General features: G+C 38.0%; 1 protein-coding gene and 1 pseudogene across 3 annotated transcripts; one reads left to right on the top strand and one right to left on the bottom strand.

Moving 5' to 3' along the window:
- Positions 1–1,820: 1,820 nt before the first annotated feature.
- LOC101447537 (tyrosine-protein kinase Yes pseudogene) lies at positions 1,821–3,489 on the bottom strand (annotated as a pseudogene).
- Positions 3,490–18,698: 15,209 nt separating this feature from the next.
- TRIP11 (thyroid hormone receptor interactor 11) lies at positions 18,699–94,321 on the top strand. Of its 3 annotated transcripts, XM_058292408.2 has the most exons (22): positions 18,751–19,305; positions 20,491–20,571; positions 23,104–23,165; positions 27,048–27,158; positions 29,950–30,228; positions 32,718–32,786; positions 37,166–37,331; positions 37,798–38,154; positions 41,373–41,413; positions 41,971–42,057; positions 44,361–44,573; positions 45,424–48,453; positions 51,719–51,859; positions 52,346–52,539; positions 55,503–55,666; positions 56,781–56,884; positions 65,347–65,446; positions 84,960–85,041; positions 85,823–85,937; positions 86,544–86,660; positions 87,907–88,051; positions 90,919–94,321. In XM_058292408.2, exons 5-22 carry the CDS (start codon positions 30,088–30,090, stop codon positions 91,137–91,139), a joined length of 5,487 nt encoding a protein of 1,828 aa, XP_058148391.1. In that variant the 5' UTR covers positions 18,751–19,305; positions 20,491–20,571; positions 23,104–23,165; positions 27,048–27,158; positions 29,950–30,087; the 3' UTR covers positions 91,140–94,321. The 3 variants fall into 3 exon arrangements, with proteins under 3 accessions (XP_058148389.1, XP_058148391.1, XP_058148390.1); XM_058292406.2 differs by lacking the exon at positions 20,491–20,571 and having other exon boundaries at positions 18,699–19,305; XM_058292407.2 differs by lacking the exon at positions 20,491–20,571 and having other exon boundaries at positions 18,772–19,305; positions 23,107–23,165.
- Positions 94,322–114,017: the final 19,696 nt, after the last annotated feature.

The raw sequence follows: 114,017 nt of genomic DNA on the forward strand, positions 1-114,017 counted from the left end.
GCGCTGGGCGGCTCTCCTTACGGGGCACACTCCTTGCGCGTGGGGCTCCCCTACATGGGGGACACCCCTGTGTGGCAGGGCACTCCTTGCGCGCATCAGCACTGCGCATGGCCAGCTCCACACGGGTCAAGGAGGCCCAGGGTTTGAACCGCGGACCTCCCATCTGGTAGACGGACGCCCTAACCACTGGGCCAAAGTCCGTTTCCCTCTAAAAATGTTTTGAGTAAAAACTGTATCATTGGAATAAGTGTGAAGCCTTTGCTATTCTGAGGATATAACAGCCATGTAGTGCATATACGAAGAAAAATTAGAGTCATACCTTATAATTCTTAAAAAGTCTCAGAAAATAGATAAGTGAGGAGCTTTGAGTGCCAGCAAAGCCATTTTGTCACTCCATGACATCAACATTAAATATTCCATTCCATTCATCTACCCATATAGCTTTCACATTTTCTTTTCTCATATTTCTTTTAAATACATTTTCCTCTCTCAGTATATATTCATTAACAGCAAAAGTGCTTTCGAGTCCCTGATCCAGTGATACTTTGTATTTGTGGCACTCTTCACCCATATGAGCAACATCTATAATATCAAGTCTATTTTTTGGAAAAAGCATTGTTTAAATGCTGGGTCTTATTTTTCAATGTATCTAAAGATTAAAGGGAAACGGACTTTGGCCCAGTGGTTAGGGCGTCCGTCTACCACATGGGAGGTCCGCGGTTCAAACCCCGGGCCTCCTTGACCCGTGTGGAGCTGGCCATGCGCAGCGCTGATGCGCGCAAGGAGTGCCGTGCCACGCAAGGGTGTTCCCCGCGTGGGGGAGCCCCACGCGCAAGGAGTGCGCCCGTGAGGAAAGCCGCCCAGCGTGAAAAGAAAGTGCAGCCTGCCCAGGAATGGCGCCGCCCACACTTCCCGTGCTGCTGACGACAACAGAAGCGGACAAAGAAACAAGACGCAGCAAATAGACACCAAGAACAGACAACCAGGGGAGGGGGGGAAATTAAATAAATAAATAAATCTTTAAAAAATAAATAAATAAATAAAGATTAAAAGATTTTCCCTTGGATTGGGCCATACAATATCAATCATATACTTCCTTCTTTTTATATCAATGCAAACTTATAAAAGATTAAGTACTTTCTAGTTATCTTCATTACTCTAAACTATTCAGAAAATGATTAAAATGAAAAATTACTTTTTCTACTTTCCAGTTCTGTGAATACCAGTATTATTGTTAACACAGTACATTATACTTTCAAATTCCACTGCTGAGGTTTAACATTTAATCAAGTTTTAGATGCTTATATTCCTTTTTGCTTCCGAGAAACCTGGCCCATTTCCATGCAAAAGGAGGCATATATTAAGATTGCATATTAACTGTTCAATGTAATGAATGCAAGACATTTTTAAAAACTGGAATGGAATAATTTGGTCCCATGAAGCTCCTTGATTTTAGATTTTATTATGGTATAACTTTTTATGTTCCAAGCTTTGTCTATAATGATAAATAATTTTCTGACTTTGGGGAGAAAAAGAAAGGTGAGGATTTACAAACAGTAGCCTTGTTGCTCTTCATTGTCCTGCTATCACTCATACTGCCAACAACATCCTATCTATACTTTCTCTGGATCCCGAAATAAGTTGGAAAATTCATCATTGGTACTTTAGAGTTTAATACTTGGAAGAAAAAAAAAGTGGTATTGTGCAGCCATGCCTGGAATTCCAGTTTACCATTAAAAAAAAAAAATGCAGAGTGAAGATTTTCTTCTTTTGATTCCTGTACATAAGTGAGGAACTACACAAGTTCTCTGTATTTGGCAGATTTGTGCATATAAAATAGGCTACTTGACTTATAAATTTTCTCCTGGCTGGTACTGTGGCTCTGTAGCAGTGAAATAGTCTTCCAAGAAGGACTGAATATACTCAAATGTTGGTCGTTCATCAGGATCCTTCTTCCAACAAAGTTTCATCAATTCATGTAGATTCTGGACAGCCCTGAGGGCAAGGTATCCTGCTCCAGCACTGTTCCACCTGCTCGTTCCACCTGCTCCAGCACTTCACAGTTTACCATTTCTGGATATGATACTCTGCCCTTTGTTACCAGTTCTGTCTGTAGAATTCCAAAAGACCACACATCAGACTTTATAGTAAATCGACCATAGAGTGCAGCCTCAGGAGCTGTCCATTTGATTGGAAATTTTGCACCTTGTCTTGCTGTATATTCATTGTCTTCAATTAACCGTGCTAAACCAACATCTGCTATTTTGCACACAAGGTTTTCTCCTACAAGAATATTAGCAGCCCGAAGGTCTCAGTGAATATAGTTCATTCTTTCAATATAAGCCATGCCATCAGCCATCTGAGCAGCCATATCAACTAGTTGTGGGAGCTTCAAATACTTTCCACCTCCCTCCTTAAGGAAATCTTGTAAACTCCCTTTTGACATAAATTCAGTGACAATGTAAATTGGCTCTTCAGAAACAACAGCATATAGTGGAACAAGCTTATCATGTCTTAATTTCTTCATGATCTGTACCTCTTGAAGAAAAGCTTCTGGCATCATTGTATCTGGTTTTAGTGTTTTGATTGCTACTTTTGTGGTTCCATTCCAGGTTCCCATCCATACTTCACTAAAACATCCTTGTCCTAGTTTAACCTCTAGTCACAAAGATTCTCTAGGGATTTCCCAAGCATCTTTTGCTAGACCTTGAGTCTAGGGTTTCACAGTTGGACATACAGCTGTTAACTTATGGCATAAACCGTCAGCATGATCTGTGTAGCATTTCACCAATTTCTGCAGAGTTTCAAATTGTGCTCTGGTTGTGATATAGTATCCACCATTGTCAAGTTTCCAAATTTTGTAGTGTTTCACATTGTCACCTCCTACCTCATTCAAATCATGAATAGAGAGGGAATAAGCACCTTTAGTAGTTTCACTCTCTCTTACCAAGAAAACACCTCGTTGATTCCCAGGATTCAGAAGTAATCTTTCAGCATCTTTTCTCCCCATTTTTTCAAAATACCACTCTTCTGCTTGAATTGAATCTGCCGGTGTTACATAATTGCTAGGGATATAACCATTCTTTCCTGTAGCAATTGATCTTGCTTCCCACCAGTCTCCTTCCGTATTGTTAATTATTTGAAATCTTTCACCCTTCTTAAATGAAAGGTCTTCTGTAGTTCTGGCTTCATAATCATATAAGGCCACAAATATAGTAACACCACCTGTTAAACCAGTAGGATATGAAGTTGGCACCACTGAGAATGAGGAAGATGCTCCTTCAAAAGGCATCACCCCTGAGGATCCTCCAAATGGTGTTATGGAAAGATTGCTAAAATTAGCGGATGTTCCCTTTGCTGACGATGAGGATGCCGGTGCAGTATGCTCAGCTCCATAGTGGCTGACACTGGCGCTGACCGGCTCTGGAGTGTTTTCAGTTCTATATTTCATGGCTGGGCTATGTTCTCTTTACTTTTAATGCAGCGCATTATCAAATCTGTGCCCCTGGGCGATTGCATGAGGCAGGGCCCTGGCAGCTCAGGTGGAGGGGAGGGGGCGGCGGCGGCACCGAGGCCCGCGGCGCCCTCTGCCTCCTCCTCCATCTCCGCCTCCGGGGGCACCCTGCCGCAGCCCATATTATCTTTCAACTCATTCATTTCATTTTGGAAATTTGTGTGCATCTCATTGATTAGTTGCCTCAAATCCTCTGTCTCTTCTGGATCTTAGATATATTCCTTTTCTTGGGCCATGTCTTCCATTTTCTTAGTATGGCTTGAAATTTTTTTCTGATATCTAAGCATCTGATTAGGTTGATGAGTTTACTCAGATACTCAATTTCTCTCTTTTGTAGGGATTTAGTGGTGGAAGGCTGTGTGTTACTGCTGTTCTTTGATTATTGGTTCTAGATTTTCCCTGTTGCTCAAAACTGGGCTCTGGACCCAGTAATGGGTTGCAGACCACTTCCTATGACCTTGGGGAGGGAAACTCACTTACTTTTAATTTCCTCATGTGTGCTTCCATGGCCTGCCAGCAGATGGTGCTCTTTGGCAGCCTTCTCAGTTCAGTGCCTGGTCAGAGTGTATTTGCTGCAACAGGGAGTAGATCTATGTGACAGATTTCTGACTGGAGGCTAAGATCCTCATATTCCAAACTTTCTCAGAGGCAGTTCTCCAACCTTTAATGACTGTGCCCTCCCTTTTTCCAGGTAGGAAATAATTCCACTCCTCTCTGTGTCCTTAACACCAGTCCTGATCAGTAGAGGGGGAGATTGAGGTTTCAATCTATTCCTGGGTCTGTTTAGTCCCAAGCTGGCTCCCAAGGCAGATAAAGGCAGGGCCCAACCAGTCTGGAAGGGCCGGTGGGACAAGGCAGACCAAATTTGTGAGTCAAAAGCTGACCCAGCTTTTGGCTGTGTCCCTCTCTCTCCCCTTTCCCAAGAAGGTGGATCCCTGGAGCCCTTTGTCTGAAGCCACCAGCCCCAAAGCCTGAGAATACAAAAGTGTCCGTAGGGTGGGGAAGGGTGCCCACAGTAGCAACTGCTGCTTTTAACTCAGGATTTTGCCGTTGCGATTCTTTCCTTTGTCCCTCCGTCTTCTGGGTAGTGTCCAGCCTTCCCCTGGTATCCTAAACCTCAGAACACATTTTTCCAGGCCATTTCTGCCTGTCCTCTAGCTATTTTTCTGGGAAAGAAGAGAGTCCATGTCTTTTAGTCTGCTATCTTTCTGGAAATCTTGAGTTTGTGACAGTTTGAGATTATTTTTATGAATCCCAAAAAGAGAAAGATTATGTTTGTAAATGAATCAGTTGTTCTGGGTGTGATAGCCTTTGATTATGTTGGATTCAGCTGAGGGGCCCTTGATTAAATTGCCTGTTAAGATTAGGGCTTTGATTCAACCATGTCAATAAATGACTCAGGTTGAGTGCCCACCCCCCTTGGAGGGCCCGTATAAATGGATACTCACTCACTCAAAAATACATGCTGGATGAGAGAGTGCTGTCATTTTTTATTCTGGGGTACCCAGGAGAGATGAGTCATTCACCTGATAGTTTGCAGCTGACCTTGGGAAGAGAACAGAAGGGCTGAGACTGATAGAGAAAGCCTGGAAAGAAATGAGTCCTATGCCAGGAGAGAGAGGAAGCCCTGAAAGACAAGCTTCATGCCAGCCTGCAGCTGAGAGAGAGGAAGCCCAAAGGGGAAGGCTGAACCCTGGCAGAGATCAGGGACCATCTTGCTTCAATGCCTGTCAATTGACTTTGGTGAGAAAGAAACCTTGAACTGGACTCTTTGTGGGCCTTGTAACTATAAGCTTTTACCCCAAATAAATACCCTTTATAAAAGCCAACAGCTTTTATCAGCACCCTTTGGTGGACTAATACAAGAGTTTAAACCATAAGGTAGTGTTTCACATTTCTGGGCACACAGGTGGTGTGGGCTCCTGTAGCCTGAAAGCAGTCCTCTGACAAAAAACACAGGCCCTGGCTGTTGGAAGTGAAAGACCCCAAGAATGGCATACAGAAAAATGGCAAAAGGCAGAGGGGATACTGGCATCTTCTGCTGTACTGAAAATCCAGGTAAAAAGTGGGGAAGAACAGATTTGGGGGAACAACTAGCAATCCTGTCCTGATGAGACAACAGCAAAAGAGATGGTAACATTTTTCTAGAGGATGGAAAGTTGATGTAAGAATTAGCAGAGCTGAGATGCTGAATATTAAGTGGTAAAGAGAAGTATCCCGCCAGAATACAGGAAATGAAGGCAGCCAAGTATTTGTTAGGTGGGGCTAAAATGTGGACCGAATTTATGGGGATTGGTTAAAAGTTTCTGAAAGAAACAGTTGATTTTCTAGAACGAAGGCATTATTCAGTAGAAAATATTTTTTTAAAAATTCCTCAGCTAAAGGACATGGCTTTTTGTGTTTTTTGTTTGTTTGTTTGTTTAATTTATTTTTTAATTGTCTTTTTAAAAAAAAGATACATAGACCACAAAAAAATGTTACATTAAAAAATATAAGAGGTTCCCACATACCCCACACCCTTCCCCCCACACTCCTCCCACATCAACAACCTCTTCCATCATTGTGGCACATTCCTTGCATTTGGTGAATACATTTTGGAGCACTGCTGCACTGCACAGGTTATAGTTTACATTCTAGTTTACACTCTCCCTGAGTCCATTTAGTGGGTTATGGCAGGATATGTAATGTTGAGCATCTGACCCTGCAATATCATTTAGGACAAATCCAAGTGCAGAAAATGCCCCACATGATATCTCTTCTTCCTTCTCCCTGCCCTCAGCAACTACCATGGCCACTGTCTCCAAATCAATGATACAATTTCTTCCATTGCTAGAGTCACAATAGTTCTATAGTAGAATACCAGTAAGCCCACTCTAATCCATATTTTATTCCTCCATCCTGTGGACCCTGGAATGGCGATGTCCACTCCACCTCTAAATCAAGAGGGGTCTTAGAACCCACATGACTGATGGATGGGATTCTTCTGCTTGCAGTTGCAGGTGCTCTCGTTCCCTGGTGTGGTAGTTAACTATCTTCACCTCCCTGTTTACCGATCTGTATAATTCCAACAAACCATAGAGTAGGAGTTGCAACTTTGCTGAGGCTCAGGGCCCAGTTGGCACATGGTCAGTCCAGAGATTCAAGTCTCCTGAGTATACACCAACCCCAGTGCCAACCACAGGTTCAGTAAAAATGACAGCAGAGGCATGTATAGAAAGGTCATGTCTGAGTCCAACTCCATCATACTCAGGAGCACAGATTCCAAAGTAGGGCCCACTGGCAAGGCACTGAACTCGAGAGCCATCTTCCAAGACTGTAGAACTTGTGTGTCTCTGTAACCCTCAGGAACACCAGTACCTGGAGTTGTATCTACTTTGGCTGTCAGGACCCCTCCAATGACCTCCTGACTAATTTTGAAGTCTCAGCCATATAAACTCATTTGTCTTTACCATTTTCCCTTTTATTCAGTGTCCTTTTCTAGTTGCATCAACAGCTGGTGATTGTTAGTAATCCCTTGGCACCAGGGAGGCTCATTCCTGGGAATCATGCCCCATGCTGGGGGGAAGATAATGCATTTACATGATGAGTTTGTAAATGGTTTTTGAAAGACCCACCAGCTGCCCAGCGTAGTAAATGTGTGTGTGTGTGGGGGGGGGGGCCCACACCAAGGCACATCATTATTAATATTAGAGCTTCTGAGATAAAGATCCTACAAGTTTCCATGAAGAAAAGAAAGGCCCAGAGAAAAATCAGAGAAAACTAGAGCAGGAAAGCACAGCTCTAGGAAGAGAGGACTGAGTTGAACCAAATAGAATTCTTAATGTCTTTTCTTGACCACAGAATTAGGAGAATATATTCTAATTATGTTGATAAATTTTAGAAGGATTAGTGATTCTGTAGTATCAGAAAATTATGCAGGGAAACGGACTTTGGCCCAGTGGTTAGGGCGTCCGTCTACCATATGGGAGGCCCGCGGTTCAAGCCCCGGGCCTCCTTGACCCGTGTGGAGCTGGCCCATGCGCAGTGCTGATGCGCGCAAGGAGTGCCGTGCCACGCAGGGGTGTCCCCCGCATAGGGGAGCCCCACGCGCAAGGAGTGCACCCATAAGGAGAGCCGCCCAGCGCGAAGGAGGGAGCAGCCTGCCCAGGAATGGCGCCGCCCACACTTCCCGTGCCGCTGACGACAACAGAAGCGGACAAAGAAACAAGACGCAGCAAAAAGACACAGAAAACAGACAACCGGGGGAGGGGAGGGGAATTAAATAAATAAAAAATAAATCTTTAAAAAAAAAATTATTCAAATGAAAAAAATAGCATCTGTCAATGCCAGGCAGAACAAAAAGTTGAACAAGAAAGGAAATACAATCTTATTATATCTCTTGGTTCAGAAATGAACATAATACATAAATATTTATGTATTTATAACTATCATAAATGTTTTTATGTAGTCATAAAAGATAAATATTGATTACTGAATTTACTAAAAACTGTGATGTCACTACATTGATACCCCAGAAGGAAAGAATGTGGAGGCATCGAGGTGATGCTAAATCATGTTTTCCTTAATAGAAAATCAGTAGAGAATGTCTAAAATTAATGAGAAAATGGCAATTAAAAGCATAATATTTAGAAATTTGGATAGAGATAGCAGACTAATATTTTAAAATCTGCTTTGAAAATGTGTTTTTGATTTACATTTGCATAAATAAACCCATTTGGGTGTTTGTTTCTTCCTTAAAAGAGACAGAGGTAATGATTCTTCCTCTTGAGAAAAAACCTGCAGCTTTAAAATTATAGTAAATACTACCTGACCTCACTGATGTGAATTAAGCAAAGAGAGCAGACTCACAGAGCCAGAGTCTGGAAGATAGGTTTACAGGACACAAAAAGGGAGTAGAGGGTTGTGAGCCAATGCCATATGAGCAAAATCTACGATAAGTTGGAAAGCTGTAGTTGTGCATTGGATGGGCATGACAAATGGTGCAGTGATGCTATTGGGTTGGGCAGTGCTGGTCTGTGATGGGGGTAGGAAGGGGGTTGGGTTGTACAGTCCATGGACCTGGGGGGAGGGAGCAGGTGAACTCTGGGGATTTGCAGGTATATGGCTGAAACTACAATGTTGGGAATGTTCTTTTGGCAAATACAGCAGGGGAGGGTTAATGGTTTAGGGTGTTGGGTGTGGAGGACTTGTGGGACAGGGTGCAACTGGGGCAGGCTTCTAGGGAGGGTGTGAGTGTTCATCCTGTCGTAGTGCATTGTATCAGTGGGTGGAAGTAACAATGAAACTTGTTCTTCAAGGAGTGAAGCTTGGTGGTTGCTGTGGGTCCTGAGGGGAGGGGAAGGGAGGAACAGAATAGAAGGAACATGGGGCATTTTGGGGGCATGGGAATTGTTCTACACGATCTTGCAATGATGGATACAGGCCATGTTAACTTTCATCAAAACTTATAAAAGCATATGGTTCAAAATGTAAATGATAATGTAAATCATTGACCATGGTTAGTAGCAATGCTTCAATATTTATACATCAATTGTAACAAATGTACCATCCACATGTAGAATGTTATTAATAGGGGAAAGGGGGAAAGGGGGAAAGAGGGAGGATGTTGAGTATATGGGGATCCCCTATATTCTGTATGTGACCTTTCTGTAACCTACAGCTCCTTTGAAGATAAAATAAGACACCGGGGGGTAAATGGAAGTAAATGTCACTGTACAGGGAAACGGACTTTGGCCCAGTGGTTAGGGCGTCCGTCTACCATATGGGAGGTCCGAGGTTCAAACCCCGGGCCTCCTTGACCCGTGTGGAGCTGGCCATGAGCAGTGCTGATGCGCTCAAGGAGTGCCCTGCCACGCAAGGGTGTCCCCCGCGTGGGGGAGTCCCACGCGCAAGGAGTGCGCCCGTGAGGAAAGCCGCCCAGCGTGAAAAGAAAGAGCAGCCTGCCCAGGAATGGCGCTGCCCACACTTCCCATGCCGCTGACGACAACAGAAGCGGAACAAGACGCAGCAAATAGACACCAAGAACAGACAACCAGGGGAGGGGGGGGAATTAAAATAAAATAAATAAATCTTTAAAAAAAAAAGTCACTGTACATATAAGACAACAGGTCTTACAGTGATGAAAGACATATTGCCAAAATTTTTAAAAATTATATATACTTTAATATTTAAATTTTTTATTTTCTGTATAATATTTATTATTTTTTAAACTATCATTTTATTTTCTTATTAATTTTATCTGATTATTTTGGGGACTTCATTTTTGAAGAAGTTTTGGATCACAGAAAGGTTATGACTGTGGCAGGGGAAAATCATTGGTGCAGAGTATCAGTGATGGGGAAGCATGGGAGGAGGTTCACCTGGGGCATACCTATAAGGCATATGAATGAGTTCAAATGTTTATGGAGCATTGTCACGGTGACTGACAGCTCAGAAATTTGGTGCTCTGTCAGTGTGCCCTACTTTCAAGTTTATGCTCCCCAGTGTGACAGAGTTGGACTCAGTTGTGATTTCCTTACACATTGCTCTTCTGCCCCTTCTATTTGAACCTATAGTTAGTACTAGAATTGATAGGTGTATGCTCAAGAGACTTAAATGTTTGGGCTGTCTATGTGCCAGTTGTGCCCTGAATCTCAACACAGTTGGAATACCCACTTTTCAGTTCATTGGACTCACCCAGGACAACTAACAAGAAGAAAATGATGGACAACTATCCCAAGGAACAAAGAGTGTCTACATCTGCAAGTGAGATAGTCCCATTCATCTACCCCCACAGGATCTAACCCCCTCTCAATTAGAGGTGGAGTGGGCATCACCATCCCAGAAGCCTTACAATTGGGGAATGAATGACGGACTAGAGTACACTTACTGTATTCTACTATAGACTTATTGTTATTCTAGCAATGGAAGAACGTTTATCATTGATGTGGAGGCAGTGGTCACTGGAGGTTCTGAGAGGAGGGAGAGGGAAAAATGTGTGTAATAGGGGGGCATTTCTGGGACACTGGAATTGTCCTGAATGACATTGCAATGACAGATACAGGCCATACTATATCTTGTCATGACTTACAAAATTGTGTGGGAGAGAGTTTAAACTATAATGTAAACTATAATCCATGCTTAGTGGCAATGCTACAATATGAGTCCATCAATTGTAACAAATGTACCCCACTAATGAAGGATGTTGTTAATGTGGGAAAGTGTGGGAAGGGTTGGGAGTGGGGCTTATGGGAATATCCTATATTTTTATGTAACATGTATGTAATCTAAGTATCAAGTATCTTTTTTTAATTAAAAAAGTATATTTAAAAAAATAAAATGAATTCAACATTGCCACCTAATCATGTTAGAAATATGAATAGTTAGGTAATTACCCCAAGTCTGAGACATTTAAATTTGTGCTTATTTCATTACATTACAAATGTAATATTTGAAGCTTGTTACTATAATTGCCAACTAAATTATTTCTGAAAACAAGTGACAGTAATTTTTTTGTTCATCTTAGGTTCACAATTTCTGCTGGGCAGTTTAGCCCCCGCCACCTGGGGCCTCTCACGTGCATGGACTATGTTCTACATGATGTGTTTGATTATGCTGGGTTGGTTTGCTACTTGTTGAGTGAGGAAGAACACCCAAATTAGCTATATGCATATTAGACAGGGAAAGGAGATATTGTCTTCAGACCAGATTTTATAAGATTTGTATGTCTTTTAGCTTTTTATTATTAAAATTTTAAAAAATTATAAAAATTTTCAAAAACGCAAAAGTAAAAACTAGGATAATGGTCCTCTATGTATCCATCACCCAGCTTTCATAATGATCAACTCTTGACAATCTGATCTATGCCACCCCCCGTTATTTTGAAGGACACCCAACACATCACATCACATTATTTATTAGTCTCACACTTTTAAGATTCTTGGGACCCAATCTATCCTAAAGGGGCAAAAAAAAATCCACCCCACCCCCTGAAAGAGCTTTTTAGACATAGCTTTTTTGCTAATTACTTAATAAACAATGAAAAGGCATATATTTGTGTTCATTTATTTTTGTCATTAATTGCAGTATTTTTATGACATGAAATGAATCTGTGGAAATGGAACTCTAGTGAATTTGAACATATAAGAAATTTGAGCTTGATTAACAACCACTAAACATTTCCCTGTCATCCAGGGACCCACTTAGGTCCTAGATTCACATCACTCTTCTGCTCGAGCTCTCCAATAGGTCTCCATCCCACGCTTTATGTGATTTGTCCTCTCTCACCCTTATGTCTTTTTCCTCATGCCTCACCACTCTTTCTTAGTCCATTCTGCTTCAGTCATCCTTGAGTTCTTGCTAATCCTCTAAATTGTCAAGGATTCTACTGCCTCAGGACTGTTGCACCAGCTGTTTCTTTAGGCTTGGACCTCTCTTTCCTAAATAGTCACATCTCATTCTCTTACTTCCTTCAAGTTTCTATTCAAATATTGCCTTGTCAGTAAGGTCTACCCTAACCAGCTTTTGCGACATTAAAAGTGCCCTCTTTCTTCTCTCTCCCCTATTCTCCTTACAGTACTTTAGTTTTTTGTGTGTTTTTTTCCCCATAATAGTCATCACCATCTGTTTTACATTTATTGTATTTCTTTTTAATTTTTTTTTTTGTATTTTTATGCTATATTACCCCTTCTCAGTATAAAACAAGCTCTATGAGTCCAGGGACTCTGTATTTTTTTTTTCTCCAGCTATATTCCTAGTGCCCAGAATAAAGGAAGACACCTTATTAAGTTACAGAATACTTGTATACTATACTTTTTAACCTCAGTAAACATTGAAATAAATAGAACTTACTATGTACAAGGCACTGTTATAAGCACTTAAAAAATGACCTGATTTAATCTTAACAACCCCACCCAGTAGGCGCTACTATTATCATTCTCCATTTCACAAGTGAGAAACTAGTGCACAGAAAGGTTAAATAACTTAGCCAAAGTCATACAGCTAATAGGTGAAAGACCCAGGCAGTCAGGCCTGAGTGTGTATAACTAATCACTGGTCTACAATGTATTTCATATATAGAAAGCATTTAATAAACACTTTCAGCATGAGATGCAAATTTTTAAAAAAGCATTTCAGATTGGGGCCCAACAAACTTTTATTGATTACTTTCAATAGTAGAAATTTTCTCTGGTAGCTTTCCAGCTCACAATTGAAGTCCTACTTTCATTAACATAAGATGAGCTTTATTCATGGAACAGATTTCACCCATGAAGTAAAAAACAGCTATTTTTTTTTTCAAAATGATTCATTAGAAGACAGCATGGCAACTAAATACAGGTATACTTCATAGATATTGCAGGTTCTATTCCAGAGTACAGCAATAAAGCAAGTATTTCAATAAAGTGAATCACATCATTTTTTTGGTTTCTCAGTGCATATAAAAGTTATGTTCACACTGTACTATAGTCTAGTAAGTGTGAAATAGCATTATGTCTGAAACAATTAAAAATAGTTTATTGCCAAAAAATGCAAACCAATATTACCTTAAGCACAGCTATTTCCAATAGAAGGGCCTGCCCAATTCAGTGCCACAAAGGAGAAACATGTCTCTCAGAGAGAAGGTGATTTATTGCAAGTACACAAGCAAGGAATTGGGGGAATCTTCCCATAACCAGTTCAAAGTGAAAATGGGAGCTAGGGCTTTTATAAGCAGGAAAAAAAAAGCGGGGGGGGGGGGGGGTGTAGGTGAGATGAAAAACAAATTTAAAAAAAACCCAAGTGATGCCAGGGGCCTTGTGAGGAGGGCACGTACAATTTGCCAGTCCTGCGTTGTCTCAAGCACATTCACCGTGTCCTTGGGTTCAGCAGCAAATAAAGCAGTTAGGGAAGCAGATGTTGCCCAACTGATAGAGCGTCCAGAGTTTGAACCCAGGGCCTCCTGGCCCGTGTGGAGAGCTGGCCCACGTGCAGTGCTGCGGTGCACAAGGAGTGCCATGCGGAGGCGTCCCCTGCCTAGGGGAGCCCCCCACATAAGGAATGTGCCCTGCAAGGAGAGCTGCCCCACATGGAAAATGCACAGCCCACCTAGGAGTGGCGCTGCAAACATGGAGAGTTGACAAAGCAAGATGACACAACAAAAAGGGACACAGATCCCAGTGCTGGTGAGAATGCAAACGGACACAGAAGAACACACAGTGGACACAAGAGAGCAGACAATGGCACGGGGGTAAGGGAGAGCAATAAAAAATAATTAAACAAAACAAAACAAAACACAGTTCAGGTACTGTTGTGCAGGTGCAAGTTCTTCATGGCTCCTTTCTTAGCCAGTCACTTAGGATATTAAGCTTTTTGTTTCTAAGAAAATACAGATTTACTGGGTTATAGGTGCCTCTGATACCATTCTGTCTGGTTTTGCTTTGAGAAGCAAAACCCAGAAGGTCTGGTCAATATCCTTCAGGGAACTAAGTGCAAAAAGTGAACTTTTAAAATTAGATTAATAGAAAACCAGCTCAATTACTGTGTTAGAATTTTCAGAGCTCCTTAAGTGAAGAAAGTTTATTACGCACATTTTTCAGCTATCACCATCACCTGTGCCTTCAGTGAGTTATAATCTTTTTGCTGGTGGAGGGTCTTGCCCCAATGTTGATGGCTGCTGAATGACCAGGGTGGTGGGGGCTGAAGGCTGGGTGGCTGTCGCAGTTTCTTAAATAAGACAACAAAGAAGCTTGCCCTATTGATTAACTCTTTTTCTCACAAAAGATTTCTTGGTAGCTTGCAATGCTGTTTATTTAAAATGTTGTTTGATAGCATTTTACCCAAACTAGAACTTTCTCTCAAACACTGCCACTACTTTAGCAACTAAGTTGATGTAATATTCTAAATCCTTAGTTGTCATTTCAATAATGTTGACAGCATCTTCACAAAAAGTAGATTCATCTCAAGAAACCACTTTCTTTGCTTATCCATAAGAAGAAATTCTTCATCAGTTCAAGTTTTATCATGGGATTGCAGTGATTCAGTCACATCTTCAGGTTCCACTTCTAATTCTAGTTCTCTTGCTATTTCCACCACATCTGCAGTTACTTGCTCCACTCAAGTTTTGAACCCCTCAAAGTCATCTACGAAGGTTGGGATCAACTTCCAAACACCTGTTAATGTTGATATTTTGACCTCCTCCCATGCACCATGAATGTTCTTAATGGCATCTGGAATGGTGACTCCTTTCCAGAAAGTTTTCAATTTACTTTGCCCAGATCCATCAGAGGAATCATCTGTGGCAGATATAGCCTTATGAAGACTATTCCTTTCATTTGAACATTTAGAGTTATTAATTGGCCTAATTTTAATATTGTTGTGTCAGGGAATAGGGAGGCCCGAGGAGAAGGAGAAAGATGGGGGGAACTCCGATCAGTGGAGGAGTCAGAGCATAAACAGCATTTCCTGATTAAGTTTGCTGTTTTAAATGGGTGTGGTTTGTGGTACCCCAAAATAATTACAATAGCAACATCAAAGATCACTGATCACAGATCACTATAACAGATAGAATAATAATGAAAAATTTGAAATATTGTAAGAATTACCACAATGTGACACAGAAACGTGAAGTGAGCACTTGCTGTTGGAAGAATGGTGCTGACAGTCTTGCTTGTTGCAGGGTTGCCACAAACCTTCAGTTTTCAAAAAACACAATATTGGTGAAGTGCAATAAAGTAAAATGCAATAAAACAAGTTATGCCTGTATGGAAAGAATGTTATACTGTAAACCCTCCTACGGTATTGCGGGTACTAGCTGTGCAAGTGGCCTCCCCTTCCCACTGTCCTCAGTTTCAAAAGTTTGCCTTGTTTGCTTTCTTATTAAAGGAAGAAAAATTTTCAGCCATGTAAGTTATACATAATTGATGCAGTGGTACATGGGCCCATAATCACTAGCCAGAGAAAACACTTAAATACAGCATAAATATACTTACTAGCATCTTTTGCTTTGATTTTATTCACAGGAGATGCCACCATGGATTACACTAACCATTTGTGAATGGAACATTGTGAATGTCTCCAATATTTGGAATCTGATAGCAGATTTGGTAGCTTTCCTTTGTTTACACAGGTAGGTCTCTGGCAATCAGGTTTGCATTCTCATGACCACACACACTTGGCCCTTGGTTGATTAAACCAAGGGTAGACACTTGAAATAAGGTGGGCTAATCAGGTTGACTCATCTGAATGTGGAGCTGCGCCTGAGGTTTCTAGTGGAGACTGACTGGTCTTTTGGATGGAGAATGTGTAGAAACTTCAGGGCCATGGTGAAGCCATCCTCTGCCATGCATGTTCAGTAGCAGAGAAAGCCATTCTTCAGAGAGAAAGAGGAACAGAGCACAGGGGAGGAGTGGTAAGATACGCTCAATAATCCCTGGTTCTGGTTCTTTTCTGAGGATGGCATGAGACCATGCATTTGGCTTTATAATACATTTCTCTCTTTCTTTGTATTTATTATGTACACATGCTCTTTCTTTCTTAAGCTTCTTGAGTTGTGTTATTTGCAGACAAATAATTCTAGATAATACTTGCACCAGATGCAGACATTATAGAAGGCTCTGGATATATGAAGATGAAGAAGACATGCTTCTGCCTAGTTGAGTTTACAATCTGGTGGATTAGTCAGATAAATTAATAGGTAAATTTAATATAATTCGATTGCATAATGACAATATGCACACAGTGCTTTGGGAGAACCCAGAAGTAGAATCTAGCCCATCCGAGGAGGTGATATTCAAGCTGTCTTCTAAAATGAGTAGGAATTGAGCAGGTAAAAAGGGAGGGAAGGGGATTCCTAGCTGATAGCACTTCATGAGCAAAGATGTAAAAACAGAATGATAGATTCAGGGAAAAACAAGTAGTTTGGTTCACTTTTTCTGGAATAAGAGGGAAAAGACAGGAATTGGTAGGCACTGAAGAAGTGAGCAAGGCCAGAATTATGGGGTCTTTGAATGCCAGGGAGTGATCATAGGAATGAAGAAATGTAAACAAGGTGTGTGGGTGTGTATGTGTATATTTGCAAATTTTTTATTGAGATAGAAGTCCCATAACATAAAATTTGCCATTTTAAAGTATATAATTCAGTTCCTGTAGTATATTCACAATGTTGGGCAAACATTACCACTATCTAATTCCAGAATATTTCCAACACCCCAAAAAGAAAACTTATACTCATTAGCAAACACTCCCAATTTCCCCTTCCCCATTCCCTTGCAACCACAAATCTACTTTCTGTCTCTAGTGATTTGCCTAATCTGGATATTTCATATAAATCGAATTATATAATACATGGCCTTGTGTGTCTGATTTCTTTCACTTAGCATAATGCTTTCAAGGTTCATCAATGTTGGCGCATGAATAGGTACTTTAGTCCTTTTTTAAAATTTTTATTATTTTTGTTCTTAAAAAAAATTTTTTTTTCATTCCTTTTTAATTGCTGAATATTACAATGTATAGGTATACCTTATTTTGTTGACCCATTCATCAGTTGATGGACATTTGGGTTGTTACCAATTTTTACATTATGAAAAAATGCTTCAAGTGCAAGTTTTTGCGTGAACATGTTTTCCATTCTCTTGGATATGTAACTGAGGAGTGGAATTGCTGGGTCATATGGTTAACACTATGTTTAATTTTCTTATGAACTGCCAAACTTTCCTACAGTGACTGTACAATTTTGCATTCCTACCAATAATATATGAAGGTGCCAATATTTTCACATAGGATTTAACATTTTAAATAGTTCACACTAGTAGCTATCAGGAGGACTTTATATTTTGGCAAGGAGGAGAATAAGACTGTTGAAGTAGTCTGCTGAAAGGTGATGGGGGCTTACATAAGGACAGAAGTTGTAGGGATAAAACACAAGGGTAGTATCTGGATGTGGGACCTGAGGAAGAGGGAGGAGTCAGGGTCTAGCCTGGGCAGCTGATGGTCCCATCAGTGGGGGTACACAAACAAAAAAGGGCAGAAAAAGAGCATGAGCTCAGCTGGGACATGGCAAGTTTGAGGTATTATGGGGTTCCCAGGCTGACTGTTGGGATGCCTGAACCTTCCAGGGGAGATGCTGCAGCTTGGGAAACAGAAGTAGTGGTAGTTAAAACACCACTGAAATGGCTAAATTTCAACAGGAAGAGTGCATCAGCAGGAAACCCAGGCCTCCTTTGGTGCAGAGAGACTGTGCCCGCCAGACGACTAGAGCACCTGGTCTTCTTGGCGGTTACTTTTAGAACAAATTAACAGGCACTTATTATTAATGGTACTAAGAACATCAGGATTTATAGGCTTTGTTAGCAGGAAAATGCCCCTCCCAAGGTAATCAACTCTGGGAACTAGACAACGTGGAATTTTGGAGCCTACAAAGTCCAGAGCTGGTCAGATCTTGATCTGAGGTGAATAATATTAAGATGCTACCACTTCCCAAGGCCTCTGCAACAGCTGATTTCCCCAGTTTATTCTCCTCCCCCTTGGTCCTGTCTGTCCCAACCCCTATCTACAAAGATTTTTCACGAAGCCTTCCACAAGCCCACTGTAACTGTCTTCTTTTTTGTCTCCCCACCAGACTTGAACCCAGAGGTCATAGAAGGGTGCCCTATGGACGTAAGTTGCACCACAGATGGGTTTTCTTTCATTCATAAGACATTCTCAAAAATTTTGTACTCAACAGTAAAAAATGAGATCTCATAAAAACAGTGGGGGGGGGGGGGCGTGCAGTCACTTTAGGCCCACATTTCTTCAGGACAGTAGTTCACTGGGGCCGATGAAGCAACCCAGGGCATGCTTCATTCACTGTTTACGGCTAGAACACTTGAACTGCTATCCCTTCCTTTATATCCTTGTATCCTTAACTCCTACCAGAGCGTCTGGTACAGAACGGCCCTTCAGAAGTCGCTGAATAAAATGCTCGATACAATAAGGTGTGCGCAGTGCCGATCCCGCCGTCTTGCTTGCACAGCTGCCACCACGGGGGTAGTGCAAATTAATACCTCAGGTTTCAACACAACAGTGAGAGTCCGCGGAGTTCCTGGGTTACCAAGGGCCCAGCTCAGTCAGGAAAAGCAGTTCCAGTCGGCTGCCGGTTCTTCCCGGTGCCAAAGCCGGAGGGAAGGTGGAGGTTTTCCTAGCGGCTGGGAGACAGCCGACCTGCCGCACGCATGCGCTCCTCCGCTATCCCACACTCCTTTGCGCCGAGGACACGTCGAGCGGGCGGCGCGGGGCCCTTCTACGCCACCGTGGCTCCTTTCTATGATCTGTTGCAGCTTTCTTGGCGGGTGTCATGGCTGCCGGCATAGAGGTGGTAGGAGTTGCCCACCAAACAGGGGGAAGTCATTAAAGGAGAGGAAGAAGTGGCCCATTCGGACAGTGGGAAGTCGTGAGGATGAGCAGAGGCTTCGCGGGGCCGACTGTGTCCCTGGTGGCCGGCCTGTGGTAAAGTCCCAGGCCAGGCCTTTGCGGGGCAGAGCCGGGCAGTTGGTGGGAGCCCCCGAGGCCGGTGTTGTTTAGGAACCCCTCATTGTTATGGAATCCTGAGTGTTTTGATTCCCACTGTCAAGGCAGCAGTTTGAGGACACTTGGCGGGATCGTCAGCCGACGTTGGATGCTTTTCTTGGAGCGGACCACGTAGTTTTTTTGACCCGCAGCGATGTCGTCCTGGCTTGGTGGCCTCGGCTCCGGCTTGGGCCAGTCTTTGGGTCAAGTGGGGGGCAGCCTGGCTTCCCTCACTGGCCAGATTTCAAACTTTACAAAGGATATGCTGATGGAGGGGACGGAGGAAGTGGAAGGTAACAGCTGGGTCGAAAGGAGGGAGGGTTTTTCTGGGACCCTGGGAGCATCCCTTTGGTCCCCACTTCCATCTGTCAGGTGTCGAGGACGGGCTGGAAAGGAGTGCTACTCTGCCCTTTTAAATTTACATATCATATTTTGCCTTTTCCCGAATTTCTCTGATGAAGACTAGTGAGACCCGGGGAAGAGTACTGGCTCTCCTCCCTTTGAGTACTCTGGCTATCTCAGAGAAGAGCGCCACTGCTCCGACGTTAAGTAGTTTATTTTTTTTGGTTTATTCCACGCCCTCCAGTTGCTTTGCCCCCAACAAGGGGCGGATCTGATTTTGATCATATTTTATATTGACGCTAAAAAAGTATTTCTGTATGACAAATAGTCAAAAATTTTTGATTTTTGGATTTTTGTATCAATTGAAGTAATATTTAGTGGCTCTTTTGACTTAAGTATGTTAGTGAAACATGGCTATGTTTTTCCTATTCATTTATACATTTTTGCTTATTCTACTGACACATCGAGTGTTCCAACTGAAAATGTATTTTTGTGTATAATTGCCCATTTGTCCTATATTTGTACAATAGAACAAGGTAGGAGGCTCTCTTCTCTGGGCATCCTTAGCAATCTTCATTATTTTTGAAGTTCCCATCCTGTTTTACTAATGAATAGTGACTCAGAGTTACATGGTAATCTGAGTTACATGGGAATCTAAACTGCATGGTAACAAAATTTGAATTTGTTACATTCATACATACAGCAAGTAGTGCTTAGATCAAAAGAGTTTTTAAATTTCAATCTACGGATCCTCTTTTTGGGTGGAGCAGTTCCTTTGACAGTACTATTTCTTATAAATTAATAAATTAGCGTTCTGGTTTAGTTTTTTTTTTTTAATCCCGATTTAACTGAGCCTTCTTGTTTATTTGATTGAAATAGAAGGAGATGGTTTGTTAGAAATATAGTATTTACATTTAGAATTTCTGTGGGATCCCTTTAGAAAGGAAAGAAGACAGGAGACCTGCCAAATCCCTTTAACTGCTTGGTGTGAGAGGTGCATGAATGAGACAGATTAGGGGTGGTATTGAAAGGACTTCCTGTGTAACAGAAAGAATCATTTAACCTTGAGGACAGTTAGAAGCAGAGAAGGGCTGGAGTGATGGGAAATGACTAGTCTCTGCTTGGATCACAAATAGGGGGAAACAGTTCGTTTGACTCTAAGTCAAGTAATGTGCATCACGTCCCGGCCCCCAACCTGGATGTCCTCCAGGCTTAAGGTAGAATTCATTTTGTTCTTCCCATCAAATGTACTTCTGTATGCTCAGTCTTAGTTAATGGTTTCACCATCTACCCATTCTTGCAAATTATAAATCTTTTTGTTATCTTTGTTTTATTTTTCATCCCCTACTTTCAATTGGTCACCAAATCTTATTCACCCAATGCCAGAATTGTTTCTCATATTTGTCTTTTTCTTTATTACTCCTACTTAGTTAGTTTAGATCCTCATTATCTCTCCCTTGGGCTGTTGAAGTATTCACATCCTGTCACCCATTTTTCCCTGTTCCGGTCCCTTTTCTCTATTACGGCTGTATTCACCTCTTAAAAAATAAATTTGCTTAAAGCGTTCTTGACTGTTACTTATAGACTAAAATCCAAACCTTTTAGTTTGGGGAGGCCAAAGACTTTACTGTCTAACTTCAACTTACTTTACCGACTTATCTCACTCCCTTCCCACCTCTCACAAATCCATACCTAAGCACATTCCCAATATACACTTGCATCTAGAGCTTTTACCATACTGAACTTTGTCATCTACTAGCACAACCCAAGTCTCTGCATGGAAAGCCCTTCCTTCTCTATCTCCTTCTCCACCCTCCTTTGCCTGGAAAATTATTTTTTCTGTATAACCCTGCTCACATGTCAGGTACTTGGTGAAACCATTCTCACTCCCACACAGGTTGAGATGATTGCCAGTGATCCAAATGAACTTTATGGATCTCTTCATGACAGCATAGTGTTAAGATCAACTTGTCTCTTTCCTTGATGTCCAGAACATGGACTGTATTTAATTGTCCTTATATTACCAGTATGTGACATCTTCCTTGGTTCATAGTAGAAGCTCAGTAAGAATATTGCTGAGTGACTAAAACTCCTGTTATTTAATGCTTTCATTCTTTTCCCTTTGTGTTAAAATAAGACTTAACTCCTAACCATTGGTTTTGTAAATTATTTAAAAGTTGGGTCAGAGTATAGTTCATTTATTCATTCAACAAGAATTTATTGAGTGTTTACCCTATGCCAACAATAAACAAGAAAATAGTTCTCAAATAGCAATGTTGGTCCAGCTTGAAAATCACCAATGTTTATAATATCAGAAAATTGCTGTTCTACCAAATACTGTACTGATTTATTTAAGATTAAGAGCTTGGGCTTTCACTTTTGTTTATTAAAGTAAGGGACCTGAGAGTGAATGTAGCTCAAGTGGTTAAGTGCCTGCTTCCCATGTACCAGGTCCCAGGTTGCTCCCTCATACCTCCTAAAAACAAACAAAAAACCAACCCTCGTTGGGGAGCAGATGTAGCTCAGTGGTTAAGTGCCTGCTTCTCATGTACAAGGTCCTGCGTTCATTCCCTAGGACCTTCCAAAAAAAAAAAAAGAAAAGTGAGAAGCCTTTGACAAATTATAAAAGCACAGCTTCTTATCTGTATAATAGGGATAATCAAACCTATCATGAGGTTGTGACGATTAAATGAACTCCTGAATATATAATGCCTAGAACTGTGCCTCACAAATAGTAAGAGATAATAATAAGTAACTGTTATTTTTTGTTTCCCTTATTAAGGAAGTAAGAATATTTTGGTTTATATAACATCTTCCATTTATTTTTAAAAAGGCCAGGACTTTTTTGGGGGATGGGGAGGAGAAGGCTGGGATCCACATATACCTTTTTTCAGCCCTTCTTTGAAACAATTGTTGCCTCCCACAACCTTCCTAAACACATGAGATTGTACCTTGTCCTCTTCAGAGTAGCAGTTATAGTCATTCCAGATTTTTAAGCAAGATGTATAAACTACCATAGAAGTAACCCCACATGGTGATTTTCAGAACAACAAGAGTGGGTTTGTTGCTATTGTTGATTAGATGCCACTTCTGTTTACTTTTGATTTAAACTGTAATTCAGAGATGTTATTTTTAATAGTATTTAAGTACTGTGTGTAATGAAAAATGCTAGTACCTAGGAAGGATCTCTGTGGAATGATGATTTTCAGACAGCATCAACAGGGCCATTTCGGCACTTCACTGGACACTGACCCTACTGTTAAGTGAAAATATACAAAACCTGACTGAGCACATTCCATTTTTAATAAATTGTGTCTAAGTTCCTTTAAATAAGTGTTTCTTTTGTGCATTTTCATTCTTTGTTTGTAGGTCATTAACTCTTTTACAGTCTTGGGAGCAGAAGTTAAAATAAGGCCTTTAACCCAAATGAATAAGTTTCATCTAAAATTATAATGTAAGCTAACAGAGAAAGAGTTTCACTTAACACAACTATTTTATACAAAAATTTTTAAAGGTAGAAGTCCTAAGGTATAGGAGGGGGCAAAAAGAATCGCTTATGTGACAATGAAGAACATTAGGGCAATAGACAGTTATGATGAAAATCAAGTGATATTTGTCTTTTGAATTTGCTTTCAAATCAGCATGTAATTTTGTTTAAAGCTCAGTGAAATATATTTTTCTTAAAAGCCTGTTTATTGCTTCGTATGGTGTTGACCAAATATTTCCCGTATTTGCTATTTCTTTTGTAGCAGAATTACCTAATGCTAGGAGAGAGGAAATTGAAGCCATTCATTCAGTCTTAAGATCAGAGGTAAGGAAAATTAAAGACTACTGTCAAACTTAGATTTTTCTTTTTTTGGAACCTTGGAGTTTATTCAGACTTTATTTCAATCCTCTTTTTTAAATGCACTGCTTACTACTTATCTCTTCCCCTTTATCTCAGTTTTTTTGAGCTTTATCAGCCTTCATTGGATAAGAGTATATTTACGTGTTACTGCAGTTTGCTAATTTTTAATATTCCCATTTCTGTTTTTCTTTATGCTCGAAGTAGGAAAACTGCCAAATGTAGAAATAATAGTTGAAACAATTTATCATTGTCAGTAATTAATTTTGTTTTAATATTGTGCTAAATTGCAGCATACATTTAAGTATACTGTTAAGAATACAATTCTATTTAATATAGAGCTTTTTAATCCCTTAACATTAAAAAAATAGTGATATTTGGATACATTGATATTAAGAATATAGGAGTAGCAAATTAATTTTACCTTTTCATTTATCTTTAGTCTGGCCTAGTTATGACTAGTTCTGGACACTACTTAATCGGGATGGGAACAACTTGGAAATTGTTCAAAGGAAAACCATAAAGAAAACGAAAGGATTTGACAGCGAAATCTATTGGAAAGGACTACAGAAACTCAATTATTTAGTTCTAGGATAAGAACAGTGAGGGGATACTTAATAGTATTTCAGCAAATGATACTCTTTGATGATTGTGGTAAACAGTTTTTACTCTATGCTAAGCCTGTAAATAGAGAAAATTTAATATAAATATAAGAAAATCTTTACTGACAATGAACATTTGTCAAGGTGAAATTTCAAAGAAGAGGGTACTACTCAAGGGGAACTAAAGGAGTTTTCTGCCTTGGTAGAAGATAGCACTTTGGTGGCACTTAGAAACCTTAGTGTTAATTACCTACTAAATAAAGTAGGTGCTGTAGCAACAGAGAGAAATTTAACAGCTTTTTTCTTTGTAAAGCTGAGATAGAAAATTGTTCCTATAATCCCTAAAGAAATCCCTGTGAAAGCACTCATTAGCACATTCCCACCCACAGAGATTACGTGACAGAGGTGTATATAGTGACATTCATTTTGGTGAATTCACCAGTGCATTTGGGAAAAGAGAATAAAGAGGGCTAAACTGCTCAGTGAATGTCTGCTTTGTATTGAGCTTAACAAGGAAGATAGACCTCTTCTGTTGATTTTAATTTTTCTAATGTCTCATAGTGTTATCATTGGACTATGGCAAGTATAATTCCAATGTTTAGAAATATTTATTTTTTTAAAACACATCCCTAAATGCAAGCCAGCTCCCTTGCTTGGTACTTAATCAAGACAGCTTGAGCTATTCAAATACTAGAGAAACACAAAGATGACTATCAGACTTTCTAAGGGCTTTCTTTTCTATAGTAATTTTGACTGTACATGATTCCTGCCTCACATGATGATTTGACAGCCCAACCCCTTATGGGACTTTGCAGATTATCCATGTTTAAGACTTGCTGCTGTAAGAGAATAATGCGAAAATATGATTGAAACCATCAAGGAATTTATAAATATTCTGTTTAGAAAGTTTCACTACAGACAGAGAGGGCAGTGTGTTTTCCAGAGGAAATTAGACTTGTTTATAGATGTTAATTTGTAACTGACTGAAAACCCTAATTAGGATTTTTTAGTTGCAAGACCTGCAGTCAGCCTGAGCTAACTTGACCCTCTCTATACAAAGAAAAATACATTACCATCTGGGTCCAGTGGATTCGATTTTTAAGTCATTTTACAAGTAATTTGAACCCTGGACCTCACATGTGGTAGGTAGATGCTCTATCAGTTGAGCCACATCCGCTTCCCAAATCTTTGCTTTCTAGCAGGTGCTTTCTTTCCCACCATCAGTCATTTTTTCTCAGTCATTATCATTAAACTGTGTTTGTAGACATGTTAATAGAGTTCTTAATAAACTATTATGTGTAATATGTAAATCTCTTGCAAAGAGTTATAGTGTCCAATATCTCTTTTCCAATTATATCCTTATTATATTACATTCAAATGAGAAGGAATGATAATAAGAGGATAACTTAATTTAATATTTAGTTACATCAAATTTAAGTAAAGAAAAAATATTTTCCAGTATCTTAAAATGAAAGACTGTAATCTCCACATTCATTAAATTATGCTTAGAATATTTTGTATACTGCTAACAGTGATTTTTCAAATGGAGTTATACTAACGGTTTTCAAATTAGATTTTTCAGAGGTGCCTTAGGCAAACGTGTAATGTAAGGCTTTAACCTCCTGCTTGTACTTCAACCAGAAATCTTTTATGAAAAGATTTCTTAAAGGGTACTACTACACACCTATTCAAATGTCTAAAATCCCAAAACCTGACAATACCCAATGCTAGGTGGGTAGAACTGCAAAATTGTACATACTTTGGAAAACATTTTGACAGTTTCTTACAAAGCTAAACATAGTTTTATCATAAGACCCAGCAATCATACTCCTAGGTATTTATCCAAATCAAATGAAATCTTAATATCTATACCAAAACCTGTGCACACATGTTTCTAGCAGCTTTATTCACAATTACCTCACATTGGAAGCAGCCAAGATGTCCTTCAAAAGGTCAGTGGTACATCCATACAATGGAATATTATTCAGCAATACAAAGAAATGAGCTATCAAACCATGAAAGACATATTGCTTAGTAAAAGAAGCCAGTCTGAATGACTACGCACTGTATGATTCCAACTATACGACATTCTGGAGAAGACAAACTAGAGATAGTAAAACATCAGTGGTTGCCAGACATTTGGAGGGAGGTGGGGAAGGAGGAACAGGTGGAGCATAAGGCATTTTAGGGCAGTAAAACTATTCCGTATGATATATTGTAATGGTGGATATATGACATTATGCATTTGTCAAAACCCTTAGAATTATACAACACAAAGAATGAACCCTTATATAAACTATGGACTTCAGTTTAATAATTTATCAATGTTGGTATACCAGTAGTAGCAAATATGCCACACTAATGCAAGATGTTAATAATGTGGGAAACTGTGAAGGGGGTAGGAGGCATATAGGAACTCCCTACTCTGGGAGTAATTTTTCTGTAAACCTAAAACTGCTCTAAAAAATAAAGTATCAAAAAAAATTATCGGCAGCTGACTTGGCCCAGTGGTTAGGGCGTCCGTCTACCACATGGGAGGTCCGCGGTTCAAACCCCGGGCCTCCTTGACCTGTGTGCAGCTGGCCCATGTGCAGTGCTGATGTGCGCAAGGAGTGCCGTGCCATGCAGGGTTGTCCCCGCATAGGGGAGCCCCACGCGCAAGGAGTGCGCCCTGTAAGGAGAGCCGCCCAGTGCGAAAGAAAGTGCAGCCTGCCCAGGAATGGCGCAGCCCACACTGAGAAATAACACAAGATGACGCGGACAAAGAAGATGAAACAAATAGACACAGAACAGACAACCGGGGTGGGGGGAAGGGGAGAGAAATAAATAAATAAATGAAATCTTAAAAAAAAAAAAATTTGTCAAAATTCTGTTTGGGGAGAAAATAATAACTCAGATATGTACCAAGCACATATAACCTAGTATATTCATTTACCTATGATATTCTAGATCCTGGGTACACGGAGGTGGAGGAAACTGATTAGTGGCTTTTTAGCAGAATATCAAAATGAGCAAAATCAAAAGTTTTTTACTTTGGTTTAGAATTAGGCAAAATCTCTATAAACTTTATTACTGAGTTTGAAACTTTCATTTGAAAGTATATTTTTAAGGCCAGAATTCTACCTGAAACCTTTTGTATTTTCTGTCACTTTTCATATGAAGCAATATGTTTTTCAGAATGCCATGCACATAACTGTTACTAATATGTTTTAGTCTTTGTTGAAAATACTTTTTTCTTCCCTTCTAGAATGAAAGACTTAAAAAACTTTGTACAGATCTAGAAGAGAAGCATGAAGCATCAGAACTTCAAATAAAGCAGCAATCTACAAGTTACCGAAATCAGTTACAACAGAAAGAGGTAAAGATTATTCCAGTTATTTTGTTTATTTCTACTGTAATGTATTTGGGAAGGTTTTAAAGAGCTAGAATATAAATCAAGCTATTTTTAGATACAAAAAAGTATTGAAAGTGTGTTGAATTTAGTAATTCTCAACTCAGTTTGATGTTACTGATTTAACTAGAATTCTGTAAGCTTTTTTTTATTACTAAGTTTGTGTTATATAAACTAACCTTTGTGGTATTTAATTTATACATTCCAAAAGAAGAAAGGTCTTTGTATCAAATATCTTTAGATATCTGTTGCTTATAATTTCTAACTTGATGAAACATAATTTCTTAACCTGTATACTTGAAGTTGTTTTAAATCAGTGTTTTCATTACTAATGACATAAAAAAAAAAAAAAAAGACCACAGGGAAGCGCTATAGCGCAGTGGTTGAGTGCTGCTTCCTATGTACAAGGTCCCGGGTTCAATCCCCAGTACCTCCTAAAATACATACACGTATATACATATATACATATATATATGATTATGAATGTTTATATATATTATATTGGCATCTACTTGATTTTCCTTAGAAAAAACACAATATTGCATGTATTATAGCTGAACTTGACTATTCTGTAAATTTTGTGTATATGCCTTTAGTTTGATAGAAATAGTTATTTTGGAATTGGCTTATATTTTCTTTATAGTGCTGGTAATATATATTATATAATTTAACCAATGTTATCTTGAATCCTTAAAATACAGACCATGTTCCCATGTTTCATGCTGTTGTTGAATTCTCTTTAGTATTTAGTACATAAGTGGAGTTTAATAAACACATATGAATTGAACCATTTCCTGTTTTATTATCCACATTGTTTGGATGTTCTTCAGTTTGTTGATTAAATGTTCATTTATACCATACTTTTGTATTTGAGTTTTTTATTTAGATACATTTATTTCTAGTTCCTTAAGTGACATAACTAAGGTAATAAAAATTAATCCATCAAAGGGAAACATTTAAAATAGTGGTTCTGAAACCATCTTTGTTGAGGACAAATTGTTTTAAATTGCCATTCTATTACATAAAACATAGTAAAAATGAATTACAAATAAATGCAGAAAAGCAAAGTTATAAGCCCACTTTAAAAGAGTCAGTACATATAAAATTACTCTGCCAAATTGTCTTTCGATCTTACTTATCATCACATCAGTCCATTAACCACATTTTGAGTAGCACTGATTTATAGGACAATATGATAGAGCAATAATTCCTACCCAGGGGTATACAGTAGAATCATAAGTGATCCTTTTAAAAATATGCACATGTTTAAGTCCTCCCAGGAGATTCTGATTTAGTATAGTGGGAGGGAGCCCTTGTATTGATATTTTTCAAAAGCTCTGTAGGTGATTCTAATGCTTATCCTTTGGTTGAAAAACAGTTCTATGGAAAAATGTGGCATTTTATTTTCTACCTCACTATTAATACTAGAGGTAAAATTAAGCATTCAAAGTTTAGAAATGCCTGTTATTGGAGCTTGCATCTGTGTAACCCTACAGTTTGATGTAAATGTCTATTGTGTAATGAGAATTTTCTTTGTATGAGAGCTACATTTGAAAAAATGTGGATTTCAGTACTTCTTACTAGGTTGAAAGATAATATATGATTACACTTTATATCTGCTATTTTCTAAATTTCTTTGTTGTCTTCATTGTGATATTCATATTTTCTCAAAGATAGCAACTTACCTCATAGCATTTATGGGAAATGAATGGAATTGATGTATATTACCATAAATCTCTACTAGAGAAGGGACTCTAATATGAAAAGCCTGTTTGTTATGACATATAACATTCACGTGTTTGGTTTTTGTTTGTCTAATTGCTTGCCTTTGCTTGTGCAGAAATACTGTTACTTGTTGGCTGTCTTCCCAGTTGTGACTGAGTATCTTCTGGACTAGTTTGAGTATTTTACAGAAACCTTATTTCAGTTCCCTCTAGTTTTCTCACTTTTATATTTTGAGTAATCCTTCACTCAGAATGGATGTGGCATTATGGTAGGCCCTATGTTCATAACTTCTTTTGGACAACGACTTGGTAGAGCCACCCTCCTCAAAACCCCCTGCTCAGGGTTTCAGAATTTTTATACTATTCCCTCCGTAAGTAGAGTCAGATTATCACTAATTCTCTGTTAAGGCTAATGCAAGGGCCTCTTTCAGTGCATGATTTCTTTCTTAGACTCAGAGGCTAATAATCATGGGTCCACTGTGTTATCTTATCTAAAAAGATTGGATTAATAAAGCAAAGCATTTTTCCAGCTGTGTTGTACAGAGGAGTACAAAGTTGCCTCTGATTCATGGTGCATTTTTAGCCTAAATCTAGCCATAATCAGTTACGTAAGATTTCCAAGAGGAAATGTTCTGAGGAAACTTTCCAAAATGTAGGCTGATATCAGCTTTACTTTTCTCATCGTCTAAAGTTGGATAATCACAAACAGAACTCTGAAGAAATTTCCTATGCTACCCCATACAGAGAAGATAGAAAACTCATGTTTAACTTAGAAATTTGCTTTAGTTAACATATAAGTAAAATTCTGATCTCCATACTATTTGAAACATTATCTATGCTTTAACTATGGTAATCTTGTTTGTTTTTTTAAAATAAAAATTTAAGGGTGGGGCCATATAGAAGGCTTGGTTCAGCTAGTAGAGTACTATTACTAGATAATCTTAAATTATTAGTTTAAATATTATGAACCTATAAAATGGTCAGTATGGTTATTTTGAAGTACCTTCTTTAAAACATGAATTTTAAATACATAGGTAGAGATCAGCCATCTTAAAGCACGACAGATTGCGCTACAGGATCAGTTGCAGAAGCTGCAGTCAGCTGCTCAGCCAGTACATTTAGGAGCTGGCAGTGTACCAGCAACCACTGCATCACCTTCATTTGGTTATGGTATGAGTCATCATGCTTCAGCTTTCCACGGTGATGACATGGACTTTGGTGACATTATTTGGTCACAACAAGAAATAAACAGATTGTCAAATGAAGTTTCAAGACTTGAGTCTGAAGTTGGCCATTGGAGGCATATTGCTCAGGTGTGTAAAATTTTCATGAGCTTTTGAAAACTAGGAATGAGTAGAAATACTGGCAATATATGTAGAAACAGTAACTTTTAGTATCAGAAAGTACCCTGGAGGGTGGATATGGCTCAAGAAGTTGGGTGCCCACCTCCCACGAGAGGTCCTAGGTTCAGTTCCCTGCCTCTGGAAAAAATAAAAACAAGCAGCAAACAAAACAAACAAAAAATCACCTCAGGGAAGCTGATGCGGTTCAGAGGTTGAGTGCCAGCTTCCCATATAAGAGGTCTCAGGTTCAATCCCTGTCCCTTGTACCTCAAAAAAAAAGTTCCCTGGACTAGAAAATAGAAAACCTGTATTCTAATTCTAATTCTGCTATTGACTTTCTAAGTGATTTTTGGTCAGGTAATTTCACTCCCTCAGCCTGTTTCCCCTTTTGTACAATGTTTGGGATAAATTCTCAAAAAAAATTTGAAGCAGCAGAGCCTTTTTTTCTTTTTGTAAAATAAAAAGTTATAATCCCAGGATTAAAAAAAAATCAAAATAGGGTTGCTGTAGTTGAATGAGCACCTTTTCTCCCAGAGTCCCTGAGGTTCCAAGGCACTAGGTTTGAAACCACTCACTTGGATGTTTTTTATACCACTGAGGTTGTCAATAGTCATGAGATTCAGAATAAACTGAAACATTGTTCACTTGGATTTAGTGTTATCAGTGAAGAAAAATTATATAAGTAAGGGTATTACTTTCTGTCTTTTTGAGAATATAATCTAGTTATGTTAAGAAGGAAAACCATCCCAATTAAAATTGTTAACTACTTCCCAAGTTGCTAAGCATTTCCAACAACACTCAAAATAAACCTTAGAGAAGATGATATGTTTTTGTCCATCTTGCCGCCACAAAACTAGTTCTTTTTTGTTTTTTCTTCTTTATTTTCTTTTAAATGTTACGTTAAAAAAATATGAGGTCCCCATATACCCCCACCCCCCTCACCCCACTCCTCCCACATCAACAACTTCTTCCACCATTGTGGCACATTCACTGCACCTGGTGAATACATTTTGTAGCACTGCTGCCCCACATGGACAGTGGTCTACATTGTAGTTTCCACTCTCCCCCAGTCCACCCAGTGGGTTATGACAGGACACACAATGTCCAGCATCTGTCCCTGCAGCACCACCCAGGACAACTCCAAATCCTGTAAATGCCCCCACATCGTATATCTTCTTCCCTCTCCCTACCCTCAGCAGTTACTGTGGCCACTTTCTCCACATCAATATTACAATTTCTTCCATTATTAATCACAATAGTTCCCCAGCAGAACACCAATCAGTTCACTCTAATCCATACTCTATTCCTCCATCCTGTGGACCCTGGAATGGTTATGTCCAGTCCCCCTCTACATCAAGAGGGGACTTAGGTTCCACCTGGATGATGAATGCAATTTGTGTAAGAATAACCTGGGGGGCTTGATAGTATTGTAGATTCTCTGCCCTACCTTCAGAGATTTCAATTCAGTAGACTGTTTGAGGGTCTTGGGACTACGGTCAAATGAATACTCCAGTTGACCCTGATAATCTGTGGAACATATTTTAAGAAACATTACCTGGGGTAAGATTTCGTAGTAAACAGATGGATTTTTGGTATGTTCACTTTAGTATTTTGTGAATGCCTGCTATTGGTCTGTTCTGGAATTTATAAAGGTATACAGGCATAACTGGGACTTTTTTAGGATACTTGATTTTCTCCAAGGCATAATGAAAGTTAATATTTTTATTAACACTTTACAAAATACTTTCATTTATATTATCCCAATATATATTAATTGTCCTTAATAACTCTATTTATTATCTCTGTTTTACATATAATGAAACTAAAAGTTTAAGTAATACCCATTCTAACAGTGATTATAATTCAAACATATGCTCTTTGAGTCCAAATCCTGTATTCTTTCCATTATACCATGTTCTTTCTTTCAGAGATAGGGTAGCTTTTGGTTCATTAGCAGTCTACGTGATAAAGGTTAATAAAGGTAAATGAACATACAGCCTTGAATGAGAAGGGAAGAATCCAAAAGTTATTTTATTTATTTGTCAAACAAAAGGTTATTTTTTAAATTGGGTTAGGGATCTTCTGGGTAAAATAATTTAAAGAAGTTTTTATTGGATTATTAGTATTAACATTGGGTAACTTTCCATTTTAGAATTTTCCTTGTAGAAAGCTGCTAGTTTATCATCCCATTTACATTTTGTCAAGCTAAGTACAATATTCTATCATCTTTTGCCCTCTGAACTTTGCTTATTTTTTTAAGGTGTTTTCTCCCCAATTAGTTAAACTCTGGAATGTTACCTTTTATTTATTGTTGATTACTCAGTTTTGGACTTAGGTTCTTTAACAAGAAACTCTGGGAAATGTCTCTTTTTTAAAAATATCTTAATAAAATTAATTTGTGACTTTCTTTTTTATAAGGAAATCAATATGTTTTTTCTAAGTTTGTTTTTCTGATATAGACTTCTCAAGCACAAGGAACACATATCTCCGATCAAAATGAAATCTGCAAACTGCAAAATACTGTCAAGGTAAGGCAGATTGTTGGAAAATTGGTTATTATATATCTAAAATTTGCTGATTAAAAGCATAAGACTAAATTAGTAAAAATCTCAGTTATAAAAGTAATTGTAGAGATTTTGGCATTTATTTCTTTTTCACAATTTTTTATATTCTTTATTCTTTATGACAAGGTAGATAAAAATACCTCTTTCCAAAATGATTTAGTTTGGAACATTTATTGATTAGGTAGTTTATATTTCTTAAGTCTTTCTGCTGTGTCTTGTAGAACTATGTATTAGTCAGCTAAAAGGGTGCTGATGGAAAATACCAGAGATTGGTTAGTTTTTATAAAGGATATTTATTTGGGGTAGGAGCTTACAGATACCAGGCCATAAAGCATAAGTTACTTCCCTCACCAAAGTCTATTTTCATGTGTTGGAGCAAGATGGCTGCCAAAGGCTGTAAGGTTCAGGCTTCCTGAGTTTCTTCCTTCCAGGGTCTTGTTTCTCTCTGGGTTCAAGTTTCCTTTCTTTCCAGGGCTTGCTTGTTCTTGGGCTCAGATTTCCTCTTTTCCTGGGGCTGGCTTCTCTTTCCTCTGTGAGCTTGCTTCCCAGGGCTCCTGCTTAAGGCTTCAGCATCAAACTCCAACATCAGAACTCCAACATTAAGAAAACCCTCCATGTGTTTAATAGATTTGTTTCAGTATCTTTATATCAGCTGCAGCAAATATAACATGAACATGTAAAAAGATCATTGCTGGGAAAGGGGAAAAAGGGTTTGATGTTGGATATATGGGAGTCCCCTATTTTGTATATGTGAGTTACTGTGATCTAAAACTTTTTTGAAGACAAAATTAAAAATTAGGAAAAAAAAAAAAAAGGATGTAGAAATTGCCTTGCCACTGTATATACAGGGCAACACCTATTACAGTGATGAAAAGCAAAATGTCAAAAACAAAATTTTATAATATTTGTCATTTTTTAATACCCCAATTTTTACTTTATTTTAGTTTTTCTAAATTAGTATGTATTTTATTCCTAATCTTTAAACCTATCACTACTGTATCATTTTCCTATTATTGAATTTGGCAATATATTAGGCTTCATTTTTGAAGAAGTTTTGGACCACAGAGAGGTTCACCTATGACTGGGAAGGAATGCTAGTGTGGGTGTTATTGGTGGGGGACACATGGTTGGGAGGGAGTTCTCCAGGGCATGTATATAGGGTACATAAAAATATTCAGATATATGTTGGGTATTTTCGTAGTAGTTAAGTTATAAATGACAACTGAGGGAGTATTGAGTTCCTAGCCAGGGGAGCTCTATCATATTCCCCAGTGGAACAACATCAATCTCCCAAGTGCAACAGCAAAGACCAACAAAGAAGGATGGTTCTAACAATGAGCTCTTGATACTGGTGACTATGCTTATGAGCCTGTGTGCCTGAAATTTGAACTAGACCTAGAGCTGCAGGGTATCTAAGAGTTACCTCCTGAGAGCCTCCATGTTGCTCAAATGTGGTTACTCTCTAAGCCAAACTCAGCATGTAAATGCATTACCTTCCCTCCAGCATGGGACATGACTCCCAGGGATGAGTTTCCCTGGCACCAAGCAATTATTACTAATTGCTAACTGGTGATGCAACTAAAAAGAGACCTTGAATAAAAAGGTCAACTCAGACCAACAGAATATCTCAGCCTAAATGTAGGATCATGTGTTAAAAACTAATTTTTGACCTGAATAAAAGGGGGAAATGGCAAAGACAAATGAGTTTATATAGCTAAGAGTCTTCAAAAAGAGTTGTGAGGTCATCAGAGGGGTCATGATTACACACACCCCAGCAGGACCCCAGAGATAGCCAAAGTAGATACAACCCCAGGTACTGGTGCTCCTAAGGGCAAGGGAGACACACAGGTTCTACGGTCATGGCAGATGGCTCTGGATTTCAGTGCTGTGTCAGTGGGCCCTACTTTGGAATTTGTGTTCCTGAGTGTGATGGAGTTGGACTCAGATGTGACTTTTCTACACATGCCTCTGCTGTCACTTTTACTGAGCCTTGGTTGGCGCTAGGGTTGGTGTATACTCAGGAGACTTAAATATCTGGACTGGCCATGTACCAGCTGGGCCCTGAGCTTCAGCAGAGTTGCAACTCCTACTCTCTGGTTTGTTGGACTTACCCAGATCAACTAACAGGGAGGTGAAGATGATCAACCACCACACCCGAGAACTGAGAGTGCCTATAACTACAAGCAGGAAAATTGCTTCCATCAGCCATATGGGATCTAAGCCCCCTCTCGATATAGAGGTGGAGTGGATATCACTATCCCAGGTTCCACAGGATGGAGGAATAAAATATGGATTAGAGTGGACTTACTGGTATTCTACTATAGAACTATTGTAACTAGTAATGGAAGAAATTGTATCATTGATGTGGAGACAGTGGCCACGGTAGTTGCTGAGGGCAGGGAGAGGGAAGAAGAAAAGTGATGTGGGGGCATTTTTGGGACTTGGAGTTGTCCTACATGATATTGCAGGGACAGATGCTGGACATTGTACATCCTGCCATAATCCACTGCATGTACTGGAGGAGAGTGTAAACTATAATGTAAACTATTATCCATATGGTACAGCAGTGCTCAAAAATGTATTCACCAAATGCAGTGAATGTGCCACAATGATGGAAGAGGTTGTTGATGTGGGAGGAGTGAGGTGGAGTGGGGTGTGGGGTATGTGGGAACCATTCTTTAATGTAACATTTTTTGTGATCTATATATCTTCAAAAAAATACAATAAAAAATGATGGTGATGGGGTAGTGGAGAGTAGGGTATATAGCAACCTCTTATGTTTTTTAATTTAACATTTTGTGTGATCTATTAACTTTAAAAATGATAATTAAAAATAAAATTTAAAAAATCTGTAAAAAGAAAATAAAAAAAGGAAAACCCTCCAAATCTGTCCTTTGCCATGTCTTTTATCTGTGAGGTCCCACCCACCAAGGGGTGGGGATGCAATGCCCTACTGGCACAAGAGGTTTACTTGATTACTTAATCAGGTAAACCTCTGAATTCAATATAATCTAATATGCCTAGAGAAAAAGATCAGTTTACAAACATAATCCAATATTTCTTTTTGGAATTCATTAATAATATCAAAGTGTTACAAACGGTTGTTACAAAATCAGAATCCCAAGGTTGTTGAAATTTCCGAGTTAAGATTAAAGGATAGTCACAAAATAAAATGCTTATTTTATTCAATGTAAAGTTATTTCACTGTAATGGTAGAATTTTGCTGGTTTGTGTCAATTATTTTTTCTTTCAAGAAAAGCCTTAGCTACATATATTTATAGTCAACAATGGATTCTTTTAATGTGCAAATTATTGTCAGGTACAGAATTTTTAGTTTTTGGTTTTAGTATTATAGTACTAGCATGGGAGGGTTCTAAAGTCAGACCTGTGTTTGAATTCTGGTTCTACTATTTAACAGCTGTGCTACTTTGGATAAGTTAATTAACTTTCTCAGTTTCTATTTTCTCATTGGTAAAGCAGAGATAATCATAATTCCTACCTTGTAGGATTTTTTGAGAATTAAATGTAGGCTTTTAACCCAGTTCTTGGTACATAGTAAATGCATAGTATTAAAGAATAACTTTTACTTGTCTTCTCAAGAAATAGAAGCTAATTTATGGATTAGAATTCTTGGATACAAGCAACAAAATCTATCTCTGACTAAATAAAGCAAAAGAGGATTTACTGGAAGGGCTGGTGTAGTTCCTTGGATTGAAGGAGAAGTTGATCACTCTGGCCTCAAGAAGGACAGAGATAGGAATCATGTCAGGGCTCTAGGTAGGGGAACACAGTGGCCAGTCTCTTTAGAGTACAGCTGTCATAATTGCTTCCAGTCCAACAAGTTTCCCTCTTTGAGGCCTCAACTGAAGATGTAGGTTCCTGGGAGAGAGATTGGTGGTCTTCACTTGGGTGGCTGGACACCTCTATTGACAGTTTGGGAAGCCCATCAAAACTGATGGAAGGAAAGGCTGAGCAAGGGGAGGATAGGAATGGTAGGACAACAGGTGCATATTGACCAAGGGCTTGGCACTGGTATTAGTGGAAAGAGGAGAAGAAGTTCATGGTCACAGATAATAAGGAAAAATGATTGTTTTTTGCACATCTTTTTTTTCAGTTACTTTTCTTGCCTTAAAAGTGAAAATCTGCTTTTAAGGCCCAAGAAAGGTAAGGGTGTGGAGTCCTTCAGAATTTTTCCTGATCTTGGGCCTGTGCTTAAATTTTTTCCAGCCTTAGTGCATTCTAAGAATTATTTTTAATGATATGGACTTTAAGACAATAGTGATATAAATAGGTAATATAAATTCATCATAAATATGGTTAAATTTATGTTTTTATTTTTTAAGGAACTTAAACAGAATCTAAGTCAGGAAATTGATGACCATCAACATGAAATGTCAGTATTGCAGAATGCACATCAACAGAAATTGACAGAAATAAGTCGTCGACATCGAGAAGAATTAAGTGACTATGAAGAACGAATTGAAGAACTTGAAAATCTGTTACAGCAAGGTTATTGGTTTTACAATTTTAGATGACATAGTGATAAACCTAGTATCCTTAAGATGAGGACACTGCTGTAAACATGGACTAAGTTCTAAGGAATGTATAAATGACTAGTTCTGCTGGTCTGCCAAAATTTTGCAATGGCAGCCGGTGGGTTCACAATTCTGCAAATATGGAAAGGTCCTTTTCTTTTGTGGCAAACAGTTATAATCAATAAATTTCTTTGCATTGTTTAGTGGTCATATAATTGATTAGAGATATTTTCACTTTCTTTTAGGCTCAGATATATAGGCTTTTTAGTAGTTAATTCAAATTATATCTTTCCCAACTTAAAAAAAAATGCTTAGGCTATTATAGTAATTTTTCTCTTTAAGCTTCCCAAGGTCTGAAGCCTCTGAAGTCCCTTAGTAATATATAGATATAACTCTTGGTACTTGACACTGATGTCCTTTATTTTGTCTTTGTTTTCTAGATGGCGCAGGAATTGGAGTAACTGATCACACTAAAATTCATGAAATGCAAAAAACTATTCAAGTTCTACAGACTGAGAAAGGAGAGTGTACAAAAAAAATGGAAGAACTGGAGGATAGAATAAAAGACATAAATGAAAAATTATCTTCTGTAGAAAGTGAAAGAAATATTTTGAGGAGGGAACAAGAATTGCTAAATGTGGAAAAGAGACAGATAGTTGAAGAATGTGAGAGATTGAAACTGGAATGTAGTAAACCTTATGTTATGAACCAAAGTGATACTGTGACAGAAAAGGAAAGAATTCTACAGAGTACATCAATGGAAGGAGAAGTGCTCAGACTACAACAAGCACTGACTGGTATAAAATATTTGGAACTTATTTCAGATTAGTATATTGAGAGTCTGCTCGGTTGTTTTTAGAAACAGAATGACCTATGAAATAAATATGTGATTAACTGAATATTCTTCCTGGATATGAAGTACTCATGGAAATGACCATGTTGAATTTGAGTAGGATTGTTTGTTTTGAATTCAGTGTCATAGTTAATAGATTGCAAGTAGGAATTTTCAACTAAGAAGAGTTAAGTATTGGCTGGGTATTCTCAACTTCCCTTCCTCATCCTTTTAGTATTTACACAGAATTCATTGTTTCAGTAGGTCATGTAGATTTCTGAGAAATGTTTATGTATATAGACATTTTTGGGAGGAAGTATGAGTTCTGTTAGGGAGTGCAGCTTCCTTCTTCAATAATTTGTGTTTTCTTTTTTTTTTTTTTTTTAAAGATTTTATTTATTTAAATTCCCCCCCTCCCCTGGTTGTCTGTTCTTGGTGTCTATTTGCTGCGTCTTGTTTCTTTGTCCGCTTCTGTTGTCGTGAGCGGCACGGGAAGTGTGGGCGGTGCCATTCCTGGGCAGGCTGCACTCTCTTTTCACGCTGGGCGGCTTTCCTCACGGGCGCACTCCTTGCGCGTGGGGCTCCCCCACGAGGGGGACACCCTTGTGTGGCACGGCACTCCTTGCGTGCATCAGCACTGCGCATGGGCCAGCTCCACACGGGTCAAGGAGGCCCGGGGTTTTGAACCGCGGACCTCCCATATGGTAGACGGACGCCCTAACCACTGGGCCAAAGTCCGTTTCCCGTGTTTTCTTTTAAAATAATCTCACCTGTAGCTAAGCAAAGCCCTGAGTGGTAAGAGACATGGGTCTTCCACCATTTTCCATGCTCAGGATGATATTTAGTGTATTATACCAATGTTCTGTGCTACCAAAAATTATGAGTAGTAAATGAAATATAGCAAACTCCAGTATTCAGTCATGCCAGGAAAACAATGGGAGCTCTTCAGCTGAAAAGATTGATTTTGTTTTGTACTTTTCTTCTCACAGCCTAAACTTGCTTTAGGAACTCATTCACTCCTACTTTGGAGCTTTCCAGCCCTTAAGTGCTTTCCATCCCATATCTATCATCCTTGCCCAGTTCTTTTTCATGAATTTCTAACTTGGATGGCCAACTTTGTATACTTCATGTGGATATTCAAACTAAAATTTTGTTCAAAGTACAGTCACCATGTCCTTGTCCTCTTCCTTTCCTTACCTTAGTGAATTGGCATCATTTACCAGTTATCTAGAACAGAAAGCTGAAAGTCATCTCCTAGCAAGTCCTATCTCCTTGGCTTCTCTGGTTCAGTGAGATTTCAGAATTGTAATCCAGAGAAGCCCTAGGGCAGAGGTTCTTAACCTTTTTTGTTCCACAGACCCCTTTGCCAGCCAGGTGAAAACTGTGGACCTTTTCTCAGAATGTAGTGGCAGATAGTTGTATGACATTCAACAAGTGACAATAAAAATAGATTTTTTTTCAATTCAAGCTCATGGGCCCCCTGGAATCTTTTTGTGGACCCCTGGTTAAGAACCCCTGCTCTAGAGTTTCTCACAAGAGTCTTATTTAGTCCTAGGAGCTGCCATGCAGGCAAAAGGGTTCTGGACTTCTTTCTTATGTGGCTTTAATCAAAGTAGCATTTCTTATAAAAAATAATAATTTTCCATATTGGGTGATCCATATGGATTTCAATTCCTTAAAAAAACAAACCTCTACCATCGTCTGCTGCATTTTCCATCTCCATTGCCACTGATTTACTTCAGCCATTCATAATTTCTTGCCTGGATAACTATAGCAGATCTCTTAATAGAGTAGAATAGCTTGATGGTAACGAACGTGAGCAGGTTGGAAATCAACTAGCTGCCATTGGGTAAATTAGTTAACCTTCCTCTGCCTTGGTTTTTTCACCTGTAAGACTGGAATAATAATGCTATCTTCTTCATAGTTGTAATGAGGATTATATGAGTTACTAGCTGCAAAGTTCTCTTTGGAACAGTGTCTGGCACATAGTGAGCATTAGAATTTGTCTTAGCTGTTTTTACTCACTGGTCTCATGATTGCTTGTTCAATCAATTTTTTCCATCCTGCAGCCAGAATGATTTTTCTAAAGTGCCAAGCATGTTATTGCCCTACTTTTAGTACTTTTGTGGCTTCCCTTGAACTTCAGGATAATGTCTAAACATCATATTTGGGCCTCTGATGTCCTTCATGATCTGATCCCTGTCTGCCTCTTCAGTTTCAAACCTCCCCATTCTCTTAGCATTCTAATCTGTAGCCATATTGAACTTTCTACAGCTCCTTAAAACAACAGTGTTCTTCTCTTAGCTCACTTGTCTTTGCAACTGCACTCTCAGTATGGAATGTCTTTCAGGCTTGCTTTCAGCCAACTCTTAGTATATTGAGAGTCTGCTCAGTGTTACTTCCACTAGTGCTGTTGCCTCTCTGGCCCTCACTCCCTTCCCTAGTCTGGATTAGGTGCTTGTCCATTTTGTTCTCACAGCACCTTATATATGCTCCTTGTATCACACAGTATTGTAATTATGTGTGTGTTTGTTTTCCCTCTGAATTGTAAGCTCCTTGAGAACAAGCACTAAGTTTTTCCATCTTGTTGTTGAACGCTAGCTTTGTAGTAAATGGTCAGTTACTACTTCTTAAGTGCATGTCGTAGGAATTACTTAGACTGAACTCATAGTATTCTGTTTTTGTGTTCTTTAGAAATTCTTCTATTTTTGGATCTATCCATAATACCAGATTTAATGGTCTTTTTGTCAGCAGTCATGTCTAAATTATTTGAAATTTGAGAGATTATTATTGTGATATATATATATATGTTTATTATTTTAAAGTTTTTTTCCTCCATCTTAGTCCTTATACTATTTCCTGCTACCCAAACTAATATAGATTTGTTTTTTGAACCATAGTTGTCATTAATATTTTTTCAAGGCAAGAATTTATGACTCATCCAGATGCAATTATTCTTTCTTATACTACTTAATGCAATTCGACTTTAACTTGGTTTTTAACTTTCATTCATAGTATGATTTCTTAGATACAGTCATATTTCACTCAGAACTGTAGGACTCAACAAGTTGTATGTATTTATAAATATTTTAATTGAATTGCCTTTCTGAGTTTAATGTAAGAGGTAATCATTAGGTTATTTTAAAGGTTTTTAATGTCAGATAAATTCATTTGTTTTTACAGATGCTGAAAATGAAATAGTGAGACTGAGTAGTTTAAACCAGGTAAATTCATTTTAAAGGAAAAAAACTTTTGGTATTAATTTACTATGAAAATATATTGTGATTTAATTACATTTGCTTAGTTTTGTGCTTTTGATAAATTCATGTGAATTTGCCTAGGAACTTCTACCCTAGGAATTTTATGTTTGCTGATTAATAACAGAAATTTTTTGCATTATAAATTGACGTAATTTAAAAGGATCCATAATTGAAACATGCAAGTGTATCTTTTTGAAAGATTAAGTTGACAAATATTATGTATATATGCATTTTGAGTTCCCTTAAGGAATTCAGAGACTTGTTTCTTTTTCTAATTATTACAATTATTTTGTAAATACGTTTTTATATTTTTTCAAATGTAATAAAAAAATCCTCTCTAAGAATGTCTTGTGAAATGAGTTGACTGGCTTAGATGGTCCAGTGTTGGCTGCATATAATTTTTATATCTTACTGAAGAAATTCTCACTAAAGAAATGCACAATTTTATAGTTTGCCAGCTTTTTTATGTACTCGAAATTTCTCATTACTTGTCTGAAATTTCTCATTAAACGTTTTTGTAGGATAACAACCTCACCGAAGAAAATCTGAAACTTAAAAAGTATATCCAAGTTTTAGAAAAAGAGAAATTATTACTGGGTCAAGAAAAGGTGGGTACTGTAAAACTGGGGACAGAATTAAAATAGTATACATATTATAGTTCACTGCTGAGGGCCAAGTTTATCTCAAAATGGAGTGTTTAGTTATTGAGAGCCCTAAGGAGCTGATCTCATTGATGCTTGTCAGGTCAGGTTGAAGAACCTGGGCAAGGTTCAGCGTATGAGAGGCTCACCAGAGTTTATGTTTACAGATAAGCCAAGTGGGCACACAGATTGGAGCCAAACAGATATGTAAAGGCCCTGTTTTGATTTCAAATGCTATTCTGACAGCAGCAGCATACACCAAGGGGGCAGAAGGTCTGGAGTAGCCTATTGTAGTAACTATATAAACTGATATATAGATAACTATATATAGACTGCTTATATGCATCAGAATACGTCTAGTGTGGTAGACAGGATTTTCATAGTGGTGAGGCAACCAAGAATGCCCTTTCACTTTTCCAAATCTGCCTAGGCAGTTGCTCTCTTTGCTATAGTGTATTTCTCCCTCTGATATTTCCTGCTCCCATTGCATTTTGCTCTTTCATTTATTCCTTTTTCCAACTGAGCGAGATGTATTTTGTAGTTTGACTTCTCTACATGTATTCGTTAGGGCCTATATCTGTCTCGTGGTGTTTTAGATTTTGTAGCTCCTCCAGATAACTGTCTCTCCTTTCTTTTGATGTTCAGTAGTCCATTTTATTTTATTTTATTTTTTAAGATTTATTTATTTCTCTCCCCTTCCCCCTCTTGTCTGCTCTGTGTCTATTTGCTGTGTGTTCTTCTGCATCTGCTTGTATTGTCAGGCGGCACTGGGAAACTGTCTCTTTTTGTTGCATCATCTTGCTACGTCAGCTCTCTGTGTGGGGCTGCGCTTTTTTCACGCTGGGCGTCTCTCCTTGCAGGGCGCACTCCTTGCATGTGGGGGCGCCCCTGCGTTGCACGGCAGTCCTTGAGCACAGCAGCACTGCACGTGGGCCAGCTCACCAAACAGGTCAGGAGGCAATGGGTACCAAACCCTGGACCCTCCATATGGTAGGGGGATACTCTCCCGGTTGAGCCATGTCTGCTTCCCCAGTAGTCCATTTTAATTCTTCCTTTAATTGTATCTGCTATAGATCTGCTTACTGGTTAAGAATGCTAAAGGCATCTGCAAGGTTGTGTGTGCTCTTAAAATCTACCGGAAGAAATTCTTTGTGGTTCTCCTTATTGAACAGATAACTTTAGAAAGACATAAGGGAATGCTGTTTCCATCTTTCAGTTGTAGTTCAGAATAAAATTTTGAATTGGAAGAGGAATGAGAATTGCGTGGCAGATGTTACCATTTTCATTGGTCTCTTTTATGAGATATATATTAGGCTTTTCATTTGAAGAAAGTTGAGATTCTTATTTGCTTTAAAATATATTTGTATAGGTATGACTTAAAAATCTATGAAAGAAAAAGTTACAGTAAAATGTATTTTATTGCAGACATTATAATCAGAGATTGAAATAATGTTGATGCATAGAGAAATGGTATCACTCTTGAGATTTGGGGAGGAAAAGCATTAAATACCAAATGAGAGAACATCAAATGCAAAAAACAAAAACAAAACACACACACACACACACATATATATATATATATGTATATCTTTAGGAATGCTACATTTGAAAGAATGAGAGTCAGGTGAGAAGGTAAAAGAAGGAAGGAGGGCACGTATGAATTCCATGTTGTGACAGAAGCCAGTAATAAGGGAGATGGGCTTAAAATAAATCCCTTTAATGAGGGAAAATTTTTTTTTTTTTGGAGGAGAATGTGGGCAACAAGAAGCCATCTGTCCCATTAGAGAGGACAAACAGAGTGAATGAGTTGAATTTTTACATTTGTGTTTAGTCTGTGGCTGTTGATAACTGGATGTTAGGGAATGGAAGTGAAGAGAGCTGGAAGATGGGACATTTTGAAAAGTATGTGTTTGGGGTATAGAAGGGAGGAGAGATAGAAAGGAAGAAGCAATGGGAGTTGGAGAGGGAAGGCTGTGAAATGGAAAAGTTTTGTAGAAAGAAAAAGTTGGGGCTAGAAGACAACCTTACTTGTCTAGAGTTATAGAAATGTTTTACTTGAAGCTGCAAATCAAACTGCACATGAATGATGAAGGCAGTGGTTTGTTGTTGAATTTTATTTGTCATTGTTGAGGCATTGTTCAATAATGTCTCCGAAACAGAGCATTTAAAATAGATTCCAAAGTTTTGTGTGTGTGTGTGTATTTTAATCTTTTGGTGTCTCTTCTTCCAATTTATATTACATATTACTTTCCCCCCCTTTATCATTTAAGGAAGAATTTCAGATATCACTTTTAAAATTGAACAGTGAATTTGAAGTAGTTAAAAGTACAACTACAAGAGATACGAATTTGGATTCAGAATTAAAAGATTTGAGACTTACTTTGGAGGCAAAGGAACAAGAACTCATTCAGAGTATTACTGAAAAAGAAATGCTGATTACTGAATTAGAAGAATTGGACAAACAGAACCAAGAAGCTACAAAGGTAACACTATAGCAAACAGTGAGATAGTGCATCCTACTCCATAGACAAGCACTGGATTAATAAGCAAAAATGAGTGTAATTTAATTTTACGATTTAATTAATATTTTCATTCATTGATGTCATGGATTGGCAAACTTTTTCTGTAGAGTGCTAGGTAGTAAATATTTTATGCCTTTTTTTTTTTTTTTTTTGAGGAACCTGGGCTGGGGATTGAACCTGGGACCTCATGTGGGAAGCCAACACTCAACCACTGAGCCACATCGGTTCCCCTGAGTTTGGTTTTTTAGTTTGTTTACTTGTAATTTGTTTTATTGTTTTGTTTTTAGGAGGCACCAGGAACCAAACCTGGGACCTCCCATGTGGGAAGGAGGTGCTTAACCGCTTGAGTCATATCTGCACCCCTTATTTTATGCTTTATATTTAGATCATAAATATTTTATGAGTTGCAGGTACTCAACTCTGCCATTGTAATACGAAGGCAGCCACAGAGAATACTTAAATGAATGAATATGGTTGCATTCCAATACAACTTCATTTACAAAAACAGGTGGTAAGCCCAATTTGGTCCATGGGTCAGTTTGCAGACTCTTACTTAGTGTTCAAGAGTAGAAAATAAACAACATGTATATGTTATTTACCTTTTTGGTTTTAAATTTTTATCTTTAAAATGATAAAATAGATCAGCAATAAGGTATTAGCAAATAATTTCTTAGGGGACATTGGGATTAAAAAATGAGGATTAGAAATATCAGGATTATTATTCTATTATGTATGAAATTTTATAAAATTTTCTTTTGGTCCTAAAATGAGAGAATGTTTTAAAATTATCATGGAAATTAATATTTTCCAGCACATGATTTTGATGAAAGATCAACTATCAAAAAAACAAAATGAAGAAGAGCATATCATCAGTAAACTAAAACAAGATCTGGATGATGAAAAAAAGAGAGTTTGTCAGCTTGAAGATGATAAAATGAACATTATTAAAGAATTTGATATACAGAATGAAAAGTTAATTCAAAGTGAAATGGTCCTTAATAATATGCATTCAACCCAGCAGAAGCTTGAGGGTAAACTAGAAGATTTAGTAAATCAGCTAAACAAATCACAAAACAATAATTTAAGCATTCAAAAGGAGAATGATCAACTTAAAGAACTTATTAAACAAAATGAGGAGGAGCTTTCTAGAGTCAAGAATGAGTTAACTCAGTCTCTTAAACAAAACTCTAACAGTAATTTTAAGGATGATTTACTTAAAGAAAGGGAAGCTGAAGTTAGAAACTTAAAGCAAAATCTTTCAGAAATGGAAGAACTCAATGAAAATTTAAAGAAACTTGGTTTTGATCTTAAAATGGAAAATGAAAAGTTGGTTTTAGTATGTGAAGATATAAGACATCAGTTGGAAGAATCTATTGCTAGTAACAATCAGATTTCTCTAGAGAAAAACACCATTGTGGAGGCTTTAAGAATGGAAAAAGAACACTTAGAAACAAAATTATGTAAGGCTGAAAAGAGGCTGTTGGAAGAAGCAAACAAGTATGAGCAAACCATTGGAGAACTCTCTAATGCACGTAACCTGAATAGCTCTGCCTTACAGCTGGAACATGAGCATTTAATTAAACTCAACCAAGAAAAAGACTTTGAAATATCAGAACTCAAAAAGAATATTGAGCAGAAGGATTCTCATAATAAAGAAACTAAGGAAATTTTGTCATCTAGTTTAGAAGAGCAGAAGCAATTGGCCCAACTTATAAAAGAGAAAGAAATTTTTATTGAAAAACTTAAAGGAAGAAGTTTAGAGCTCCAGGAGGAATTAGATAAATGTAATCAAGCCTTAAGGAAAAATGAAATTTTGCAACAAACCATGGAGGAAAAAGACAGAAGTCTTGCATGCATGAAAGAAGAAAACAATCATCTGAAAGAAGAACTGGAACGACTCAGGGAACAACAGAGTCGAACTGCACCTGTGGCTGAGCCCAAAACTCTAGATATTATCATGGAACTGGAATCTGAGGTATCTCAACTGAATATAGTTAAGGGTGATCTTGAAGAGGAAATAAAACATCATCAAAAGACAATTGAAGATCAAAACCAGAGTAAGATGCAACTACTTCAGTCTTTACAGGAGCAGAAGAAGGAAATGGATGAGTTTAAATACCAGCATGAGCAAATGAATGCCACACATACCCAGCTCTTTTTAGAGAAAGATGAGGAGATTAGGAATTTGCAAAAAACAATCGAACAAGTCAGAACCCAGTTGAATGAAGAAAGACAGGGTATTCAAACAGAAAGTTCTGATATTTTTGTGGAAACTAAAGTTCAAAGCCTTAATATAGAAAATGGAAGTGAAAAGCATGATTTATCTAAAGCTGAAACTGAAAAATTAGTAAAAGGGATAAAAGAACGAGAATTGGAGATTAAACTTCTAAATGAAAAGAATATATCTTTAACAAAACAAATTGATCAGCTGTCCAAAGATGAGGTTGGTAAACTCACTCAGATCATTCAGCAGAAAGATTTGGAAATACAAGCTCTTCATGCAAGAATCTCTTCAGCTTCCTACACCCAGGATGTTGTTTACCTTCAACAGCAAGTGCAGGCGTTTGCCATAGAAAGAGAAAAGGTATTAGCTGTTTTGAGTGAGAAGACTAGGGAAAATAGCCACCTAAAAACAGAATATCACAAAATGATGGACATAGTTGCTGCCAGAGAAGCAGACCTTACTAAGCTGCAAGATGAAAATAAAAAATTGTCCATTAGATTTGAAAGTAGTGGCCAGGATATGTTTAGAGAAACTGTGCAGAATTTATCACGCATCATTCGAGAAAAAGACATTGAAATAGATGCATTAAGACAGAAATGTCAGACTTTATTGACTGTTTTACAGACATCCAACACAGGTAACGAGGTTGGAGGAGTTAATAGCAATCAGTTTGAAGAGCTACTACAGGAACGTGATAAATTAAAACAACAAGTAAAGAAAATGGAAGAGTGGAAACAACAAGTGATGACCACAGTACAAAATATGCAGCATGAGTCAGCCCAGCTACAGGAAGAACTTCATCAACTTCAGGCCCAGGTTTTGGTTGACAGTGATAATAATTCTAAATTACAGGTAGACTATACTGGTCTAATCCAAAGTTATGAGCAGAATGAAACCAAACTCAAAAATTTTGGCCAGGAATTAGCACAGGTTCAGCACAGCATAGGGCAGCTTTGCAATACCAAGGATCTTCTTTTAGGAAAACTTGATATTATCTCACCACAGCTTTCCTCTGGAACATCACTTGCCTTGCAGACACCAGAAACTCTTGGGGCAGTTAAGTCTGATATACTGAATGAGTCTTCTAAATTATGTCAACAAGAGTTAGAAGAGTTAAGAAAATCACTGCAGGAAAAAGATGCAACTATTAGAACGCTACAGGAAAATAATCACAGATTATCTGATTCAATTGCTGCTACCTCAGAGCTAGAAAGAAAAGAACACGAACAAACTGATTCAGAAGTTAAGCAGCTAAAGGAAAAACAAGATGTTTTACAAAAGTTACTTAAAGAAAAGGATCTCTTAATCAAAGCCAAAAGTGATCAGTTACTTTCTTTAAATGAAAATTTCACCAGCAAAGTGAATGAAAATGAACTTTTGAGGCAGGCAGTGACAAACCTGAAGGAGAGAATATTAATTTTAGAAATGGACATTCGTAAACTAAAAGAGGAAAATGAAAAAATAGTAGAAACATCCAGGGGAAAGCAAACAGAATATCAGGCATTACAAGAGACTAATATGAAGTTTTCCATGATGCTGCGAGAAAGGGAGTTTGAATGCCAGGCAATGAAGGAGAAGGCCCTTGCTTTTGAGCAACTATTAAAAGAAAAGGAGCAGGTATGTTTTGAACAGTATTGTGGAAGAAAGTTGAGATGGAGGAGAAGACTTTTTAAAATTTGTTATTCCTTTATTGATATTGTCTTTGAAGAGGAATAAGAATTTACTCATTTAGAATATTTATTTCAAGGTATTGTGATTCATTTTTAAGTAAATTTTCATCAGAGGCATCTGGAAGTTCCTCCCTTAAATTATTAGATATTTCCAAATAATTTTAGTACTGGATTAATTTTTATAGTCTGTTAATTAGAAAAAAGAATTTTAATTAATTAATATTTTTCTTTAGAAACTAGAAATGTGTTATAAAAGTGAATTTTGAGGTCACTACAGTTTAACCAAATTTTAAGTATATTTCAGTAACTGCTAGCAATGGTTAACATTTCAGAATTTTTCTTGTGTGTAAAGGAAAGCTCTGAAACATGCTTTACTACACCTTAAATGTACTTAATCATGATCTGCAGTAAGAAATTTTACCTTGAGACTCAGTAAACACCACTGTGTGTATGTGCATGTGTGTGTGTGTAAAACTGAACAAGTTTCGGGAACCAGATATTACCTTTGCCACATGTGATGCTCTACCAAAATGTGTCAGGAGCTTTTCATGTATTTAAAAATTCACATGCAGTTCATTTGATAAGACTCTACTGAAGACCTCCTATTGCATCATATTATGATGGGTGCTAGGTAGCGCTTGTTTGGTAGTACCCTTTACTGTGATTTCCATACTTACAGTAATAGAAATTTGGAAAAGAGAAGATAGGCAGAACAATGGAATATCCAACAAGCACTTATTGATGTTTACATGCAGGCACAAGATACAAAATGATTTAATTTTTTTGTCAATTAAGTTCTTGGATTAAGTTATAAAAACTTAGCTTATTTACCCCTTTTTTGGTCAACTGATTAAGTAGATACACTGATAGTTGATGCTGATATGTTCTCCTCCTCCAAATATTGCTTACCTTAATGATACTGGTCTATCTCTATTAGTGTGACAAAGGCTCCAGAGCCTTTCTATTGCTCACTAACCAAACTTAGTGTCTTGTTGTAGGAGTATACCAGGAATGTGGAACAGTGAAGTATTATAGTTCGTATATTTTTTCCTTTTGTAGTGTTAGTATATTATACAATTTCATTCCATTCCTTGAAATTTATAGATCTCAAGTGAATATTTTTGTTAAGACTTGCCTAAGTTTTAGAAGGCTTCCCTAAGGGTATTACTTGAGGTTAATTAGTGTAAACAAATTAATTTCTTCCAGTATTCCATATAGAATTGAAGGAAACCTTTAGACTATATAGTAAATAATATCATTTTGGGGGGTGGTAGACAAAGAGATGTCAACAGTAATCTTCAAATCTATTTAATTCTTCAAGCATTTGCTCTTTCTCCGTAATATGAAAAAAAATTTAATTAAAAAACTATTTGGAAAATTTTGGCTTCACTTTCCAGGAGGGTGTGTTGAAATAAAAGGAAGAGATGGCTTTACATTTTGGATTCAGTGATGTGTCCTGGGACAAACTATACATTCTTAAAGAAATGGAAAGTTTATACTATAAATAGATTCATTTGATATGCATATTTAAAACAGGGAAAGGAATTAGCTATAAACAGCGTGGCACTTTTTTGTGCTTTTTAGAATTCCAGCTATCATTTTTTTTTTTAAGGATTTATTTATTTCTCTCCCCAGCTGTCATTTTAAACTCATGATCCTACTGCCGCAATGAAGGGTTATCTCTTTTCTGCCATTGTTAATATATTGTACTTGTGTGGAATGTGTTCCCTAAGTTTCATTACTATCTACACGGCATCAGTCTAGAGTTGGTTTCATTAAATTGTTGCCAGTTGTTTTTTTGGTTTTTTTTTAAAATATGCTGGACATACTGATTTACCTTCATTCTTTAGCCAGATACTTGACACTTTTTCTCTAACAATTGTGTATGCCTAACAAAGGGACTTTTGTGGTTGATGAAATATGTACATACACTTTTTAGAGTGATTTTGGGGTTTGTGAACATTTTTTGTATATGGTAAATTTGATCAGATTTTGTCTTTTTAAAAAATTTCTAATAACTTTTTCTATTAGAAAAAGATAATAGAAAAGTGTTTCCATTTACCTTATAGCCAGTTTCCCTCATTGTTAATGTTTTATGTTATTATGGCACTTTTGTCACAACTAATGAACCAGACTGATATACCTATTTTTAAGTAAAGTGCATACTTTTTTCATATTTCCTTAGTTTTTACCAGATGTCCTTTTCCTCTTCCAGGGTCCCATCCAGAATGCCAGTTATCTAGTTGTCATGTCTCCTTAGGGCCCAAGAAACTATGACAGTTTTTCAGACTTCCCATTTTAATGACCTTGACATGGTTAACTGTACATGTATATTTAAAACAATTTTTTTGAGATATAGTCACATACCATACAAACCATCTAAAGTGTACATTCAGTAGCTTTTGGTATAATCACAGAGTTGTGCAATCATTTTCATCATTCCTAAAAGAAAACTCTCTACCTTTCAGCAGCCACCTCTCAATCCCTCTATCCCTCCCCTGCTATTCATATCTGCCAATCCAATTCCATTTCTACAAATCTATCCATATTTATAGTTTATATATTTGGAGTCAAACACTATGAAGTACTTTTAAAAATTTTATTAATAGTATTGATAATGCTTGCTAATGTTTATTGAGTCAGACACAAGGTCAAAGGCTTTTCTCAGGGACCTGATGATGTAGGTACTATTAATATTCCTATTGTATAAATGTGGAAATTGAGGCCCAGGGAGGTCAATAATCTAACTAGACTATAAACTCTATAAAGGCAAGGTGTGTCTGCCTTTTCACAGCTCCAGGCCCAATGCCCCAGGCCGTGCTTGGCTTTCAGGGAACCAGTGGAGGGGCAGATGTAGGGTTGGAGCCCAGGCAGCAGGGTTCCAGAGTATACCCTGCCCCTGCTTAATCCTCTCACTGGTTCAATATGGAGTACTTTGTGTCAGGTTTCAGTCACTTAGCATAATTCTCTCTCTCTCTTTTTTTTTTAAACAATTGATGAAAAAATATTAATATATTACTATTTGCTACAGTCCATAGCCTGCTTTAGGTATACCACCCCAATTATCAACACCCATTTGTTACGATTAATGGAAGAACATTCTTATATTTGTACTGTTAATGGTTAACATCATATTTCTTTGATGATTTAATGAAATAAATGTCTTTAAAAAATGTATTTTCTTTAAATCTAAAGCTATTTCTTTCCAAAAGGGCAAGACTGGGGAGTTAAATCAGCTTTTAAATGCAGTTAAATCAATGCAGGAGAAGACTGCTATGTTTCAACAGGAGAGAGACCAAGTCATGTTGGCCCTGAAACAGAAACAAATGGAAAACAGTGCCCTACAGAATGAGGTATACTTTCTTTTTAAAGGAACGGCGCATCAAACAATAAGTTAAATATCTATTAGGTTGTAAAACAGGAAAGATTGTCAATTAGGATAAATTTATCTCATGATTTTTTCTAAGTCTTCCTCTGCTGTACTATTTTCAGAAGTGAAATCAACTGTTGCTTATCTTGGGTATAAGAAAAATTTTCCCAGTCGTAAAATAAGAAAAAGAAAAAGAAATTTATTGAAAAGGTGATCTGTCCTCAATAGCCCAGTACTTTGTATTTTCCATTACAGCCACAGGGAATGAGGTCTTACAAAATAAAGCTGTAGATGAATATTCAAGATGATTTCAGGAGAATTTTTCCCCAGCATAAATACGTTTATAATATGAGGAATTAGTATACAGTTAATAACACTTCAATAATGGAAAAATGATTTGATAACTCTGTGGTTTGAAAAGAGAAAAGAGGGAACATTTTGTAGAAGAAAAATAATGTCCTCTACCTAGGTACAACATTTACGTGACAAAGAATTGCGCTTAAACCAGGAGCTAGAGAGATTGCGTAACCATCTTTTAGAATCAGAAGATTCTTATACTCGTGAAGCTTTGGCTGCAGAAGATAGAGAGACTAACCTAAGAAAGAAAGTCACAGTATTGGAAGAGAAGCTAGTTTCATCCTCTAATGCAATGGAGAATGCAAGGTAACTTAAAACATTTTTTAACATTAACTTAATTGAACGCTTCTGTCAGATCTAGTAAGCATTTTTCATATGTTAGCTCATTCTGTTCTCCCAAAATTTATCATCTTCATTTTACAGCTGAAGAAATTGAGGGTAAAGAGCTTTATTAACCTGTCCAAGGGCACACTCATATTTGGTCTGTCTGATCTTATTCAGATCATACATCCATACTGGGTTCTTTCTGAATCTTAACCATCACTGTGGTTAATTGCCCCTTATCATCTAAGATCTGTCTGATCTTATTCAGATCATACATCCATACTGGGTTCTTTCTGAATCTTAACCATCCTGTGGTTAATTGCCCCTTATCATCTAAGATCTGTCTGATCTTATTCAGATCATACATCCATACTGGGTTCTTTCTGAATCTTAACCATCACTGTGGTTAATTGCCCCTTATCATTTTAGGGATGACTGACATGATTTAATTAACTTTGTCAAGCTTCCAAAGAACTATGAGATAAGGTTGAATTTAGTGTGATATTAGAGGGGAGAGAGTAAAGGAAGTAGCAAGGTGAAGACCTAGGTTAGTGTGAATTAACTCGGCTTATTAAAACTTTTGAGTGAACAGGTCTTCTTTTATATTTGTAAATTTGTGAAGTTTATTACTTTTCTTCTTTTTTTTTCCTTTTTCTTTTATTACAAAAGCATTTTACTATCCACTCCAGGAAAATGAGAGAAACTCAAAGAACATAAAGCTATCATCCCACCCTTCCATAGATCTTTTTTTTTTAACCTTAATCTTTTTTTTAAGAACAACATTGAGGTCATACTCTTTTATAACTTGCTTCTATCACTTCATAATATATTATGAGTATCATTACATGGTAGGCCATATAGTTCTACAATATTGTTTTATGGCTATGTGGTATACCATTATTGGCTTTGCCATAGTTTCTTCAAACCAGTAATTTTTATTAGACATTTACAGTGGTTCAACTTTTTATAATTACTAAGAGTGCTGTGCTATTATGATATCCCAAGACAAGTGTTTTTCTGTTGGTGACAGATTATTTCCTTAGAGTAAATTTTGACAAATGAAACTGCTGGGTCAAGGGGCAAGTTTAAAACTTTTTGGCCTGCCAAATTATCTTGCAGAATGATTATGCCCATTTATATTTCCACTAGTGGTATGTGCATGTTTATTTATCTTTTTATTCTGTGTGATGCAGAGGTAGATAAATGGTGATAGTAGATGTTATCTCTTTCTGCAAAGATATTATAGAAATACTTTTAGCAGGTTGTATTATTGTACCTTCCAACTCAGAAAGAAAACTTGTTTAAAATGGGAACTAAAACAATTAATGATCATTTATGTTTATTTAACATTTGGTGGAAATGCTACAACATCCACAGGCCATAAAATATGTAATCCTTCCCATTTTCAGGCTCTTATTTTCTCTTATTAAAATTGTTTCTAGTTTCTGCCCCCTTCATTTACCATTCAGAATAACTGTCAGAATAACCTTCCTTAAGTAGAGTTGTGCTCTTGTTACTCTTTTACTAAAAAACCAGTCCATACTCTTACGATATGGTTCCAAACTACCTACCACCTTAGCCTTATTTCATGCTATCACCTCCTCACTAACAACCAGCCAAACTGGTCAATCAGTTCTTCAGGAAGAGCTACTACTTTCCCATTTCTTTTTCTTTTCTTCTTTTCATATTATTTCTTCTGCCTGAGAAGTGGGCCTGATCCCAAACAATTTTCCTGCAAATCTTCCTTTATGATGGGCGCTTTAGCCATGTCCATTCCTCAAATCCAGAAACAAACCTTGATTTGATTTTTTCCCTTGGAACCTTGTAGTACTTTGAATCTTTGATAGGGCACTTAAATTTTACTTTAGAGAACAAGTAATTGTTAACCTGTCTTAGGCTGCCTCCCACCCAATGAAATGAAAGGGATGATGCCATTCATTCTGTATCCTCCCACTGCATATATTCTTATGCGTACATAAAAGATGTTCAGTAAAAATTTGTCATATGAATAACTCACGTCTATGTACCATGTTGTATTTTGAGCCCTTACTCAACAATAGTCACACCTGTTATTTATTAACCTTTTGAGTATAGTCACAGCTCATTTCATCCTTTGAACAATTTGCTAATTAATAAAGTTTAGAATAATGTCCAGGGCAGCGTTTTAGGTTTCCTGATTATCAGTTTATTGCTCTTTCCACAAGAGGGTGCTATTGTGTAAAGTTTTCAAAGTGAGCCAGTCATAATGGACTTTAATGGGCTGCTCTTGAATAAGAATTTAATTGCATCTTAACAACCCAGGAAGACAAATGCATTATTTCTTATATAGTAATTATACATTAAGGATGTACATCACTGACACAAGCCTTGGATAGGTGTTATATAAATCTCTTGGGATCTCTGGATTATTATTTAGGGCAGGTGTAGTGGTTTTGTATTTAATATAGACAAAAAGAAGAATGATAGTAAAATATAATTAAATAATAACCAGAGCGGTTCATTTGGGGGATATATCCTTCAGAAAGTATTGAGTTCACCATGACTATAAGTGTCAAAAGCAAGGGAGTATCATAGAATCTGTTGTTTGTTAGGCTGGAAACTGGACAAAATGACCTCTAAGGTCCTTACAAATACCAGTTTATGATAAACTGTGTTTTAGAGTTTTAGCCCGGAAATATGAAAGTTTCGAGCTATTTGTAAATTTTCTTTTGCTGACATTTCTTGTGTAGCCTAATTTTTAGGTATTTAAAATGACTGCTATTTGTTCAGAATCACTTTCATAGGAAGGATGATTGAATGAACAAAAAAAGGAAGACTAAAGATCAGAGGACTCTTCAAGGTTTCTTTGAAATCTAACTTGAATTTAATGCAATAAAATGTAGGGAAAGTTTCATCTTGTTAAACTAAATAGAAGCAGTTTGGCTTTTTTTCTTTATTGTTTGAAGTCTTCAAGCCAGTTTGCAGGTAGAGTCCTTGCAGGAGCAATTGAATGCCGTCTCCACACAGAGGGATGAAACCGCACATCAGCTTTCTGTCTCACAAGAACAAGTAAAGCAGTATGCGCTATCACTAGCCAACCTGCAGATGGTACTAGAGCATTTCCAACAAGGTAAGTTGTGTGGTCAGTTTTTAGTGAAAACAAATTGTAGTTCGGGGATTTTTGCCTTATTTGAGTGCTAGATTACAACAGGCATGGGGAAATCTTTGCCAGGTTACCCTCCTGTAAGGGGAAAACTAAGTAGCCATCAACAAGTTAATTTAGACTTTTATAATTAAGACTAGAGCTATAAACTATGTGTAGTATACAATTATTACCAGTTAAGGTGAGGGGTGGGCAAGTGAAAAGGTAACATGAGGAAGATGATCAAGTGTTAAAGAGGAAAATACACAGGAAGTAAGAGAGATGCACGTAGAAAAGATTTTGGCTGGAGGTTTAACCCATATGAGAGTATTAATCATCAGTAATGTCCCTTGAAATAGTAATTTGCTTTTAGCTATTTATCCATTCTTTGAATTAACTACATTTTCTAATCCTGGTAGAAAGTACCTTTCTTGTGGAAAGTACTTTTCTGGAGACAGTATCAGTGCAGTTTTACCCTATTAACAAAATATGCTTTTTCACTTTCTGCCTCCCCTTCCTCAAGTTTGCCCCTTTAGACCATCCACCCATCCATTTGTTTGTTTAACCATTCAGTAATTATCAAGGGTCTCTTATAAGCTAGGTATTGAATTAACTGCTACTAGGGGGGTGATTAGGAATATGAGAGTAATGAAATTACATGAGCTTTACAATTTTGTGCCTAAGTGGAACTTGAAATTTGTATATACTGTAATGGACCTTCAAGATTGCTCACATGGTTGAAATCTTGACTTTTAAATATAAAAATTCTGTAGGTCCATTCTGTGACATAATGACATAATTAATAGAACAGACATGCGTAGTTCAAAGTAGTTTGGGTCTGAAGCCTTAGAGAAAGCATCACCAAAGATGAAATATTTAAGTGGAAGAATTTGCAAGGTGTACAAGCTGGAGAAGGATTTAGGCAAAGGAAGCCATCATCTTAGTATTTTAATTCCACTTAAGATTATCACTAAAAGGCCTATATAATTTTCTTGTTAAAGAGACATTTGAATAGTTTTTGTTGAATTAAAGTTTCAAGTGGTTTAAAATTCCAGTTATATAACACACTGCAAAATATTAATGTGACTTATTTTCTTTTTAGAGGAAAAAGCTATGTATTCTGCTGAACTAGAAAAGCAAAATAGGCTTGTAGGTGAATGGAAGAAAAAAGCAGAAAATCTGGAAGGAAAACTGGTGTCATTGCAGGTAGGCTAAAATAATTTTTTCTTGTAAATTTTATTATTACCGAAACATTTACTTGTAGAATCTTTGTTTGGAAGTAATTTCCTAAACCATTCATTTAGTCAGTATTGTTTTAGTGACAGCTCTGTGTCTGGGCATCTATGGTGGTACATAACAGTGTGAAGATGTGTAAATTTCCCTTATATAACTTAGAGTCTAGAGTAGACACAGCAAATGTGAGATGGTAAGATATTCAGAATGTTTTTTAGCTCACATAGGTATTTTAGAGATTTCTGAAGTAAACCCAAATCTAAAATTTTAATTTATTATTAATTTTCTCTTTTCAAAAATATATTGGGCACTGTATTTCACATGGATTAGTTTATTTTTATCACATTAGATCTTTTTCTTTTGCAGATCACCCTTTAAAGGATTTTTCTCTTTTTTATTATGCTGTATTTTATACATACAAAAATCATATATAAGGTATAAAGAATAATAAAATGAATGCCTGTGAAGAGACATGACCTCAAAGTAACTTGCTTTTAGATTTAGGAGAATAGGTGAATACTCTATTCAGGAGCATTAAAATCCCAAATAAGTGAAAACATATTTCCTTTATTTATTTATTTATTTTAAAGATTTATTTTTATTTATTTAATTCCCCTCCCCTCCCCTGGTTGTCTGTTTTCTGTGTCTTTTTGCTGCGTCTTGTTTCTTTGTCCGCTTCTGTTGTCGTCAGCGGCACGGGAAGTGTGGGCGGCACCATTCCTCAGCAGGCTGCTCCCTCCTTCGCGCTGGGCGGCTCTCCTTATGGGTGCACTCCTTGCACGTAGGGCTCCCCTACGCGGGGGACACCCCTGTGTGGCACGGCACTCCTTGCGCGCATAAGCACTGCGCATGGGCCAGCTCCACACGGGTCAAGGAGGCCCGGGGCTTGAACCGCGGGCCTCCCATGTGGTAGACGGACGCACTAACCACTGGGCCAAAGTCCATTTCCCGAAAACATATTTCTTTTAAAGTTTTAAAAATTTTTATGAAATATTGAGTGGCTACAAAACAATATTTAGATAATATATAAAAATTATATGAAAGATAAGACAGCAAATAGCCATGTACTCACCTATAAGAAATAGGATGTTATCTTTTGAAGGTCCTTAGGCACCCTCCACATCTCTCCTTTTCCTACTACCTCATAAATAACCATTTTGAAATTGTATGTTTATCACCCCCTTGTTTTTCTTTATGGCTTTATTACAGAGGTTTGCATCTCGAAACTGTTGTTTTATATTTTTAACTTCATATAAATGCAATTTGAACCAAATGTCACTTGAATAATTCTTCTGTGACTTGCTTTTTTTGCTTCCTGTTATGTATTTGAGATTCACCCATGTTACTGTGTATAGACGGCTCTTTATTTTCACTACTCTATTGTATTCCATTGCATGAATATACAGTTTATTTAATAATTTTACTGTTAAAGGATATTGCAGATATTTGCTGTATAAACAGCATGGTTATGAACATTCTTGTTTAAATTTCTTGGTGGACATGTGAAAGAGTTTCTTTCAAGTGCATATGTTGATTGGAATTGCTGAGTCATGGGATATACATGGGTGTCTTCAGTTTTACCAGATGATGGCAAATTGTTTTCTAAAGTGGTTATACTAATTTACTCATCTTAATAGTGCATAAGAGTTCTTGTTTTACATCCTTGTCGGCATTCAGTGTTATCAAACATTAAGGTTTTGCCAACCTGGTGGGTGGCAAGACCTATCTTCTTATGGTTTTAATGTGCATTTCTCTGATAACTAATGAGCTTGAGCATCTTTTAATATGTTTATTGACCATTTGTGCTTACTCTTGTCATCATATAATTACATCTAAAAAGATATATTTTATCCAGCACTTTTAGTTGGTTCTAGAGGGTCCAAAATATCTAGTCTGTCATACTTCCAGAATAGAAGTTCAGATCTTTTTAAACTAGATTTTTTTTAGTTTAAAAGAAAAAGAACAATAACAACAAAAAAATTAGAAGAAACTAAGAAGATGGATTTAATAAAGAAAAAAGCCAAAATTGATGTTATAGAAAATAAGTGCTAGAAAGAATAACCAAATCCAAATGCTAGTTTTTAGAACAAATGTTAGTGCAATTTTAAAGTTTAAGAATTTTAGAAGTATAAATGCTAGAAAGTTTAAAAAATGGAAAGTTTAATTATTGTTCTATTAACACAGACTTGGTAGGTTTTTCAAAAACCAGTTGACCATATAGGTGAGGGTTTATTTCTGGGTTCTCAGTTTTATCCACTGATTGATGTGTGTATCTTTATGCCATGCTGTTTTAACCAATGTAGCTTTGTAATATGTTTCAAGGTCAGGCGGTGAAATTCCTCCTACATTGTTCTTCTTTTTTAGAATGCTTTTGGCTATTCAGGTGTACTTTCCCTTCCAAAAATTGCCTTTTTTTAAATTTTATTTTATTTTATTTATTTACCCTTCCCCCTCCCCCCCCCCCCCCATTGTTTGTGATTGCTCTTTCTGTGTTTGCTTATCTTCTCTTTAGGAGGAACTGGGAACTGAACCCGGGACCTCCCATGTGGAAGAAAGGTGCTCAGTCACTTGAGCCACCTCAGCTCCCTGGTGGTTTTATCTTTCATTGTCTTTTCCTCTTTTGTGTCTCATTTGTTTTGTCATCTTGCTGTGCCTGCCTGCCATGCCAGTTCCCCTTCTCCAGGAGGCACCGGGACCTCCCATGTGGTAGGTGGTAGCCCAATTGCTTGAGCCACATCTGCTTCCTGATAATTGCCTTTTCTATTTCTGTAAAGTAGGCTGTTGAAATTTTGATTTGTTTTGAATTGAATTTATATCTGTATTGAATGACATCTTCATAATATTTAGTCTTCCAATCCATGAACATGAAATGTCTTTCCATTTGTTTAGGTCTTCTTTGATTTCTTTTAGCATTGTTTTGTAGTCTTCTGCATATAGGTCCTTGACTTCTTTGGCTAAATTAATTCCTAGGTATTTTAGTCTTTTTGTTACTATTGTAAATGGAATTTCCTCTGATTTCCTCTTCAGATTATTCAGTACTGGTGTACAAAAACATCACAGACTTTTGTGTGTTAATCTTGTATCTTGCCACTTTGCTGAACTCATTTATTAGCTCAAGTAGCTTTGTCTTGGATACTTCAGAATTTTCTAAATACAGGGTCAGTCTTCTGCAAATAGAGTTTTACTTCCTCTTTTCCTATTTGGATGCCTTTAATTTTTTTTTTCCTTGTCTAAATGTCCAAGCTAGAACTTCTAGTACAATATTGAATAAAATGGTGACAGTGGGCATTCTTGTCTTGTTCCTCATCTTAGAGGGAAGGCTTTCAGCCTTTCCCCATTGAGGTACAATGTTGGCTGTGGGTTTTTCATATAGGTCTTCTACCATATTGAGAAATTTTCCTTATATTCCTATCTTTTGAAGTGTTTTTAATAAAAAAAGGATGCTGTTTTGTTGAACGCCTTTTCTGTGTTGATTGAGATGATCGTATGGTTTTTTAATTCAATTTGTTAATGTGGTATAGTATGTTGATTGATTTTCTTCTATTGAACCAGCCTTGCATACCAGGAATAAATCCCACTTGGTCATGATGTATAAGTCTTTTGATATATTGTTGGACTCAATTTGCAAGTATTTGGTTGAGAATTTTTGCATCTTTGTTCATTAGAGTGATCTGTGATTTTCTTTCTTGTAGTTATCTTTATCTGGCTTTGGTATTAGGGCGATGTTGATTTCATAAAATGTGTTGGGTAAATTTCCTTCCTCTTCAATTGTTTTGAAGAGTTTAAACAGGATTGGTGTTAACACTTTTCAAAGTGGTTGATAGAATTCACCTCTGAAGCCATCTGGTTGTGCATTTCTAGGAATTTGTCCGTTTCATCTAGGTTGTCTAGTTTGTTGGCATATAGTTTCTCATAATATCCTCTTATGAGTCTTTTTATTTCTGAGGGTTCAATCATAACTTCCCCCATTTCATTTCTGATTGTATTTATTTATATTGTCTTTTGTTTTTTCTTTGTTAGTCTAGCAAGGGGTTTGTCAATTTTGTTGATCTTCTCAAAGAACCAGCTTTTGGTTTTGTTGATTTTCTCTGTTTTTTTTTTGTTCTCAATTGCTCTAATATGTATTATTTCTTTCCTTCTGCTTGCTTTGGGATTGGTTTGCTATTCTTTTTCTAATTTCTCTAGTTGTTCATTTAAATCTTTGAGTTTAGTAGTTTTTATTTAATGTAGGCGTTTAGGGATCTAAACTTACCTCTCAAGACTGCCTTCTCTATATCCCATAAGTTTTGTTAAGTTGTGTTATCATTTTCATTTGTCTCAATGTACTTACTGATTTCACTTGGATCTGAGAAGGTGCTTTGTATAATTTCAGTCTTTTAATATTTATTGAGAGCTGCATTATGCTCTAACATGTGGTCTATCCTGGAAAAATATCATGGGCACTTGAGAAGAGTGTATAACCCTCTGAGTTTGGATGTAGCATTCTGTATACGTCTGTTAGGTCTAACTCATTAATCATATTGTTCAAGATCTCTGTTTCTTTGTTGATCTTCTGTCTGTTTGTTCTATCTAATGATATGAGTCGGATGTTGAAGTCTCCAGTGATTATTGTAGAGAAGTCTATCTCCCTTCAGTTTTGCCAGAGTTTGTCTCATGTATTTTAGGGCACTCTCGTTAGGTGCATAGATATTTATGACTGTCTTATCTTCCTGGTGGGTTGTCCCTTTTATTAATATATAAAGACCTTCTGTATCTCTTTTAACTTTTTTGCATTTAAAGTCTTTTTTGTCTGATATTAGTATAGCTACCCCTGCTCTTTTTAGCTTACTATTTGCATGGAGTATCTTTTTCCAACCTTTCACTTTCAGCCAGTTTGAATACTTGAGTCTAAGGTGAGTTTCTTGTAAGCAGTATGTGGATGGCTCATGTTTTTTTATCCATTCTGCCAGCCTGTATCTTTTGATTGGGGAGTTTAATCCATTCACATTCAATGATATTACTGTAAATGCATTATTTACTTCTAACAATTTATTATTTGATTTTTATATGTCATATTATATTTTTGTCTGCTTTTTTTTTTTTTTTTTTTTCCTTTCTGCTGTTCTTTCTTCTATACTTTCCTTCAGGCCTCTCTCTCCTGTATTTTTCTTTCTGGTTCTAAGGCTTCCTTTAATATTTCCTGCAAATGATAATTTTTAAAAAACTCTTAGTTTCTGTTTGTGAATATTTTATAATCACCTTCATATTTGAGGGTCAGTTTTGCTGGATAAAGAATTCTTAGCTTGCAGTTTTTCTCTTTGATGTCCTAATTGCATCATATCATTGTCTTTTTGCCTCCATGGTTTCTTTTGAGAAATCTGTACTGAGTCTTACTGGGCATCCCTTGTATATGACAGTTTACTTCTCCCTTGCTGCTCTGGGAATTTTCCTGTTTTGACATTCTGATTAGTATTTGTCTTGGAATAGGTCTATTCAGATTTATTCTGATTGGGTTATGGTGTGCTTCTTGGACATGTAAATTCATTTCTTTTGTGAGAGTTGGGGAATTTTCTGCTATTATTTCCTCAGATACTCTTTCTCTCCCCTTTCCCTTCTCTTCTGAAACTCCCATGACATGTATGTTATTGCATTTCATGTTGCCATTCAACTCTCTGAGCCCCTGCTCAATTTGATACATTGTTTTCTTACTTCAATTTCAGCTGTTCTGTTTTCAGTTTCACTTATTCTTTCTTCTACCAATGTTTTGTCCCCCTAACCTTGAAGAAGGCTAATGTATTATTTAAACTATTCCAGAACACATGAAAAGATAGAAGGCTCCTTAATTCACTTTATGAAACCAGTAAACTACTAAGATTGAATAAAAATTTTAAAAAAATATGTTAACTAATTTTCCTTATAAGTATAGATGCACAAGTTCTGAGTAAAATATTAGCAAATAGAAACCTAGCAGTATATGAAAAAGAGTAATACATGATAACCAGTTGGATTTATTCCAGAAATAGGAGCATGATTGACACTCAGGGAATTCACTGTCACAAATTAAAGGAGAAAAACCTAGAAATTATTAAGTACTTACTGAAAAAGCATACAATCAAATCCAACAGTTATATAGTCCTAATAAAAATTTTAGGAAAATACTTAAGTAGAAAAAAACCTACAAAACAAACAAAACCAATGGCATCTATTACCGTAAACCCAAAACACTAAACGCATTTCAGTTAAAACAAAGGACTATCACCTTTATTATTATTATTATTTTCTTGAAGTACCAGGAGCCAGAGATTGGGAAGACAGCACTCAACCACTGATCCTCATTGGCTTCCCTGGGCTGGTTTTTTCAGTTTTTTAAAAAAATATGTATGTATGTATGTATGTCTTCCTTCCCCCGCCTCATTGTTCATGCTCACTGTCTGCTCCCTTTTTTTTTAAAAGAGGCATGAAGAAATGAACCCAGGACCTCCTATGTGAGAGGGAGGTGCCCAATTGCTTGAATCACATCCTCTCCCTACTTGTTGTGTCTCTCGTTGTGTCTCCTAGTTGCATCATCTTTTTGTGTCATCTTGTTGCATCAGCTTACCATGCCAGCCCAGTCTTGTCAGCTCATTGTCTTGCTCTTCTTTAGGAGGCACTGGGAACTGAACCCATGACCTCACATGTGGTAGGTGGGCACCCAACTGCTTGAGGCATATCTGCTTCCCTTTTCATTTGTTTTTGCTTATTGTTTGTTTTTGTTTTATCAGGAGGTACTGGAACTGAACCTGGGACCTCCCATGTGGGAAGCAGGCGCTCAAATGCTTGAGCCACTTTTATTATTTAAAGTTCTCTTGGAGAGTCTAACAGATGAAGCAAGACAAGAAAATTAAATAACTAGTATAAATGTTGTAATAGAAAAGATACAACTATCTCTTATTGGTGATTTGATTGTATACTTAAAAATCCCAAGAGACCTGTAAATTACTAGAATTAATAAGGTAGTTTGATGAGTTTGCTGAATATAAGCTCAATATAGAAATCAATAATTTTTCTCTGTTCTTGCCACAAGTACTAGAAATGGAAAGTAACAAATATATTCCATTCAAAACATTGATAATAAAAGGTATAAAATAACTTTGGGGAAAAATGTAACATGTAAAATTTGATGCAATTTCACTTGACTCTCAACAGAGGGTTTTTTATTTTTTTAACTGGATTGAATAACCTTACGTTTGATTTACATGGGTAAATAAATACGAGAGAATAGCCAAGAAAATTGTGAAAAAGATCGGTGAAGGGGGACTTGTCTAACAAGATCTCAAAACCTATCGTATTGGCTAAGTTAGTGGAATTAAAGGAGAATCCAGAAATAGGGCCCAAGATATATTTTAGAATTTTAAACTGAAGGGATTTCAAATTAGTAGGAAAATGATAGCTTATTTAATAAGTGATATTGGCACAACTGGCAGTCCATATGGAAGAAAACTAATTTGGACCCCTATCTTCTACCATATACAAAAATAAATTCCAGTTGAATTACAGCAAGGATTTCCAACTGGGGATGGTTCTGGAAATCTGGGGGTATTTTGGTTATACTGACTGGGTGGCTCTTCTGGTATTTAACAATGAAGGGCCAGGGATGTCAAAAGCACTCCATTGAGAAACACTGTATTAAAGACATATATATGTGTGTATATATATGGATATTGAATATCTTGCAAGAAAATCTGTGAGGCTGCATGCATAGTCTAGGGACAAGGAAGATCCTAACTAAGACTAAAACTCCAGAAGCTGTAAAAGCAAAGTAGGCCATGTTTGATTACAATTGTATATACAATTATATACAATTTAAAAACTTTTATATGGCAAAAGATAAAGTCAGTATACAAATGGCACCTCTGGCAAATAATAGTAGTAGCACAGATGACAAAGGGGTAATGTCTAATGTACAATGTACTCTTCTGAATTGACAAGCGAAAGTTCAGTAGAAAAACAGGCAAAGTATGTGAAGAGGATTTTCACAGAAGAGAAGATCCAGCTGTCCTGTCAACAGGAAAAATGCTCACATTCATTGGTAGTCAGAGAAATAAAAATTCAAGTAATAAAGTAATAATGAAATATCACTTCATGCCCATCAGACTTGAAAAAATTAAAAAGAACAAGAACATCTGCTGCTATATTCTTGACTTTTTGTATCTGCTTTTTGTAGTTTTTCTGATTTCTTTTATTGTCACTTTTTTGCTTTTGTCAAAATGTTATCTTTCAACATCTGCTTTTTTACTTAGCTCCCTCTAAAAGTCAGTATTGTATTATGAAAAAGGTGTGGACTCTATACTCAAACCTATTACTTGTATGAACTGCACCAGCTGAAATGTGAAGGGTTGACTTTAAGATGTCTTCTAGCTCTAGTTTGTGATACTGTTCTTGCATATTGCATTTTAATGAGCTTTCCTCCCTCAAAGGAACATTTGGATGAAGCAAATGCTGCATTGGACTCAGCATCAAGACTTACTGAACAGTTAGATCTGAAAGAAGAACAAATTGAAGAACTTAAAAAACAAAGTAGGTTTTTTTTTTCTTTCTTTTTTCTACAAGACTAGTGTTAGAATCAAATGAAGTCTCCTCCCCTGCATTGGCACAACTGAGTGAGACCAAATTTATTAAGTGTGACTTCCATTTCCATGTCATGACCAATTTACTTCTATTTGAATATGGCCCTAATGTAGCCAGAGTCATTAAGTTGGCCCTGGCTGTCAGGTTAGTTTTCCTGGGTATTGAACAATCCATTTGTCTTGCTATCACCCCATTGACCATCGAGGGGATTGATTTAGACCTATCTAACTTTTTATGGTTGACTTCTTCTTTATCAATCCATGTTCATCCCACCTAAAGCCATAGAGGGCAGAGTTTCAAGTAAAAGACTAGCATTCTGTGGAATGAATGTTTGAGGTACAACTCTCCTTTTATGATTGTAGATGGTACTTTATACACAGGCACTGAGCTTATATTTTTTGATGCTTGTAAGGTTTCTCATCTGCTCTGTCAATTCCCTAAGGTGAGTCCTGTGATTAGGGTTATGAGTTTGTCCTCAGTTAATCAGGTAATTCACAGTATATTGTGGAATCTAAGAGCTGACGAAAACAGCTTGTCCTCATTTATCTGCAGTTTAGAAATCACCAGGAAGTCGAAGCTACTCTAGGGCTGCATGCAATTGATAATGGTTTGGAATTATTGGAAAGGAGATAGTTGAGCCTAGAAATATATTAATTTAGGTGTCTGGGTTAAGCACATAATTAAAGAATTAAGAAATACATACCACCTAACATAAAATAGAAATTAGATATAAACAAAAAACATGGCATGGCAGAGATATGTCAAACTACAGAAACAGTGACTTATATACAAAGAAGGCAAGCAGACAAGAACCACTGAAGCATGGCTACCAAAGGACGAGGGAAGGTATGTTGGCTTAAGTCCAGCAGGTCCTAAGACCTTTAGGAACACAAAAAGCAATTAAATAAATGTGAGGTAGTTGTTTGCTGGATAACTTGATAATTCTGAGGTAAATTACTACCCATCTAAAAGTCCTCTGTTTTCTTTGTTGGGTTTGGCCAGCATTGGACCTCTCAATCTAGTGGACAGGCTAGAAATGGGCAGCAAGGGAATATTGAGTATTTATTATGGACATTTTTACATAGCATACACTGTATTATTAAGTCTTCTCTTCATTTACTCTTCATAAGCAACTCTGAAGTAAGTGGTATTAGTTCCATTTTACAGGCTAAAGAACTGAGATTTGAACCTGGATCATTTTACCCCATTACCAAATTTCGTGATCTTTCCACTTTTCTAAATTTCTTCCTGTTAGGAAAACGGTTATTTAGTCTGACTTATACTTTGTTCTATATTTCTCCATCTTCCTTGAAGATAGAACAGTATCCTCTGTGTTGTACACTAAATATTGACATGGCTGCTCTTACCTAAGGCCGTATTTTTTGGGAAAACAGTCTAGTTAAGTTGAAGGCCTGTGCTTTAAATAGCATTATCTAGAAGATGAATGGGAAACCTAGAGGAAATACACTAAGGGACTTCCTGTGAACCCAAGGATTGATATCTGAAGAACTGATATCTTAGGGTAGGGCTAGACTGATGGACGTGAAAAGACAATATTTGAACCAACATATTGATACGTGACAACTTGGTGTTATATGTCATGCTAATGTAATATCTAATACCACCTCGTCCCTTTTAGACACCTACCTGAGCCATTCTTAGAAGATGATGCTAGAATTAAAAGCTCTATGACTAAATGTAGTTGATAAACATTATCAGAGTTCCTACACTGTTACATGGTTGTTCAGGTATCCATTTAACCCCATTAGTAAAATATTTTCAGGTTTTCTTGGTTATATCTGATAAGGCTTAGGTAGCCTATGTTCTCTACATGTAAAAATTTGCAATTAATATTCATCATAAATGTATAGGAATTTGAACTCATTTTGTAGAGTCAATATTAACTACAGAAATTGCTCTAATTATGCTTGCACAACTGGTGTTCAAAAGGGCAGGCAATAGGCCAGTGTGTATTGCATAGACAGGAAGTGGGGAGTAAAGAGATAGTTCTGTTATGTCTTAAAAGTCATTCTTGTATTTACAGCTCTTCTTAACAGTCTGTTTTCTTTTATTACCTAAGTGCTTAATATCGCTTTTAAATCTCTAAACACAAATGTGGTTTTATTTTCTCAAAGCTGCAGTTTTTTGATTTGATAATATAAATGAAACTTTGATTAGCTTGGTTGTTTCAAAAGAATCACTGTATATTTTCTTTCATAGATCATTAAGTCTTTTAAATTTTGATGGATGTTGTACTTTATTTTTAACACAAAACTTGGCCAGACAGCAAAAATATTTGCCAGGAGAAACAATTTAAAAAAAGACAGATTGGTTTTTGCTGTAAGAAAGTACATAGAGATTTGAATTGTAGAGGCACAGTATTGTTTTATTTCTAAGCATCTGTAGACCGATGATTAGTTGATATACAGTTTCAACATTTAAACAATATTAGGAAACTTACTTTAAAAAGTGGTATTTTATTCAAAATGGTTGATTATGTTATTGCTATCAGAGATGAGGTAATTCAGTCTGGTCAAATATGAAAAGACAACTTTGCATTTAACACCAATATAAAACAGTAGAATGATTTCAAATCATTCTTAGAGTATGTAATTGTTAGTGCCATTTATATGTAATTCTGGTTATGGGTTGAGGACATTTACAAGCTCTGTATGAAAAGTATGAAAATGCCTTATCAGACATTAAGCATTTAATGAGAACCATTTGCTTGGCTTCATGTTAGATGGTGTGTGAGATGCTAGAAAGGATCCTGTTTTCCAAGGAGATTAACTAAAGTAATAACTAGCATAAATCCACCTAAGCTAGTAGTTCAAGACATTGATGCATAACAGTGATCATAAGACAGTACATGTTTAGTTCTCCAAAAGTCCCATTGAGGGTCAGGGGACATTCCATGGAGGAAAGGAACTTGACAGGAGCCTTAAAACAATGGTAGCATTTGAGAGAGAGAAATAGAGAGAGAGAATGCACCTAAATGCCCAACACATACCATGGGAAAGCAAGAATGAAAGAAAACCCTAAGGTATTATAGCTACTATGTTTTAATAGACAATAGTTGGCTTTCAAAAAAATTACTACTATACTTATTAGAAATTATACTTTCAACATTTTATGTGAAGGTATTCTTTTTCCAGTAGTTACAAAGACTTATTACACATACCATCTTAACATTTTTATTATTTTTTATTTTTTTATTTTTAAAGAAGGTTTAGATTTACAGAAAAATTACACAGAAAGTACAGAGAGTTCCCATATAACCTGCCACCTCCACACACTAAGTTTTCCGTATTAACATCTTACATTAGTGTGGTACATTTGTTAAAACTGATAAACTGATATTGAAGCATTGCTACTAACCATTGTAGTTTACATTATGGTTTACACTTTATACCGTACAGTTTTATAGACTTTGATAAATATATAATGTCATGTATCCATCATTGCAGTATATACAGGACAGTTTCACACTCAAAAAATGCCCTGTGTTCAACTTATTCATCCCTCCTCCTCCCCTCCTTACCTCTGGCAACCACTATCTTCATATCTACAAATTATTCTGTTAAAACAAGATAATAACTACAATATCAATAAATCTACTTTCGTCTGCAGTTATACTCCCCCCTTATATTTGTTCATTCTTCAGTCTTGAGGGATTTGGGATGATGTCTACTCTGTCTATTTCAGGCTGAGAGGGGACTTAGATATTATGGGACAGAGGAAAGGAATTGCATATGATGATAATTTTGTAAGTTCACAACTTTTACTATACACTTACAGTTTATGTATGTGATTTGGGATGATGTCTACTCTGTCTACTTCAGGCTGAGAGGGGACTTAGATATTATGGGACAGAGGAAAGGAATTGCATATGATGATAATTTTGTAAGTTCACAACTTTTACTATACACTTACAGTTTATGTATGTTCATGTAGCAAAGAGTACTTACAACTGCAAGCAAAGCAGTTCCTTCCATTTGTCCCATAAGAGCTAAGCCCCATTTTAGCAGGCTTCACCATCCCAAACCATTACAATCAACCTAATTATAAATTCTGCTCATATAAAGCAATGAGTGCTCACCATTCTCTACTCCCATTCTATCTCCTGGTAACCTATCTTCCAGATGCTACGTCCATATCAGTGAGATCATGCAATATTTGTCTTTTTGTGTCTGGCTTCAATACTTCATTCTTTCTTACAGCTTCATTCTTCCTTACCGCTGGATAATACTCCTTCATATGTATGGAATATGTATGTTTTTTTTTTCCTTCAAATTCAGGACACTAGTCCTCTATGAGGCAGACAGGCCATTGTCTTTTTTTTTTTTTTAAGATTTGCTATTTATTTATTTCTTTCTCTCCCCAACCCCCATGCCCCAGTTGTCTGTTCTCTGTGTCCATTTGCTGCATGTTGTTCTTTTTGTCCACTTCTGTTGTTGTCAGTGGCACGGGAATCTGTGTTTCTTTTTGTTGCGTCATCTTGCTGTGTCAGCTCTCCATGTGTGCAGCACCATTCCTGGGCAGGCTGCACTTTCTTTCATGCTGGGCAGCTCTCCTTACGGGGCGCACTCCTTGTGCGTGGGGCTCCCCTACGCGGGGACACCTCTGCATGGCAGGGCCCTCCTTGCGCGCATCAGCACTGTGCATGGGCCAGCTCCACATGGGTCAAGGAAATCCGGGGTTTGAACCGCGGACCTCCCATGTGGTAGACGGATGTCCTATCCACTGGACCAAGTCCACTTCCCCCATTGTCTTTAATCAACTTGCTTGAGTTGATGAGAGATCAGAATTTCTATGGAGTTGTCATTCATGAGAAAATATACACCTGTATAAACCTAGACTGTAGTTAAACCATTAAGAGATGTGTTATCTTGGTATATTTATGGCTAAATTTGACTTTTCCATCTTTTCACTTCTTGGTCTTTACCGTCATCCTAGAAATAAGTTCCTGCTTAAATGAAAAAAAAATTGGATAAAATTGGAGTAGAAATTGCAAGATAGTTACTGTTTTCGTAACCATTATTCAAAAGGGTGGTGAGTTTTATGGTAGACAAAGAAAAAGAAGTTTTCTTAAGGAATGCTAATTTAGATTTTCGAATTGGGAAATTCTTTGGTCCATCTGCTAGTTTATATCTGTACTTAAGGGCTTCATAACTGAATTTATTTTTCTAAAAGATTTAGTGACTGCTTTTTAGAAAGTCTTCTATGAGTTGAGAATGGAAAATTTCCTTAGAATGTTTTTTAAAAGGAAATCTAAAAGAACATATAAAATAAGTCCCAGTGAAGTCTACTGTAATATGAAGCATAAAAACATGTTTTCAAACTACAAATATAAAAGAAGCTTAAAGTGTTTTTCATGAAACTACCTTTATGTTGCTGGATGGCAGAGTTTTATTTTAAATAAAGACATTCCATTTTCCAGGATATGATTTATACAAGAAAACATATAATGTCCTGTTGAACATAGGCCAAATACATTCCCAGACGCTTTGTTACCCAAACCTTTTGAGGGATTTCTTTATAGATGTTTTTGGCAGAAGCAGTGATTTTAGAGGAAACATATAAGAAGTACCAGATGCGGGTTTCTGAATAGCTGTAAATGGTTAAAAAATTATTTGAGATGATATAAACATCTGGATATACTATACAATGCTAAAATTTAAGTTAAGAAAAAAGTTTTTATCAATAAGGTAAATAATTAAGCCCTTTTCAACTTAATGGCTGTGTTTTTATATGTGTTTCCCTAATATTGAAACCGAGATATGTTTTAGAGATTGGATTCATGTTTTAATACTTCCTTTAAATATAAAGGAAAAAGTAAATTATGGAGAGATGAGAATGATTTGATTTGATGGATTTTATGTGTACTATCCCTTGTTTTTTTATGTATATAGATAAGTAATTCAGAACATAAAACATTTGTTATTGTTCTGTGTTTTGTTGTTTTTTCCCAGGTATTCTCCCTTCCCTCCCCCCAAAAATCATTCTTTCATTTATATACCAAACAGTCATTGTTTATCTGCTGTGTACTAAGCACTAAAATAGGCACTGGAGATGCAAAGATAAGGGACAGTGGTCCTGCCTTCAGGAGTTTACAGTTAGGCAGTTTACATAATGGCCCATACCCTGCACCACACAATTTTATAGGTTTTGACAGAATATATAATGGCCCATATCCGTCACTGCAATATCATGCAGAACAATTCCACTGTCCCCCAAATGCCCCATGTTATACCCATTACTTCCTCTCCCTCCCCTCAGAACCTCTAGTGATCCCCGTCTTTATATCTCTGTTACAAGTTGTGAAGGGTGTATGTGACTGCACTTCAGTGATGAATAGGTAAAGCTAAGCAGACCGGGAGTTGGGGAAGAACATTTTTTTTTTTAATAAGACTACCTAGGAATTCATTATTTTATTTTTTGTCTGTTCTCTGTGTCCATTTGCTGTGTGTTCTTCTCTGTCTACTTGCATTCTTGTCATGCAGCACCAGGAAAATGTGTTGCTTTTTTTGTTGTGTCATCTTGTTGCGTAAGTTCTCCACGTGTGCGGCGCCACTCCTGGGTGGGCTGCGCTTTTATTTTTTTCGCGCGGGGCGCACTCCTTGCACATGAGGCTCCCCTGTGCGGGGGACACCCTGAGTGGTACGGCATTCCTTGCGTGTAGCAGCACTGTGCGTGGGCCAGCTCATCACACGGGTCAGGAGGCCCTGGGTTTGAACCCTGGACCTCCCATAGGGTAGATGGGTGTTCTAATCAGTTGAGCCACAACCGCTTCCCTGGAAGAGCATTCTTGACCGAGGGAGAAATTCATACGAATTGTTGACACAATCTGGAAACTGGCTGTAGAGCTGGCTGACTAGTAATGACCAATAGTTGGTGTGTGTGGTGTATTGATGGGGAGTGCTGGGAAGGTAATGATGGAATCAGGTTGTTATAAGGAGAAATGAAACTGTATAAGAATGTTTCACAAACACTAATTGCCAGCTGGGGCTAAAATGGTAATATAAAAGTAGATACCTGGTAAATTAGAGAATGTTTTTTATTGGGAGCAGCAGATTCTCTGCTCCAGCCACTTAGTGCCATATTAGAATGTAGATATACTATTGCCAGATCTTCAGATCTTTTAAGAGATATTGGGAATCTGGATTTTTATGTGAAATATTCCAATTTTTTAATGTTAACATCTAAGTTAAGATTTTGTTTAAATCCTTTATAGCCTGAACAAAACACTTTTTAGGGGCCAGGTGTAGTCTATGCTGATTTGCAGCAGGTTGATTTCAGAAATGAGTTAATATCCAGTCTGCAGTTTAGAAAGCCTTTTGTCATTAGTATATTTTCTAGAATGATGATGATATTCAGTAAGTAACAAAATTATCATAATGACTTTTTTTCACTGATAAACTTCCAATTGTTATGGAGTATGGCTAGTTCATATATACCTTTTAAAATTAAACGTATAGCTTTGACTCAAAATATTGCCTTTTAGAAATATTTTGTGAGAGATTCTATGAAGATGGTAGTGTATGAAGCTCCAGGAATCGTTCCCTCCACCAGAAAAACTATTAAACAGGCAGGAACTATCCAAATCAACTATTTTGAAGCTCTGGAGTCTACTAGAATACTGTGCAGCATCAAGGGAAGAGGCTGGTAAATTGCAGAAAATATCAATGAATTTCACTCTCCTTGAAGCAGCATCCCCCATCCTCATGGCAGGCAGCAGTAATGCCCTCAGTTCCAGCCCCTGGTGCAGTGTGCTAGTGCCAGGGTGGGATATAAAGACCTATTTCCCCAAGATCTGGGGGTGTGCAGTCCAATTGCTAATCACTGCTTTATCAGCTACTTTAGATAGCTGGAGACCCAGTTCTGAGGGTGGCTACTCTCCCAACCCACCTGGGACAAAAGTGGCAGAGGAGTCTTAATGACATTACCCTTCCTCTAAACTATGGAAAACATTTAAAGCACTGCATTTAAGGAGCAATTGCGAATCAAGAAAATGCAGTTTTAAAGAGCCTTTGGAGAAGCTCTTGATATTTTTGCTGGCTTCTTCCTTATATCCTCCCAATGCAGCATGGAGCTGTCTGGTGCTCCCATTATGGATCTCTGGCTTCGTTTTGACAAGAAAAGCCTAACCTGGGAAATTCCTCTCCAGCTCAGCACCCCCTCCCAGAAGTTTCCCTCCAGGCAAAAACAACTTAGAACAGCAAAAATGGTATAAGAAACAATTGAATTAGGCAGCCTAGAGCAAAGGTTTACCTGCTTTAAATCCTGTGACAGTGCACCCAGGAGAGAGAAGTTCTGTTCCCTAAGGAGTATAGGGGGTGTTCAAATTACTGTAAGCAGGGAAACTCCTAAAGCCGCTAGCAAGCACAAGCCAAGGACCAAACAGGCTCAGAAAAGAGAGATGCACCTTACATTCACCTTTGGCTGACCTTGATAGGAGGGCTGAACTCCAGAGGAGAGTACCAACCAATTCAAAACCAATTTGCAGACTGTAAAGGATGTTTTTTGAATTGATTTGTTTGGTTTGTTATGTCAAGAAAATCTCTGCTATCACTATCTGGATACAAACTCAAAAAACAGGCAGCTCAGAGACTAAATATCAGAGGTAACATTTAAAAATATAGTACAGGTGCACCAGGTGCAACAAAAGATTGCAAGACAAAGAAATAGGAAATGATGGCCCACCCAAAGGAACAGGATAAAAATTCATAAACCGTCCATGAAGAAGATCAGACCATGGGCGTACTGGACAAAAGACTTTTTAAAAAATGATCTTCATGTGGAGGGGGTGGAGCTCAGTGGTTGAGGGCCTGCTTTGCATGTGTGAGGTCCTGGGTTCAATCCCCGGTACCTCCAAAAAAAAGAAAATGATCTTCAGTATGCTCAAGGAGATGAAAAATGCATAGAAAGAACTATGGCTATCAGGAAAATAATGAAGGAATATGACTCCCAATAAAGAGATAGCAATTTTAAAAAGAAACCAAACAGAGCTACTGAAGTTGAAGACCACAATAACTGAAATGAATAATCCCCAGGAGGATTTCAACAGCAGATTGGAGCTGGCAGAAGAAAGAATCAGTGAATTCAAAGATAAGACAAAATGAGTGAGGCTGAGGAGTAAAAAGAATTAGAAAAACTGAAAATAGCCCAAGAGACCTGTGGGTCACCATCAAGTGTACCAATATACATATTATGAGTGTTCCAGAGAGAGGGAGAAGAAGAGACATGAGCAGAAGAAATTTTTAAAGAAACAATGACAGAAAACTCCCTAAACGTGGCAAAAAAAAAAAAAAAAGTGAATGTGCACAAGCAAGAAGCCCAGTGAACACCAAACAGGATAGACTTGAAGACAAAACCCAGACACATCATGTTCAAACTGTTGAGAGCAAAGGATAAGGAAAGAGTTCTGAAAGCTGCAAGAGAAAAGCATCAGTTATATACGAGAGTACCAATTATACTAAGTGCTAAATTCTCACCAGAAATCATGGAGGCAAGAAGGCAGTGGGTTGAAATACTTAAAATGCTGAAAGAAAACAATTGCCCAAGATTTTTACACCTGACAAGACTTTCTTTCAAAAATGAGGGAGAGATTAAGACATTCCTAGATAAAAGCTCATAGAGTTCATTACCACTAGACATGACATACAACCAATGCCAAAGGGAGTTCTTCAGACTGGAGGGGAAGAACACCAGACAGTGGATCAAAGCAGCATAAAGTAATACAGACCTCCAGTGAAGGTAACCATATAGTAATTAGAAATGCTAGTACTACGTATTGTGTTTTTTGGTATGTTACTCCACTTCTTACTTCTTACTGGTGCTAAAATGCAAATGCATAGAAGTAGTGATAAATCTATTGTTTTGGACAGACATACAATGTGCAAAGATATCATTTGTAACAAGTACAAAAGTAGGTGGGGAGTGGAGAGGGTATAGGAATAGTGTATGTGTATGCTATTGAATTTAACTGGTTTCAAATAAAAATGATTATTATATATTTAGGATGTTAAATTTTAACCTCATGATACCCACAAGAAAATTATATGAAAAATATATCCAGAAAGAAATAAGGGATACAATATGGTACAATTTTAAAAAATTTAAAATAAATATGAAAGTATGCATTAACAGAAGAATTGTGAGTCAAAAAAGTATGACTTATAAAGACTTAATATCAAAATGTCAAAATAAAGTCCTCTATTATCAGTAGTGACTTTAAAGATAAATGGATTAAACTCTAGTGAAAAGGCAGAGACTGATAGAATGAATAAAATGGCACGTTCAAACTATATGCTGTTTACAGGAGACTCACCTTAAATTCAAAGACATTAGTAGGCTGAAATTGAAAGGAAGGAAAAAAATATACCATGCAAGTAGTCTCGAAAAGAGAGCTGGAATAACTATGTTAATAACAGATAAAATAGGCTTTAAGTCAAAAACTGTTATGAGGGAGAAAGAAGCTCATTATATACTGATAAAGGGGTCAGTCCAACAAAAAGAGATGATATCCTATATCCTATTTTCTGTATATAAGAAAATCCTGAATATCCACAAGGAAAGCACTTGAGCTAATAAATGAATTCAGCAAAGTGGCAGGGTACAAGGTCCATACCCCAAATCAGTACTGTTTCTATACACTAGTGATGAGCAATCAGAAGAAGAAATTTTAAAAAATACTTCATTTATAATAGCAACTATAAGAATCAAATGTCTAGGAATAAATCTAATGAAAGATGTAAAGGACTTGTACATGGAAATTGACAAAACATTGCTAAAATAAATCAAAGAGAATTTAAATAAATAGAAGGGTATTCCATGTTCATGGATTGGAAGGCTAAATATTAAGATGCCAGTTCTACCCAGTTCAATTTACAGATTCAATGCAATCTCAATCCAAATTCCAACAGCCTTCTATGCAGAAATGGAAAAGCCAGTCTTGAAATTATATGAAAGGATAAGGGACCCCAAACCATAGCCATCTTGAAAAAGAACAAAGTTGGAAGACTCACACTTCTTGATTTTAAAACTTATTTCAGGGGAGCAGCTGTAGCTCAAGTGGTTGAGCACCTGCTTCCCATGTCCGAGGTCCTGGTTCTATCCCTGGTACCTCCTAAAAACAAACAAATAAAAAAAACAAATCTCTCACTGGGGAGTGGATGTAGCTCAGTGGTTAAGCTCCTGATTCCCATGTATGAAGTCCTAGGTTCAATCTCCAGTACCTCCTAAAAATTTATTAAAAAAAAAATTATTTCGAAGCCACAGTAATCAAAAAGCATGGTACTGGCACAAGGACGACGTATAGATCAAGGTAATTGAATGTTCAGAAATCAACCCTTACTTTTATGGCTAATTTTTAGCAAGGGTGCCAGGTCCACTCAATTGGGAAAGAGTAGTCTCTTTAACAAATGGTACTGGGAGAACTGGATGTCCATATGCAAAAGAATGAAGGTGGAGGCTTACCTCACACCATATACAGAAATGAACTCAAAATGGATCAAAGACCTAAATATAAGAATCAGAATTATAAAACTCCCAGAAGAAAATGTAGGGAAGCATCTTCAGGACATTGTGTTAAGCAGTGGTTTCTCATTGATGCAGCAGTGCTCAGAGATGTATTCACCAAGTGCAGTGAATGTCCCATGATGATGGAGGAGGTTGTTGTTATGGGAGGAGTGGGGTGAGGGGGGTGGGGTGGGGCCTATGGGGACCTCATATGTTTTTAATGTAACATTAAAAAAATGATAATAAATAATGAAAAAAATTTTTAAAGGCAGTGGTTTCTTTTTTTTTTTTCTTTTTTTATTTATTTCTCTTCCCTCCCCTCCCCCCCAGTTATCTGCTCTCTGTGTCCATTTACTGTGTGTTCTGTGACCGCTTCTATCCTTAGCAGCAACATTGGAAATCTGTGTTTCTTATTGTTGCGTCATCTTGTTATGTCAGCTCTCCGTGGGTGCGGCGCCATTCTTGGGCAGACTGCACTGTCTTTCACACTGGGTGGCTTTCCTTATGGGGCACACTCCTTGTGCGTGGGGCTCCCCTCCACAGGGGACACCCCTGCGTGGCATGTCACTCCTTGCACACATCAGCACTGTGCATGGGCCAGCTGCACAAGGGTCAGGGAGGCCCGGGGTTTGAACCGCGGACCTCCCGTGTGGTAGGCAGATGCCCTATCCATTGGGCCAAGTCTGCTTCCTATGCAGTGGTTTCTTAGACTTCATACCCAAAGCACAAGCAACAAAAGGAAAGGTGGAGAAATGGGTCCTCATCAAAATTTAAAACTTTTGGGCATCAAAGGGCAAGGGAGAAAATAATTAGAAATCACATTATCTTATAAGGTTTTACTATCCAGAATACATAAAGAAATTGTACAACTCAACAACAGAAAGACAACCCGATTAAAAATGGGCAAAAGGCTTGAGAAGGTATTTCCCTCCAAAGAGAATATACAAATAACTAAATAGCATATGAAAAGATGCTCAACATCATTAGCCATTAGGGAAATGCAAATAAAAAACACAATGAAATACCAGTTTATCCCCACCAGAATGGCTACTATTAATAACACAGGAAATTACAAGCATTGGAGAGCATGTGGAAAAATAAGAACATTCATTGTTCATGGAAACTAAAATGGTGCAGCCACTATGGAAGACAGTTGGGGAGTCCTCAGAATGTTAAGAATAGAATTACTATATGATACATCAATCTCACTTTTTGGTATGTACCGAAAAGAATGGAAAGTAGGGTCTCAGCAGATACATGCACACTTGATGTTCATAGCAGCATTATTCCACTATTGCCAAAACCCAAGGGCCCATAAACAAATGAATGGATAATAAAATGTGGTATATACATACAGTGCAATATTATTCAACCATTAAAAGGAATGAAGTTCTGATACACTCGACAGCATAGATGATCCTTGAAGACATCATGTTGAGTGAAATAAGCTAGACCAAAAAAGACAGATATTGTATGATCTCACTGATATGAAATAATCAGAAAAAGCAAATCCGTAGAATCAGAAACTAGAATATAGGTTATCGGGGCCCAGGGTGGTGGTAGGGAATAGGGAGTTCATGCTTAAAATTGTATATAGTTTCTATTTAGGCTGATGGAAAAGTTTTGGTAATGGATGGTGGTGGTGGTGGCACAACATTTCGTATGTAATTTACTGCTCTGAAATATATATATTTGAATGTAGTTGAAAGGGAAATTTTAGGTTGTATGTATGTTAACTAACTTTAAAAAAAAAACCCACATGAAAAAAAACCCCAGTGAATTCTAAAGTAAACCAGTGACTATAGTTAATAGTGCAGTTATGAAAGTATTCTTTCATTAGTTGTAACAAAGATGCCACATTAATTCAAGGTGTTAATAATAGGGTGTTATATAGGTACTCTATATTTTATGCCTGATTTTTCTGTAAACCTACAATTTCTCTAATAAAAAAATCAGTTTTGCTATGGAAAAATCTAGTACAAATTATCCACATATTTAAAGATTGAGGGAGGAGGACAAGAGAGAATAAATTTGATGTAGTGATTTAAAAATATTTATGTAAAATCTTCAAGTACAAATACAAACTTCAGTTAACTGTAGAAACAATCCAGTAAACTCAACCTATTTCATTTTCACAGAATCACAGATTCTGATCTAGTAAAATTCAAATTTCTGGTTATAGTATATTAACAAAATTCTTTTCCTATGAGTTCATTGTTAGGAAGTGGAATTTTAAAAATTACTTTTTACTCAGTAATTACTAACTATAACTATGGAACGAGACTACATCCATCATGTATTCCAGATTGTCTTAAAATTCTGGGTCTGAAATGGTTGAAAATACAGGGTTAGAAGAAGCAGCAGATGCTAATATGTTTTAACTTCAAATTGCAAATAAATATAGGATACCTTTAAAATATACTTTTTGGTGCCATAATGAGTGATCTTGTAGTAAAAATATCTCCTAATTTCTAGCTTTTGCTTTGATTATATTTAACTGAATGAGGAAGCTAAATTTCTTTATATTTAGGTTTAAGGTTGAATCAAATTTAAATTCATTTTTAAGGTAGCCAGTGCAAATAAGATGCCAGACCCCACTTTACTGCCATTTTTATATATAAAGAAAGTCATCTAAATTCCTCCTCTTAATACCTTTGCTGTGGTTCTTAAAGATGACAAATATGGCAAAATGGAGGAAAAATCACAGAAATGTTAATGTTCACCAAAGTGGTACATATATTGATTGAGGCTAAGTTAAAGGATGAATTCTTTGGTTATTTTAAGAAATCAGACAAATTAATACTAATGCTTTCTGTGGAACTTTACCATTTAGAAGAGTCACATTTGATTCTTCGTTTAGTTCTCTCAAAATGCTTTGAGATAAGCATGCTTATTTTACAAAAGAGGCAACAAAGTTGTCTAGTATTGGGGTCATGATTCAGATACAGGTTTTTTGACTCTCAACCCCTGTGCTCCATATATATTTCTTTTTTAAGCCAGGTAACTGTAGCTAAACCTGATTTGGGTCTCCTCTAAGGAAGCTTAGTCATGAAATATCCCAATGACTTTTTAAGGAATTTGACTTAATTTTAAGATGTTCTCTGAAGAGAGTGTTATGGTAGGTCCTAGTGCAGTGTGATTAATCACAAATAAAATGTGAAATTTTGCAGTGCTGATTTGTTGTAGTCAATTACATTTTATATTCAATTTTTCTTTTAAGATTTTAAAAATTTATTCTCCCCCACCCTCATTGTTTGTACTCGCTGTCTGCTCTCTGTGTCCACTCGCCGTGTGTTCTTCTGTGTCTGCTTCTCTTCTCTTTAGGTGGCCCTGGGAACCGATCCTGGGACCTTCTAGAATGGGAGAGAGGCGCTCAATCTCTTGCATCATCTCAGCTCCCTGGTCCCTTATTTTCTCTCCTTTGTGTCTCTTTTTGTTGCATCACCTTGCTATGTCAGCTCTCCATGTGGGCCAGCACTCCTGTGTGGGCCAGCACTCCACTTGGGCCAACACTCCTGCATAGGCCATCACTCCACGTGAGCTAGCTCTCCACTCAGGCCAGCTCACTGCGTGGGCCAGGTTGTCTTCACCAGGAGGCCCCAGAAATGGAACCCTGGACCTCCTTTATGGTATACGGGAACCCAGTTGCTTGAGTGACATCTGCTTCCCTATATTCAGTTTTGATTTTAAATCAAGTGAAGTCCATGACATCAACTCCAGGAGTTAAAGAGAAGAGGCTCTGATGTATAGTAGGTTTTAAATATGTTGTGCAGAGTAATTCTTCTTCCAAACTAGATTATATCTCCCTTGTTTTGTTGCTTAACTTTAGCATATCCCCCCACTTTTTTTTTTTTTTAACGTACAAAGAATTATTTTGGCATGTTAGATTTCTTTCATAGGGATGTTGTATTTGGCTAAATACCATTTCTGAATAACTGGATTTTGCCTGCCCATATAAATACAGTTCTAATTTCAAATTGTGGTTTGAATTAGTCTTCTATTTTTGGGGAGAAGTATTCAGAATTTCTGAGGGGATAAGAATAGAGTACCTGGAGAAAAAGAGGAGTCTTTGGGGACCTTTGAAGTAGGTGTGTCACTTTTTTTCAAACCTCTCCTACTTAATACCATCTTTCCAGCCCCTATCCCCAGATTCTGAGATTTTTTCCTAGATTCAAATATTAGAATACATTTAAATTACTACTTGAATTTTCAACTGCCCTTTGCACGACTGTAGAGGGCATGCAGAATTCTTAATTCTATGTCTTATCAGCTCAGGGACTAATTGTATATTCTGATAATGAGTCTAGGAATTTTTAATACTGTCATTCTGGCCTTGAGGATGTTTTAACTCTACTTTTCTCCGTACCAAAAAAATTTTTTTTGAATACCAGAATTTTAATCAAAAGGTTGTCAATGTTAATGACTTTTCACCTAGAAAATATTTTTATTTGAACTTTAAGACAATTTTACTGATCAGTTTTTCATAAAGTTAAATTTTCTGCCTTATTTTACTAAAATCATTTTTATCAGGATCAATACTTCATTAATTTTACTCTGAAGATTTGTTTATCATTAAAGATTTTTTTTTTAAATAAGAGTACGGTATAATGGTTATATTCTGGATATGCTGGATATGCTGTTCAATAGAAATATAATTCAAGCCATATAGGTAACTTTAATTTTTTTAGTAGCTACATTATGAAGGTAAAAAAAAAATACAGGGGAAATTAATCTTAATCATATATTATTTTTAAAGGATATATAACCATATATATTTTACATAATGTAAAATACCCAAATTTTCATTTTGACATGTAATCAATGTAAAATTATTAATGTTGGAGGAAAGTGGATAGAAGTGAAATCTCAGAGAAAGAAAAGGTAGGAGTAGGGTAAGTTTGACCTCTCTTTCTCTGCTACTTTTCTATATCCTTGCAAAGGAGCAGAGAGAGGAAGAGAAGACCATCTTTATCTTGGCTCTTAATATAGCTCGTCAATGGGATGGTTAAGTCAGAACAGAGACAAGCTAAGTTTTTTTACTTGCTGCTCAGCCTCTGAATAGTTGAGAATTCTATTTATATTCAGAGCCTAGTGCTAGGAAAGGCCCAAATAGCACCATATGCTCATAATATATATGTACACATTAAGAATCCAAAATGTCTGTTACTGACTCAGACTTTAATAATAGTCTCTCCCTCTCCCTCTCCCTCTCCCTCTCCCTCTCCCTCTCCCTCTCCCTCTCCCTCTCCCTCTCCCTCTCCCTCTCCCTCTCCCTCTCCCTCTCCCTCTCCCTCTCCCTCTCCCTCTCCCTCTCCCTCTCCCTCTCCCTCTCCCTCTCCCTCTCCCTCTCCCTCTCCCTCTCCCTCTCCCTCTCCCTCTCCCTCTCCCTCTCCCTCTCCCTCTCCCTCTCCCTCTCCCTCTCCCTCTCCCTCTCCCTCTCCCTCTCCCTCTCCCTCTCCCTCTCCCTCTCCCTCTCCCTCTCCCTCTCCCTCTCCCTCTCCCTCTCCCTCTCCCTCTCCCTCTCCCTCTCCCTCTCCCTCTCCCTCTCCCTCTCCCTCTCCCTCTCCCTCTCCCTCTCCCTCTCCCTCTCCCTCTCCCTCTCCCTCTCCCTCTCCCTCTCCCTCTCCCTCTCCCTCTCCCTCTCCCTCTCCCTCTCCCTCTCCCTCTCCCTCTCCCTCTCCCTCTCCCTCTCCCTCTCCCTCTCCCTCTCCCTCTCCCTCTCCCTCTCCCTCTCCCTCTCCCTCTCCCTCTCCCTCTCCCTCTCCCTCTCCCTCTCCCTCTCCCTCTCCCTCTCCCTCTCCCTCTCCCTCTCCCTCTCCCTCTCCCTCTCCCTCTCCCTCTCCCTCTCCCTCTCCCTCTCCCTCTCCCTCTCCCTCTCCCTCTCCCTCTCCCTCTCCCTCTCCCTCTCCCTCTCCCTCTCCCTCTCCCTCTCCCTCTCCCTCTCCCTCTCCCTCTCCCTCTCCCTCTCCCTCTCCCTCTCCCTCTCCCTCTCCCTCTCCCTCTCCCTCTCCCTCTCCCTCTCCCTCTCCCTCTCCCTCTCCCTCTCCCTCTCCCTCTCCCTCTCTCTTTTTTAATGTCCAAGTTTAAATTCCTTACCGGAAAGACCGTACAGGAAAAGTTTGTAGTAGATTTTCTGAACACAAACCTTGCTTTTATAATATGGTTATGGCAACTATCTCTATTTTGGTAGAGTTATCCTATTATATGAATTACACTTTGCATTTTAGATTTTAAAAACCACAAGCCATTGCAAAGAGTTAAACTGGACACTATGGTTATGCGTTTGGTACTGTAAATCAAAATTCTGATTTACATGGTTTAGATGTCATATAAATCAGAATTTTAGGCATGGTACGTAAGCATTGTACAGATAGTATGAGATCACAAAGCAGATGGACCTGGCCTAATCCATGAGGTTCAGAGAAAAAAAAAAGTTGCTTGATGAAGTGACCTGGGAACTGAGGCATAAAAAGTGAGTAGGAGTTCATTAGACATTAGCCAATGAAACAGGTTTAAGTAGAGCTTTCCAGGCAGAACAAAAAGCATTTGGAGAAGTTTTGTAATGGGAATTGAAAGCCAAGAAATAAGCCACATGTTTATGGTATATTGATTTTTGACAAGCGTGCCAAGACCATTTAGTGAGGAAAGAATTGTATTTTTTTAACAAATGGTGCTGAAACAACTAGGTATCCACATGTAAAAGAATGAAGTTGGGCCCCTACCTCACACCACGCTCAAAAATGAACTCAGCATAGTTCATAGACCTAAACTGTAGAACTGAAACTATAAAACTCTTAGAAGAAAACATAGGGCCACATCTTTGTGACTTTAGATTAGGCGTTGGTTTCTTCAGTATGACTCTAAAAAACACAAGCAACAAAAGAAGAAATAGATAAATTGTACTGCATCAAAATTTAAAACTTTTGTGCTTCAAAGCATATCATCAAAAAACTGAAATGACATTCTACAGAATGCGAGAAAATTTTTGCAAATCATACCTAATAAGGAACCTTGTTTCCAGCTACTAGGAAAAGGTAGCATAACTCAAAGAAAAAGTATGTTCATGAAATGAAGTCAGAATTTAGTGTTTGGATATGAGTATCTCTTGATTTGAAAACTAGTGCCCTGCTGCAAAAACAGCAGAACAAAACTTGTAACCTACCTTGAAGTTAGTAAACATCTCTTCCAGCTCTGCTGTCTACATCTTCATATAAACTTCATGGGTTTGGCCCTTATATACGGTTGAATTTATAAACAGTGTCTCTCCTGTGGTAACTCTAGATTTTGCCTTTAGTATTACCTGAATTCCAACTATTTTACCAAAATTTTATGGATTTTTCATTTTTAAATATTAGGAATTTTAAAGCAGGCATAAGCTATAGTAATATAATTAGTATGTTAGAACAATTATCTGAAGTATGTTTTGCAATTCCTTACCCAGAATAATCTGCCCTACAAACTGCATCCTGAGCTATGTTGTGTTAGGTACCTTTTTTTTTTTAAGATTTATTTATTACTTTATTTCTCTCTCCTCCCCCTGCCCCGGTTGTCTGTTCTCTGTGTTTGTTTGCTGTGTCGTCATCTTTGTTGGCTCTGTTGTTGTCAGCAGCACCGGGAATCTGTGTTTCTTTTTGTTGCGTCATCTTGTTGTGTCAGCTCTCCGTGTGTGCGACGCCATTCCTGGGCAGGCTGCACTTTCCTTCGCGCTGGGCGGCTCTCCTTACGGGGCTCCCCTACGTGGGGGACACCGCTGTGTGGCAGGGCACTCCTTGTGCACATCAACACTGTGCATGGGCCAGCTCCACACGGGTCAGGGAGGCCCAGGGTTATTTATTTATATATTTTTATATATATTTAAAGTTCATAGTAAAGGTGCCATAATGTATTTTCATCCAGACCGTTTTTAATCAGTTAATAACTATATTCACATTTTTAAAAACAGATGAGCTTCGACAGGAAATGCTGGATGATGTACAAAAGAAATTGATGAACTTAGTAAACAGCACAGAAGGAAAAGTGGACAAGTATGCACTGCCTTTTAACTTTTATATATTTTATTGAGATTACTTGTATGGTAAAAACAACAACACACTTCTACATGTAGATATTTATATGTGATTAATTTTTTTAAAAGCCTTTTCTTGTATAGTCATGAGATATAGGTTGTTTTAATGTAGGGTCAGTAGAATACCTACCTCCTCCTTTTGTTTTTTAAATAGATTTTCCCCAACCCAAATTCTTTTTCTTAAACCATATGGAAGAGTTAAACATCACCCCAATATGAAGTACTTTGGAAATAAAAAACTATTCTTATTCTTTTCTGCTCTTTTTACCTTAAATGAAGGTATCATCTAGCTTAAATGTATTAAGTCTGAAACCTAGGTATGTATGCAATATATCATTTATTATTTTAAAAATTTAGATGTCATTAGCAAATTAATTTTTAATAAGTATAAATGGGGAAAGTGTAAGCATAAAGATTAAGTACAAGAATTATCGTCACTATTTAAGGTAGGGAGGGGAAATCTGAAGTGTCTTCTTAGGGTGAACATCAACCCAGGCAGGCATAGAGAATTACTAATGAAACACCATACAGTTGATTATTTGGTTGAAGAAAGTAGATAGCTTTTTAAAAGTGTATGTTTTGGCTTATCTGAAATATTCTTAATTGGAATTGTCAAGTTTTTTAAAAAGCTTTAAAATATTTAAAATATTGTCTTTGGGAAAATGTGATTATTGTTTGGGTACACTCAATGTTTGGGTAACTTGAATTAACTTGAGCTGTTTCTGCCTCCATTTTTATAGAGTCCTAATGAGAAACCTCTTCACTGGACATTTTCACACACCAAAAAATAAGCGTCATGAGGTCTTAAGATTAATGGGAAGCATCCTGGGTGTTAAAAAGGAGGAAATGGAGCAGGTAACTGAGCAATGAAGTTCATTCTGACACCTTTGTCACTAAGAAAATAGTGGCATAATTTAGAATTGTTTCCTGTTAACTGTGTATTATATAATTTTTATTGAATATCATTTTCACAATAAGGTAGAAATGGAATCATTTCATGCTACACTGGAGGGGTTCCTAATGTCTTTTTATTCCACGGACCCCTTACTAAACCTTCACTATACTGTGTATTGTTTAATAAATATATCGCACCTGTACCAACATGTCCCCACAAGAATAATGTTTTTTTGAATTTCAATTCAAGCTCATGGTCTTCTGGTTAAGAACCCCTGTACAGAGAAGAGGTAGATTTGTTCAATTTTTATGGTATTAGTTTAAATCTTCTATAAATTCTAAATGACCTCTCTTATGAGAATGCTTAAATTTGAGGCATGGCAATCCCAAAAACTTACTTGAAATATTGCTTGGGATAATATGTTTTTATATTCATAACTCTGTCAGTTGGAAACATTTGCTAGGAATTGGACTTGAAAAGAATGGTTTGCTATAGTATTTGAAGTCATGTAAAAATGGTGTTGTTTTTTTTTATTGATATTTTTCTATTTTAAAATATTCTTTCAGTTGTTCATTGAAGATCAGGGTGGAGTTACCAGGTGGATGAGTGGATGGTTTGGAGGAGGATCAAAAAGTGTTCCTAACACACCGCTGAGACCAAATCAACAGTCTATGCTTAATAGTGTAAGAATGGATTTTATTCTTGCTGAATATGAATGGTGACATCACGCTCATTTGTGAAGACTCACAGAATTTCTTTTTTAGGTTATTTTATTTAAGCTTACTTTATTTAGGTTATTTAGTTATTTATACTTATTATTTAGGTTAGTTTATTTAGGCTATTTTATTTATGTTATTTATTTTGGAGGTGTAGAAACTGAGATCCAGAGAGAGGTCGGTAGCTTAAGGATAACAAACTAGTTTTAATAATTTTATTGTATTCAGATTTTATTTTAACTTATTTTTCAAAATATTAACTCTTCCTTTCTTTGTGTTTGATGCTGCTTCTCTAGGTACACAGTAATCATTGATTTGTCTGTTTTGCTATTAAATTTTGAGATTCTTGGTAGCAGAGGCTTTTTTATTCTTTTATCTGTCTTCTTGGTCATTGAGCCAGTGAATACTTATTGAACACCTACTGAGCACTAGCCTGCTTTGAGCATTGGGGATGCAGCAGCAAACCAGATGGACAAAGTGCCTCAAGGAATTTACATTTTGGTAGGAGGAGGCAGTTAATTAGCATGTACAGTGCCTAGTATTTAGAGGCTTTAGATGAATAATATTTGAGTTAAGCAGCACTGTGAATTAGTATGTGGAGTTGAGTTTGCTTGTTTATATTGAAGAGGAAGCTGAGGGTAGTTGACCTAGTCAGAACTAGCTAGTTAAGGTTATATGCCAGAACTCTTACACTTGGATCACATAAAATTTAATTTAAAGGAAAGGTCTATGTTACATTATTTTAATCTGGTAATATTACTGGTGATCTTTAGCCATATTCGTTGATTGTGTCTTACTTTAGAAAAATATGACTATTAAATACTTGTTTTCCTTTGATATAATTTTTCACATCCATAATTATTATTAAAATGATTTTATTATTAAAATCATTATTAAAATGATTTAAGATTTGATATCTTGAGTGCCATTGATAGCAAGAAATATAAGGTTTATCTGTTGGTTAAACCTGATTATAAAATGTTTGTAATGAGTGTTGTTGTTAAAGACTATTGATTACACTGCTAAATTTTTGTATTGCTACCCTTGTAATAAAATGCTAAGGTTTCAATTGTTCATACAGCTTATCTGTAAAAAAGAAAATCATTCAAATGGCATGATAGTTTCTAATGTTTAATTAGAATAGCTGCTGCCTCTTCTTTATAGTGAATATAATTTTATATTTAACCTAAGTATAACCAAAATATTTTTTTAGTCTTTTTCAGAACTTTTTGTTAAATTTCTAGAAACAGAATCTCATCCATCTGTCCCACCACCAAAGCTTTCTGTTCATGATATGAAACCTCTAGATTCACCAGGAAGGACAAAACTAGCCACAAATATACCACAAAATTTTAAAGGTAAAACCCGATACTTATTTTTTCCACAATTTAAAAAGTTGAATTTTAATTTATGATTGTTTTAAGGTGATATTGAATATATTTTTAGTGTTTTTGAAAATACGTAATGAATTTTTCTAAACTCAGATTTTGGCTTCAGATAATTTTATAGCAATCTGGTATGTCATTGGTTTAAATTAATTTAAACAACACAAAATATTTGTACTTTGTTTATCAGAATGATAGTTTTCTCTCTGCATAAGCTGCTTTTAATATTCTTTGAATAATGGGAAGTTTGTTAAACCTCTGCTTGGGCACCTGTTTTCTTTCTCACTGATGGTGAGACTTCCTAGTTAGAGTTAGAAGTGTAGTTTATAGTTAGAGAAGGGTTTTCCCCACTGTGAAAATCAAAGAATTACATTTAGTGACCAAACCCTTTGGCATGTTATGAAGCATTTTCACATGTTGAAAGGTCTGCCTGGAAGTTAATGGTTAGGTGGTTGTAGACATGTGTGCACGTCTTTCTATTCCACTAGGTTATAAGGGCCATGTCTTTTTTTAATATTTATATCCCCTGTATTGGCATGCAGTAATTTTCTTGAGTTGAAATTGAATTAATCCATAAACTATAAACAGATCTTTTAGTCAGAAATCTGAAATCTTTATTTCTTAATACGAATTAACATTTACTAGTTGGATTGTAAATGTATACATTGTTATACACTGTCAAACTTGTGTCACATATATTTAAATTTGGACAAAAAAAGATTTCTATTCTGATATTTTAAAAACTTCTTTAGTCATTAGATAACTAAAAGAAAGTAGTATAGAAAGAAAGAGAGGGAAACGGACTTTGGCCCAGTGGTTAGGGCGTCCGTCTACCACATGGGAGGCCCGCGGTTCAAGCCCCGGGCCTCCTTGACCCGTGTGGAGCTGGCCCATGCGCAGTGCTGATGCGCGCAAGGAGTGCCGCGCCACGCAGGGTGTCCCCCGCGTAGGGGAGCCCCACGCGCAAGGAGTGCACCCATAAGGAGAGCCGCCCAGCGCGAAGGAGGGAGCAGCCTGCCCAGGAATGGCGCTGCCCACACTTCCCGTGCCGCAGACGACAACAGAAGCGGACAAAGAAACAAGAAACAAGACGCAGCAAAAAGACACAGAAAACAGACAACCGGGGGAGGGGAGGGGAATTAAATAAATAAATAAATAAATCTTAAAAAAAAAAAAGTTAAAAAAAAAAAAGAAAGTGGTAAAATCTGTTAAGATTTGGCTGCTAAATTTAGTAAAAAGTAGTAACTTTATTTAACAGGTGTATTCTATACTTTGCTCTCTTGTTACTCTAGGTTATTATAGCATTTTGAAGCAGATTTTAGAATTCACAATGGCAGGGTATCTTTCTTTCTCTCTCAAATTCTCTTTTTGTTATCAAATTATGTACTCAGCTTGATTGGGCTTGATCAGAGAATACCTAGTAATTTCTGAATTAGCCTGGGGTTTGCATGAAAAAAGCAAGCTTCGATTTTAACTCTGGCTCTGGAATATGTGACATGGGTCAGAGTTTACTAAGCAGCACCAGGAGCCTTTCCAGAAAGTTAAAAAATTTGTCATTCAGAATAAAATACAGCTTGGGAACCCAGGACTGCTCTCTAAGAAGATTTGGTGAATTTGTCTCAGTGCTTTCTTTGTTTTAGGGGCTCTTTTTATTGAGTTTCCTATTGCTAAAATGGGTACCTTCAAGGGGTTGCTTGCCTCTTTCCCAAGAACTTGCTGGTAGTTTTGGGTAGTAAAGCAGAATTCTCTCCCATAAGACATTAGGTCATAAACCTATTCTGATAAAGATAAACTTTATCAATTTAACTGTATAGAGAAATCATATACTATTGAACCATTTTTCAAGCCTTTGACTGCCTAAAAGGGGTCAGGAAATATAATGCATGTGTTGTGCTATTTTTTTTATAAGGTAAATATCAATTTGATTATCATGTTTACATGGGTGCCAGTTTTCTTCATGACCATTATGTTAATTTGGGAAAATTTAAGTTCATAGGTCTTTCATCTTTCATGTGGGTAGTTAGAGAGTTTGCCTTGCAACAAAGATGGTACCTTTCAAAAAGCTGGTGTTATGGTAAATTAAGCTTATAATTTATATCGCTGGTATTTAAATTTAAAACAGTAATATTAAAGTGTCTAATAAAGTATTAGATGTGCAACAATACTCTGTTCTCCCTTTTTTCTTTCTTTCATTCCTTTCTCATACAATCTTGTCTGTTTTTACCCTTCTGTATTTCATAGATCCAGCTTGTTGGATCCAGAGCCCAACAATATATGAATTAAATTTATTTTGGAGGCTAAACATAGGAACCTAAAGCATCATGTATAACGTTTTTATCAGAAAATGTTTTGAATTACCAAGAGTGAACTTCAAATACACATTTTTTTCACTTTTTATTTTGAAATAATTTCAAATTTACCAGTTGCAGAATTAATACAATACCAATGCAGAGAACTCCATTATACCTCCTACCTAGATTTACCAACTTTAAGATCTTGTCAAATTTGTTGTATCATTATCTATCTATCTATCTATCTATCTATCTATCTATCTATCTATCTATCTATCTGTCTATCTACCTACCTACCTACCTATCTATCAATTGAGGCCTAATTGTACTCTTTTTTGAATAATTAAGCAACACTGCAAAAAAAAAGGTGCCAAATACTATCATATTATTAACAGCAGGGTAGAATTTTAATATTTATAGAATTCATACATACATATATATTAATAAACTAAGCAACATGCAATAGTTTTCTTTATGTTGCTGCTTACATTACTGATATGATTTCTTTGTGAAGGGTAGGAGATTAATAATCCATATTTTGTCATTTAGACACAGCAGAGTCCAGAACCAGCAGAAGACCAGATGCGAATCCATTCTTAGCCCCCCGCTCTGCAGCTGTGCCGCTTATTAACCCAGCCGGACTTGGAAGTGGTGGGCCTGGGCATCTTCTTTTGAAACCCATTGCAGATGTGTTGCCCACATTTACGCCTTTGCCAGTGTTACCTGACAACAGCGCTGGAGTTGTGCTGAAAGACCTTTTAAAGCAATAGGTGATTCTCAAGCCAGAAACAATATAGCACTTTAAAACAAGCAAACCAACTTTGAACATTATGTGTACATATTTTATCACAAAGTGGCCTTTTGGAAGAAGTCATGTATTTGTTTGTAGTTGTACTTTAAGTTTAATAAAAAATATCCGAATACTTTAGAAATTGCAGATATCACAGGAAACATGTTTGCTATATAATCTCCTTTTTTCCTTCTCTGATTTGACCCCATTTAAACTAAAAATATTTATCTTTTATCTTAATTAACAAAAAGCAAAAGAAAGAGATGCAAATAGCCATATATCAGATCTTTATTTCCTTCTCTGATTTTATAAGCTCATTTAGAGTCACTTGATGTATCTTTTTATCTTGATTTACAAAAAAAAACAAAAAAATACTTATAGTGGCTTCTCTGCATAGTGTAGAAAATTGATCTGAAGCATATATTATCTTTAGAGAACTTTGTGTAGACGGGCCAAGATTGAGGTTGTCCTCAGGAGGTCACAGGTGTTCTGAGGTGGAATGTGTGTGTTCTTGTTTCTATGCAATTTCATCGCATGTTAGATTCATGTGCTCCCCACCACAGTCCATTCACAGAACGGTTCCAGCACAAGAATTCCTCATGTTACCCTTTTATAATTACAGCCACCTCCCCTCCTACCCCCTTCCTTAATGCCTGGTAACCACTAACTGTTCTCTATCTCTAATTTGTCATTCCAAGTATGCTATGTAGATGGAATTGTGGAGTACGTAACCTTTTGAGATTGGCTTTTCTAACTCAGCATAATTCCCTTGAGATCTATCCAAGTTGCTAGGTGTATCCATAGTTTTTTCTTTTTTTGTTGAGAACACAGTATGGATATATCATTTGGTTTTAAGAGCTAAAGTATTTTTTAAAGTTATCATCTTAAGACTACCTGTTTCCTCATACAAATACACACTGCTTTCACATATGTGTTAAATTGTACAGCTGCATGTACATAACTATAATAAACAAAATATAGGTGAATATGAGGCCTCCTCCTCTGCCTGAGGTGTTGTTATGAGGTTCATCAATCCAGGACTCATCATTCCCATGGTGATAGTTACAGCAGTGAAATAACTTTGACAACTGCACCAAGTATTTAAGACCTAAGAGTAAGAGAATATTTTTTTAAATTTTATATAAAGCTGTCATAAAAAGTTCTAAGTTGGAACATAATTACATCAAGATGTTCATATTTGTATTAATTGAAGTTGTACATTTAAAAAGGCATTTCTTGCAAATTTTGTAAATTTCCATATGCATTTAAAATAGAAACATTTTGTATAAATGGAAAATGAAAATGATACTAATTCAAATATGTAAATAGTCTTGGGCCCAGCCAGAGCTAAATTTGGTTGTTTGTAAATTTTGCTGTGATTAACTGTATACTTTCTATTGTATTTAGCAGACTGGAATTCTTGAATTATGTCTATGGTAGAACTTGCTTCTCTGAAAAATTAGGTAAATGAGACAATGCTGCTTCAGAACATCTCCTGTCTCCTTAGATAACTTGTTACCATTCTTTATTTAGTACACTTTAAAGGAAGTTATCATACAAGTTCTATATTAGAACTGTCAAACTGCCTCCAGTCGGTTTTGCCCATTTTTATTTCTCTATGAAATTGTTACTGTTAGGTTCTTATATATACTCCTTAGATATTTTCGCTAACTATCCTAAATGATTTGCTGCTTGCATTGAAGTTTCATTTCAGTGTGGAGCAACTGAAATACTAGTTTCTAAGTTTAAAAAAGGAAAAAAGGCACACAGTCCTTATTTTGAAGAAATAATTTGTGCAAAAAAGTTCTCTCTTTTAAGTCCTTTGAAAAGGAGGTGCATGGTGGGTATTTAAGTAGCATGTCATCATATTTTTAAATGCCTTTTATGACATATGAGCAATTCCTTCCCTGACCACAACAGCCTGTCTCCCCTCACCCCATAATTTAGCATAAGGTTGAAAGCCATTATAGAAGGATTGTGTATCTAAACATCACAGAGCATGATCTTACATGGCTGTTCTTTAAATAAGTATGTGACCTTGTCCTAAAGCATAGTACCTAATGTTTTAGTTGTATCATCATTGAAACTGTAGTGAACTGGTATGCATACCAAGTGTTTATTGATTAAAACAGACGGAACTGATTTACTTTTCTGAAACTAAGTTGTATCAGAGATGAACCATCTGCTTAAGGAATCTTCTTAGTAACCATACAGTGATGAAGTATGTATACATTCAAGGTTAGCAATAGAGCATTGCTAATTTTACTGCAGTATTTTAATTGCAGTAATTTTAGTGTTTACTTTTCTTTAAACTTACTAGAATTTGTGGTTGCATTCCACCTAAGCTACCACAATTTTCTACATTTCTAATTGTTTTCACCCTCTATACTATGATAGAAAATTCATCCTACCATTGAATTTGATTTCTGTATAATCCTGTTTGTGTAGTTGTTTGAATTTTGGTTCCTGCCATTATTGGTTATAAAACAAAGCAAAGCAAAACCATGGGAAAAGGGAATGGTTTTTTTGCAGCCAGCCAATTAAAACATTAACTGTTCCATCCAAATAAAGCTTCCAGTTTATTTTCATCTTTTAATCGTTGAAAGGGGGAAAACTATCAAAATGCTTACCAAATCAGCAGGTGGGGAAAAAAAAACTCATTTATATCTGGAGGGACAAGGAAGTGATGAGAATTATTTAGAAAGGGCTATTTGTGCCAAACTGAAATCATTGGAATTTCACTTTTCAAGCTAATGAAATTTTTATGGCAAAGTATTTAAAAGGTCTTCAATCAACAGAATTTATCTTTAATTTTGTAAAAAATACCAAGTCCGTCTAGATGATATGTATTTTATAAATTCCTATGGAAAAAAATAATGGTACATTAATATTCTGACATTTGTGATTATTTGTCAGTCTTTTTAACTTATTAAGGTTTCTTCATTTAAAATGGATGAACTTTTTTTTATTTTTAGGGAAATAGCTCAATGTGGGTAATTTACAATACATATCTTAAAATTAGTTTGTGTTTTATAGTGCTAAAGTCAATGCATTGCTGAATTCATCAGGAGCACTGCAAGGCAAAAACAAAACATAAAAATGATATATGTAAGTTTGCCATGTCTTCATCCACAATAAAATTTTTTTTTTCTTTTTAGCAAACAGCTGCTGGCTTTTTCTTTAGAAGGGGAGAAATGACTTACACATGTTGTTTATAGCAGCAGTTCATGGACTACTGCAACTAATGGCTAAGTTCACTGGATGACTGCTGTTAGGATACTATTTGAGCTTTGGAAATTTTAGGTGTGAAAAACTTAATAATGCTCAGGATTATGTATACAAAGAGATCTGAGAGGTTTTAGCCAGCCTTTGTTTTGGGCTCCTTTGGAGGTGGTATTAAGTATTACTGGCTTCTTAGCCTTTCTGCAAGATAATCAGTTCTATCTTCATTTTTTTCTTAGATGTGGAACTTGAATATTTTTAACTGTTTATGTAATGCAGCACTGGAAGGAACATAGGTTTTAAAGTTGAGAGCTGGATTGGAATATTGATTTTGATCCTTTCTGTGTGACCTTGTGACCTTTAGCAAAACTACTTAGACTATGAGCATCATCTTTCTCATCTCTGAAACAACATCCACCTAGCAAACCTCATGGAGTTCTAAGAGTCAAAAAGTACATTCATTCATAGTTTATGAAAGGAATAAATGCACAACCTTATGCATAGGCTTTATAAAATCTATAATTATATACAGATGATTGAAATTGTGATTTTTACTACCAAAGAATGGATAAGAATGTCAGAGAGAAAGAGTGGGAATGGCAGGGATGACTAAAGCCAAGGGTTGTTTCAGGAAGGTAAAGAGAGGTAAAAACATGAGTGCACTGAGAGGACTGGTGAGATAAGTTTTAGGAGGACTTTATTATACTTAGGGACCAGGAGGTTGCTGGCTTTGACAGAGAAGTGAGGGGGTGGGGGGGGCAAAAGCCATATTGCTGAGTGGGTAGTGAGCAAGTGGAGATCGTGTTTGTAGGCAACTCTTCTGAGAAACCACATTGCAAAGGGGGTGAGAAGGCATTAGTTGGGGAGGGAAGCAGGATGAAGGGAGAGTTGTTTCAAGCTGGAAGACTTTAGCATGTGGAAATGATTATGGGAAGGACCCAGTGTAGAGGGGAAAACTGAAGAGAGTTGAGAACGAAGAGTTCCTGAGAAAGAGGAACAGACAGGATGGGAGCAGATGGAGGATTGGCCGTTGATAGGAAGGACTCCTTTAGTGGGACAGGAGGGATACAAGAGAGAGTCGATGCGATTAGCAGGTGGATTTGGGTGGATGGAATTTGTTTGAATTTTTGTCTATGCAGTTGGAGGGGAACTTACCTGCTAAAAATGAGGTGCGTAGGGACTGAGGCTTGAGAAATTGAGTCAAATGGGAGACAGATGCGTTCAAATTACTAGAGAAGTGTGAGAGGTGCTCATGGGGCACATACCAAATGCTAGGGGGCTCTGACTTGGTCCTGGCAGACAGATGGGAGGAGCAGGGGGTAGTAGTTAAGCACATCTTTAGGAAAATGACATATGAGCACTCTCGAAGGAAGCAAGCTAGCAAATTAAATGTCAGATAAAGGTCAAAGGGTTCTTGCCCTGACCAGTTCTAGTGGAAATACAAAAATGTGTTAACCTCACATTGTTTTCCTGTCCTTGGGACTTCGGCCATGTGAATATATGATATCTCTGAGGGTTTTACAGCATGTTATTGTCATAATTTAATAGATCCAGTAAATTAATAACCCATTATAATTGCAACAATATTTGTCTTGGAGATAAAGAAAAATTCAAGAATGTTAGTAAATGGAACACTTAAGGCAAATATTTGAACCCTTAGTTGGTTTTCTGCCTTAGCTCCTAAAATAGAATCTTCTTGTACATCAGTGTTTTAGCCCTTCTGTGTTTAAGAAATAACTTGCACTATAATGATTTTTTAAATGTGATCATTTTCAGCTGTGACTGTTTTTATAAGGGTAACCTCCTTTTCAGCTCTAACATTCTTTGACTTCAATGAACTTTCTGACCTTCAAAAATTAAATCTTGATTTGAAAATATTTGATTATGAATTTAAGTAAGAGCTTGGTAAAGTTGTTTCTAGATATTCTTGGACTCTGTTAGAAAAGTCAGTTAAAGTATTCCTTTTTGTAGAATGTAAGGCCTTTAGATGTTGAAGGACGTTAAATTGTGAGAACTTTTCCTTTCACAATGATGGATCAGCCTCAACTTGACCATGTGTAAGTGCATACGCATTTTTAATAGATTTTATTTTTTTTAAAGATACGTAGATCATATAAAAATGTTACATTAAAAAATATAAGAGGATCCCAGACACCCCCACTCCCCACTCTCCCTCCCTCCACTCCTCCCACATCACCAAACTCTCATCAGTGTGGCACATTCATTGCATTTGGTGAATACATTTTGGAGCACTGCTACACAGCATGGATTATAGTTTACATTGTAGTTTATACTCTCTCCCAATCCATTCAGTGGGTTATGGCAGGATATATAATGTCCTGCATCTGTCCCTGTAATATTCAGGACACCTCCAAGTCCTGAAAATGCCCCCATATCATACCTCTTCTTCCCTCTCCCTGCTCTCAGCAACTCCCATGGCCAGTGTCTCCACGTCAATGATACAGTTTCTTCCATTATTCCACAGTAATTCTGTAGTAGAATACCAGTAAGTCTATTCTAATCCATATTTTATGTCCTCATGTCCACTCTGCCTCGTAACTAAAGAGGGGGCGTAGATCTCACATGGCTGATGGATGGAATTCTGCTTGCAGTTGTAGACTCTCTTGGTTCCTTGGTGTGGTGGTTGACCATCCCCATCTCCCTATTAGCTGACCTGGCTAAGGCCAACGAACCGGAGACTAGGTGCTGTAACTCTGCTGAGGCTCAGGGCCCAGCTGGCACAGTCAGTCCAGAGATTCAAGTCTCCTGAGCATACACCAACCCAAGTGCCAACCACAGGTACAGTAAAAGTGACAGAAGAGGCATGTGTCAAAAACAAAAATTCTAAAGTAGGGCCCACTGGAAAGACACTGAACTCCAGAGCCATCTGTCATGACCGTAAGACCTGGGAGTCTGTAGCCCTCAGGAGTACCACTACTTGGAGTTGTATTTACTTTAGCTGTCTCTGGATCCTGCTGAGATGTGCATAAGCGCAACCCCTCTAATGACCTCCCAACTCACTTTGAAGTCTCTTAGCCATATAATCTTATTTGCCTTTACCGTTTCCCCCTTTTATTCAATGTCTTTTTCTTATTGCATCACCAGCTGATGCTTGGTAGTAATCCCTTGGCACTATGGAGGCTCATCCCCGGGAGTCATGTCCCATGCTTCGGGGGAAGGTAATGCCTTTACATGTTGAGTTTGGCTTAGAGAGTGGTCACATTTGAACAACATGAGGCTCTCAGGAGGTAACTCTTAGGCACCCTGCAGCTCTAGGCCTAGTTGAAATTTCAAGCACACAGGCTCATAAGCATAGTCATCAGTATCAAAGGCCCATCATAGAATCATCCTTCTTCACTGGTCTTTGCCCTTGCACTTGGGGGGTTGTTGCTGCTCCATTGGGGAATACTACAGAGTTCCTTGGAATGGGAGCTCAGTACTCCCTCGGTTGTCATATGGAACTCTATACCCACTATGTCAATACCCAATGAACGTCTGAACATATCTATGTACCCTATATGCATGCCCTGGAGAACTCCCTCCCACTCATGCATCCCGCATCAATGACACCCCCCATCAATGCTTCTCCCCTGCCATAGTTGAACCCCTTTGTGATCCAAAACTTCTTCAAAAATGAAGTCTAACCCAGGCCCAGAGCCTCAACAGACTTCAGCTCCTACACTTTGATTTATTGGACTTACTCCACTCAGCTAACATGGAGTTGAAGAAGGTCAACCACCACAACATGGAGCCTAGAGTGTCTACAACTGGAAGCGGGAGGAGTGCATCCAGTACCCATATGGAATCTAAGCCCTCACTTGACATAGATGTGCAATGGACACAACCAATCCAATGTCCACAGAGAAAATGTGGAATGGGTGTGGGAACGGTAGCCATGGTGGCTGCTGGGTGTGGGGAACGGGAGGAAGAGATGAGATGTGGAGGCGTTTTCGGGACGTGGAGTTGTCCTGGATAGTGCTTCACGGACAATTACGGGACATTATAGATCCCCCCAGGGCCCACTGGATGGAACGTGAGAGAGTCTGGGCTATGATGTGGACCATTGACTATGGGGTGCAGTGATGCTCAGAGATGAACTTACCAGGTGCAATGGATGTGTCATGATGATGGGAGAGAGTGTTGCTGTGGGGGGAGTGGGGGGCGGGGGCGGTGGGGTTGAATGGGACCTCATATTTTTCATAATGTAATTAAAAATAATAATAATAAATAATTTTTAAAAAATGAAGTCTAATGTATTGCCAAATTCAATAGGAAAATGAAATAGTAATGATAGGTTTTATGATTAGAAATAGAATACATAATTTAGAAAAACTAAAGTAAAAACGAGTTGGGGTATTAAAAATGAAAAATATTAAAAAATTTGTTTTGATGTTTTGCCTTTCATCACTGTAATATGTGTTGTCCTGTATTTACAGTGGCAAGGCAATCTCTTCCATTTCTTTATCAGTGCCTATAATTTTTTTTACTTAAAAAAATTTTTTTATTATGTCTTCAAAAAGGTTTTAGGTCACAGTAAAGTCACATATAGAATATAGGAGACTCCTTTATACCCAATATCAAACCCTTTCCCCCCTTCTCCAGCAATGACCTTTTTACATGCAGATGTTACATTTGCTGCAACTGATGTACAGATATTGAAACGTAGCTACCAACCATGGTTCCATTATGTTTTACATTATGGTTTACATTTTAGACTATACACTTTCATAAATTTCTGGTGAAGTTTAACAGGGTCTGTATCCATCATTGCAGGATCATGTAGAACACCTCCATTGCCCCCCTGTTACCCCCTCTTCCAACTATTCTATTCCTCTCACCCCCTCCCCTCAAGGCCCACAGTGACCACCTTGCTTCACTGCCTGAAGGACAAGATTCCTAGATACTTTCAACAATGCTGAGGACTTAACACACTAGTCTGTCGTCTCCCAGTGGGAGCCACCCATGCTCTTGAGAAATGCCCTCCCCTCTGAGAACATCAGGCCTCCACAGGATGGGGTTATAACACCTTCCCATTCACTATACATTCTCCACCCCCTGATAAAACACACTATGACATGACGAGCACTCACACTCCCTAGAATTCTTCCTCATGTGCACTCTGTGCCAGATGTCCCATCAAACACCTTAAACCAGTAACCCTTCCTTGTTATATTTTCTAAAGAGTTCTCAACATAGTTTCAACCATATACCCAGCAATCTCCCGTGTTCACCTGCTACCCCCAAGCCTCCCCCCAATTCCTTGGATCATCTGACCCATCCTCCCAACCCTAGGCCCCCTCAAGTCTGCAAAGCCTAAACCAATATTATCTCTATGCCCGTCTTATCCCTTCACTGCATAGCTACTTACCTCCACCTTATCATGGATTTCACCTGTGTGGGCTTTGGCTCACATCCTTCCTTTCCTCTGTCCCTATTCAATTGCAAACATTTCCCAAAGGAAAAGGTTCATCCCAGAGAAGGAAGAATACAGTGGGTTGGCTTAAAGTGTGGGAATTTATTGGCCCACAGTTTTGAGGCTAGCAGAAGTCCAAAATCAAGGTGCCAGCAAGGCAATGCTTTCTCCTAGAAGACAGCAATTCCTGGGCCTTGGCTTTTCTGCCACATGGCTTCTTGGTTCTGATGACTTCCAGCTTCTGGCTACACCCTGGGGCTTTCTCTTTCTCTGTGGCCTCCTGGATAAGGGCCTCAGGAATAGGACTGGGACTAATCCAGATCCAGGTGGGCCACACCTTAACTGAAGCAACCTCATCAAAAGGTCCTGTTTTCAAGGGTTCACACCCACAGGATTTGTGGAGTATAATTTTAAGAACATGTTTTTCTGGAGTACACAACTCCAGGCCACCCCAAAGGGTTAACAAATAAATCCAGGCACTCTCCCTGAACAAAAAGGGGATGGTGGTGACAAGTTGGAGACTAATGCAATAGTTTTATTTTTAAAAACTTTTATGGAGCTTAATCTTTTAAACATTTTTGAAACGTTTGAGAAAGTCTTCTCCCTAAAGCATTTGCCATGCTGCCACATGCACATTTACTACTAGAGTAGTTTCAGATACATGTGTTCCAACTTTATTACTCTCTTTAGTATTACACCTGGCAACTTAGCTCCTGTGATAAAATCAATTCTCCACAGAATTGCTGTTGAGAAATTAAGAATTCCAATATTTACAATTTTATAAGCGTTTTCACTTTTATTCTTTTTTCCCTTGGGACATCAGTTTTACTTGGTGAAAAGTAATTTCTCCTCTGCTGTCATCCTTTGTGTGTGAGTGTGTGTGTGTGAGAAGCATTTAAAATGTCCAAGAATGAACAGTAAGGATATTAGAAGGGACTTCTGACTATGGCAGTGTAAAGAGGTCAGTGAATTCTCTCCACAAAAAGCAAATATAAAAACTGGACAAAATTGTCAAAAACAAGTATTTGGAGACTCTGGAAATTGACCCAGGGCAGACAACAACTTGAGAGTTACTTTTTTTAAATTTTTTAAATATTACATTCCAAAATCAAAAATATGAGGTCCCATTCAACCCCACCGCCCCCACTCCCCACTCCCCCCACAGCAACACTCTCTCCCATCATCATGACACATCCATTGCACCTGGTAAGTACATCTCTGAGCATCACTGCACCCCATAGTCAATGGTCCACATCATAGCCCATACTCTCCCACGTTCCATCCAGTGGGCCCTGGGGGGATCGACAATGTCCCGTAATTGTCCGTGAAGCACCACCCAGGACAACTCCACGTCCCGAAAACGCCTCCCCATCTCATCTCTTCCTCCCATTCCCCGCACCCAGCAGCCACCATGGCCATCCTTCCCACACCAATGCCACATTTTCTCTGTGGACATTGGATTGGTTGTGTCCATTGCACATCTATGTCAAGTGGGGGCTTAGATTCCACATGGATACTGGATGCACTCCTCCTGCTTTCAGTTGTAGGCACTCTAGGCTCCATGGTGTGGTGGTTGACCTTCTTCAACTCCATGTTAGCTGAGTGGGGTAAGTCCAATAAATCAGAGTGTAGGAGCTGAAGTCTGTTGAGGCTCTGGGCCTGGGTATCATATTGTCAGTCCAGGAGAGTTACTTATTTTTAAAAAACATTTAGAACTTCAGGTAAGTGCCAAGGGAGTCGTTGGCCTTCCTGTCTGGGGCTGTGGAACCCTCCCCCTCCCCAACCCACCTCCCAATTTTCCTAGCACAGAGCTGACCACCAAAACCAGCAGTTTTGCTGCCCAAGCGAGTGAACTCCATGGACTCTGCCAGTTAAAAGTGGAGAACTTGGTAGGAAACAAATGGAGAAATCTCAGCTTTTCTAGCCAGAGATTGCAATTCCAGAAGGGGCAAGTGGCAGACCAGTTGGAAATTTAACCGGGAGACCCTGGATCTGAGAAAGCCAGAGAAGGACTAACTAAGCTCTTCACACATCCTTGACTAATGGGGGATCTCATGTTAAGGGGAGACCTACTAGAGCCCAATGGAAAATACAAGCTGTATTAGCCAAAGGGGTGCTGATGCAAAATACCAGAAATTGGTTGATTTTTATAAAGGGTATTTGTTTGGGGTAGGAGCTGACAGATACCAGGCCATAAAGCCTAAGTTACTTCCCTCACCAAAGTCTATTTGGAGCAAGATGGCTGCTGACATCTGAAAGCGTTCAGGCTTCCTGGGTTCCTACATTCCTGGGGCTTGCTTTACTCTGACTTCAAGGTTCCTTCCTTCCTGGGGCTGGCCTCTCTTTACTCTGCATGCTGACTTCCCATGGCTCCAGTTTAAGTCTTCAGCACCAAACTTCAAAATCAAAATTCCAACATTAAAAGCCCTCAAATCTGTTCTTCGCCATGCCTTTTATCTGTGAGTCCCCATCCACCAAGGGGTGGGGACACAACGCCCTAATCATAACTGAATCATGCCTCGGTACAGATCATATTAGAAGGATAATCCAGTATTTCTTTTTGGAATTCACCAATTATATCAAACTGCTACACAAGCCTAGGCCGGTTCTAGTCTGGCTGAGTTTTGAATGAGTCTCCCACCCCATGCACAGGTCCATGGGCACTGGATGGGAGCCTCCTGGGCTCGAGGTGTTTTGAGTCCAGCTTCTGCTGACTACTAAGCTATGTAGACAAAGGGGTGACTCCTAGGAAGTGAGAATAAAAGTTAAGAATGAAAAAACTCAGCTGAGACATCAGTTGCAATCTTCCATGTGGGAAGAGATTCCACTGTTTAAGTTAATGAAAAAAAATCAGAATCATCAGAGTCAATAGCTGCTATAATATCTAAATGTCCAATTTTCAACCAAAAATTATGAGAAATGCAAAGAAGAAAGTGTGACCCATACTCAGGGGAAAAGCTGTCAAGAGAAATCAACTTTGTGGGCTTAGATGATGGATTTAGCACGTGAAGATTTTAATGCAGTGATTGTAAATATAAGGAATTAAAGGGTAGTATGTTCAAAGAATACAGAATAAGGTAAACACAAGCATATCGTTAGCATATTTATCAGATCTTAACACTATGCCATATTTTCTTCAGAATTAAAAAAACTCTTCATAGAGAACTTTACACATAAGCAAAAGTAGAGTGACTAACATAGTGAACCCATGTACCCCCCACCCGCTTCAATGGTTGTCATCTCAAGATTTTCATCTTGTTTCCTCTTGTACCCTCACCTACTTCCTTTTTGTATTTTTAAAGCATTTGTACAAAGCTTGTTTTATAACTACAACAAATAAGGAGCTGATCTTGTTTTTTTTCATAGGACAACAGAGATGATCAAATAATGTATGCGTCTCCTGTTTCTGAACACTCCAAGAATGTTGTGGTTGAAATTTGACATCGCATCTGGATGCAGAGAGAAGTTCAAAGGGCCTGAGGGCGGTGAGGGTGGAGAAGGTCTGGACCAATCCCTGGAACCCCTTTGTACATCTGTGGAGTGACTGGGGCATGAGTTCTCTGCCTCTGCTTTTTTAACATTTTTATTCTTTTTGGTAGGTGCCGGGGATTGAACCCAGGAACTCACACATGGGAAGCAGGCACTCAACCACTGAGCTACATCTGCTCCCCAGTGAGAGTTGGCTTTTTTCATTTGTTTTTAGGGGGTACTAGGGATGGTTCCTGACGCCTCGTATGTGGGAAACCAGCGCTCAAACACCTGAGCTACATCTGCTCCCTCTGCCTCTATTTTGACATGGCCTTCTCTGGTTGACCAGTATTCCCACTGACCCAGGGGCCTGTAGGAACTTTTGCGCTTCTCACTTGCAAGGCACAGGGGTTCAGGAAACTGGAGCCACGAGGCCATCTCTCTAGGCTGCTCTACCGTCAGCGCCGCTCTCACTTGCGGCACCATGATGGATGCTGCGGGGTTGGGGGCTCCCAGAGGTCCTCTGTTTCTTCCTCTGCTTACCTGGGGTCTCCATCATGGTCCTAGGGTCTCAGCTCACCTCTGAGGCGGAGGCCTGAAGTGAGGGGGACCGAGTCCCTTCTTGAAGACCCAGGCATTCATTTCTTTTTCTCATTTCACTCTCTCTGATCATCCGTACTTCCGGACTTTGTCCCAAATGTATTTTCCTGGGCACAGAAAAGTTGCCCATAAATATCATAAATCTTCTCTACCCCATGGCCTTAGAAAACTGTCTCCAGCAAAGCCTGTGTTTCAAGATTATTGTTTTATTGTAGATCCAAAAAGTCTCATTTGAAATGAAATCTTAGTCATCCTTTTGCTGTCAGTCATTCTCACTCCAAGCCAACTTCAAATGCAGTTTTAAATCTGACATTTTAGAATGGTCCTGAGAGCAATCCCAGATGAGATGGCCAGGGACCATATCCATAGATCATCCTGTCAATGTTAAAGCCCATCAATGCTTGTGAATGTTACCGCCAGACCTAGGTCACCGAGGGGTTAAGGAGACTAGGATAAGGGAGAGCGGAAGAAAAAAAAGTCCCAGCTTTGTCACACATGATGAAGTGAAAAAGTTTTAAAATTCATTTTTTACAAGGTTTATTTTATTTATTTCTCTTCCCATCATTGTTTACACTTGCTATCTGCTCTGTATCTGGTTGTTGTGTGCTGTGTGCTCTCTGTATTTGTTGTGTGCTCTCTGTGTCTGCTCTTTTTCTTAGAAGGCACCAGGAACTGATTCCAGGACCTCCCATGTAGGAGGGAGGTGCCCAAACACTTGAGCCACGCCTGCTCCCTGCTTGTTGCGTCTCTAATTGTGTTTCCTTGGTGCGTCAGCTTGCCATGCCAGCCTGTCACGTCGGCTCGCTATCTTGCTCGTCTTCTTTAGGAGGTGCTGGGAACTGAACCCAGACCTCCCATGTGGTAGGCAGGCACCCAACTGCTTGAGCCACATCTGCTTCCCTTAAACTCATTTTTAAATTTAGTTGTAAAATTCTTCACAAATACAGAAAACTAGAAAGAAGAATGCAATGGACCTCCACAACTCCATAATCCAGCTTCAATGATTAACACCGTTTTGCTAATCTTACTTCATTTATCCTCTTTTTTTTTCCAGTATACCTTTTTAACATAAGGAGACATTAGCAGTTATCAGAACTTACAAAAGGAACAGTAATTCCTTATTATTATCTAATAACCAGGACTTACTCAAATTTCTCTAATTGTTCAAAGGTTTGTCACACACTTGATCAAGTGAATCAAGACCCAAGTGAGTTAACAAATGTTGCATTTGAGTTACGTTTCTGTGCTAGTCATCTGTCTCTTTGCTATCAGATCCATTCACTGTCCCTTACTTGCTCTGCCAATAGCCTGCAAGCTGCACTTCTCAGGCTTCTTTGCCGACCTGTTTTCAGTTAAGGTCAGTCAATGGGAAGCACAACTGGGAAATCTGAAGGATGGTAAGAGAGAAAGAGCCCAGGTATTTCTCCCTGCTCTCTGCTCTAGACAACGTCTCTGGCAGCGGCTGCGTCACTTCAGTGGTGCCAGGGCCCCCAGGCAGCCTCCACTGTGATTCCTGCTCCTCCAACACCATGGCCTCTTCTGGTCCCTCCAGCCCTAAGGGAAGTAGTGGCTTCCTGGTGTAGCTAATCTCTGGGTTGCCTCGATGTCCCCTGTTTGACTTTGCAGCTTTTCCAACACTTTTGCCACCAGGTCCCTATATTATATTCTTCTGTTGACCTATCTCATTTGGGCAATTTTTTTCCTGACCAGACTCATTGACACAGGCTTTCTCCCTGCCCCCACCCCATATCTTATGGGTCATTTACTTATTTATTTTTTAAAAAATGTTACCTTTGATAATATGGACAGCTTTGTAGACTTTTTTTTTAAAGATTTATTTTTATTTCTCTCCCCACTCCCACCCCCACCCCCGTTGTCTGTCTGCTCTCTTGTGTCCATTCACTGTGTATTCTTCTGTATCCGCTGGTATTCTCGGTGGCTTCGAGAATCTGTGTGTCTTTTTTTGTTGCGTCATCTTGCTTCCTTAGCCGTGCATGTGTGCAGCGCCACTCCTGGGTGGGCTGCGCATTTTTTGCATAGGGCGGCTCTCTTTGTGGGGTGTACTCCTTGAGCGTGGGGCTCCCCTACGCGGGGGACATCCCTGCGTGGCATGGCACTCCTTGTGCATGGCAGCACTGTGCGTGGGTCAGCTCACCACACAAGCTAGGAGGCCCTGGGTTCAAACCTTGGACTTCCTATATGGTAGGCAGATGCTCTATTAGTTGAGCCACATCTACTTCCCTCTTATGGGTCATTTAATTTCTCTCTTCTCTAGATTTCTTACAAACTGTTAGATCTAGAACCATGCTGGGCAATATGAGGGCCACTACTAGTCACATGTTGCTATTTAAAGTTAAATTTAAATAAAATAAAAAACCTAGTTCCTCAGTAGTACTAGCCATATTTCAAATGCTTAGTAATACGTGGCGAGTAGCTGCCACATTCGACAGCATAGCTAGAACATTTCAATCACGACAGAATGCTCAATTGGACAGCACTGGCAAGAGGCTTGATTAGATTCAGATTCAATACTATTACGCAAGAATACCTTAAGGGAGAAGGCTGATGTTAGGAGAACTTAATAGCTCCTGCCGTCAGAGTTTCTGAGAAAGTGACAATGTCTCAAAAGATTCACTGGGTGTGCTTGTTAAAATACAGATTCCTCGACTCCCCTTGCATAACCAACGGGTCAAAACTTCCAGGGTACACATTTTAACAAGCATCTCAAATGATTCTGTTGCACACTGTCATTTGAAACCACTGCAAAAACAAGAAAGACACCAACCGCCAAGCTCTTTCATACTTGTAGCCTCACTGTAAAAAAACAGAACCAGTAGGGAAAGAGCTACTAGGCATAATTGAAAGGTAGTGGAAGGCTGGGAGAAGAATTAATCTTTAACTAGGAAGAGCTGATCCATGCTAGAACAAAGTTCACCGTTCGTGCTTAAATGTCTTAGAACTTGCACACTCTGTGTGATGGCCAAATGCAGGTCTGGGGTGGTTTTCATCACCCACTAAATATGAGAAAAACAAGCCACTGTAGTGTTTCATAAGACTAAACATTCAGGCTCTGAGATCCTGTCCTTTCTACGTTTGGTGCCAAGTCCTTTCTTCGTTGCAGTACAATGATATGCCATATGATAGTTGTATTCATAAATTTTATTTGGCAGCTTAATATTGTTCCCTCCATTTTATGCAGGAGTTGATGTTACTGGTTTGGCAAATCCAAAAATCTGAGAGCCACTAATGTGGTCTGTCTTATGTGGTTTGTAAATAGGAAATGAGGTAATTGAACATGATACCATTTTGAAGATATATTAAACACATTAGGTTTGCCTCAAACCTCGATGTATATTTAGTGTCAGAAAGCAGACAAAGACAAAACAGAGATGAATGTCATTAGCCATTTCCTTGAGTGCAATGCTGGGCTCCATAGCAAAGGGTCTGCTTGCCTAACGTCATTATAGCAGGGATACCATTTTTTCCAGGTGATTATGTTAAAACCACAGTCAGCTAAAAGAAAAAATCCTTAACAAAAGCCCAGGTATTTTCATGATTCACTGTATTTCTTGGAAATTCTTGCCCCCTTCAAACAAGGTAGTTATATTAGCGTGGCATACGGTTAGATACCACATGTAATAGGGAAAGAAATCCTGAGGCAAAATTTAGGAAACCTGGGTTCGATTCCCCATTCTGCCTCTATTTGGATGACCTTGGGTAAATCAGTTTCTCTGGCCTTGGTGTTCACATTTGTAAACTGCGGGGATTATAGTAAATGATTTGTAAGATTCAGGACTGAGTCACCTCTTCTAGAGAAACTTCCTCATCATCATCCCAAGTCTGGTGGGGCACCTCCTTATGCACTCCCTCAGCCTGTGCACCCTTTCTTGCACTGTTGCTAATCAGTGCCTCATGATACCAGAGAGAAAGGGACCTCATCTTTATTGAGGCCTACTATGTGTTAGCACCTGGTAGGTGCTTTATGAATAGTATCTTCGTTACAACACCAAGATATTTCTGGCCCCTATTTTACAGCCTATTTTACAGCTGAAAACCTGAAGCTCAACAAGTTTTAGGAACTTGATGAGGGCCCCCAGATTCCAAATAACAAAGAATGAATCAAACCCCAGTTGACTGACTTCAAAAGCCCACACACTCATGCCTGCAGTTAGTAGGCACTTGAAATACTTGAATGAATCAATGGTTTAAAAAGAAAGTCATGGGAAGCGGACTTGGCCCAGTGGTTAGGGCGTCCGTCTACCACATGGGAGGTCCGTGGTTCAAACCCCGGGCCTCCCTGACCCGTGTGCAGCTGGCCCATGCGCAGTGCTCATGCACGCAAGGAGTGCCCTGCCATGCAGGGGTGTCCCCCATGTAGGGGAGCCCCACGCATGAGGAGAGCCGCCCAGCGCGAAAGAAAGTGTAGCCTGCCCAGGAATGGCGCTGCCCACACTTCCCGTGCCGCTGACGACAACAGAAGCGGACAAAGAAACAAGACGCAGCAAATTGACACACAGAACAGACAACCGGGGGAGGGGGGGAATTAAATAAATAAATAAATCTTAAAAAAAAAAAAACCCTTTAAAAAACAAACCCTTTTTAAAAAAAAAAAGAAAGAAAGTCATGAAGTTTTATGAGGGACACACACAAAATTGAATAAATGGGGGGATTTATCATGTTCCTGGATAGGATGTTTCCATACAAATGAAATGACAGTTCTCCCAAAAGAATTCATAATCAATGAGTTTATTTTGGAACTTGGTGAAATAATTCTACTTCATCTGGAAGAATAAATGACAAGCTACTACATTTTTGAAAAAGTAAGTAGTAACCTATCTTAACCTATCAGATATCGACACATATTGAAGAAGTTGCAATAAATAAGTCTGTGGTCCTGGGACAGGAATGCGCAAATTAGAACAGTGGGAAGTCCAGGAACAGACCTAAGTATATGAGAAGTCAATATATATAAAGGTGGCCATTAAGTGAAGAGGGAAAGAGTATTCTATGATAACTGATATTGTTTCAAATGACTAACCATTTGTGGGAAAATTAAGCAGATGTTATCCATATACCAATAATTAAAATAAATTCCAGATGAACTAGATTCAAAGGTAAAATAAAATTATCAAAGTATTACAGTTAAGAATTATAATCGTCTTCAAAAGCACCCAGCTAGTTGGGGTTAACTGTGGGACTGAGACACACATCTCCTGAGAGTTAACCCATGATTTTTTCACAATAGGGTAACGCCAGAGTTTTAGGTTAAGCAGGTCTGTGATCGCCAAGATTGCAGACCACATCTCCCAGTCTGCCTTGCAGTTAGCCACTCTGTCCCTGGAATGTGGGTGTGGCAGTGAGCCATTTGGGACTATATAGAAGAAGTCAAACATCCTAGAGACTGCTAAACTACAAGATAGAAAGAGCCTGATCCCTGGATACTTTCAAGGAACAGAGCTCATGCTAGCCCTTGACCACCAACCTACCAACTGCAAAGTGAGAGCATGTATAATTTTATTATCCAACATAACCCCACTAACCAAAACCTCAAACCACAAACCATCACTAGGGTGGAATCCTTTTGACTGTAAAGGAAGAGACCATTTTTATTAGTTGACGGGAATGAACTAATTCCCCAACATGGTGCCTGATAAGTCAGGGGAGGAAAGGAGTTTGGGGAAATATCCAACAAGGAGTTGAGCATTTAGGGCTGCAAAGCAAAAGAGATGTCAGGGCTAGTGAGAGGGGTTTATTTGAGAGTTATCTGCATAAAGGTTACAATTGAATTTATGAGACCTAGTGACTATTGCCAGAACAAGCTGGTAGTGAGGATGGATCAAACTTTGGAGGACGCTTTGGTTAGAGAGGAGGAGAAAGAAAAGGGATTGGAGAAAATGTAGGCAGGGTCATGGAAAGAAAGTCAGAATAACCTAGTGTCATGGACACAAGAGAGGAGAAGATGGGTCACCACTGTCAAATATTTCAAAGAGACAAGGGAACAACTAGGGATGGAGAAAAGGGTATTGTATTGGCCATGAGATCACCAGGAAAATTTAGGGAGTGCCGTTCTGAGTGGATAGTGGGTTATGGCCAGACTTCAGAGGGTTAAGGAGAGGCTAGGCAGTGAGGAGGTGAAAGAGACATCCACTCTTCGAGAAGTCTGAGAGAGGAGAGCAGGATCTACATGGGGGCATCAGGAACAAGAGAGATTTTCCCCACTCTAGTCTGGGAAGACCTACGCGGTGGAGAGAACACCCAGAACTTACCAAAGCATTGGGAAATTTTTTCCGATTGTTTTGGGCCAAGTTTGGATAATACAAAAAAAGAAAGTCTTTGCTAGTGCTAAGAAAAGAAAATGAGAAGGTGATGATGAAAGAGCCCCTGGAGTTCTGGAATGTTCCTGGGGAGGCAGGACTACGGGAGAGGGCTAAGGGTGTGTGAACAGTCAGTCAGAGAAAGCAAGGCTTGGTGAGCTGGAGGGAACAAGGGCTGGAGTTGCAGCGTGACTGCCTGTTACCTGTGTGGCTCCAATCTCTCCGGACCACTTTCTTCATCTGCAAAATGGGGGTAACCCGTATTTCGCAGGGGCCTTGTGAAGGTCAAAGGAGAGTGTATGTCTAGAGCCTAGCACGATGGTAGACAATCAATGACGACCCTTCCCTGTTTTGAATTCTCTCCTAAGAGGTACTGTGATGTAATTATGTATGGATAGTAGGAGAAAAGAGGTAATATTAATAGTCAAGATATATCAGTAAGCGTATAATCTTCCGCCCCTTCCCCATATTGAAATCTCTCTTTTTTTTAATTGCTCATTTGTCTTCCAGTTCATGACACATTGAGGAAACAGCTTCCTTGGAGCCAAGAAGGTCCCATCCAACAGAAGATAACGTCTTGCATTTATATTACAATTCACATTTTGTAAAGCTGTTTGATAGTTGTGATCCCATTTGATTCTGATGATGCAAGGCAGAGCAGATGTTGGGCTACCTATTTTGCAACCAAAAAAGAAAACAACTCTTAGACAAGAAAGTGATGACCTCTGGAAACCAGCAAGGGCCATTAACAGTTCATGCCAAAGGGACCTCGTTTTCTTTTTCAAAAGAGAATTGCTGCATCAGGAAAGGCTGTAGATAAAGTGCACTTTGACTTTTAGCTGGATTTTTTGACAAAGTCTCTCCCAAAGTCTTTGTGGATAAGATGTGTGAGAGCAGTTGGTGGCACCCACAGTTAGATAATCCAAGTGGCCCCAAAATGTTAACTGAAGAAAGCAGATCCAGCACCAGCCTGGACAGAGCCTTTCACTCCAGCATCTATCCTAGTACAAGCTTTACTGACAACTCTGATAAGGTCAGAGAAGTCATGTCCAGCAGAGAGCTGGGCTCAGAACTTAATATTTTAGATAACAGAATTAATGTTGAAAGAAATCTTGAATAATGGACAAAATGTAACAAGGGCATGGAAAATCTTGCTCTTGGTTAAAACAAAACCCCAACTCAACAGTGCAAGCACAGGATGGTGGAGATCCACTATGCCCTGTGGATTGTTTTCCTTGGTGCCAGTTCTGTAGGAACCAAGACGCTGATGCAGGGAAGTGATGTGGCCCAAGCAATAGAGCTTCTGCCTACCATATGGGAGGACCTGGGTTTGATCCTTGGGCCTCCTGGTGAAAAAGAAGAAGAGAAAGCATGCCTGCGTGGTGAGCCAGTGCCCCGAGCAAGTGAGTCATGCAGCAAGATGACGTAGCATCAAAAGAGAGACAAGGGGAGAGTCAAGGTGAAGTGCAGCAGGAAACCAGGAACTAAGGTGGCGCAATTGACAAGAGAACCTCTCTCCTCATTGGAGGTATCCAGGATTGAATCCCGGTGAATCCTAGAGGAGAGAAAATGAAAAGAGAAGACAGACAGCAAAAACAGCAGGGTGGGAGGAGGGGAAAGAGGGAAAATAAATAAATCTAAAAAAAAGAAAAGCAGCCTCTGGAGAAGGTTTTAGACTGCTGCGGGGTCTCGGGTCCCGAGGACCGGTTGGAAGAACTGGGGTTCTCAGTTGGGGAAGAGGATACTAGCATAGGGGTGGGATGGGGAGGGAGTGTGTGGGGAGGGGTGGAATTGTTTTTAGGAACAGGAAGGCTGTTTATGTGTAAGAGGGCATAGCCTGCAGCTACAGAGGGGAGCATTAGGATTCATGGAAGGTATTTGGGGGCAGTGTCTAACCATTTCAGCTGTTCAACAGTGGGATGTGCTGTTTGTGGGTTATAATTTCCCTGTCCACAGAAGTGGCTCATTTAATCTTATTAAGGGTATTTTGGAAGGGTCTGTGTAGCGGACTGGGATTTGGATACAGCAGTCACCAGCAAAACTGATTTATCTTCCATTCCCACACCAACCCTGAGAGGAAGGCATCATTATCGCCATTTTGCGATGAGGAAAAGGAGATGCTGAGAAGTCCAGTGACTTGCCCAAGGCCATTCAACTGGTACGGGGCAAATAAGACTCATACCGAAGCCTTTGACTGCACATCCCATGGGCTCTCTCCTGGACAATCTCTAGTCCAGGCTGGGTTCCTGGATAGTTTGGCTTCCAAGGTCCTCAAATGACTCATCGAGAACACAGGCATAATAATCTCCTCTCCCTCCTGATCCTGCAGGGAGGTAAAAGTAAGGTAATATGGACTAAGTAATTTAAAACTTCCTACCCTAGCAAAGAGCTCGAAAGAAATAGAAGGTATTTTAGAATAGAATAGAAGGTAAATTAATCCTATCTTTTTAAACAGATACATGCACAAAATTCAAAATAAACAAAAAAGCGGGTAAGTAATGAAAAGCAAAATCTCCTCTCACATCTCTTCCCCAGCTACCTACCACTTCCTGTCCCAGGAGACACACAGTACTAACAGCTTCTCGTGTGTCCTTCAGGGGATGTCTTTTCCATACAAATGCAAGTACTTATTTTTTCCCCCACAGATGGTGGCATACTTTACACCCAGCTCTACAACTTACAGTACTTTTTACATGTATTGCTGTATTGCACTGGTCTCTGTGAAATTACTGATACTCTACTCTATTGAACTACAAAATAGATCGCAAATCCTTCCATATCAGAAATAAAGAGCTGCTGCAAGCTTTTAAAAAATAAAGTGCAACATATATACGAAGACTTTGCGAATTATAAGTGTACACACACCAGATTAATAATCAGGCTATTCCCAGAAGCTTGAAGCCTCCCTGTGCTCCTCCCAGTCACTACCTGATTTTGAATTTTATAGAAATGCAAGCTTCCACTCTGTACTCTTTTGTGGCTAACTTCTTTTTAATGGTTACAGAGTTGTTCCTTTTGGGAGGCCCTTGTTTCTCTGAGCCTTTCAATGCCCTACTGATGGAACCTGAGGTTGTTTCTGATCTTTTGCTATAACAAGCAGTGGGGGGAGAGGGGGATGAGCAACCTTAGCAACACAACGTACTTTTAAAAAGGTTTTATTTTGGAAAATTTCAAACATATAGGAAATAAATAGAAGAGTATCATGGACACTCCACGTCAACAACGGTCAACATTCGGCCATGCTGGTATAATGTGAAGTATTTTTAGCGTAGGGTTTCATTTCCTTATAAGAAAATGCCCTTTGAGAAGTTAAACACGTGGACTTTAGAGTTTTAGATATGTCACTTAACAGCTGTGTAACCATCGGGGAGAGGCCTGGCCTCTCTGAACCGTCCCAAGAAAATGGAAAAAAAGGCTCATACTGTGGGGGGGCGGCGAGGATAGAGGAGGGAGGCAGTGATTTTCACACTGGGGGTGGGGAATGCCTGAGGGCCCCAAGGGCTTCCGCTGGTCACTTCCATTTTTTGTAGAATAGGGTCTTGGTAATCTTTCATTTGAGGAAAGGGTTCCAGTGCTAAAAAAGAAATAGTCCGAAACTCCCCCACGCAATGAACGTAGACTCAGCCTCGGGCGAGTGTGTTATCAACCCTCACTCCGCTCTCCCCGACTGCCCTCCGTCTCCTCAAATCCCCTCTCACTGGCTAAAATAATCTTCAAGCCAGGGGACACTTCTTGACTGAAGCCAGAAAAGGCCGGGGAGAAGCAGGGGCTTGAGGGCAGGCAGAGGAGGGCGCGCTCCCGCGCCGGCCCCGCACGCCAGCTCGAGTGCAGGCTGAGCACG

Source organism: Dasypus novemcinctus, chromosome 3 (genome assembly GCF_030445035.2).
Source record: "Dasypus novemcinctus isolate mDasNov1 chromosome 3, mDasNov1.1.hap2, whole genome shotgun sequence".
Taxonomy (NCBI): Eukaryota; Metazoa; Chordata; class Mammalia; order Cingulata; family Dasypodidae; genus Dasypus; species Dasypus novemcinctus.

Coding starts and splice junctions, on each gene's coding strand:
- TRIP11 (XM_058292406.2), top strand. CDS start 19,167: ATGTCGTCCTGGCTTGGTGGCCTCGGCTCCGGCTTGGGCCAGTCTTTG. Junction 56,885..65,346: donor GAAAACTGGTGTCATTGCAG/GTAGGCTAAAAT, acceptor CCTCCCTCAAAG/GAACATTTGGATGAAGCAAA. Junction 86,661..87,906: donor AACAGTCTATGCTTAATAGT/GTAAGAATGGAT, acceptor ATATTTTTTTAG/TCTTTTTCAGAACTTTTTGT.